This window comes from Rhamphochromis sp. 'chilingali' (assembly GCF_963969265.1).
Source record: "Rhamphochromis sp. 'chilingali' genome assembly, chromosome: 9".
In the NCBI taxonomy this organism is placed as follows: Eukaryota; Metazoa; Chordata; class Actinopteri; order Cichliformes; family Cichlidae; genus Rhamphochromis; species Rhamphochromis sp. 'chilingali'.
This window is the reverse complement of record NC_137936.1, coordinates 26,020,459-26,164,637: the sequence shown is the minus strand read 5'-3', so window position 1 is coordinate 26,164,637 and position 144,179 is coordinate 26,020,459. Positions and strand designations below refer to the sequence as shown.

The following is a 144,179-nucleotide window of genomic DNA, read 5'->3' as shown; positions in this document are numbered from 1 at the left end:
AGTATTTATGACCGGTGCACTCAACTGGTCTTCGCCAGATTATCTGCCAACTTTAGTCAGTTCTCGGCCTCACGTCCGTTCCTTGGTGACTAATCGTGTGTGTTAACCGAATCTCTGTTTTTTCTCGTCAGCCTCTGAAACCCACCTACCAAGCTCTCCTGGATACCAGTTGCTGCCTGCCTCCCTGCATTGCATGCAGCACCCGCCTGGACCTCTCCTGCCTCCCCCCTCCACGCAACCCCCACCTGCAAGCTTGTAAGACAGCTCAGTGTACTATCCTTGGATTCACTCGCAAACCTCTGTGGGATTCCCCTGACTGCTCTGTCCTCTGTTTCAGTGCCCTGGCCCGCCACAGTTTCCCCTGCCCAGTACCTGCACCCAGTTATCCCTGCCATCTAGTTATCACCACAGTATTTTTCTCTCGCCTCAGACACCTAGTTTATGTTCATTGATTCAGTCTGCACTTTCTGTTAGCCTCTGAGCATTGTAAGAATAAATCTCTTTTCGTTACACCTCACCCCTGGCCTCCGGTTTTGAATCTGCACTTGAGTCCATCCCATGTCCACGGGCCACTGCGCCTGACACTTATAGTCTGATTTGTCATAATTTCTCCTGCTGCTTTTACACACGCACTCACATAAGCTCAGCGATTCTCTGCGCGATCAACCTCTCACATGTTTAAGCTTGCTGCGGGAGATTTCACTTGTCATGTTTGCGTAGTAAGCTAACAATTAATAAGACGATGTCAGAGGAATTGGTGCACAAATTATCACTCACCAATCAGTGCTGTCGCTCTCTATACACAGTTCGCACGATTGCAAATTGAAAGCAAAAAACAAGCGCAAATTCAAACACGATTTCAATATGTCACATATTGGCAGTGGCTCACCGATGCCAATGACATAATTACCCAGCTACATTTCTGAAAGAATGCAAAAGCATTGACATATATTTTTCCTTCCTACAATAGCCCGACGGGCAGGGCAGAGATAGATTTTGGTAGCCCGACTGGAAAAATCGCTAGCCCCAGGACGTCGGGCTAGCGATATTGCGAGCCCTGTATCTGATTGAGGAATCACTCATCTTTGGAAAAGAGAGTTTATTACAGAGAAATGTCTCTTTCCAAAATAAAAGCTATACTATCCGCTTCTTCTGGGCTATATTCTCAGCAGCATAAGGAGAATCATGTGCTAACAGCTGTCTAAATGACTCGGCTAAAGTTAGTAGCATGCTTGCTTTTTTTTTGTCTGCTTCCACTTGTCTTTGCACTAGGATGATGTCGGCGTAAATGTGCAGTCATATTCGTTGTGTTCCCACTAGTGCTTTCAGGTTAATCTCGTTGAAATGACCTTAACGCCACAACGCGGCAAATCTCCGTTAACGAGCTACCGCCGATTGCCCGTGCATGGGGCTAGACGGCCAACACGTTAACAAGCTAACTGCGCTAACACACTAGTTCCCACCCATGTAATTGAGCATTGCGTGGCACATCCAACATACTGTTTTACTTTAGTCCATGACTCGCTTACCTTCAGGGTCATACGTCACATGAAAACCAAAATAATTCCAAACGCCAGATCTGAATGAGGGTGGGGGAGGTCCATGTTGCAAGGAGAGCTTAACTTCTCTCTCGCTAGCTTGCCCTGCGCTCTTCCTTCTGATGATGCTGTCTGTGTTGAGCGCTCAGTGAATCTGCGCACGACAGTGCAGCCTAGGCGGAGTAGTCGAATGCAGATTCACTGAGCGCTCAACACAGACAGCATCGTCAGAAGGAAAGTTGATAAAATAAATTACAAATGTTGTATTGTTCGATACATATGTGTACCGAACCGAAAGCACTGTATCGAACGGTTCAATATCGATACGAATATCGTTGCACCCCTAGTATATATATGTTTTCCTGTGTAACTGTATTTAAATATCGCTAAATTGTGGACCAAAATGCAGACGAACCTCGACCTTTGGGGATCCCAAGCTGTACTCCATGATGTTCCATAATCTTCAATTTTATTTTGCGTGACAGGTATATTCATGGCTCTGTTCATCAGACAGAAACACAGACAGTCAGAGAGAAAAGACACATGTCTGGGCATGACTCGAAAAAAGAGAGACCCTCTCTTTGTTATGAGAGGGACAGACGGGGTAATCGGAGAGGGTGGGAGGAGAGAGAGAGCGACAGGAAAAACTGCAGATGAACTCTTCATTGTCTCTGTCTGACACGTGTGCGTGAATGAAGACGTGGATGAGAAAGAATCTCATTAAACTGTTTAATATGCCACCTTTTATTTCTGATGCACAGTCCGGCTGAATTATCGGGAACAAAAGAAGTCAGCAGTGTTGTTTCACTGACCTCGTATGGATGTGAAGAACTGACCTTGCTTTTTGTGTTTGTGTCACTGGGAGTTAAATCTGGGGGAAACACGCAGAGGAAAAGGAAATTTCTCTACTTATTTGTCTGTCAGATTGAAGGAAGGAAGGGGTTCGTCACGATAGATATTACAGGTCAAAGGTCATGGTCAGGGTTTATATTTGGATATGAGGAAACCTTCACAGGGATGCCAGAGTCGGGGATTCCCCTTTTGCTGATCTAAAAGATTTAGATCAGATTATACTTTTTTTCTGACTCACTTCTAAATTATCGAAGTGGAGAAGTCACTTGTGAAGACACGGTGTCAGACTGTGGAATCTTTGGTCGTGTCAAAAATAAAAACAGGATATTCTAAATTTCTGACTGCACGTGTACTACCACTGCTCTTCTGTGTCCCCAGGGTCGCTGCCAGCAGACAAGTCCCAGGGGCATCGCTGTGTGTCGCTATGTTCACGACTGTGTCTACACTTTGAACTCGCAAGGAGTTTGTTAAATAAAAATCTACATCATGCAACGCCCGCTTCAGCTGCCGAAAACCAGTCCGACCTTATCGAGATGAACGTAGCACTTGAAAACTTATTAACAATGTATCTTTTCTCCTAGTCTACCAACAGCAAATGTAATGAAGGCAAAGTTTCCAGTCAGTCACTGTAAGTCGGTTAAAACTGTAAACTGCCAAATTGTTTCAACACATTGGAAGATATTGTAACACTCATAAGGAGGCCCAATAACCTCAAACGTTACAACACGCAGCCCACAAGTGTTACTTGTGCACACTGCTTGCAGGTCTCTGGGTTACTGGGTAAATGGTGCAGTTGAAACGCTAAAACCAGTTTGCTGTAGCTTTGTTGTTTGTGTGTTGCTGCAAAAGTCAGAGGAGATTCTGAAGAAAGATAGATCAAATTTTAAGGCGTGTGTTTGATTAATATCTCTCTCTCGCCTAGTGAGAAAGAGGGAAGTTTGGGAGAAGTGGCAATTTTTTTCTCTCCACTTCTGGATAACAGAAAAAGTCCAGCTGGCAGTTCAACAGGTCATTAATTGTTATTTCCTGGAGAAGGGGGGAGCTGTTCTACATTGGTGGGAGCTGCAGCACCTTTATTAAGGTGTTTCACTGGCTTTTGTTTACAGTTTAAACTATTTTTTTTTCATATATGTCCGTCTAACCTGCACTGTAAATATGCTACACTAAGCCAGTGCTGAACAGACGCTCTGACAAAGGCTCTTTCTCCCTTCACCACTTAGCAATTCTTCATTTCAACTGTATTATTAAAGGTAAGATATGCTTGCTTTTTGGCTCATGGCAGTTCAGAGTCTGAGCAATGACTTTATGGCTTTATTTAAAGTGGATTAACCCAGAGAGCCTTTGCACACTCTGCGGGACAAATTAGCATCCCTGCTTTTCAACCTTTCCTCATCACCTGACTTACACACCTGTACTCAGTCCCTTCATCAGCTCCACCTCTAACCTGAGTGTAAACAGTCCTGCTTTTTCATCCCATGACATGGTCAAATGTCAGTAAACTTTGAGTTTATGCCTCATTTAACAGAGCTGTTACACATTTGTATCAACAGGTAAAAGCAGCAACAATTAATTAACGAGACAAACAAATGAGAAATAACGTGGTTTTTTTTAAAGTGAATTAATTTTTTTTTAAACACGCTTAATTCAAGAGAATCTAAACTAATGCCAGTCTTCATCAGAATCCTGTTTATTTAATTGTTCATTTGTTTTCCAACACATCTGATCAGGTTAATAAAACTGTAGTTACATTTTTTTAAAGGCTTTCATCTTCAGCCAAGCAAAGACAACACAATTTTGTTACTTTTAATGAATGGCAAACAGCCGAGCAGTGAAAACCATCTGCTAACTTCGTATTCTATGTGTCACTGATTCAAACATAATCATAGTGAAACCATGCATGTCATAGTGAAACCAGTTTCTGAATGCTGATCCCATTAACCTCACCACGGTCCTCAGTGAATCAAAGGAGAGAACCACAGAGTGCCGAAGTCACGTTACACTAACAGCTCTACGTTTATTAATCCAGAGATAAGGGAAACACTTGTCTTTTCCAGGAGGAGGGTTACATTAAACCCTGACTCTATAAATGTCTTTATTCATAAAGTTTTGCATTGATGAGGAAATTAATTTGCAGGTTTATATTTTAACAAAATCTGAAATCCCAATAGGACACTAGTTCACTTTTCAACTTAACATCAGCTCTTTTACAATCACTCGGTCATCAGTTTAAGGATGGAGACACTGATTATGTCACAAATGTATTACCAGCTCAGAATAAAGTCTAGAGTCTCCGTCTTTTAAATACTGAGACTGTGAACAGTAATGCAGCTGTCAGGCTGTCAGACAGTCAATATTTTCCGTGCCTCACTGTTCAAATCACACTTTCTGTATCTGTTTAAAGTCTTAGACACAAGACACTGATCAATGATCAGTCAATTATCGTGTCGTAAACGGTCACACTGAGGTAAAATGTCTCTCACAGCTCAGATCTGGGAGATGATGTGAGTAGTTTAACAAAGACGAAATGACTGAGACTCTGAAATTGAACTGATTGCATTTTAAATGTGTTACAGACTGAGTGTAATCTGATGATTGATATATTACTCACTGGGAAGACCAGAGCAGATCTGCCCAAAGGTAGGTAGCCTCTGTAACAAATCAGCAAACCGTGTCCAGGTCAGAGTCCACGTGCACAGCACCGTGGACCTTTAAACTGTTTAGGATCATGGATCCGGCCCAGACTACCTTACTGTCTTATTTTGTCCCAGCACGATCTGTATTCCTCATTTATAATGGCTCATTCTCCCAAAAGTACACTCAATACAAATTAAAAAGATTATAAATCTGTGAAACATTAGATCTTTCTTATATTTCTCTTTACTCGTAAAAGAGAAATATATATAAAAATGAAGTTATTACATCAGTACATTACATTACTTTAAAACCTGAAGGCAGGAGTCATTCAGTCTCTGTCAGGTTCCAGCTGGTAATCATATGTAAATTTAGGATTCCAGTTTCAATTAATGACAATTTGGGTAAATGATGATCAAACAGTACAAAAAGTGTTAATTTTTTTAATCAAACGATTGTACTGCCTGTGATGATGGTGATTGAGACGACTTATTTCTCCCATCGTGTTTTTTTCACATAAATTTCACCGTGAGCACAACGCACACTCGTATTCCTCGGTCCACTGGATGAAAACAGAGGCTCTGCTTTTTATTTACCCGTTACCGTGGTTAATCTTGGCATCTGAGCCCCTCTGATGATGGCTTTTTTCTCTACTCAGGCATGAACTTCATCATCTCTGAGTTTATTTTTAAACTCAGAGTTTGTTGAACCTGCTTCCTGGAATAGGGCCCAGCTTTCACAAGCAGCAGCATTCCAACTCCTGGACAGGTGTTGCTCAGGCACAGCTAGAAGTCAGTCATGTAAATAATCCTCTGCACGAGTTAGTCAAGAGAGGCTGTGCGTCAGGCCTCTTATCCCCACAAATAAAGACAGGTTAAATACGCTTAAATCTTTTGGCTCATTTGTTTGTGGTTGTTTATTAAAATTATAGACTTTTATAAAAGATGAGCCTCAATGTGGGAAACAGCTGAAATCAACTCCGGTTGCTAGAAGAAAATTGATAGTAAAGACATTTATGGGAAATCCACAGTGTGCTCTCTTGATCTATGGCCTCAGTAAACACTTCCTCAGTAAGTTTATGGTCTCAGCCACAAGTTTCAGGTCTTATTGAATGCGGTATTATGATTATTGTATAAATTCCAGATAAAGCACGATATGATTTATGGCAGTGCTACTGTGTAATTGAAAGGCTGCTACCATATGTGCATGCAGTATCTTTGGTTTCTCAGATCAGCTTCTTGCTTGTCACATCTACTTTTAAGTATGTGTATGTGAAGTGCGTGAGAGTGCTGCAGGACATATATGAGGACAGTGTGACAGACACCAGGGAGGGGAAAATAAGAAGACCATAGATGCGGTTTATGGATGTAGTGAGAGAAACATGGAGGCAGATGATCCTCTGTAGCGACACCTGATGGGAGTGGCTGAAAGAAAAAGAGGGTGATGGCAAAAATGCTCACTGAACAATGGGTGAAGTCATAGTGCCTACATATATCCATCTTTCGCACACAGTTTATGAATAGATCAACAGCCAAAATAATACTAACTTCTCTGTACATGCGCTTTTCTACTCTGTTTTCCAAAAAAGAAAAAAGCCTTTTTGCTAAAATCTAAACAACAGAATAAGTTTAAAAAAAAAAAAAAAAAAAGACAGACTTAAGTTCTCTTTGTTCAGATGGGGTCATTCGGATTATTACTTCCTAGTGACTGATAACCAAACATCTGTTAGTAATAACTGTGAAATCCCAGCTGTGAGCAGCTCTTCACTGAAAGACACTCCTGAGCTTTAATCTGCTGCCAAGGAAGCACAATAAAACACGGTGACTGTTAATGGCTGACAAAAAACTCTGCAATGAAAATCATTCCTAAGCTACCTACGAAATGTGTCATTCATTCACAACCGCACAGTCACACTGGGATCAACTGCCGTGGATCACAATGACACATTGCATGTTTGTAGCATGAGCGGGGACATGAGGGTATTAGAAGATTTAGGATTAAAGTTCCTAATTTCTCTAATGTATAACTCTATGAAACAGCAATGTGGTGGGCACTGCAGCTACTGCAACTATACATAAAAAGCAAAAACAAAATCCTGGCATTGACACATTGAGACTGCATCCCGTGGTGCACGACGCAGGATTTTCTCAGGTACTGAGAGTTTGATTGTTCCTGTACGTCCCAGTTTCATGGTTACCTCAACACCTTGGGATCTTCTGTTGTATTTTTCAAGCAGTCCTGGCGCAGTTTATGTAATGTTGTAGGGTCCTACCAAGAGACAACACCCCCTTTTGGGTCTTCTACAGCAGAGAGGAGTTTGATTCAGTTTGGGGGGGGGTTATATAGCATCAGTCACAGCAACAGTCGACTCAAGGTGCGTTCTGTTTTAATGTGATGACCATATAAGAGAGAAAAACCGCAGTGATCCCTATGAGTAAGCGCTTGTCAAGGAGAGCGGAAGAACATCTTTTACATCAAAACCAGGCTCAGGAAGGAGTAGCCAAGGGGTCAGTGTGAAGAGGAATGTATATTTGGAAGATGAAATTACTAAATGTAAAATGAATTGTCTCTACTATATCTGATATAGTTGGCTGATATTTTCCACAATTTAATGAAGCATGTGAAGGACAAATATGCTGCCTGACTCCCATGGGCAAAGATAACTCTGAGTCCTTTTCTGTAATTGGATATTCTTCATATTTGAACAGCTTACATAGGGCCGTGTAGCAAGGCACTGGGAATCATCAGCCTATTTCTGAGTCAGTGCTGATGTACCTAAAAAACAACCACAGAGCTACGGTTAGGGTTAAAGATTGTTTGTGCTTCTTTCCCAGAAACTTCAGTAACACATTATGCTTTTTTTTTTCATTATCTTGGGTGAAAATCCCACATAACGCATGCTTATGCTTTGCTTTTCCTGGGTTAGGGGAATCTTAAAAACTACAACAACCTGCTACTTTGCGGCAGCAATTTGTCAGCTTTTCATCACAGGGAACCAAGCAGCATCCATAAACAAATGTGTTCTGGTCTCTACAGAGTCCTGACCTCAACCCCATCCAGCAAATTTGGGATGAAACAAAATACCAGCTACAAAGTGAGGCATCATTACCCTTAATTAGTGTCTGACCTCGCTAAAGCACAATTACCACTAGACAGAGAAACCACTAACAACCACCAACCTCGTGCTTTTTGTCAGTGGACTAGGGTACAATCTGCATTCAATTCTGGGTCGATTACTCTGCTTTGGCCACATTTATTCATTGGCTCCAGCTCCTGGGCTAGTGATGGAAAGATTACGCCCCTGCAGATACCTGAATGTTTGTCTCTTTTCTGGTATGTTGCTCTTCGAGACCGCTCCTTATAGCTGCAAGTGAGAGCAAATTCATAAGTTTGAAGTCTCTGACAGAAGCACAACCTGGAGAAAAACATAGGACAAGTTATCCACTTCACAAGACTGCTCAGCAGGTAATAACTCTGACTGGCTCCTGCTTTAGCTCTGCACCAACTAACAATGACATCTTCTGCCATTAACAAATCAATCCCTTCACAAACTCTGTGCTATAGAGCCCTCTCAATATAATGTGTGACAACCAGAGAGGCGTACTCCATCTAGTGACAAAGGAGATAGATAGATAGATAGATAGATAGATAGATAGATAGATAGATAGATAGATAGATAGATAGATAGATAGATAGATAGATAGATAGATAGATAGATAGATAGATAGATAGATAGATAGATAGATAGATAGATAGATAGACAGACAGACAGACAGACAGACAGACAGACAGACAGACAGACAGACAGACAGACAGACAGACAGACAGACAGATAGACAGATAGATAGATTAGATAATATAACCACTTCAAAGACAAAGAAAGACAGAACCTCATCATTGAGGTTAACCTGGAAAGGCTGACCTGTAAACCTCTTGACACTAATAGCAGATATACAGATATTACCTGTAATCAAGGTTTTTAGGCACTGATGGTGTGTTTCAGACTCTGAGCAAACTCAGAACTGAGCAGAAACTCCACTTCTGTTTTTGGTATTCACCTGCAGTCTCAGTTTTTATGGTGTCTCACAAGGTTTGTGACACAGCTTGGTGAAGCTCACGCATAAGTTGAAACCTCAGCTCAGCTATAGTTTTAAGTCAGCATGCACCACCTAGAAGAGGAAATCAATCTGTATTCTTGTCTTTACACTGACTCTTTATGCAACTGTGGCACTTTAAAGTTTGAAGATGAAGACTGAAAAATAATCAAACACCCCAAAGAAGATTTTTCCAGTTAATGAAACTCTGTCACCGAGATCTTTCTCATATCATTCAAGACATGGAGAATGGCATCTGTTCTCCTGCTAGAGTCTAAGGAACCATAGTCCTGTGTCCTTGAGCGAGGGCCACAGTGTGATTCTAAGTGTATAAATGGAAGGAGTGGCTGACAAACAGTAGCTTGTTCACTCAAGCGCTTTGCATAAATTAAGAATAGTGAGTAGACTTCTAACAATCTCCACCACCCTAACCTCCCAGACACCTTTGGCTGACAATAGCACCAGCGTTAATGTTTTACAGCACCGTATGATAAACTTCACGGGAAAACAGTTTCAAGAAAAAGAAGCTGATAAAATCTTTCTAGATTTCTTTGAGCCACAACAGCACAATGACCCACAATCAAAAGGACTTCTGTTTAATCAGTGAGACTAACAATTCAAAGAAAAGACACACTCACAGTATTTGTTCTTATTTGCACTAAAGTGACCTTTCAGCATACCTAACATGAGCCGATGATCATACAATAAGGGGGAATTAAAGCTGTTTTTAAATCTTCAACAAATCCATGTGGCTTAAACATTTTTATCCTAAAATAAGGTGATAGCAGATGAATCTGTCCAGATGCAAATGCTGCATTTGTTAAGCATCTAGCTGACCCTAATTGTGTTACGATAGATCTAACATGAAATGCTTACAGGTCTGCTTTTTATCATCAGTATATTAGCAGAATTTCTTTGTTCAATATGAAAATGAATTGTTATTATGTAGCTGTTTTGAAAACGATGGTCAACTAAACAAAAAAAAAGACTGGGACTCCCGCATACTCTCCACTAAGCATTACTGATCACACTACGCATATTTATTGGCTTCAAAAAATCTAATAAAACTGACATCAAATAACACAACAAACACAATCTAGGCAACCTTAAAAACTTTCCAGAAGGGAGATTCCTGGTTCCTGGTTGATTAAATGGGGAAAAAATATCAGACTGGATCAGACATTATAGACAGCCTGAGGCTATGGCAGGAAACTGATTCAGGCTTAACTTAAAAACTAATCAGAAATGAAAATTTGAAGCCTAAGTATAGAGTACAGAGGGCGTCTGTCTTCTGAACCCAAACTGGGAGCTGGTTAGGCAGGCGAGAGGGGGCTCTTGTCTGGTTTTAAAGTCTCCAGAAACCAGGAGTACACGTGCAGTCTGGGAAGGAACTGCTCTACTGGGGTAATATGGTACTATGAGGCCATTAAGATGTAATGGGCCTGATCATTTATGCCTCAGGAAATGAATGAAAATTTTTCTTTAACCAGTGAAGAGAACCTAACATTGTAGAACACAAAAGCAGCACAGGCAGACAAATGTCATATAAGCAGTTAATGGCTAAATTGCATTAGGTAGGCTTTTCAGTACATTTCATTTTAAATGTGACATGTTTTATGGTTCAGCTGTGCTTAAAACTGTTTATTTAGTGCCTTATAATGTTTAAACATTCACAGCTGTACATGTCATTCTCAGATGTGTAAGTTCAAATGTTACTGATAAAACAAACTTTAATGTGCCGTACACTGAGTTATACTCCATAAAACACATATCAGTAAGTGAGTTGTGAATAGGGAGTGGTAAATGTTCTAAGGTCACTTTTATTTGTCAACTATTTGAACAGGATGTCCGATTCTTGTTTATCAAAAGATTTTTACTTTCTTTACTGCTCCACACCCTCATCCTAACAAGCAAGGAACTCCATATCCAATCTATCATTACAATGACAGCACTGTTGGTAGTGAATCATTTAACTGTTATAGTTTTCCACCTGACCAGGAGCAGGAACAGGAAGTACTAACTAGGACAATATACAGTGAAGCCCAACACCCCCACACCTGTTTAACTGTTCTAATCTCTGAAAACATTTATTGCCAGTACCACCTACAATTCAGTGTCTGTTATGCATGCTGACATACTAATGACGGCAATAATTCTCATGCTAACAAAGTGAATTAAAAGTTACTCCTTCTTCTTCTTTACTAACACTGAAAAAGTTAGTGGAGATCTTTGTTCATGTGAAAACAATATTTTCTGTATTACTTTAAAAATGCACCTAAAACAAGAAAATTAGCAGGAAATCAAGGAATCAAGGCTTTCTTACAGGATGGGTAAATGACCTGTTAAACTGTTGTTTTGGAAATATTAAAATGAGATAGATCCATATCTGAGTGACTTAATTTAAACTCGCTTTTAATACTTAAGATAACAGCTGTGTTTGTATAGACAGTTACAGGAAGTGGAAGGAGTTTTGTTTCATTAGAACAGAATTTCCCTCTAACGGTCACAACCTGGCAGGTGTGGATCAACGCACCTGTAAATCTTACTTACAGGTGAGTGTGTGTGTGTGTGTGTGTGTGTGTGTGTGTGTGTGTGTGTGTGTGTGTGTGTGTGTGTGTGTGTGTGTGTGTGTGTGTAGTCTTCATTTCCATCACAGTGTAAATAAGAGCAAAGCTTGTCCCCAACTTAAATTTGGAGTTACGATATGTATGTGGACTACAGTTAGTTTTCCAAGACTTTCAAGTCACAACACGCAAAATATTAACAAAATATTCAAATAAACAAGTTCTATTCAAATTTGCCATGTATTATTATTTTTTTGTTGTTGTTTCTTTCCAATATCTACATGAGATTGAGAATTATAAATGTAACTTTCACCTACTCTCTCGCTTGACTGTAGTGGTTTGTGAATTTTCCACAAAAAGCTACAGAAAGTTAATGGCATAGAAATGAAGCCCACTAATCACTGATGTCAACGAATGACTTGTTCACAACACAGCAAAAAGCAAACAATCCACATAAAGATTTTTTTTTAAAACATCATATATGTCTGTAGAGATTTTCTATTCTCTTTTGTCAGTGATCATTTTTAAACTGCACATAAAAGATTTTCTCTGTGATTTTTCTTGATTACAACAGCCATTGACTTTTGGATGCAGCTGCATGTGAGATTAGCTGGTGTTTACCCTGCTAGCTCCCTGCTACAAAGTCTGAGTGATGTCAGGTTGTAGTCGTGTAAGAAAAGTACAGCTGATACTGCAGTAGTGTGAATACTATTTCCTACTATAATACTGCATATCCATACCCGATTCGAGTTCATGTGTGGAATCAACTTATGTCTAAACCTTCTGCTCTGTAAGTGTGCTGATCAGATGTACAGATCAGCTGGATGATGTCTTGACCAACACCTTCAACAACTACCTGAGCCAGGCAGTTTCAAATTCACCCCCGGCAGCCTATTCTGTTTCAGGAGGCTAGGCTTGAAACCAGTCTGCACTAACCACCTCCCTGGACTCTCTCCAGTTTGGAAACCATTCATTCGCACTTGCTTCAGCCTCATCACATTTGAGGACCTCTGGAGGAGGACGCTTGTGTCAGAATACTGTTCACAGACTCTAGTTTAGCATGCAACATAATCATGCTTCAGTATGTCCCAGGAAAACTGAGCTCACTCGACATCAACACCTCTCACTGTAACTGAGTCATGTACTTTCCTGACTGGGAGGCCTCGGGCAAGTTGGATTGGCACTGACCCTCACAAAGAGCACAGGATCCCTATGAGCTGCTTACTCACTTTAGTGATTCATCATTGTATTTTCCGTCCAAACCACTTTCTCAGGTTGCAGATAACACCGTGGTGTGGGTCTCCTCAGCAACAATGAGTCATCAAACAAAAAGGTGCAACTTTTTTGGTGAACAGGCGTGGAAACAAAAAACTGTCTTTGTATGTTCACAAAACAAAAGGATTGTCATTTTGTTGAGGCTTTCCCCCACCACCTACCTCCCCAGTGTATATTTCAAGTTCCTCAGTACCATCTCACTGGATAAGAAAGAAGGGCTCCACTGCTCATTAAGGAGGGCAAACTTCGCCTTATCATCACCACCCATAGACATTAAAGACTAGATATGCACCAATCCTTTTATTTGTTTGTTAACTAAATTAATATATTTTCGTATTTACTCAGAAGAAAAAAATTGCACTTTATCTTTATATGTGAGGCAACATTAATATCAACTTAAACACAAAGTGGAAATGACGTCAGGCCCAAGATATAAAAACAGAAAACAAATACACCTGCGTTACATATATTTGCACAAGTCATCTGTCAGCTCAGTGTGAGAGTGTTTACTGGAAGACAAGGTGACTTTAATCAACTTCATGAGAATTCATTATATCTCTTTAAGTGCAATGAGAGTTTTTCAACAAGTGTCACAGATAAAAACTGGAGTGAATAAAACAGAAAGCTTTGTCTTCTCAGCTTTTCAGTCACATTAACTGACTTGACCACAGTTTATGATTACAGTTTTTCTCAAATGCTAAAACACATGTCACAAACGTTACCACCAGGTCCCCCAATGTCCAAACACAACACCCTTCTCTAAAGCTACATAAACACAACCACACCTTCCCACTGCAAAACTCAAACTCCCACACCAAGAGAGCAGCTCAAAGCTGTCAAAACTGTAAACACTATACACAGCATTACACACTACAGCAAAACAATTGAAAACACAATGCTCAATTTGTGAGAAGGTTCTTTGTTTCATAACTGCCAATGCATATTTTAGAAACTATACAGTAACGGATCGTCGTAGATCCCTGCAGAGGATTAGGCATTTAGATTTGTGAGTTTCATATGAGTAGTATAAATCTATAGAAAATCCTGCATGTACGTACACTACTGTAACACAACTCAATGCAAAAACAGAATCTATTGCACACAACAGTAATCTTGAAAACATGAACAGGGTGTGAAGTTTTTTTATTTACGTTATTCACACCACACACACACCACAATCACTGTGCGGCATCATGTCGCTGAGCTGTTGCTCGCATCTCGTCCGTAATGATGGTACGAGGTTGTCTTGCTCTCCCTCCTGGACCTTCTCCTCTCCCATGTTGGCCTTCTCCTCTTCCTCGTTGGTCGCTCCTCTTCCTCCTCTCATTTGAACTCCTCTTCCTCATTGGCCTGCTCCTCTTCTTCCAGGGCCAGCTCTTCTCCCTCCTCTGCATCAAATTCCTCTTCCCCTGACTCTGCCTTCATCCATTGTGTTTGTTTGGAACCTTCAGCATACTGTGCACTCTGAACTTGCTTTTACATGTGGGTACAGCATTAGCAACAAGTGTCTTCAATTTTGAGTCATTGTGTGTAGTGAATGACGCCAGGTGTGTTCCCTGTGTTCAAAGATTGGTGACTGTGGCAAGCATTTTGCATCACATGGGCTTTCATTTGAGGATATGAGCAGAGTTGTTTTGCAACATGTGTTTTAGCAAGGAAAAATGTGTTTAGATTTATGAGTACAGAGGGTTGTGTTTTGTGAATTGTGTCTTCATGTGACATGTGTTTATGGTACTGGAATATGGTGGCTACATTTAGTAAATGTGTTTAGACTACTGGTCATTTGGGTTACAGGATTGGCTTTTGTGTTTTAACATTTGAGAAAAACTGTAAGTAAAAGATACTGCAACCACACAAAGACAAGAGGGGAAAATACCTCCACATGACTCACCCTTTGTTGGTAGCCTCATCCATGCTAGAAACCTCTGCACTGCTGCTGTTGAAGTAAACACAAAACAACAAACCGACAAATGAACTGAACACATGGACTCACTGATCAGACCAATGTCATGTCCAAATATCTGACTGGTATATTCTTATTAAAGGCCGAGGCTACCCATAGAGAAACTATTCACTCTTGGCGCCAAACCACAACAGCAGTCACCTCAAGGTGCTTTATATTGTCAAGACCATACAATAATACAGATAAAAAACCCAACAAAGAAATAAACCCATTTCATCAAGCACTTTGGTGACAGTGGTAAGGAAAAACTCCCTTTTAATAGGAAGAAACCTCCAGCAGGGTCAATGACAGGGAGCCATGTGCCACGACTTACTGAGGGTAACATAAAAGTTTCTATAGCATATGGGCCAACACAAAAAGACAATGACTCATGCATCTTAGTTCCTTGTCACCTTCTTATTTATTAGATTAGGTTAGCTTAAGTGCCAATAACAATATATCCAATCTATCCATTTGCACAACTTGCAGTCTTTGAATATAGTGAAACCATAACTTTATCTCAGTAAGACAACAGTTACAAATTTTCATAGTTCTCTGACGTGTGATTATTATCTGCACTGTAAGACCTCATGTATTCTTACTGGTCTGTTTCTGCCACTGAGACAATGACCAGGCACATTTTACATGTCGCTTTCTGTTACTTTGTTGCATTATAAACCATCTGTGTACTGTTTCCCTGACCCCTATCTCTCACTGTTTTTGTTTTTAGTTTCTAAGTTTTCAGTTGAGTAGTACTGTTTATATTGTGCTGCTCACATGGTAGTGTACGTAATGTCCATAGTGATGTTGTTATATGAATACCCTCGTAAACAGCCAAACTGTTAAAAAATATAATCAAATGTTAAAAACTGTATGCTGGGGCCAAGCAAAAACCTATGCAGCTAGAAAAAGAAGTAGAAGAAGAAGAAGAAGAAGAAGTAGAAGAAGAACCAGAAGAAGAAGAAGAAGCCTGTGAGGAAGTGCCAAAACTGCAGTTCCTCCACTGGCTCCAAAAATGCAGGTTTTTGCAGCTTGGTACAAGGAATGGTTTTGGCCACCATGGATAAGCTTACCAAACTTGTTAGCATCAGTTGAAACATTAATATCAAAGCTATAAATGTGGAATCTGAACCAGAAAACTGAGTAAAGTATTGATAGCTTTTGTTTTCCTTCTTCTTCAGTAGTTACTAGTTGTTGCTGTTTGGAGAGAACATCTACAGCAACAGTTCTTATCTTCACATGAATGAACCCCACCAGACAAATCCCCCCTCTCAGGTGTCTAATGAGAAGATTTTGTAGCGGTTTATAATAAAGTCACACTATCAAGCTTTAGTACGGTATTAGCAAGTGCTTAATTCATCATTTATATATCAATACTCCTTCTTAGTGTGTCATTTAGGAATACATTTATACATTTATAAATCTGTTACTGTTACACCATGTACATCTATCACTGCTACTAGAGCACTGCTAGTAATAATTATAATCATAATCATAGTCATAACATTATATAGATATTTGTAAATGGTATACTAAGGAGGAGTAATGCTATATAAGCACTTGCTAATACCCTAATAATGCTTAACAATGTGACATTATTATAAGTGCTACCAAAGAATTTAATTTAAAAAATTGCCACTCAGAGAAACCATTTTTCTCGTGCAACATTAAAAAAAGGTCCTTGCAAGGTTTTGCTTTGTCATTCACTCTGGATGATTTTGGTTGCTTTCAGCCAGATACTGGACTTGCTTCTTGCACCGTGTGACAGGTCATCTCTACCTGGGAGTGGATAGTATTTCAGTGTCTCTGTTACTCTAGCTGCACCCTCGGCTTAGACGCGCTGTGCTTGTAGTGCTGTTTTTTTCAGCAGTCACTCTGTCAGCTGGTGTGTCCACATCAGCGCTCTGGAGCTGCACAAGCAACACACTGAGTTAATGTGTTACTAGGTGTGCATGTACACAGTGTACCTGGAAAATGTCATAGTGGTGACCGTGTGTGTGTTTAGATTCTATCATGTGCTAAGAAAGCGTGCAGTCAAAGAAGTTAGCATTTACATTTTTGCACTGCATGCAGCTTTGTGTTTGTGTGTGACTGAGAGCCTTTATTTATTAAAACAAAGGGTGTAAATTGAGCTTGACCCTGACCTAATTTGTCCATGTCAGCTCAGGACAGGGTCATCATGAGCTCACGGGTTTCTTGAAAGTATTTGAAGGCATCATTTTATTTTATTTAAGTTGCTTCATTAGAAAAAACAGATCCTAGAAGATGATTTCTAACAGTATTTTCTAAAGTCATGGCTCCTGCTCCTGGCAGCCATGACAGACAGTTTGATGCAGTTCTGTCCTGATGCTGCTTGACAGTGGTCTCGTGATAGCTGATAGCTCATGATAGACTATCCCAAAAGGAGCAATCTTGCTGACAAAGTTCCTCAATAAGCAGGTCTGGAAACTCAGCATCTTCATCTAGGAAGGAATCCAGGTTGTTGTTTCAAATCCTCTTATTTATATACGAAAGGGACAATTAGGGTGAAAAAAACAGATTTGAGGAATATTCGACATTGTTCCAAAAATAAAGTTTAACTTGTTAGAAAAAAATGTTTTTTATACTTCAGATATGCACACTTTCAATTGATTACGGCTTAGCTGCTCAATCATGAGCTGATGCAAACAGAGCACTCAACAAATGCCATGTTAATTCACATTACAAATAGAGTAAGCCAAGGAAAAAGGGAAAGTACACTTACCCACATGTTTACAATGATGATGAGTAGAGAGAGATGCTGGCCACCAACAGCTGAACCTCCACTGCGCAGAAAAACATGGCAGGCTAATGTTTCCTGGTTTGGGTGTTAACAGGCTCTTTCAGCCACAATTTTACAGTAAATTTACTGGAATTTACTTGAAGAGGTTTGAATGATTCCTCCATAATTTTCTGATTCTTAACCTTGGAGCAGGCAATAGGTTCATCTTCTGTCTAAAACAAGCTGCTTTAGCATACACACTATAAAAGATGATGTGGTTTGTAATGTTAAAGCTACTGTGGTGTCACCCACTGTTTAATCCATATATGAAGCCTCAAGGTGAGACTTGTCAATCACAAGTCATTAGGCGAGCACATCCTGGATAATTCTTCAGTCTGACATTCAGAATGACAGAAATTAACACGATGCCCCAATATGAGTAAAACTTATTATGCCGGAAAGTGATTACTGAGGTCCGGACAGAGGAACGTTTTCCTATAGACTTCTTTAGAACAATAAGCCTTTTTGCAATCATGGCCATCGCCCATTAATGGCCATTACTAAGAATGCAGCTCATGGGTCAGCTTCATTTTTTGAACTCAGAAGCTTTGACAATCTTTTATACTGTGTGCTTTAGCTACTCCCTGGTTAATCCCACCTTTCCTTTAAGGTGTTTTTGATTGGCTAATCCTCCACAAATAAAAATGAACAGCAGGTGGGCGGGGCTTTTGAGCTTGCAGATGGAGCCGCCTTGCCAGAGACAACCATACAGGGGGCATGTGCTCTCAATGACATCATAGAAAGCTAAAAGCAGAAAAAAAATCAACATTTAGAGTAATTTGGGGTGTTTGACACATTATGTGAAATTTTAATCAGTATATAAAGAAATGCAGAAAAAGCATGGAGGGGGACTTGAAGCTCAAACTTAAATATTCAGGATATGTTGAGTCCTAAAATCATCTGGCTCCCCTGAACACTGAAAAATGAATTTTCATGATACAACATCCTGAAATGTGTAGCTTACTTTCCAAACCTCAAGCTGTTACCTAACTTAGTAGTAGATTCACTCTTTTTTTCCAACCACAACCTGAAAGTGAGTTTTAAAACAGATGCAAAGCTGGCTGCAGAAAATGTGCAGGTTGCCCAACTGATTATGTTACCAAGTGTGAGCATTTGTTGACTGGAGCCTGTGTTGCTTCAGCGCAGATGGTTGGTTGTTGCTGAGGGAGGAGAGCCCAAATTATCTGACTCAATCAGGGGTTTGAACCCATAGCACTTCTCCCGGAAACATACCAAGGCATCCTGCCACAGAAACAGTTACAACCACAGACAGAGGTGTCATAATGCAGAAACTGTCTGTTTTTTTCCTTTCTTGCACTTAATTTAATTCTGGAGAAATTCTATATCTTTCTATTGTGTACACATTGTGCATTACTTTAACAAAACTTCAACAAAAAGCGATGCATTAATTTAGTTATTTACCCCTTAAAGAAAGTAACTTTTTAAACCACGTCTACAACATTGCCATAGATGTAATGTAACTACGAGTACAAATATGTCTGTATGAATATGACAATAAACCTTACATATCACCAAAGTTTTAAACATGGAGGCAAACTGTGGCCTCACAATGTGGTGCCTTGCTTTCAATATTTTAACAGTTTTTATGGGTTTCCAAGGAAGTCCATGTGTTTTTTTAGAATCAGCATTAAAAAAAAAAGCAAAAATATTAAAAAATAAAACATGAAAACTAGAGGAACGAAACTTAAATTTAAGATTCAGACTAAACGGCTTGATAACAGCATCATCAGGGCGAGAAATGGGTTCTAGAAATCACTCCACCTCCCTGAAATGCATAAATTCCATTTGAATGAGCCAAATGGAGGAAACACGCCTGAAAAGATGCACCTGGTGACAAGAAGTTATAGATTGTAGGTTTGTAATGAAAGCTCTCAACTCTGTGACCAACAGTTGCTCGTCATTTTGCTTACTTTCCAAACGGTGACAGAGACGCTGATCGATAACGCGGGCTAATGTCGCTGCTTGCACATCATCCCACCATTCTACATAATGATATTGTACGTAATCACAAACTGAGACCAATATTTTCTTATGGCCATCTCTCATAGTGTGACATATAGAGCAGAAAGTTATTACAGTGCTTGCTGGAAAAATATAATTAGTGCTGCAATAATTAAATATTAATTAAATGTCATTTCACTTAATTTGCTGCCCTGAAATGTTAACAGCTATATTTGTCTTTGATGGGCCAAACCTGAACTGTCCGTGTGTGTGTGTGTGTGTGTGTGTGTGTGTGTGTGTGTGTGTGTGTGTGTGTGTGTGTGTGTGTGTGTGTGTGTGTGTGTGTGTATAATATGCAAATATTTAATATATGAGCATGTGCGTGTGCATCTTTCTAATTCTGTATACACAAACTTGGCACATGTGTGCAGTGTATTGCCCTGATGACAAATTCAGCTGGGTGTGTTGTGTGTGTGTATGTTTACATTTCCTTCAATGATTTAGATGGCAAACACTGTAGTACCGACCTTCCTGCACAGCTTGTTCTCATCCCCAGGATGTCAGTTAGTGCCAGTTTGTAAATTATGGACACGGTGTCCTTTAGTCTGTGCTGTGACGCATGTTGCTTTACAGGATCAACGAAGATCCACTCTTAATTTACCACTTACCATCTGTCAACAAAACAAGTTATTGTTGTGAAGGGCTGTCTTTTAACCCAGTCCCTTAATCTAACCAGTGAGTGAATACAATGAACCAACAAGTGGGGAAAAAGTGGGTCTCTGAAATGGGATGGTTAACTCTTAGTTGTTGGATTAAAAGGCTGGAAAATGTATTATGTCAATGATTGTGCTCACAAAGAGAGGTTCTACATATATATGTATGGATCCAGGGACAGATATTCTGGGTTGTGTTCTCACCGGAGTTAGTATTGTCAGTGCTTCACAGTGATATAGCATGTTTTCACCGTGGGATGGGAGAAGACATAAATTCCACTGCAGTCTACGGTTTTGGTGTGAACAGTAAGAATGTTTTCCAGTGGGGTCGGGAATATTGAGAAATCCTGTACAAGCAGGATCAAGAAAACTGCCATGTTCCAAAAAACACAACTTCAGTGAATAGTCTTTCAGCTGAAGTGTCAGTACAAGATCTTGTTTCAGCATCAGCACGCATGATTGCCATTGCACTTTAAAGTGAACTTAACCGGTCAAAGCCCATCACGAGCTAAAAAGAAGTGAAAAATTCTGAATTCAGAAGTGTAGAAATAAAATGTCTGTACCACTTGGTAAAAATAAAACATAGATATAGAGACCAGTTAGGAAACTGGCAAGAGATGGACATGTGAAAGCTTCAAAGTCTCAACCGTCGCGGCACAGAAGAGTGTGTAACTCCTCAGTAGTTAACCATTATTTAAACTTTTAAAGTCGGCTCTGTGTTTGTGAGGTCTGTGGAGGGTCAGGCTCCTCCGTTCAGCTGACCTGGACTTCACACGTTACATCGAGTTTTCCTAGAAAATTCTGGTGAATGAAACCTTTGAACATTTCTCCACCAGCTGCTCAAACGATGACAGACTGAGTGAGACAATGATGTCAACCAGGTTCAGCAAGCAAGGTACAAAAATGTGAAGCAACATGATGCAACATAAATGCATTTCAAATCAGTGGAAGAGGGAAAAATTAAAGGATATGTCTTTCTGTCAGCGTCTTTACTTTGAAGTGTGCGTGTGTGTGTGTAGGTGTGTGTGTGTGAGAGTGAAAGTGACTGAGGTGAAAGTATGTGAACATGAACATGTGAGCCACATGTGAGCCACATGTGCCCACGTGCTGCTAAGAACACACCAGAGATTCAGCATGTGATACAGTGTTGCAAGGACACACAAACACAGCTGTGCTGGTTCTTGCTTCTGTGCCACAAAAGTTATTCAGTTAGCTTTAAGTCTTATTGAGGATTATTTAACAATACACTTACATTTTTGTTGTGTCTTTGTATCAGGGCCCAAGTGCATAAGTACAGTAACACCGGACTGAAGGCAGCAGATGTTTCAGATATTGTAAGACATTAGAAACAGTAGTTTACACAGCAGAAACTTGCTTGTGTCCAGGTGGCTCATGCTGCATGGTGTCTGCTTCTCTTTTTGTCATGTCTAAAATCAATTTTAAATCATTGAAAAATCATAAAATGTTTTGATTTTTTAATGAACTATTGTATCTATAACTTGTATCTGCAGTTCTTTTAGTGACCACTTGAGGGTGGGAGTCCAGCAGGGAGTCAGTCCTCACATGACCTGACAGCTTGAGGAAGAGAGTTCAGGATGTGTCAAAGAATAAAGGTGACCATACCAAATACTGATTTTCAAAAACTCTGTTTTTGCCTTATTTACTGCATTTCACCTATTTTCAATTTCCCTAGCAACGCATAACAAAATGAGTGGTGGTTCGGGACCTTTGCACAGTAATCTATGTAATATATGTTCTGAAACTCCATTAACAGTTTCTGAAGTCACATACACTGTCTTAAATCAGCTCTGGATGTGGCACACTGGCACGAGATGTTACATGACTCTTGCACTCAAATTCAGTGACAGCACATCTCTGCAGTGGTTATGGTGTTATCACTAATAAAGTGTTATCTGGACATATATGTGAGTTATTCCTGCCAGCTTTTAACAACACTTCTTTATGTTCTTTATATCCTTTATATGCAGCCCTATTCAGTAATGAGGTTGGGTGACTTCAGTGTGTCAGCTGATTTGTCCTTTTAAACATTATCCTGCATGTGTGTGTGTGTGTGTATTTCTGATAAAACTCTGCTGCTGCTGTCACACCTTCACTTCCTGACTATCACGTTCACATCACATGAACGCCGCATGCACACATGCCTTTCTATAGCTGTGAGGACACTGAGTCACATAATGGATCCCCTATTCTAACACAACTGAATGCCTCAACCGAAACCTTACCCTCACATACGCCTAACCTGACCCCAGCGCTCTGTTAGAAAATTAGCTCCGCTTTCCTCATTCCTGAGGTCTAAAAGTGAACCGAGTTCTCACAAAGGTAGACGTACAGCTGCACACACATCACACACGTAAAGCATGTTCCTCCCCTGCAGCTTTACTTTCAGGCGAAACTCGACCAGCATTTTTTTCTTAAGGGCAAAACGAACACACACAGAGAAACGGCTCCTGTTCATCCCACGAACATGTTCACATTTGTGAATGAAAGACACACACCCTCTCCCTCCCTCTCGCTCTCTCCCTCGGAGGAATGCGTTCTTCAAAGGGCTCCAGAAGCTTCTCAGTGGCGGGAAAATGCAAAATGAAAATCTACACTGTAAAAAGCGACGAGCATGCTGAACAAATATTAACAAAGACCTCATTGGCACCTCATTTAAAAAGGAAGATTATGAAAAGCATGAATTTTCTAATAAGATGCTTTTAAAATTATGTCAAACATTGCATCAGTTTGGATGCTTCTTAAATGTTTTCGTCCCGTCACTGCGAGGATTTGCACCACAGGATGCTGCTAGCTTTGCTCCGTCAACAAATTTAAATAACATGCAGCTGCATCCTCATTTTAAAGCTTTAAAACTTTCCAGACTGTTTTTATCTAAGTGAATCTAACAGTTTCAATCTGTAAGCGCTTGCAAATAGATAACTTGTGCTGTGCGATGAAGGTGATGCTGAACTGGAGAACAGTGTTGGGGAGTAACGGAATACATGTACCGCCGTTACGTATTTAAAATACAAAATATGAGAAACTGTATTCCGTTACAGTTACCGTTTAAAAAGGTGGTATTCAGAATACAGTTACTTTGTTGAAATAAATGGATTACACTGCGGTACTTTCCTGTTTCATATTGTCGCGGGTCAGGACTGTTTGGGTTTTGTTTGACAGCTACGTTCTGTTGTTCCAGGCAGCGTTACGGTTGCCATGGTTACAGGGCGACGCTCTCTCTCTCTCTGCGACTGTGTGTTTCCTGGGTGAGAGAGCGCCTTTTCGTTGTTGTTGTTGTTGTTGTGCTAAGCTAACAGGCAGAATGCTACAAGCATAGCTCTAAAGAATGTAGCATCATGGGCAATGTAGTCCGTGTTGCAGCGAGAATGGACTGCCATACACGTTATGTGTCTGTGAGCGCGAGGAGGGAGAAAAAAGGGAGTGGAAAGGTTGGAGTTGTCATCGAGGAAAAACGGGAGCTGGAAGCATGTAAATATAATAATAACCACTTCAGCCAAGAAGAGTGCCTGACGAGCCCAGTTGTAAGTAAGCTATTAAGACTCGACTGTACGCTGTGTTCGTGTTTTCCTCCGAAAACAATAAGTTCCGTTGGAGCAGCCTTTCAACGCCTCTCTCTGTCTCTCGCAAGAAAAGTTGACCCACACAACAAAGTAAAGCTATTTTTCGGCTGCGAGCCGACAGGGACCCCGCCGTATTAGTCAGAGGTCCCTTTACTACAGTTCGGAGTCGCGGACCTTCAGTAATAGTAATAAATCACACAGCAATAGTACATTCACGTTGTTGTAAAAAGCATGATAATATATTAAGTAATCCAAAGTATTCAGAATACGTTACTGTCATTGAGTAACGTAACGGAATACGTTACAGAATACATTGCATGTATTACATGCATGTATACATTGCATGTATTCTGTATTGTGTAATGAAATACATTTTAAAAGTAACCTTCCCAACACTGCTGGAGAATGAGGCTTATTTTTGCTTTCTTTTTACACTGAAGAGAATATTTTATGAATATCTCAAAAGGACAACTAACAGCTTTCATTTTACCTCACTGCTCAGACTGATTAATATAAAAGTGGGTAATAATTTGAAAAAGATGCATTAACTTTGTTGTGGTTTATTTCCATTGTAAACTTGGTCGCAAATTGTATTTCAGGTGGTAGGCACAGCTAGTTTAGTAAACAACTAGCTGTATACTAATTGGTAGGTCAGTGTTTTGATTCCCAACTCCTCCAGTCCATATGTAAGGTCCTCGAGGCAAGTTACTGAACCCCAGATTGCTTCCCAAGTATTCATCAGTCCACTTAAGGCACAGAATAAAGAAATATGTGAATGTGACTGGGGTGGGGGAATCCCTTTTTAAAAAACAAATAAAGCACTTTAAGTGCTCAGTTAGAGTAGAGAACCACTATTTAAGTACTAGTCTAGTGTATTACTATTTAAGTATTTAGCATTTAAGTAGGGACAACATGAATAGGGCCAGCTTCTTTGACCCTCGGTTGGATATAAGTGGTAATAACTTTCATTCATGCATACACAGTTTATATGATCATGTAATAATCCGAGTCATCCGTCATTTGTGATTGCTGTTCATCATGTGTGTAAAAATGTCCCCACACAGCGCGTCAGCACTGTAACTCAACTTTTTGCAGCGTGACCACCCACACACACTCTCACTTTCTCTCCCAGCTGCTTCTGTTTCCCTTCGGCTAGCTCAGCCCCTCCTCCCTCTCTTTCCAATTGGCTGCTGACTTTTTCGCGGGCTTTTCTCTCCACATGACTACTACTGCTGCCGCCGCCACAGTCAGCGGACACGGGAACAAAAGTTCAGCAGGGTGGTTTCCCCGGCGACGCATCTCTGAACACAACCTGCTCTGTAAACAGGCCACAGGCTGGAGGCCAGCAGGCTGAAACCAGCAGCACCAGGAGCAGCAGTTTAACAGATGGACGAGTCCACACAAGAAGTCTGAGTGGGAGATTAAAACTCAATGCTCCTTCTTAAAACAGCAGTTGGCAGAGTTCATGTGCATCTGCCTATGTATCTGAGTTAAGTTCAATACACTTTTTGCTGCATATTTTAGTTAGTTGAAAATAAAAAGTGGAAATCGACAATTTATTCACTGAGACTGGATGGAGTGAACTGCCGTCCTAAAACCTGCTGAACTTCTTAAATCTGCCCCTCAAAAGCACCCTGCATATTATAATAATTCAAGTAAAACTAAACAGTTTTAATCAGCCCACTCTAGAAACTATCTGAAACTAAAGAGAATAAATGTAAAAGCTAATTAGAAAATACAAAAAATATAACTCCAGTTCTAGTGCGCGCTAGCCGATGGTGGATATGGTTTGCAAATTTGTAGTATAGGGTGAAGAAAGACTGTATACAAAGGATGGATGTAGTGAAGCCATTAAATCTGCATTCTTTCTCATGCCTATCAGAGAGTGGTTTTAAGACGTCTGACTATATAGAAATCTGTGGGAAAACGGCTGTCAGATCATTGAATCTACGACCTCATCAAACACTCTCCCGATGACTTTATGCTCTCAGTTGCTCGTTTTATTTGATGAAACATGTTATTCACTTGGTGAATTATGGTCCCCATTAGAGTCAAAAAGGAAGATAAAGTAGATCATACTTCAGTCCCTACTATATGAGTGTGTATTGTCCTCTGCTTCAAAGTCAGGTCCACACCTCATAGTGAAAACCCTCAACTTAACGTGCAACTTATGTATGCAGTCTGATTCACTTATGGCTCCTCTGTGTGTTTGTGTGTGTGTGGTGTTGCTCCTATAACTCCAGGACTCCAGGACCATCATTGCATAGCTTTGTAGTAGCAGCATTTTTTTAGATTTAGTGGATTTATTTTTGATCACAGGCTCTTTAGGTTTATAAGAAGTTCACAGCCTCTCTTATAGCAGTAACCATCAAAGAAAAGCCATCCTGGTTTTGCTTTCTGGAAGCAAACCTTTTCTTTTGCCATGTGGAGCCTTTTTTAAAACTACACCATCACAAACTAGTGATGGTTCAGACGGATTATGATGCTTTAGGAGCAACACCAGCAGTAACATCAGATTGTGCCTGTGGCTGTGCTGTGCTAGAATTCAGCCTCACCCCATAATTACAAAAGTGATTTTGGCAAGTGCTGATTATCCACCTGCTGGGATCCAGCTGGGTGCACAGACACAGTGGACTCCAACTACAGAGGACAATTTCACTGGGTCAAAAACAGTCTTGGACCAAATGTATTATTTTATTTCTTTTTATAGACAAGATATGAGCCAAACCCAAGTGAAATTTGCCCTGATGCTGGTACATAAAGACAGATATGACAACAAAGGTTTAGTTTCAGATAATAAGTAATAATCTCTCAATTATTTGAATTTGGCTGCATTCAAACTCTGGGTGGCAGTTGTGACATCAACCACTGATGTGTGATCTATTTTTAAAGATGGGTTTGTGACGGCTCTTCAGGCTGCAGGTGGTTTATTGTAGAATTAGGTCAGTTAAGTTGCCTTCTATGTTACCGTTACTTGTTAATATAGATGTTTCTATTTATAAATATCCTGAAGTTGTAAAACCACATATCAAATATCGCCCTCCTAATCATCACCATCATCATCGGCGTAACTGTTTTTGGGTTAAGAGGTTGCCCAATGACTGTTTGCTACCCATGTCACATTGTGTGAGCCGTGTGTAGGCTTTTACCAGGTCGATATAGATTGTTTGCTCAAGGATGAAGTCTCTTTAATTAAAAAATTAACAGCATCCATTCATCTATCTCCTGCAGCTTGTCTCGGTTGGGGTCATGCAGGTGGCAGAGATGCCCAGAATTCCCTGTCAGAGACATAACCTTTCCGGCAGGTCTCCTTCTAATCGGACATACATGGAACACCTCACCTAAGAGGTCCCCACGATGAAGCTTTTTCAGACACTCAAACCACCCCAGCTGGCTCTTTTCAGTATGGTGGAGTAATAGTTCTACTCCAAGCCCCCTACCAAACGACAATGTTCAAGGATCCAATTTCATCAGCTGGGTCCACATTGTACCAGTTCTGTATGGCACCTAATGCAGATGGTGCGTCCACATAAGACCATGTACCAAGATCTGGCCAAGAGATACTTGCAGGTGAGATGACTAGACAGGACTTATTTTTATATAGCACTTTTCTTGTCTACCTGAGACTTCAAAGCACGTTATACAACATGCCTCATTCACACAGACACTTTTTCTACGCTTAAGTGCTTTCTGTCTAACATTCACACACATTCACACTACAATGGATGAATCTGAGAGCAACTTAGTACCTTGCTCAAGAATGTTTGGCATGCAGACTGGAGCAGACAGGGATCGAACCAACAACTTTTCGATTAGTAGATGACCCGCTCTGATCTCTTTGGCTTGAGAGACCCTACCAGGGGCCAACTGCCCTAGACAGCAGAGCTCCTGGGATCACAAAAGTACACAAACCCCCGAGGCGTCATCAGGAACATCCAGCCATTAAAGCTAATCAACAAAGATAGTTTCATGTTTTGGTGGATTTAGAGCTTTTTCAAGCAGCTGGATAAATTGTTTGGAAATTCTCTTAAATAACTGATATTTGTTTCTCATAAGAAAAGTAAATTATTTATTAGATTTTCTTTCCCCTTCCTTTTCCTCCATCCCATCAGAGAGTTGGCTCTGTGAGACAGAGCCCTCATTATTCTGAATTAGTGTAGGTGTAGTGGCTCTCTCTTTTCTTGCCCGTTGGTTTTATCTAACTAAATTTAATAAGGAAAAGCAGGTGGTCATGAAGTTTGTTCTGGTTTCAAATCCAGTCAGCAGCTGTAAGGGAGCAGTGTACATGCATTCAGCCTGAGGTCCTGGAAGGAAAGGGGGAAAAAAAGGAATACCAGCGTCAGATCAATGAAAGCAAACAGAGGGAGGTGAAACTTGGCAGGCCGTTAGGAACACGATGACGTGTGTTTACTGGACAGATCAGGGGTTTTGTCTTTAGTCAACGGATCAGAGTGGAAGGGATTGCAAGAATAAATGAAAGAGCAGCATAAGAGTTCGTTATGAAGTCAGCCCAAACTGACCCACTGAGGACCTCTAGTGGTAAAAGGTGATTTTATATAATTTTAAAAAACTAAAAAGCATTTTAAAAGTTTATTTCAACACCAAAAACAACATTTATGTGAACCTCAAGCTCTTCTTTGCTGTTAAATATTCTCCCAGGTCCGTTGTTTTACTGCTTTCTACGCACTCATTTATTAACAGTATACCAGCATTTAGTGAGATGATGATGTAGTCACTATAAAGTCATTAATAATTAATAATCAACAATTTTTCACATTGATTGAACTTCTCTTATGAAGCCATATTTTATATGATTGCTACACAAATAAATACTTAAATACTTAACTCTGCTCGTAACTACATTAACAAACGACTGTTTGTAAAGGATCACGGTCAGCAGTGTGTGCCGGTCTGTTTAATGTCTGCACGCGGTCATTTGTCACATGGTGTGGCGGCAACATGACACAAATAGTTTCCATGGTGAGGGCACCCTGAAAGGGCCAGTATGCTGTCCCCTGGCCAAGCTGACCCAAGTTTGGCAGGAAAACTGTGTTTGAGTGTGTCTGTGTGTGTGGTCAAGACTGGTGTAGCAGGTCATCTTTCAGCACCGCAATGACCTGATCCAAACAGTCAGGAAAAGGGTGGATTCAGGACAGCTCAGCTGGTTTAGAGCCCAAAATGAATGAGTTTCACAGTAAAGGCTATACTTTCACACTGTCGTGTAAGAAAAGAAGCAAGAGGAACTCAGAGTTCCTTTACACAGTGTTTATAGATAGAAAGCAAACACACTCAGGTTTGGCTTAGGGACTGATTTGAAGCTGGGATCAGTTGTTTGGTCACAGTAAAGGTTAGAGTAAGAGAAATCGGGAGTCATGTAGGACAGTGTGCGTCCTCACAAGTATACAAAAACACAGTGTGCGAGTGTGTAGTTGTGTCTTCATAGTGATGGAAATGGTTTTAATCAATGTAAACACAGGCTGATCCAGAGTCAATCACCTGGTCACATTTTATCACCATTATACAGCCCTTCTGTGTCCCATCTGTTATCAGTAAGGAACGCTGAATGTCCTTACCACAAACACTAAACCATAAACAGTTAGGCAAACAGGTAACTCTCCACCACCTGTGTACAAACAGAGGCTCAAAAATCTGGTGTATTCATCTGACATCTATCGTTTTGTAATGCTTATCCGGGGGAAGGTCAGAGCAGAAGCAGTCTATGTCTGCGTCTACAGTGGCCACTTTTCATGTAATGGAGATATAAACTGAATTCTTAAGAATCTGTTTTGATCATTTCCAACTCTATATTTTTTTTCTCATAACCCACTAGAGAAGCTTTGTATGATCTTACATTCAAAATAATCCTTATTCGCCTTAAGCTGGGTCTTGGTGTAGCCCCTCAGTCCACTTACTCTCTGACATTAGCTGGTTAGTTCGCTTCTTCTTCAAGGGCGAAATCTAAACTATCTAATTTCAGAGATTTATGAGGGAAAATATGTCCATGAGGCATGTCTTTCCACAAGCTCCTGTTCTCATCCTCCGACTATTTGACACAACCGGTTCAGCCACTCAGCTGTTCCATCCACCACATCGTTACAGCTTCAGTTGTAGGAAAAAGTTTGGTCCCTCTGGAAAATCAAGTCACCTCTGGAAGAATGTACCTGCCTACCTGCTCTCCACCTCTGCCCCCTGGTGTGAGTCCCTTTGGCATCCAGTCTAACTCCAGTCATTGTAATAAATACCTGGAAACTTGCTTGGTGTCTCTGCGTCTGCGTTTGGATCCACTTGTTCTGGCTAAAATCACGACACAGTGAACCTCAATGTTTCATCGTGGGCCATGTTTAAGATGAACATCCTTTCTAACAGCATACACATGTAAATAAGCATGCCAAAGTCTAGGAGGTTCGCTTTTAAAATGATTTTTTTTCAAGTAATAATGTCAAAAATAAATTATATTAGTGTTGGCTCAAAGGTTTCACATCTGCTTTTGAGACTCAGAGTTCAGTTCGCTGGTTCCTATAGCAACACTGAATTACTTTTATTGTAGTTTTTTATCACTCTTGAAAAATGAAAAGTAATTCATTTACAAAAAGTTAGATCTACAAATATTCAAAACCTGAGGCAGAGCTTGGGTTGCTCTGGGCCGTGTTTCTCAAATACATACATTTGGCAAACTGAGGGAAAGTCTGGAAATCATTTCTCTTTAAAAGGCTTTAAAGTTCTCTCTTCTTCCTTTTTCCTCATCATCCCTGCGTTATCTGTGGGATTTTAAAGGCCAAGTTTTTCCTTTGTCTTGCCGCTGTTTAGTTTCAGATAACTGGCAGGTTGAGCACACAGTGTTTGATTTTCATGTTATCAGTAAGCCTTTAATGTGACTCATCCTGACTTTGCTGCCACCGCTGATGATAAAGAATCATGATAGCTTTTTCTAGTGAAGCAGCGGTTGAGTTAGACACTGTAGGGACAGTTTTGTATAAATAGTGTTAAATTTTAACGTTACACTCCCAAACTGCGCTGAACTTAAAAGCAATTGTCGCGCTCATGGAGATACTGACATCAGCCGTCTTACATCCGCTGAACACCTGCCGAGCAACATCACAAAACCTGACTCTAACAGGTACATCAAACAAAAGCAAACAACCCGTGGGCGTCTGAAAAGTACAACAGAGTACAAAAGTATGCTGTGTGTCACAGTGTATGTGTGACTAAGCTCCAGCAGTCTGCACTGTTCAGAATAAACATAAACATAATCTAGGCAAAGCACTTAAACCTTTTCAGAAACATAAACAATATGAAACTTTGCAAGCTGATGTCTAAAGCGCCGAGTGACCTGCCATAAATGGACTAGTTATTATATAGCGTTTTTCTACACTTACCTCGCTCACCCAAAGCACTTTTTTTAGGCTTAAGTGGTTTCTATCAAATATTTACACATCAGAGAGAAACTTGGAGTTAGTATCTTGCTCAAGGATATTTGGCACACAGGCTGGAGCAGCCAGGGATCAAACCACCAACCTTCCAATCAGTAGGTGACCTGCACTACCACCATCCCAGCCTTAATAGTATGTTTCCATACACAGTTTACATTAATCTGCACAGCCACCTTTATTACAGATTAAGACAGTGGATATCAAACTTTTTCTGTCAGCTGACAGCCCATTCACCGCGATGATTTTGGTTTTTTAATCATTAATAGTAACAATAATGATGATAATGATAAAAAAGAATCCATATTAAACTTTGGGTACTTTTTGTAATACATTTCTCACATGGTGGTTTCACCCAAAACCTCTGCTGAAAATGACCCACACCTTTTTTAACACCTTGACTCATGTGATGAGGCACATGATTAATGGTGAGTCACAACTTCCACAGGGGGCATTGGATTTTTTCTACGCTCAGGGAACCCAGTGTGCCAAAATAACCCCCCGAATGCACTGCACTAGTCGTTACCAAAGCAAGCCTGAAGTCTTTGAACTTTCCTGTCCAGTCACAATGCTTTCCACAGTGGACTCACCCTGCATCCTCACAAACTGCTTCTAGCGCCCATCTCTGATAGGGACGAGTCTATGCGATCACACACGAACAATAGGACTCACTCTGTCCATGACAGCGCATTATCATCATTCTGAGGTAAGCAGCTAAAAATAGCACAGTGTTACTTCCTATCCATGCACCACCAATCTGGTCATCATTTCCCTCAGTGATATCACAATGACGCAGAACTGGGGACAAACAATAAATCAAGCAGATGAGAGATTTTAATTTCAAGGATCAGAACTGAAGCAAATCCTGGTCAGTCACATAAAGTCATCTCAGGAAAAGGACCTGAAAGGATCAAAATGAAAAATCGATATATTAATGAAAACATTAATGTATATTAATCACATTTTAATGTTAATAAACACCATTAGTAACATTCAGTGACAAAAAGTGTTAATGAAAACACCAGGAACAAGAAATGTTTTTAAACACTGAAACAAATAATGAGCTCGGCTGTGACATCTGGTTTGTTCCATTCAAATGAATTCATTGAAAATGTCATTAGTAATCCTCTTTAAATAGCGTGGGTAATCAGACAATTGTAAATTAATTTTTAACGATCCTCCAGAATGATGATTACCTTCAGACATCATGCTGGAAGTCAGAGGACTGAATATCTCAAACTGCTTTCAACTTTATTCTGACAGACAGAGCAAACGTTTTTGTATCTGTAATATTTTTGATAACAGCTCCATCAACCATTTTTGTCTTTGGTATATGTTTTATTTCCTTAATTTCTGTTTTTTCCTCGGTGGACTTTAAACTCAGAGGTTCAGCTTCAGCATCATTTTTTTTGTAAGCATCACAAAGCCCAACTATTTGTTTCTTTATTAAAGTATTTCAAGGACCTTGTTGATCCTTGTCTCTGTGAGACACATGAATTTATCGAACCAGAAAAGTAATAAACACTGATTTTTAGTATGCTTTATAAAATTGTTTTTCCCTATTATCATAATCTCAGTTAAGCCAAACATTAACAGGAAAACAGACTAAATATTCAGAATTCAGATTTTAAATTCAGATCCAGCTATATTTTTATTGCATTTATTGTTTTTCCCCCCCGATGTGCTTGTCCACATCGTGTGAAATTTGATCATGCTGTCAAAATCAAATGATGAAGAAAGGTCTTCCTGCAGTAGAGGCAAAACTTGAGGTAATAAACCATGAAGCTGTCTGGACCCACAAAATGCTGAAAAGAAAAGAAAAGAAAAGAAAAGAAAAGAAAAGAAAAGAAAAGAAAAGAAAAGAAAAGAAAAGGGCGGCTCCCAAAGTAAGTCAGTCCCTAAGAACTCAACTTAAAACCGAAACGTTCACTTTCTACTCCTTGCAGCTATGTTTCCATTATTATCAGCTGTATGTGCGGGGATTGTTTTCAATGACTCATCTTTTTTTGGTTTTTATTAAGGCTTAAGGACATGTGCTTGCTTTGATGGACAGGTGTGCAATTGTGTGCAGCTATACCATATACCTGTCTACTAAGGTTTACTTGTGTCAATTCATCTCACCTCCCCATTTGTCTTGGTGTTGTTGAAGCCTTTCTTAAGGTAGCCGATCTGTGTATGCGTTGTACTGATACAGTTTACAAATGCTGGTTGCTAATTGAGCTTGTTAGCATTAGCTTTTAATGTTTTTCTCACTGTGGTTTTATGTCTATCTTTTATATACAGTCTATGATCTTCAGGTTTGTGTCCACTGCACTCTCGTATTTATGTTCCGTTCGAGTCCGTCATATCAAGGTTATACATTTTGTGAGTAAAGAGTGGTTTCATGAGTTCTTGAAGCCATTCTGTCGGCTCCGACCTATATGAGCGGTGACTTTTGTTATCAGCAAAGTGTTTAATCTACAGAGCTGCAGATTAAACACCTTGCATGGTTTTTGTTTTGAGATCAGCTGCCTACATTTAACATCCGGAAAGTATCAGCAAGATGGGATGCACTAGAATATCATACACTGTGTTAGTGGATAATTCTGTATATGCAGGTGCACAAGTGTTTTTATTAAAGTGATTAGAAATGTTTTATTAGGTTTTTTCAAGCATCTCTTTAAGACACTTTCTAAACTATACAGTATCAGCTGGGCTTCATTCTGAAAAATCGGATGAAAAAAAAGGTGCGGAACAAGTAGCAGGAAAAAGATATGTGGAGATCTTTCAAGTTTTCTGTACATCCACAGCAGGAACCCAGCTGAGTGTTGTTGGAAGAGGATAAAAGGACTTTAGTGTCTGTGCTACAGCGCAGGGAGGGCTGTAGCTCATTTCACTCTGGATGAGTCACCGGCTCCGAGTGAATGTTCACAGAGTTGATCTCACCATCATCCATTTACCATGACTCATCAGGACATTCACATAAAATGTTATTTCAGCCTAATGAATACACTTTTTATTTCAAAACCATGAACAAGAACACACAAAGGAACAAACAACTCGGCACGATCCACGAGCCTCAATCCTCTCTCTCTCCCTCTCACAAAGAGGGGAAACCTCTTGAAGATAATGATGCTTTCAACAAGCGGGGACGATTACCATCAACTTACTGGAAAAAAAAAAAAAAAGAGCATGCTAGCAAAAGCTGAAAACCCCTAAACGCTACATGATGAGATGGGAGCATTAACAGGATAGAGATAAATCTGTTTTTAGTATGGACCATTGTATGGGCAGAAATCTGTGCCATCAGAAACTGAATTTGAATAAGTTCAATTTGAATTTGAATTGCTCCGATTGAATCTGAATTGTAACTTGAATAAATGCTTTTGAAAACTGAATTTGAATTAGTCTAATTTGAAATTGAATTTATGGTTTGAAAATGATCATCACTAAATTGAAATTGAATTTATATTTTGAAAATGAATTGATTTGCTTTGAAACTGCATTTTATCTTTTAAAAATTCAGCTCTCGAATAATTTCAGTTTCACTTCTCACCATTCAGTTTCAGTTCTACAATTCAATTTCAGTTCCAAAATTCAGTTTTTTGGAACTTACATCCGGTTCCGGTTCAAGCGCAGATTAATAGAACTACGTTTTACTAGCGGACCGAAAGTGTTACTGACGGGAATCTACAGCATGTTGAGCTGAATTAAGACTTCAGAAGTCATTCGTCATGTCGAATGACCAGCGGATAAACTCTCAGGTTGGTAATAAATGTATTACATGTATAAGAACAAGCGTCATGTTAACAAATGATAGCCGTACAGTAACTGTTATGCTTATTGTAGCTGTTAGCTAAAAACGGTAATTTAGCGTAGTTTACCCTGAATTCAGCTTTGACAAACAAATATGATCGACTGTTTCTAGTAGAATTCCAAAGTTGTTGTCTTGGACCCTCTCAGAGTACCCCCTCTGTATGCTTGCAGAGACCCCTACAGTAAGGAAACATGCAAAACGGTGCCCAAACCTTTGTGTTTTAGCTTTATTTATGCCTTACACAGCATCCCAACTCTTTAGCTAACTTAATAACTTTAGCTAAAGTGAATAGTTAGTCTAATTCATTAGTACAGCATTACTGGATCACCTCTGTTTGAAGTGATATAATGTGATATACAACTATCACTGTGTTTAACTACCATAATAATTCTTAGGGTACTGAGTGCATGCTTAATTAGATATATTTTTTAAACATACTGCTCCATTACTATGTTTGACAGGCTGAAGTTGTCGGGTCACCTCCTAAATCGACCATCTTTTACAGGTGTTTTGTGCCAGAAATGGAGTGTCCACTGAAGACTGAAGATACTGAATCTCTACGCCTTGCCATTGATCCCTATTGTGCCTTCATCTAGACAAGAGACATTAACTTAACCACTCTCATATGCTCTGTACCTACATCACCTTCCCTGACAGTCGTAGCTTGGCTCATCTGAGGGTGAAATTATAAGAATGTGTTATTTTGCAAAGTGCTCTCTAGTGTTCCTAAATAAAATATGGCATTGAGGTCATTTCTTTTGAATTAATCCCTTCTTCTGAAATATAAGAACCTCTTCTGGTTTTAATGGCACTTTGGATTTCCTGACTTTCTGTTCCACTTCCAAACCCAAATAGATGCTGACAAGCTGACACAGTAACATGGAAGAGGGAAAGACGTTGGAAAGGACTACTACAAATAAACCTAATGCCTAACAATGAAAAGTGTAAAATAAGAACAACAATAATAATAATAATAATAAAGATAAAAGATGAAGTAACAAGTTTTTAGTTTTGTTTATTCCAAATGATCATCCAGATGTCTGTGACATGTGATGACAAACACCATAATGGAAGGCCTTAGTCATCACATGCTTAAACTCATCATATATTTTTGCATATGCTGATCAGGCAGTCAGACATGCTGTAACTGTGTGGTAGAAAACAGCATGAACACCATACGGCAGGGGTCTCAAACTCCAGTCCTCGAGGGCATGGAAAAGTTGCATGACTCCAGTCCACCCTTGAGGACTGGAGTTTGAGACCCCTGTCATATGGAATATGACAGGTGTGTTGAACTGCATGAAGACTCTGAAGTTTCTCTTCTCTTCTGGCAGGACAGGAATGTGGCCTTGTCCTGTGAGCCACTGTAAGGATGTACTTAGAGTAGAACTGGACTGTCACCGGCCTCAGGCTCTTCACCCTTTTCAAAGACAAAGCAGTCATTTAGATAAAATATTAGATATTGTTTACCTGTAAATGCACAAAGAGAATTTAGAAATGTAATTATTGTCAAGAGTGAACAAGCACTGATAGTGTAATCTACAGCTGTGGCCAAACGTTTAGAGAATGAGAAGTGTTGTTTGCTTATTTACAAAGTTTGCTGTTTCAGTGATAGTTGAATATCACATTATATCACTTCAAACAGAGGTGATCCAGTAATGCTGCACTAATGAATTAGACTAACTATTCACTTTAGCTAAAGTTATTAAGTTAGCTAAAGAGTTGGGATGCTGTGTAAGACATAAATAAAGCTAAAATACAAAGGTTTGGACACCGTTTTGCATGTTTCCCTACTGTAGGGGTCTCTGCAGGCATTCTGAGAGGGTACAAGACAACAACTTTGGAATTCTACTAGAAACAGTCGATCATATTTGTTTGTCAAAGCTGAATTCAGGGCAAACTACGCTAAATTACCGTTTTTAGCTAACAGCTACAATAAGCATAACAGTTACTGTACAGCTATCATTTGTTAACATGACGCTTGTTCTTATACATGTAATACATTTATTACCAACCTGAGAGTTTATCCGCTGGTCATTCGACATGACGAATGACTTCTGAAGTCTTAATTCAGCTCAACATGCTGTAGATTCCCGTCAGTAACACTTTCGGTCCGCTAGTAAAACGTAGTTCTATTAATCTGCGCTTGAACCGGAACCGGATGTAAGTTCCAAAAAACTGAATTGTAGAACTGAAACTGAATGGTGAGAAGTGAAACTGAAATTATTCGAGAGCTGAATTTTTAAAGGATAAAATGCAGTTTCAAAGCAAATCAATTCATTTTCAAAATATAAATTCAATTTCAATTTAGTGATGATCATTTTCAAACCATAAATTCAATTTCAAATTAGACTAATTCAAATTCAGTTTTCAAAAGCATTTATTCAAGTTACAATTCAGATTCAATCGGAGCAATTCAAATTCAAATTGAACTTATTCAAATTCAGTTTCTGATGGCACAGATTTCTGCCCATACCATTGACTGTAGAAAACAGTCAATGGTATGGACTAATTGAGCTCAGAAATGTAATGGCCAGCAGGGGGCATTAACACTTTTTCTGACAGGTTCATGTTCTGAGGTGCTATTTTCAGTTTGTTTTTTAATACAATGTTTTTTTTAGTGAATTTTGATTCCACTGGGATTCATAAAAAGACTGACAGCAGCCAGTGCTACCCCTCAGCCTACTAACAGATGTACCCATGGTATCAATTTGAAATTCCTACATCGCATTCACAAGATTTTCAGAAAACTTGACCTATGACCTTGATCTTAAGACTGAGGTCACATTCAAGATTTTCAGTAGATATAGCTATGGTAACAATTTGGAATTGGTACGTCATTTCGTTCTTGAGTTATTGCATATCACAAACTTGGGCGTCCATGTCACCTCCCCGCCAGGATGACGATGACGCATAATCAGCCTTTTGCAGCTGAGGGGTGATAAAGGAATATAAAACAGTTTTGTGATCGACATATCGCTCGTGCGATATCAGCTTGCAGTGTTCCTCACATTCTCTGTCTGATCAAATCACCTTAAACACAAAATAGCGAAAAGCCTCAGCTCAAAACTTCATAATGAGAGAAGGTCTCTGTGTGTTGGCCCTGAGACAGCCTGGTGACTTGTCCAGGGTGATCCTTGCCCTTCACTCTGTGACCGATGGGATGTACTCCAGACCCACAGTAACCGGAAATCCAATAAATGGAAGAAAAGGGATGGGAGGATCATGTTATATACAGTATACTAAATACTGTGGGATATACGAGGTACCAGGGTGGCTTTAACTTTTACTTACAGGATCTAAAGTGCTGCTCACAGACTGTCTCACTATTAAAATGTAGTTTAATCATTAGGAGTATATTTTAACATATATAATACCTTAAGTTTATTTTCAGTATTGTGGTATTCAGAACAGAGTTGGACAGTGTGAAACAGGACAAACGCAAAGAATCGGAGGTGAAATTACAGGAAAAAAGAATAAGACTTAAGCATGTTTACTCTCAGAGGTGCATGTAAAGGCTTTATACTGTTTTGGTCTCTTGCATCCTCTGCTGGTACAGAGAGAAACTCCATCTGCTGCAACACTGGTGTAACACAGAGATTTGTGCACTGTCACTGTGATGTGGGCTTTGACTCACTGAGCAGAGTTTGCCTCCTTCAGTATTTGGGTCAGCGTGACTCACCGCTGTCACAGCTTCAAGGTTTTATGTAACAGTGACTAAGTTCCTTACAAGTGGACAAACTCACCTGTCTTTTTGTGTGTTTTGTATGCTTATGTGGACAAGTATCATCTTGAACCTCTTAAAGAGAAGAATGGGTCTGGACTGTGCTGACTTCAAATCTTCAAAGCGCTTTTTTGCGAGTTTGGTCTCGGTTTCAGGATTCATAATAGAGTCTGGTTTAGGCTGGGATTAGAGGGGTTAATGAATACATTATACCAACAACTGTTCTCACAAAGATTTAAAAAAAAAAAAAAATGCACGTGTCTTTAATTCAAGTCCCTCGCCTCCCACCTGCTGCCCCTGAGCATCAGATGACTCTGAGCAACACAAAGCTCAAAAGATGACTCAGTGCCTTATGAAAGGACAACATGAGCCAAGTTACTGCTTTAGCCTGCAGTCACAGCTGCTGCCATCTTTACCTCAACTTTCACCTAAATTCCAAGTTCACCTGCTTCCACTGCAACAATAACAACACATACTCTTGTGAATGTAGTAGTCATGCCTACAGGTGAAGACTTCAGGGGAGTTGCAGCCAAGTTAAGTTACCGTGTCGTGTTGTACATAGTGCTGACATGGGACAGTTTTCCAGTTTCATTATACTATTTATGACTGTGCAATGATAATAAAGAGTTACCTTATCTTATCAAAGTCACCTGTGTGGGAAAATACCTGCCAGCAAGCCCATGCTTCCTCTTCATCTTGCCTGAGGTCATGAATGTTATTAGCATTAGCTAGGATGGGTGCTAACAGCCTCCCAGTAGCCAGTGTTGTTACATTACTGTGTCAGTCCATTACATGCTCTGAAATTCAGTGTAAGATGATAACCAGTTAGGAATATAAAAGTTAAGCTGCAGCCCCACCCAAATGTCCTACTGAGCACAAACACATGATCTTCCTTCTAGTGTCCAAGTTTGAGCACAAAACCAAAAACCAGCCCGATAAGACTTCAAAGCCATCACCAACCACGTGCAGGTAGGACCTGAGGCCCCAATGCTTTTGTTACCTGCTGAAAGTGAGGTCAGGTCAGCTTACACTCAGCTTTGGCATCACACTGGACTGTTTGCTGCCTTTGTGTTAGCATGCTGTCCGTGCAGATGCTTGCAAAGAGCTAATGTTGTGTCAGGAGTATAACATAGCCATTTGCATCTTGGATGCAGTTTGGACTTTACCATGAAAATAAAAATAAGTGGTCATGTCCTCGCTCCTAAGGTGTTATAGACGACTCCACCATCCTCCTTCTCCCTTCACACAATGAAATCAGCTGATTTGACAAAAAGGCATTTTTTAATGGGTTTTTTTTTCTTTTACTGCCCATCATTCAGATTATTGAGGATCCTTTCAATAAATTCAATAAAAAAACACAACTGTAATCGCTTTTTACTCGTCCGCCACTTCACTGGTCCTACAGAAGCACAGGTACCACTGCTTTTGCATGGCAGCGTGAACATTACAGGATAAATCATGCTGAGCTTCTGTAGTTGGGCAAACAAATACGCAGAACAGGGCCCCTTTAGGATACATATCTTCTGATGTGGGTGGGGCTTCTGTCCTGAGATGACCACAATAGGGATATATGCTATTAATGACATCGTACAGTTGTAAGAGTAGAAAGGAACTAAAGCACTTTGAGATTTTGGCTCTTGGTGATTACTTGTAAAAATGTTGAACTCTTTATTTGAAACGTTGGCCATGTTTAACATTAACATCCATCCCACTAACAGAATATATAAATGGCAGAAAATAAGGAGCAGCGTAAAGGGTCCCTTTTGAGGACACTGTTATGTGTGCTCGCTGTACTCCGTGGAAAGGATTTTGTATTTGTACCCCACACACGCCTAAATCACACCCCAGAGGATCATGTGAGAGCACTTCAGTTAGAGGAGGTGCTGGCTGGTACTGTAAATGATAAAGTAGCTGCAATACAACAAAAATAAGGACAAAAACAAAAGATGAATGTTTACTTGCAGTGTTTGACCAAAGTTTTCAGAACTGCTTATTTTGTAGAGTTTCAGCTCTATGAATAGCTGTCAGCAGTCCTTCAGTTTTCTGCATATTGAACTTTTTATAGAAACAGAGCACTCCTACAGCAAATTTATACTGCTACAGGTGTAAAGAGTACAGTAAACAGAACACAGACAAAAAAAAAAATACCAGAACCAATTAGCATCAGCATTATTATTATTATTATTATTATTATTGTTGTTGATCCCACAGCGAGCGTCAAAAGATGAAGAACAGAACATGTCTACATTCTCTTGGTTTATATCATCTAGATGTCCTTTCAGTCCTTTTGTTTAACAGTCTGATGTCCAATCAGGTATCAGATCCTCAAAGACCTGGAAGTTCACTGGGTTTCCTCCTTTAAAGCTTTTCTACAAAAAAAAATATGATGAGCGACGATCACTGGCAGCATCAGATCCAACCAACCACGTCATCAGATCAATAATAAATCAACAAAATAAAAGTACAATCAGGATACGTATACGTACATCTTTATATAGATTTATAGACTTAGATCTCTCCCAGGAATAGAAGCACTAATATATACATACACAACTGCTGTGGGGCTCATTGGGTCCAATCAAAAAGAGAGGCTTAAAGACGAATCAGAATGAAGCTGCAGGAAGTCACAAAAAGTACACAAAAGTCTCTCCGGGAACTGACCAGGACCAGCTGACCACAAAGCAGACTGCATTTCCCAGCATGCAGCAGGTCTCTCACAGGCAGCTTCAAAGTAGAACTTTAGAAATACTGAGGCCCAGAGCTCCTCGCACCAAAGAAATTAGGAGCTACGAACCAAAATAAAAAATTTACCGGTTGAATTAACTTAAATTTTCCTGCTTTAATGTCGTCTCAGCAGTTTCAGGTATAATTTTGGTAGAAAGTATCATAATTGCTATCATGTTATAATTTTCTGTCCAATAGGCACAGACTGTACATAAAAGATGGATGTAGCCTCTGAAATCACCCACTGCTGGCACGAGCAAGAGGGCAATCTGAGAATCCCAGAAACACTGCACAGCTTAAACTAACCCTCACTTTGCTTTATGAGACTAATAGGAAGAAGAATTAAAATGAAAATAACGTTGTATTCAAAGCAGTGACAGAGCCCAACAACTCATCAGGAAAGGGAGATCACAGATAAGTAAGAAGTATGGTTGTTTGTCCACAGACTTCTTTTTCTAACAACATTTGTCCCCCGTGTTGGCTGTTAGTGAGAATGCAGGTATTCACTTAAATATAGAAGCTACGTCCATGTTTTATATAATTTTTAAACCAAAATTTTAAGTTTTAAGAATCAGAGGAAATAATTTATTAGAATGTAAAAATTTTGAGCTAAGAATTAAAACAATGTGGAAAAATTAATAATTCATTAATCAATTATTTAAAAAAAAAAAAAAAAAAAAAGACCCCCCAACACAAAAAGAAAAAAAAAACCTTTTTCTTTGATTTCTAAAATTGTAATTTGACTATTTATGGATTTTGGACATTTGACTGTTTTGTGCCATTTCCTGATCTTTTATAAACCTAATTATTGTTGGATTAATCAACAGAAGAACTACCACATTAAATTATTATAAAAGTAATCAGCTGTTGCTCCAACAAAAATTATTTTAACCACTCAAATTCGCCAAATCTTTAACTGAGGACAATCTGAGTCCAACATGCTAACAGCTCACAAATGAAGAAGATGGGCAACTTTTAGAAGCAACACATCGGTTTAGCAGCTGTATTAGCAGGAAACACCCAAGTAATGAGGCTGCCATGGTAAAATATGCTAAGCTACAAATTATTTCTTTAGTCAACTTTTATTAACCTGCACTTGATGCTATATTTTTCTGGTTCAAGCACAGGAAGTGAGCGCCCCCAATTTCTCATGGCCTTAGACTGAAGTGCATCAGAAGACAAAACTCCAGGTTAATTACTGAAAACATCTGAGGTGTGACTTAAAGGACTATAAACTAAAAAACAAAATAAAACAAAAACAAAACAGGGAATAAAAAATAAAATAAAGAGACTTATACGATTTAGAAGGTCATGATTAGCAGAGGTAAACATTTTACCAAATTGGAACAAAGATCAAAAATAGAACCAGCTATTTCAGTCCAACCAAACTCTGTAGAAAAAATGTTTAATTTAAAGTTACGACAGTTTGAGGCTCAGCAGCATTTTATCCGAGTTGATTACAGTAAATCAACTAAAACGAATGTTTCAGAGATATTTCAGTGGGTGGAGTTGAATTGAAAACTTCAAGCAAAACCTAAACTTCACTGAATATAGCAGATCCTTTGTTTATAGAAACTAATTTGAAAAATGTTTGTCTAAATGATAAAAGCATAGTGCTATAAGTAGCTTCTGAATTTTCCAATAGTCAATATGGAAAAATCACAAGGTCTTTGTTGATACTCAAAAACAATTTTTAAACCTGTAACTAGAGCTGAAAAAAATAACTTAGTTTAATATAATCTGAGTAATTTAGAAAAACAAGACATTTTTTATGGTTTTCTCACATTTTATATAATAATATAACTCTTTTTAAAAATCGAAATAATTGTCAAGTTACATCTGCTCCTGATGCCCTTCAAACATGACTTCAGCATAACTTTTACTACTTGTGAATAAAACTGTATTATTCAATGTTCCTCGTGCCAACATGTTAGCGGTGCTTAAATCTGCATCATTGATGTCCTATAACTATACAGGGGAACAACAACAAGGAGGACTCCTTAAAATATTGTAACCAGGATATGCACACTCATCAAGTGGACTTCAAAGGCACATAACATGAATTATCACGACATGGCCTACAAACCACCCAGATTCAGTCATGCATTTACAGAAGACACCAGAATAAACCGATGCATAGGTTCTGTGGGTTCCAATAATAGTGGAAATAAAGATAACTACAAACAATTACTTTAAAGTTGTTTTGGATTAATGTATATGTTGGTCACCAAGTAACAAGAAATGCCAAAAACCTATTTCTTGGTATTCATGTAGTATCTTGTCCACAATATCTCTTTAACAAAATTATGTTTAAAGCATTCTTGTTGATGCAAATATCTGTGTAAATAAATCTAAAGACTAAGTCTAGACTAAATCTAAGTCTTGAAACATGGCAGCGTTTACCTTATAAAGTACATTCAAACCATCAGTCCCCTGTGGTAGTTTTGTTCTACAGTTCAGCTCATCATAGCCAGCTATGTTTAGCAAAAATGCAACCCACATTTGTCAAGCCGCTTCTTCTGAAACATCAGTGTTGCCTCATAAAGTTGCCAACAAACCGCTGTCTATTTGTGACTTTTGCTCTAAAAAAAATTTGATGCTTATTTACACAGCAAACCAGAGTTTTTCCCCACAGTAACATTTTTCATTGTATTCCACAAACCCTCACGTTCAGAGGAAACATTTGGAGTCCCAGGAGTGGCACAAATCTCCAATCTAAGGTAAGAGCAATCAAGTGACCTCAGACCATATGCCACTTAAAAAAATATATATATATATATATATATATATATATATATATATATATATATATATATATATATATATATATATATATATATATATATATATCTCAATATATCTCAAACCCAGTCCTTGTGTCCTCAAACTCTTTCTTGTTCTACCTTATTTAAATCTAAAGCCAGATGCAAAGTCACGAGTGTTAGCATTTGGCTCTTTGAGATGACCAGAAACCAACTAAATACTCAGATCAAATACACCAGACAATCACTGACCCAGAGTCAGTAAATTCGAAACTCCACGATCATGGTTCAACCACTGTGAGTCCACTGAACTACTGATAAACCCCGCCATCCTGGGAGACTAAGCAGAAAGCAAATCAAACACAGCCAGGCCAAAGATGCTAACAGCTTCCTGTTCTGCCTAATGACATTTTCTGACCAGGAAGTGAGTACCAACTAAAATAATCAAATCAAAAGTTCTTTCTGTAAGACTGAGTCACACAAAAACTTTATCCACAATCAAAATGCATGAAAAAAAAAAAAGGCAAAAAGACGTTTGCTGCAACAACAGAAAAGTCTCAAAAATGCTTAAAACATAAATTTAAAAGGGCAATCAAGTAAATTTATAAAATAAAACAAGCAATGTTGAGTTCCAGCGAAAAAAAATCAATCTGTCAACACTTTCAAAGTGTGTTTGAGTTTTCTCTGTGCTGACACACTCTGATATCTCTTCAGAAACCAAACTAAACTTAACAGTTTAGCAGAGAAATAAAAATCTGCTGGTCAGCCTCATTTGTGATTGGTTGGAGGGGGTAGGAGAGGGGCAGAGCGATCATTGGTGATGGTCCTTCTGAGCTTTACTCCTCTAAGAAGGGTCAACATGTTTCTGTTGCCTCCTCCATCTCCTTCTTCTTCTTCTTCTTCTTCTTCTAGGGTGACCTGCTCAGGGTTTTGGTCCTGGCTGGAGGGTGGAGGAGCCTGGGGCTGGTAGTTGATGTTGTTGGGCACACCGGAGGGCTCTGCCTGAGTAGTGTAGGCCTGGTGCTGCTGTTGCTGCTGCTGGAACAGCTTCTGTTTCTGCTGCTGGTTCAACTGCAGCTGATACTGATCGTGCTGAGGCTGCAGCTGCTGGGCTTGCTGAATCTGGGGCTGTTGGAACTGCTGCTGCTGCTGCTGATGTTGAAACTGCTGCTGAATCTGTTGCCATTGCTGGAACTGTTGCTGCTGAATCTGTTTCTGCTGCTGGAACTGTTGCTGCTGAATCTGTTGCTGCTGCTGGAACTGTTGCTGCTGAATCTGTTGCTGCTGAATCTGTTGCTGCTGAATCTGTTGCTGTTGCTGGAACTGTTGAATCTGGAATTGCTGGTTGTGCTGTTGCTGTGGTTGACTGTATTGCTGATGTTGCTGGTATTGCCTCTGTTGCTGTTGTTTGACACTGTTCCCTCCCTCAGATGGCAGTGAAGGAACAGTGGGTATGGGCACTGGGATGGGCATCTGGCCTGGGACAATCTGGTAGTATGGGGAGGAGGAGGGTGGTAAAGCACTAAGGCTCTGGGTGGAGGTGCAGAGTTTACTGTGACCTAAACCTACAGAAGAGGGCACTTTGAAAACGTTCTCATCGCTTCCGTTGGTTCCGCCGAGGGGTTTGAGTGGAACCTGCGGGGTGGAGATGGGGATGGGAACCCCACCACTGATTGTTCCTCTGCGAAAAGGCGGCTTAGATGAAGGTTTGCGCCTGATGGTTGCCGTGTGGGATGGCATCTGGCGGTTAGACACACCACTCAAGTCGGACTCAGCCAATAGGCTGACAGTAGAGGCAGGACGCTTGGAGTGGATGAACTCCCGGTACTGGAATCTGAGGTCGGAGTTTCTCGGGATGGTCGATGACTTGTCGAAATCTGACTGGCTGTTGCCGTGGGAGAGGTGATGTAAGGAGATAGAGTCAGTGTCTCCGTGGAGAGAGATGGACTCATAGTCGACTGCAGAGATGGGGAGAGAATGTTAAAATGTTAGTTGCTCTGCTTTCAGGCAGACCTTTCATTACCTCTGGATTATCTCAGTGACATTTTTTTTTTTTTTTTGTAAAGGGTTCTCATCTGCTCACCTGACAGACAAACAACAGAAGCAGCAGGAGCACATAATCACATCAGTGACTCACTGTCATGTTTGTGAATGAACAATTAGGGGATGCATCATTGTGGAAACTCTTATCAAACAAAAACAGGGCAACATGCAACCTAATTACTTTTAAAACGCATGCAAAGCTCCAGTTCAATGTTCCAAATAATAAGGTTAAAAACAGACGTCAATTCATGGCAACGACATTAAATTTGAAAAGGTCAAACACACACACAGACACACACAGGAGGAAGTAAATTACAGACAAAGCAGCTGAATTTGTTTCTAATGTTCTGTTTGTTTTGGGTTCCAAAATTAAGTAAAAAAAGGGACTACGTAATTTAAATGCTTCTGGCAGCTTCTCATCTGCTAGCATCAACACCAGAAATATGAAATGTGAGTAATTAATGTCTTCTCTTTGCAAGCAAGTGTGATGGGAGAAACCTCAGTCTCCTATAAGCTGGGTGACTAAGCTAAAAAAAATATATATATAAATAAATAAATTCCATACCTGGATTAACGTTGTATCCAAAAATGTATTAATTAACTTAATGGGTAAAATAAACAATGTCAGCTTGTCCGCCTGATGCCCTCACAGCAGTGTCACAAGATTTAGCCAATTTTTACATCACTTTATACTTTGATACAAAAGGAGCTTTATTTATTTATCTATTTATTTATTTTAAAGGATCTGCTGGGTAAGCAAGAAGTGACTATCCAGAGAAGTGTTGCCTCCTGGGCACCATGCTTCACAAGTGAATCATCGATAATTTGCTGATGTTTAAAATCGCAGTCCTGAAGCCTAGAAAATGCTTATGTTTTGTAACACTAACACTGTAAAATTGAGAAGAGAGATTTTATTTTCCTTGTGCTTGATAACCGAGATAACAAGAGGAAACTGCAGCCACTAATGATTAGGTTATTAAAATTGGCCATACAAGTGCCCTGACAGGCACCAAAATTAATAATTTTATCGTTGCCAAAAAGATTCTAATATTTGAAAATAAGGACAACGTTTATTGCTTCTTTTAAATAAACAGTGCTCTTTCAGCTGATGTAAGATCTTTAATAGATGAACCAAAAGTAGATTTGATGGTATGTTGGACGTGACATAAGCAGACAGGCAGGCAGGCAGATATACAGGCAGTCAGAGACCTACCATAGATAGGAGGATCTCTCTTTACAGCTGGAAGAGAAGGAAGGCAGTTTAACCAAGAAAACACAAAACTACTCAAAGAAATACAACAGGAAAAGAAGTAAAGATGAGCTGATACACCAGAAAAGCACAGAAAAAACAAGTGAACAGCAGGCAGGTCAAGAGAGTCAGTTTCACTGTCAGAAATCAGAAATGACACCCACTAAAGGGTAAATCCGAGAAATTCAGCCAGACAAGCAGCAATTCACACCAAGGTTATGGCTCCGTGAGAGAATGGGTTTCCATTTTCATAATAAACACAACATCTAATTGCTTTATTGTTGGCGGTGCTGCTGCCACTTTAGGTTGTATTTGGATCACATGATGTTCGTCTCGGCCACATAGTTGGTTCAAACAGCTTTTAATCAAGAGCTCAATTCGATTTTCTATTATCTCTAGGACAAAAACAACAGCAACAAAAAAATCCTAACAGCACAGTGAGCTGTGTTTAGTATAAATAAAAAGAAGTGTTGTGCTTTAATGTACTCACTGTGGGTGTGTATAGTGTCCTCGGAGCAGGACGGGGTGGTTGTTTGGGTGCTATAGCCGCTGGAACAGTGCAGAGAATCTCTGCTGCTTCTCGGGGCGTCAGAATTCAGCGCACCCAGTGACAATGCCAGCTGATCCTGGGCCAAGCAGGGCTAAAGGAGTGAAAGAAGGAGACGGATGAGGTTACAACTTTTCAACTAACGAAAGATCTATATACTCCCGCAAGATCATGCTTCTCATTCACTGTTGACCATCCAGCGGTCAAAGCTTCTGTCCAAAGTGACATCCGCAAAGCTTTTGTCAAGCTTTTGAAAGTGTGGTTGGAGGACAGGGGGTGTTTGTGCTATTTTATGTAAATATTTTAAACGTATTCAGCATTAATTTTTAGCAACCCTTTTATTTATTTATTTTTATTTATTTTTTATAATAAACTACTTTGGATTGAAAAGTGCTATAAAAATAAAATTCAATAGCAGAAATAGGACAGAAAGGCATTTTCTTGGCTCATAATCGGCCTTCGGGATTGTGACGAGGTAAATAAGCACAATATAGTAAAGGCAGTGCATTTAGATCATAATCATGAATAAAAATACGTTTTATTTAACGTTTCATTTTTTAAAGTGTTAACATTCTGTAAATGTTTTCATTATTTCCAGCCAAATCAACTTGAGACACCAAAAATTCCTCTATGGAGGAAAATCCCTGTAAAAGAGCTTTTGCATATGATCAACCTAGCTAACAAACAAAGCTAACAAAGTGGCTCACAACTTTGTTAGTTTTGAGACTTTTTAATAATCTATGCTCGTCCTCTGCCTCCTGCTGGGTTATCAATATGCCTGCATGTTCAGGGCTCCAGGTAAAATAAGTTCAGGTGTCTTTTAATTCATAAAGTCAATTAGTGATGAATGTAATTTGAGTATTTGGAACAAGTTTTTTTATTTATTTATTTTGCTTTAGAGAAAAACCACAGAAGCAGCCCGCTCTGAATGTCATCTTTGTGGTTTTAACTCCATGACTGTCAGACTCAGAACATCACCTGTGCGTTTAACCACAGGATGTTTGCACAAGAACCACCAACCACCTTTTAGAGCCTGTTTAGCACCAAAAACACCAGTTCACCACAAGGATCTGTATGCTGGCTGAGAACATCAACTGTGACAATTTCACACAGATGAAATACAAAGAACTTCTCTTTTTTCCCCGAAGCACTTAAACTGTCACAGTGGAGTGCCATAACAGCACCTCCTGGTTCTTCCTGTCACTCCCTGAAAGCAGGAAGCAAGAACATGGGAGGACAAAGAAAAGGAGGAAAGCAAAACAGACAAGGTACTGATAACAGTAGAAAGAAACAAAAGAGAAGAGGAGCCGCCATAAGATTAGGGGTGCAGATCATTTTAGTCCTCTGATCTCCTGCTGCCCTCTGGTGGATGATTTGGTTATTTTAAAGATCCAATTCCGCTGTTTTTGAACTCTATAATATACCATTGAAAATACACTTGCATGCATTTTCTGACTTTTATTTATTATGTTTTGTTTTAATAAACAGTTTTTCTTAGTTCATAGACTGGATCAGTAAACAAAAAATATAAACGTAAAATAAACTCGTGTCTTCAGGGATGTTTAGTACAGCATTATTTTACTTTAATATTTATCATTAGTTTTGATTTTTAATTCGTTCTCGTGAATTTTTTTGTTACAGTTCCATTTCATTTCAGCAATTTCCACAGTGGTTTTTCTCATTTTAATTCAGCTGTTATTAGTTTGTGGGTTTTTTGTTGTTTTATTTAAACAGAAATTTAAATACATTCATGTATTGTTTTGTATTTTTCTTTTAATTTCTATTTAGCTTTTTATTAGTTTTTCACTTTAGTGTTGTTTGTTTGCTGCTACAGCTTTGATGTTTAAAAATGTTTAATATTTTGGGTTTTTGTTTTAACATTTGTGTTGTGAGTGTTGCAGGTTTACATTATAATACACAAACAACCCTCCCAGTCTCAATAAAGATGGCATCAATTCCTTCCGTATGCTTTCCAAGCAAACACAGTTTGTTTGTTGTTTTTTAAATTATTTTAGACAGCACACAAATACTGTTTCAGTTAGTTTCATGTAGACTGAAAGATACAGATGAGATTTTACAAGAACAATCACCAGAATCCAAATATGCTTTCTGTGGGTTTTACCTTTCCAGATGCAGACATGGCGCGAGCTCGCTCTCCATGTATGTAGGCATTGTGTGGAGGGGCCAAGAGGCCGTTCTCCGCCCCTCCAGTTCCCCCAGAGGCCAGCTGATTGGTGGACCCAACTGAATCCTGTCATTAAGAAACCAAGTCAGAGCGGATCAAAGGTACAAATCATCAAATGTAGAATCACAAATCAACCGCAGAGAGTACAGAGAGTATAGTTCTGTTCAGCCATCATAAAAGTCTCTGGTGGAAAGAAATTGACAGAATATACATTTGTAATAAAAGCTTGTAACTTACATCCATGTCAGCACAGCCATCAGTTTTAATCAGATGTGTAAGAAACAAGCTCTATTTTCTATATATCAGACTTGCATAATGGCTGCTGATGTTAGACCATCAACACGACATGTTAGCAGTTCAGCCAGCGTTTTACTGAGAGAAACATCACACAGAAAATACTTATTTGTCATTTTAAAAATATCAATAAAAGTTCCTCATTCAACAGCAACATGAACCCTTAATGATTTTGTTCTTTCTCACGTAATTTTGAGATAATTTCCTCAATTTTAAACATAAATTTACATTTTTATTACAGGACGACTGACAAGACACCACTGACAGCAATAATGACACCAGTTTAAAAGGCCATTACGCCAAAATTCAAGAACAGAAAGGGCGTCTTAGCGGCGGGAGACAAATAACAGGTTTTTGAGATAAGGAGAAGGCTTGCTTTTGAGGTGGGATGAAGCAATCGTGTTATTTATTAAATAACAGTGTTAACAAGGAAAAAAGTAAAATAAATATGTCACGTTTGGCTTTGTGTAAAGCCATTAGTGGACGGGTTTGATTTTTTTTCTCTTTTTTTAAATAAAACAAATTATTACATTCACTGCTACTGAAAATAAGGAGTGGGATGTTATGAATCTTTTAAATGTCCAGGTGATCGTATATCAAAAATATATTATGGGCAGTTTTTTAGAATTCCTAATCCAAAAATCCAACATCAACTAAGCTAAAATGACCACAGCATTTCCAGCTAAACTCCTGGCTTAGAGAAAGCAGTCAGGGAAGAGACCTGACTTTTTTTTCCTTAAAAAAAAAAAAAAAAACTCTAAAGAAGTGTCATTTTGAGTCTAAAAGCTATCAAGAAAAGTAAGGTTTTTTTTAATTGAATATTAGTACAGTACTTAACTGTAACACATAAATCTGAAACATAAGCATAAAAAAGTTGACACAAAACCACTTTTAAAGAGAATGAAAAAAAGAAAAGAAAAGACACTGATAAATAAACAAATACTGCAAATACTCACACAATTACAGAGTCCCTAGAACTGTACTTGTGAAGGCTCAGAAACATTTTTTATGGAATGGGATCAAGAATTACGTCTAAAATTACAACAAAATGGATTTGAGATATGAGATCCATCCTGGGACACTGAGGGTGGAGGAGGCCGTAGACAATTAAAGGTGAAACTGAAGGTGTGAGCTGATGAAAAAATGTGGAATTAAAAAAAAACAAAAGAGGTAAAATAGCTGGAGCCAATGTGACATTGAAACCAGATTCACACCAATGGAAGACAAAAGGGTCAAAATCACAGGACGGCACTCGGGTGGTCGGGAGGAATGTAATAGTTATATAGTTTTTTCCTCACAGTTTTCAAATCCCTGCGGCTAAAGCGGCGACTCTCAGCGGGGCGGTGGCCATAGCCAGCTGCGTAACCATAGCGACCACGGCTGCCGTGACGGCCGAGGCGAGAGGGGGAGTTCCCTTCGCTGAGAGATCGACCGCTTTCATCGCAGCCGGTGAGCAGATAGGGGGAGGAGCAGCGCTACACACAGGAAAGGGTTAGAGTGGCATGTGTTTGTTTTTGTTGTTACTGTTACAAGCTTTTATTTTGAAGATCCTTAAAGCTGACAGTGTCATTTTAAAATGTGGATGAAGCCTGAAGAATGTGGAGTGTACAGCATTGCAGGAATGGTATATTTAAGTGAAATGCACCTTTAAAGATATTGAAAATATTTGACCAGAATTTGCTTTATTTATTGCGGAAATTTGATTTAAAACTATAAAGTATATAAGTTTGAATGAAATAAGAGTATCTTAATATCACTGATGTACAGTATATGGCTAGAAATCAATGGACAGCCCCAAATGCTACACTTGTGATTTCTGGGCATTAATCTGCTGCTAACATTTGCCCACATTTGTTCCCATTCAGCCAGAAAGGTTTTAAAGTCCAACAATGAGGTTGGGGGATCTGGCCTAAAGCTGAGCGCACACACACAACTGTCAGGCTGATTTTAAATGCACTTTGGAAGCGTCGGCCATAAGCTATTTAAGAAAGATGGACATAACCACCGTGCCCTCAGCTATATTTTGCATTTTGAACTGTCAGTACAGCATTTTTGGTGCTGCCATTTTACATATATACACCTTTTTTAGCCAAATGTTAAAATATTTGGACAAGAGGATGAAGTGATTCTCTGTTAACGTTAGCAAGCACAGTATGGATGCAGTGCAGAAAGTTCATCTGAATTAGAAGGAAGTTGCTTTCTACAATTATATAAGAAAGATTTACCATTACTGTCCTGGAAATAAAAAAACTGAGCTAAAAGACACAGGAGTGTGTGAAAAGGGATGACCATGTACTTTTGGCCACATAGTGTACAATATATTCTTAACAGTATTTTTGAGAACAACAGAAATAAAATTGTTGTAACAAAGGTTAAAAAGTGCGTTACCTGCATGTGTAGTCCATCCACAGCACAGCTGATAGAGTCCAAAGAGGGAACATGTCTCACTGATCCTGACTGGTAGCTATGAGGCCAAGACACAGAAAATAAGAAATGAAGAAAGAAAGAAAGAAAAAAGCAGCGACTGTCTGGAATGTGAAAATCACATAATAAAGAACTTATTTAAGAATTAAAAGCCATAAACACTGCAAAACACAACAAAGTGAAAGAGGAATGAAGTTGCTGCTATAAGCTCAGTGAAAGTTTGAAATGGAGCCGAAAGCCAGTAATATAACACGCTTTGTTGTGATTGTCTGTTTACACTCTCATCCTGGACATCTCGAGTTATCACCTCTGCACAACGTGCACACTCTCATGTGCGTCAGTCATAAAAAGGCACGACTTTATGACTGTAACTGTCCAATCTGACACTTTGATTATCACAACTCAGAAAAATATGTAGTCTGAGCCTGGATTTAACTTTGACTTGCATCAACTTGCACAGAAACAAAGTTTAAGGTGTGATTTTTAAATATAGTGCAGTACACACAGTAAAGTTACAAACACTGTGACAAAACATCAAAATGAAAAGAAAGCAGCAATGCACACTGATATTATTAGAATGTGAAATGAAGTGATATGAAATACTGTATGTTGTAAACTGATATCAGCTTTGGTGTGTAACCCACCTGCTGATGCTGCTCTTCCTGGAGAGAGTGTTACTGGGAGAAGCTGGAGGTGTCTGATAGGTGTAGCTGAAATCAGAACCTTTAAGGTCCAGGATCACCTGTAATACACACAAAAGACAGCTGTGGTGTTTTTCCTTTTATTTTCCAAAGTTGGGATGTTTCTACTGAAGGCATAAAGCTCAGAAATACAGGAAGTGCTGAAGCTGGAACTATATTCAGTGGTGGATTAATACACATTTGCAACTCCAGTGGGTATTACCAGAACCAAGTTAGTTAATGACAGTGTGGGTCAAAATAAAATACAGCGTGTAGTTTTTTGGACAAAGATGGGTCTTCGCAGATAAACCATGCTTTGCATACATACACAGCACTTTCAGTAGAGCCAATCACTGTTGGTCGTAGTCTTTTTCTGACATTTGCTGAAAATAAGACAAAATAAAAAAACAAAACATCATCTGCCTTGAAATTGCTAATGTACTTGGGCGGGGCCTTCCAGGCATATTAACAGCCACCTAAATGTTTCTGGCAGCTTGAGCATTTTTTATAATCTGTCAGAGAAAACAATGTCTTCACTCTTATGTTGAAATTTAAGGTTCTTTTAATCTTTTTCATTCAAGGGGGAAAAATGAATTTTTTAATTTTTTTTTTAATGCAAATTCGTTTTTTTGTTGTTTTTTTAAATGACAAGGACCTGCTGATTAAATGGTTTGTCATGCTGGGCTACTTCTTTAGAGAAGCCCCACCTCCATGTGTTGAATTGCTTTGATCTGCAGTAAGCGGAAGAGCCACAAATCATAACCTGTTGCAAAAACTGATCTGTGTGCTGCAACATTAAGTTCACCAAGGTTGCAGAACAAGAGCTACTGTCAACTTGTCACAGCACTTGGCAATTAAAATATTTGTGGATGAGAGTCTCCCACCACAGAGAATCCAAATCTGGGGAAAACAGAGTAATAGCACTAAAAGGGTAATATTAGGCCTGCAGAGGGTGCTAGAGAAAAACTGAGAGATCAGTAAAGATGGAGAAGATGGTTAAGGTACCTGCTCGCTGGCTGGTGGAAGTTTATTGGGTTCAGCTGTCAAGTTTGTCAGATCTTCCAGAATGGTCTGCAGGTGTGTCACCTCACCCAGCATGTTGATCTCATGGTCCTACAAGACAAGCTCCTTTTATTTTACTTTGCCAGATAAAAAAAGTCTGAAAAAGTCTTGTTCTGTATCCCTCTTTCACACACAGACACACACACAACTGACCAGCACAGGCTTCAGCATGCTGACAAAACTACAGTATCGAGCTCTTTCTTCTATCAGTGCTCTGCACACAGCTCGCTTCTCGGTGTCCTCCAGCACAGCGTAGCGCACATTGACGTCCTGCAGCGCGTTGTCCAATTGTCCCCGAGCTTCATCCTTCCCTAAAACACAAACAGGAGGAACTGATGGTAGATCGGTCCAGATGATAGAAATATATGGAGACAGCAGAAATGTCTGTAGTCCAAAGCAATTCTGATATTTTAGCTTCATGATACAAATCACCAGTATTACACACACACTCCTGGAACAATGATGAGAGGACAAGAGTATGTAGAAGAAAAGGCTCATGATAGAGCCATCGTACAGACGGATGATGGCCCTAAACGTACAGCAAACGCAACTCAAGAAACCCTTAAGGTAAAGAAATTGACTTCTCCACTTCAGCTCATCTAAAAATGTTTTTCACTGCAGGAAGGAAAAACTGAGGATAAAATTACCACAAACAAGCAGAAACAGAAGGCAGCTGCAGTAAAGATCTCAAAAAGAATCCCAAGGAATGAAACAGCTGTGTGTGGAGGAAACCACACAGAAACTTTACATAGAAATTCGTGCAAATGAATGATAGGCATCGTTTTAGTTTTCCAAACACTTTTAAACCTGTGAAAAATGCTATGTTTAAAAACCATCTGTAATTTTGTAACAGTATATACATTTATTTTGTGTAAAACCCATCAAATGAAAGCTGTGAGTCTGCACTTAATTACATTATCACCACAATGTTTCCCACTGTTTAATTTTAATTTGATTCGGCGTTAATTTGTTTTTTGAAAAATGAGGATATTATGCAAATGTCCTGATGCTTGATTACACAACAGTGAAAAAATTCCCACCACGCCATCTGTGGTAAAAACTTTCACAAATCCATCCTTAACTTTTTGATCAACTTTCTACTGCAATATAACAACCAGCTAATGTTAAATCTAAAAATATTTGCTTTTGGTGTATTCATGGTGTGGAGGCAGTTAACCAAAGCAAGTATCACAGTTCTTATAAACAACATTAACATTAACATCTCTTCCTTATAATGAGCAATACTGTGTGTGAAGGAAACCACACAGGCTCACAATGTGTTACCCATATGCTACCACCAGAGGGTAGAACAGCACCACATAAAAGCAGTGAAGAGACACATGCAAACACACGCACACACGCAGTCAGCTGTTTGTCACACACCCTGCCCGGCCTTATGTTCAGCGCACACAGAAGGATAAGTGCCTAAAATGTGAAAATTAGTATGGCAATGTAGGATTTCCCAGCTCAGATTAAGAAGACTGAGCGTTTTGTCGTTAACAGGCATCTTGCATGCTTAGAATTCCTTCAATAACGTGTCAGTAAAAGGCTCTGAGTAATTGAGGTGCTTTAGAGTGGGATGGAATTTGAGTTTGAGGAAGAGAAACGGACATTGGTTTCCCTTTCTCTGACTCCTTTGATTTGATTTACTACATTGTTTACTGGACTCTATGCCAGCATGTGAACCATACCAGGCTTGTCACATGAGTCATGAGAAGCCCTGAAACCCAGCTCACCACTGCAACAACCTCGAGTCTTTGTTAGACAATAATAGCCTTCACAAAGCTAGCCATGGGACAGTTCAGGAGTGATCTGCCTTGAAGATGATATTTTACAGTTCTGTCATCACCATTTTAGCTCTTATTCCTCCCTGTAAAGCAGACTGGGTATTATGCTTAGCTGATGCCTAAACCCTGAAACCTTTCTAATGGCCATTAGGGAATAACTCCTTGTTAGTCCATGACAAAATTACCCTATTGCTCTATAAACTTAGGAAACACTTTCCAGGTGAAACTCTGATCTCAAATGCTGGTTTCGAGTGTTATTAAAACCAAATTATATATATTTTTTACATTATGGTCCTCATTTGACTCACAAAGTAAGATAAAGCAGCTGGCCTCTTATGAGTGTGTAGTATCCCCTAGTTTCTCAATTAGAAAACACCAAGATGGCAACTGTAAAAAAAAAAAAAAAAAAGTCTGCTTAAAGTTTCACAACAAAACTTCGGTAACTAATGGGTGGCATCATCTTGTCTTAATCTTTGATACAGAGTCTATTCTTTTACACCGCCAGCCATTAGACCTGAAGAGGGCACATTAACTGAGATAAAGTGAGCAAAGGCTTATATATGAACAACTGAATTCAAATATGACACACAAAGTGCTGAATTGTGTTAAATGCCAAGTATTTGGTAGACTGAAATCCTAACGTCCTGGATCCTTGATTCAAAAAGCATCAACTTTTCTCCAAATTTATTCAGTCTGGTGCACTCCAAGGTTCCAATATAAAGATTACATACAAAAAACAATCCATTTAAATGCTGCATCAGCTTTCAGCTAGCTTACAATGTGCCAACTGCATCCTGCACCAGCACACACGGTCATGGCTGTTTTTATGAATATGGACTCGTCACTGACAATCATCAAAATGTAATTTTTGCCATTAAAAAAACCCCAAAAACCAAAACACTCCTGAATACACACTTTTGAGTCAAAGAACTTTTTTTTTTTTTTCTCACCAGCTCACAGAAGGCTCTGTCTCTTCAGTGAACTGTGATCAAATCCGTTCCCTCATTTCTTTCTTTTCCACTCCAAACTAACAGTCTTCATGCCACACTGACAGGCTGTAGTATAAGGTCAAAGCTGCATAACTAACAGATATTTCCACGCAAGATTCTCAGCGTCTCTCCACTGGAGCCCACAAGTTTCCACATCACACTTCTGTAAGCTGCACACTGGACCTGCTTGTACCTACATGTGCTAAACTCATTTAAGGTGAGTGCAAAGAAACTTTCCCCTTTTCAGCAGACAAACGTAAAAACAGCCTTCTGGTGTCAGAACCGGCACATACGTCATTCTGCTGCGAAGTTCAAACATCCAAGTGGAGAAACAAAAAGCAAAGCACATTTTTGAGACCAAATTCTTCAGGATAATTTTCAGGATTCCCTTAAGAATCTGACCGATTTGTTGCACTAGAAAGATTCTGAAACTGAAGTTAAGCTAAAATCACTTCAGGCAATCTGAAATGGTGTGTAAAAGACATGACTTAAATGTTTTATGGCATTTATAACACATGCTCCATGTGTCGCCACTGTGAGCACAAAGAAAGTCAATGTCAGTGCAAACTGCTCCTCCACAAAATTCAACAGATGTTTGATGTCACCAAAGCAATAAGGATTATTTCTGAACTGTGAATCATTCAATGTTACTGGAGGAGGAGAATGTTACAAAAACATTTCAAAGGATATGGGGGAGAATGTGACAGAGCAGAGATGTAACCAAATGAATTTTAGAAGCAAGTCTTGTCAGTCCAAAGCTCCTGGGTGGATTATTTATTTATTTCTTTGTTAAAGGCAAAGGGTCAGTTTAAAAACCTTTTCCACTATAGTCTAGATTTCTACTAGAGATATGTGAAGTCACAGTATGGCTGCATTAAAAGCTCAGTACAAGTGACAACACAATCAGTATCTGTGGCTCATCCCCACAACGCAATGATCTCAAGCCTTTAAATACCCTCAAATTAAGAGGCAACCCCCTACACTGAAAATTGAAGCGGGAAGTCTGCCTCCACAGACTTGAAACTTGTATTAAGCTCTACTTTCCACATGCTTCAGCACAACACACTCTTTGAGAGGAGAGGGAGGTTAACTACCAGGTTTAGTGGTACAGAAAGTCTCTCATAGATTTCCCTTCAGGAATAATTAAGTGCCACTGAGGAATAACAGAGTCTGTAGGTGTAACTGTTTGGTACAGTGTTGTCTGGTCTGAGTCTGGCGGTTCAGACCCACAGGTAGAGAGGACAAACAGAGTTCTGACCTGCAGACCACCCAACTGTGGAAACAACCACTGGATATAAAAATGAAGCCCAGAGGCGGTGAAAGAAGTTTTCAAAGAATTCAAAGTATCATGTTTTGCAAAGCAGCAGCTTTCATGTTTCATACACAGTTTCTTCATTTTATTTTAACTTGATATTGCTCAAAGAATATCTATATAGTCTCTGACACTTTTATCTGTCAGCCTTAGATGAATTTTAGTTTGAGAACCTAAATGCAGGTAAGTTAACAAACACTATCAGTTAGGATAGATGCCACTGGGCTATATGATATAGTGAGTATTTTCATACTGACTACATTTTATTTGCAATATTTTCTTACTGAACTCCATCACTTGCAAGCAGATGATTGTTTCAAATGAAGAATTACAGCCATCTAACATCTCATATTACAGCTCACAGCCACCTGCAAAATCCCACAAACTGATCCCCGGGCTTATCTGTTCACCAGATTTCTGTTCAACTGTTCTTTAACAAAGCTTGAAATATTTTTCCAGCAAACATGGTGCAAACAAGACCTCTTTCAAACTTCAACAGCGAGAAGTAGGAAAAACAGAGACGGGGACAGCAAGTCCTGTGAAAAACAGTGAGAAGCAATTTCCACAGCCAAACACAAACCCACACACACACTGAAGACTCTGTGCAGACGTTAAGCTCAACCTAAACACAGCCTGTTCCCTCAGGTGTGTGTGAGAGCATGGAGAAGACTGAGGATAATTTCACGTTGCTAACAGAAGCTCAGTGTCCGCGTGTGCTGTTAGTCTGACTTCTAGGCTCTGTGGAAACACACACAGGCTGCTGTTTCTACAAGGCTCCAGCTCAACACCCACAAAAACACAAAGACCTGAACTCAGAAGCTCCATCCTGCAAATTCATGTCGTTAAAGGTGAAACACAGTTCACGCAAAGCTAATTCTCACCAGCTGGGAGACATAATGTAAAAACACCTCATGGATGCTTCCAAATGTAGCTCCAGCTTACCTCAATGCATTTGAGAATTTGTTCCTGTGGCCATTTTGACATTAATTTTCTCAATCTCTAGATTTTTATGGCTTAACAATGTATAACACACAAACGAAAATGCCTCAGGCAAGCCAAAATCTAACAGAGCTAAATCTAAATTAATTCTACTCAAGTCACACACATGTAACCTGAGAAGTTAATGAGAGGAATCTTTTTCCTCTGGACTGCACTTCCCTGTAATCATCTGTCAGTCAAACAGTATGAGGAAAGAGGTCACTTATCAGTGTGTGGAGCTGCTTCCACACAAGCTGCAGTGAATATTGTCTTTGTAAACTGCAACAGCATGGCTGAATAGTGCATTTTTATTTTTGTACAACAATAAGACTTAATGACACAAAAGAATAGACTAAATCAGGCCCCGAATACATATATAATGCACAGTGGTGGTGCAGCGGTTGCAGTAAATGCAAGGTTAAATAATGAATGATCAGGCCCCATCATATCTTATAGTATCATATTATCTCTGGAGCACTTAACTCTCTAAGTGCAGCCTTGTGGCTCTTATAGTTTGCAAAGTAGAACTAGTTGCAGAGCTTCAGCTATCAGACACCTCTCCTGTGGAACCAGGTCCAAGTCTGGCTTCAGGAGACAGACACCCGATCTACTTCTGAAAATAGGCTTCAAACTTTCCTTTTAATTTACAGATAAAGTTGGATCAGGAGACCTTGAACCATCCCTTAGTTATGCTGCTATAGGCTCAGACTACTACTCTTTTCACCGCCCGTGTGTTTATATGCTGTTAATGCATGTCATTAACTTTTGTCTCCTCTTTCCTTTAATTTGTATTTTGGCCTCATCGCTCCATGATCCCATTTCTTTATCTTTCCTCTTACCCCCAAAACCAGCCGTTGCACAACACTCCCCCTTTACTGTGCCTGGTTCTGAAGTGTCTACTTATGTCTACTTACTAAGTAAGATCGTGTGACCATTGGGGTTTTCTCACTAATATTGTAGGGTATTTATCTTCCCATATGTTAAGTGCATTGATGTAACTGTTGCTCTAAACTGCTGCTATAAAGATCAAAAATATAAATACAAATACAAAAGTGTGAAAAGGTAAATGCAGATGTGGAAGATATTCGTATTACTGTATACAACTTTACTAATTGTAAAAAATACAGAATCCCAAAAGGAAAAAGCAGCTGTGGGCAGCTATAAAATGAATTATTCTTTGTATTAAATGCAATTATTGTGTCTAAAATATGGTTAACCAGATTCCACATCAAACTTAAAAAACGAACATTTCTTTGCTCTGTGTCACTTGCAGTTTTGTTAGACTTTAGAATCTAAAAATCTAACAAAACTGAAAATTGAAAATAAAAAAGGACATGACTGTCATTTAACTTAATGTTTAAGATTTCTCCTAATCAAACTTTGCTATTATCATTTGTTAGTGGAGTTCATCTGAAAAATTCCTCATAGTGACAACAGTAACTCAGCTCAAGTATGAATTCAAAAACCTCCCAGCCACCACTACATCTTCCATGGACCAAAAATGTAACACAATCTGAAATGAACTCCTAAAAACATACCCAACTACACACCCAAGGAATTAGACTTGAGCCAAAATATGATCTGTTCACTCAGAGAAAGCAAATCCAACCTGGTTCTTGGGTACTGGAGGCTTAGCAGATCAATTAAGACCTCTTTAATTATATCCATATATTGATACCATCTCTCATTATTTAGTGCAAGGTTATTATAGCTAACTAGAACTAAAACTAGTGTAAAAACATCCATGCTTTTTAAAAAAAAAAAAAAGAAAAAAGAAAGGGCCCGGGGAATAACCAAAATGACTTTCTCTGCACACAAAGGTAAAATAAAAAAAATATAGAGGGCAAGTATTTAGTTTTATGAAGACTGTTCAATTTCAACAGCTTGCAATGCCAAATGATGCCTGCAAAATAATTTTGAAGCACAATGACTAATTTTGATGCTGATGTCCAGCTGCTTTTAAAAGCTTACTCATTAAACAGTCTAGACCATCTGCGTCACATGCTGATGATGTCTTTGGTGTGAGACAGGTGGTTAGGCAGTTTTAGGTGATGTCAAAGGTTTCTGCAGCACTCTCCAAGGCAGGTTGAAACCAGCACAAGCTGTATGCAAAAACTGTCTGGATATTCAAATGAGGACATTTAACGTCCTTTAACCTCCCTGCTCTTAATCTCTTAAATCAACTCGCCTCCTTTTTACCTCATTGTTCTTGCTGTCCTTTTACCTTACTCTGCTTTCCAGCTCTATCAACCTCTCATCTTTATTATATTCTTCCTTTGTCCTCACTATTTTCCACCATCAAATACTTCTCTTCACTTCTTCGACATCTTCAGCCATGAAGCTTCGCTCGATTCTCTTACACTCTGGATTTTTTTTTTAACTCTTTCTTGCCTTTTAGAGCAAAGCAACAATACTGCTTCCTCCTCCTGCTCCTCACTATGAACGTCGTCATCCCCAGCGTCTGATGGCATCAGTTATTCTTTCCACCTCCATCCATCCATCCATCCATTCGCTTCCGCTTATCCTTTTCAGGGTCGCGGGGGGCGCTGGAGCCTATCCCAGCTGTCATAGGGCGAGAGGCGGGGTACGCTCTGGACAGGTCGCCAGTCTGTCACAGAGCCAACACACAGGGACAGACAACCATTCGCACTCACATTCATTCACACATTCACACCTAGTGGCAATTTGGATTATCCAATTAACCTATCCCCACAAGCTGCATGTCTTTGGACGGTGGGAGGAAGCCGGAGTACCCGGAGGGAACCCACGCAAACACGGGGAGAACATGCAAACTCCACACAGAAAGACCCCGGCCTGATGGTGGAATTGAACTCAGGACCTTCTTGCTGTGCGGCAACGGTGCTAACCACCGTGCCACCGTGCTGCCCTTTTTCCACCTTTTATCTTTTATTTTTATTCCATTTCCAGAGTTTACACGTCACATTTTCTGTCTCAACTGTCTTCTCTTTACAAATCTCTCTACTTCTCCTCTTAATGCATTTTTCCATTATCCATCTTTTTTTAAATACAGTAAACACAGCTGAGTCATAGAGATGATGACTTTAATCCATCACTCTCATGCTCTTCCTCCTCCTCTATTACCAGAGCAACACAAGGATGTTTAAGTTTATCAACCACGCAAGATTTGTTTAATCTCCCTTCATTTCCTACCCTCTTCTGTATCTACATTTTGTTATAAATTAAGTTTATATTTCTCGTGTTAAAGAAAGCATAAACACAAAGCAAGTATAAAATGTATAAATATAAGGCTGGTGAGGTGGCAGAGGCAAACGTTAGAGGGCAGAACGTTGAACCAATAATAAAATAACATAATAATTTCCTAAAATTAACTATTAAAGTCTAGTTAACAATCACTGATTACAATGCATTATGGAAAATAAATGGTACAGAAATAAAAGATGAGACTACCTTTTAGAAACTGAAGTAACTTCTACTATCCTGATTTGCATCTGTATAGCTCACAGAATGGCTATTTACATGTAAAAACCTCCTCTAGGCCTAAGGGGCTGAGGCAGTGACCTTCTTGTGCTTGGAAAATTACCAGAAATTCAAATTTCATGGCAATATCTGACATTTCCTCGACATCTTCTGCGCTGCCAACAAACGCCCGTGAAAAACAGCAATTTGAAAGTGCTGTTTACTGATGAAAACACTTGTAATGCAGTGAATCATTGCAACTTCTACAACTTAACCTCTACTCAACCGAACATGTTTTTAGGTAGTAGATGACATGTAGTGCAACTTTTAAAATGTGAAAACAAGTAAAACTCGAGCTATGAACTAGTGTTGACAATAAAAGACATGACATCAATTTTCTAAAACACTTAAAATCACCTTTATGTCTTATTTATGTTTCCCCAATACTCTTCCCATCATCTGCCTCTCTCCCACACGCACGCACGCACACCAGTTGTAGATTCCCTATCCGAAAGTGGTTAAGCACCACATAATGATAGACTGTACACATTCACACACAGAGAATCATATGGGATGAGATGATTAGTGAAGGAACAGATGTTTACCGTTATGAGGTCTTCCTTTAATTCAAACATACATCAGCAAAAACAGACTACAAAAATGAGCCTGTGAGGAGGAGGAGGAGGCAAAAGATGATTGCACAGCGAGGAAAACTGCTAAAAATACAGGAGTTCAACATAGTTTCATGTAGGTGTAACTATGATACAACAATATCAATGTCTGGACTATGATCGTGCAGAAAAAATCCAATACTGCAAAGCTTCACTGGGAACAAGATTGAACAAAAACAACATCTTCAATACAGCTAATCCATAAAATGACAAAACGCAGTGGGCTTTATTTCTGTTTAAGACTCCTTGTACCAACAAATGGCTCAGCAGTTAGTCTCTCAGTCTGTCCCTACTTATTATATGGTGTCTACACACACAGAGAGCACTGTACAGCAGGATAATTATAATGTGAAGCCCTGATTGGTGACTGTTTTGGTGCATTGTGCAGGGGAGGGGAAAAAAAATGCTCTCATGTGCGTGTGTGTGTGCTCTGTGATTACGTGGTGACAACATGTGAAGCTGTGGTTCAGTCTCTGTCTTTGAGTTGCTTTTGCTTACTTGTTTACTTATGGTCTCTCACAGCTTTGCAATTCTCATAGAGAGCGTACAGTTCATTCAAACCTCAATTTCAATTTTTGCAGCCTTGTCCATCATTTCTATAAACAATTACTGCATTGGACAAGCTTATTTCAAAGAGAACTTTATAATACTTTCAGTGTTACAGTAAAACATGGGATGATTAGAAACACTGCCAGCCTTGTCTATATGCTTGTCACTTTCAAACTGACCTACATTCAGAGAAGCTACATTTTTAGCATCAACTTGATTAAAGCTTTTTAGCTTTAGATAAAAATTTCCCGCATAACAGCACCAGCTCAGGGCGGATACGTGAGATCTGTAACTTTACATATTCAGCACAGCGTTATCATTACAAGTAGAAAGCACAGCTGAAACCATAGACCCAAGCTGTAATTAACCCAAACTTTTCTTCAAATGCTCTGACTTTCTACTGATCTTTTAGACTGCCTGAAACTAATGTGGTCAGTCATTTTGAGCTCAGAAGTCAGAATAAAGGGAATGTTGCAGAAAAAAGACAGAAAACAGAATTAAGGACCAAAAAGGAATAGGAGTAGCAGAAACGTGTTCAGGGATGTTAAATTCACAGGCATCACTGTTTACCCTGGGCGGGTCTGCACTTGTGATGTGTGCTCAAACTATTTTTCTATCTTTGCATTTGCCCATTGGATTTTGTAGAGCCACAGGACAGAGAAGATATTTGTATAGAGGCCTTGAGGTTGCATTTCAATCTCCGTGTATGCATGTATGTTTATGAATGCAAGCGTGTGCATTTGTGGCATTTCTGTTTTGTTTTGTTTTTTAAATTTATTTCTTTCTAGCATACAAGGCCTTCTGCAGTCCTTCCTAGCAAGCTTTCAGTTTGTTTGGTAATGGGATGTCAAGGCTAGCTGCAACCATTGCAACTGCAGGGTGTGTTACTTTGATAACCGGGGAGGGAGTGGCACAGGTATCTGCCTGCCAGTATGCCTGGTTTCTGGCACAAGTCCAACTGACAAGCCTGGAGTCAGACCTCAGACCTCACTGTACAGAGGCTGCTCTCACAGTATTTATTCAGTGAAAAAATATTGGCAGATTTAAAATAATGATCAATTACAAAATTACTATAAGCACAATAGCTGACTATACCCCTCCATTTTGGGTAGGGAAGACATTTAATCTCATATTGACTGTGCTAAAAGTGGCCAAGCCCCAAATCAAACACAAGCAGTCCAAGAAGCACAAAGTAAGTGGAAACAAATCCACGTAATTCTAAAGTCAAGACCAACAAGACCAAACAAGATTAACAAGCCCGAAGGAGATACACCCTGAGATAAGATCAAACAGTCGCAAGGTAGCAACAACAAGCCCCATGTCAACAAGTCATTATTTACCCCAAAGTCCGAACACAATTTAAGGAACAACAAGTTCCATCGCCATACAGGTCAGGTCAATGAGAATTTCTAGTGCAAAACTAACAGTGCAGTTTTAGTACTACAGATTATTTCTAAACCCAATAAAGTTAGGTGTATCACATTTGATAGATGAGTTTTTGAGACCACTATTTCTCCAGATGCTCCAAATTAGTACAAAGAAATAAGCAAGGGTGACTGTTTACTATTGATATTTGCGGGGTGAGACAGTATTTGAGTTAAAATGTCAAAACTTTGAAAGAGCTAATTTTTTTATATACTTAAAACCAAAGTGGTGCATAGTTGTTCTTTTAATACATAAATATGTTTTAAGATTGGGTTTTTCTTGGGGCACAGATGACAGAAGGATGGCCATGAAATAATCCGTCAAAGAGCTGAAAACACTCATGTTAACACAATGAAGGCAGGATCGAAAACATTCATGTTGTTACTACAGAGATTAGCTCACTGTGGAAGATGGCTTACATATATAGAAGGTGGAGCCTTCTATGAATAAGCTGTAATATCTCCATGTTTTACAACTTGTATATACACATGGGGAAAAAACTGTTTTGTCCTTTTCTTGTTTTCTGTTGTCTGAGTGCAGCTGAAAACCTGCTGGAGGTGAAATGAAGGTGGTGATTCTTACCTTTCTTCACCTTCTTCTGCAGTTTGATGGTGTCTGAAGATTTCTTCTTGATGTCTGCTCTGGCCTTCTTGTACTCTGAACCACAGGAAAAAGCAGAAAGTGAGGAAGCTTTTGTCTTTGCCTAAGTGTCTGTGAGTGCGTGCTAGCCTGTTGACATACCTTTGGCGTGGTCTTTATCCAGCTGACTGGCCACTTTTTTCCACTCCTCCATTTTCAACTCAAGAGGTGTGATGAGACCTTCTGAGAGGGACCTGAGGGCAAAAAGAGATATAGACTCACTTTATAAAACACTGTGCCGAAACATTTTTTTAAAAATAATTAACACTGTAAATCAAAAGAGCACTTTAGTGAAGTTCCAATAAGGGCCTAAGGGTACATCTTTCGCCATCTTACAATGCTGTGATTGCAGCCATTCCCCAACTACCTGTGAATGGTACTCATGGTCATTGATCAGTGGGTTTTGGTCAGTGGTTGTTGATCAATGGTCATGAGAATTTGCATAATTATGATTAAGGAACTGACCTCCCAGCCCATTGTTCCTTCAGTGGGCTGTTTTCAGTCATTATGCAAATGTACTGTTTATAAGATTTGGGGAAACCTGCAGTCAGCTGAGACTGAAGAAGTCACTTGGATGAGTGACGAAACGTTTCTTCCACAAAACGCTACGTCCAGATGAACAGAATCAACTTTTGGAGATTTACTTTCCTGGATGATTGAGAATGAATCAAGATACTTATAAATTGACTTTTGTCCATCCGTTTACAGTAACTAAAGGAATAGTAAACAAAACTTTAATTACATGTTGACCAGTGCTCTATCAATTTTAAAAATACCAGCAATTGTAGGTTCTACTACTCAGCCTCCTAGTAGATACACCTATGGTATCAATTTTAAAATCCTACATCATCTTGTTCTTGAGTTAGCGCATTCATAAGGTTTTCAGAAAACGTAACCTCTAACCAGAGGTCAGAAGTCACTGAGATCCAAAATGTTTAGTAGATGCACCCATGGTATCAATTTGAAGCGCCCATATCATCTTGTTCTTGAGTTATCGCATTCACAAACTCAGTGTGAGAATTCAATGCTTTTATACGCTCATGTTACTGTGGATATCTGGAGGAGAGAAACTGCACCAAACGTCTTTGTGATGAAATTGTATCGATCTTTATTGATTTACTCTTTATTTACTCATGGTTCACACATTTTATTGAGTAAGACTGGCAACAAGTCATCAATTAAAACCTTAAAATCAATTCTAAAATTACATGGTAATAAGAATGATAGGAATAAGCTGTACTTTATGTAGACTTACATGTATAACAGCTTTCAAAATAAAAGAGGAAATAAAAGCATCCATGACCATCTCTAGATCTCCTTTTTGTATAAAACTGAGCTGACCTTACTGAGTCTCCGGAGCTGCCTAAAACATGACTGAACATCTGAGCTGACAAGCTTTTTGTGACTGAAGTGATCAAAAATGACACCAAGGTTTTTACAATACGGCCCCATATTTAGTGAATGAGAGCCCAAATGTGTTTTGGTATATGTGTTAGGTGCTTCCATTGTACTGTTTTTCATAATTTAAACAAACTGGCCACACCCTACAAAAGCAGTTTACAACAAACAATCTGAATAGTAACTTTAATCTAGACTTCTTTTTCTTCAAATGAGTGGTTCAAATAACTGAACTGGGAATCTGTGCCTGCGTGCACTTGATGCTAAATTATGTGCTGCTGCTGTGTCTTTACTATGAAGCTGCTGAGTTAAATATTAAATAAGGCTGTAAAAGCACAACTTTATTACTCAGTAAGGGACAGAATAATTTAACCTGAGCATTACCTCAGCAGGCTGGAAAGAGACAACTTTACAATTTAATAATGCAGCTGTTATAGCAGATATCTGCTACCTTTAAATAAGATGTTTTCTTTAACATTCTCATTTATATAGATGAAAGAAGATGGAAGAACAAAACTTGTAGGGGACTCCAGACAGGCAGCACAGGTACACCTAATAATGTGGCTTCTGAGTGCATGTGCCGTGATCCGCATGAGACACAATATATGCGTCACTGACTGACACCTCTGCTAATGACAGCAGACAGTAATGACAGGACAGCTGTAATGTTGCAGTGACAGTGATAATGGGTGAAATCAGGATAGCATACAAGTCCAGCTTTCTCACACTCCCTCACACACACACACACACACACACACACAGTTGGTGTTAACATATGTCTGTTGGAAATAATTACCCAATTCCCACACTGCCTGATAAATGGTGTCACCGCACCATCATTCAAACCTTCACCTGCCTTACCTCCTTCCTACATAAAGATTATATTCAAAGCTGTGTGTGAGTGGAGGGTGAGAATTAGTGTCTTACGTGGTAAACAGCTTAAGTTTGGACTCGATGCTCCGGTGTCTCATACACATCCTGGTTAGCGCTGAGCCTATCTCCTTGGTGGCACCTGGAACAATCAGAAAATAACTTATTTTTAAAAAGAAAAAAAAAAAAAAAATCAGAATAGAGTTAATTTTAAAGTGCTCACAAAATTTAATAATAAAATGTAAATAAATTACATTCCGGTATTTGGCATTACGGTATATAGCTTATATAGTTGTTTTCTATGAGATTAACTGTACAAATGGATACAGAGAACCACAGGAGTTATCAGTCACGGCTCTATTGATCTATAATTCCTAACAAGTGTTAGTGTTGTTTTTTTAAGGGTCCAACACTGCTGATCAAAAAACACAAGAGGAGAAGAGCAATCTTCCTTTCAGGACATGATTCCTGCACCAAGGAATTCTTTTCCTTTTTTTTAATCCACATAAAAACAAAAAGCTTCAACCAGACCTGACGGAAAATGAATTAAAATAACACAGAACAACATGTTTTTACAGTTTTTAATAAAAACAGTAAAGATATCTTCACCCAAGCATTTATTAATTTATTTTTTTAATCTGAGAAATAGTACTTTGTGTGAGAAGCACAGTCAGTGGCTTTACTGCCTGGGACTGATCATTGTTACGGATGGAGTCCACCCCCACGCTTAAGTTTCCTGTCCGAGTCAGGAAAAACCCATCTTAGCTAACTAGCTAGTCCAGCTCTGTGGTCTTCAAACATTTTTGTTCAGAGGCTGATCATTAAGGAAAACCAGGATTTGCCAGTAATGCAAAAAATCTGTGTGTTCATCAATACGCACACCTGTTGCTATGCATGCTCTTAGCATGAATTAAATAAATTGACATGTAATCCACATTATTAGAGAGATTTGGTTGGATTTTGTTGGTATTTGCTGACTGTATATTTGTGAAAGACATCAAAGGAGCTGCTGAAAGGCCAGACATAAGACAGAGTCAACACCTCTGTCAGTTTAAAAGGAGCTCTTATCACTGCGATTTTACCCAGATGACTATCATCAATGTGGCGACTCTTATTTATTTATTTTTTTAAAGCTTTTTGCTGCTGCTGCTGAAAAACCAGTGAAGGAAATCTAGATCATAACCTAGATCATTATGAGCAGATGACAGGATATCTGTCAGGTTTTTGTATAACACACCACCTTAAACTTTCTATACTTCAAAACAACGTAAGGGCTCCAAAAATCTAAAGGTTTCTGAGCTCGGCTGATCTAAATGATATCTCTACATGGAACTAAACAGAATTTCCACATCATGATTTTGAGTGTCTGGCAACCCTTGCAGCAGCAATTTATGTCTAATTGTCCAGATTTATATTAACATACGTAGTGAAGACATAGAAGGACTTTGACAAGCGGTATTAAGTGTATTTATGTTTCGCCAGTAGAGCTGAATTTGCTCATTAAGTTGCAGTCATGACAACAGACAAAAACTAATCAATGAAAATTATCAACAAAATCGAACATGTCATAAAAAAGCTAAATGAAGTTTAAAAAGTCTAGTAAAGAGCTTGAAACATACAAAAGCTAAATAAAATAAAAATGGTGAATAGAGTAAAACTGTAGTAGAAAAAAATTCTGAGATGAGTAAATGAGTTGTTGCCCGTAGCCTGCATGATCTGTAAAACACAAAAACAGGAGCTGAACTGAAGCTCTTGAACATTGTAGCAGTTTGTGTGAGGTTGTTGCTTCATTAGAGGCTATTTGGAAATCAATCGGATTAAAATCTTATGATGAGTGGTGTAATGTGTGTTGAAATAATAGGTGTGTGTCTCATTTTGTTAAAAAATTATGTAAGAAAGACACCACCTCCTTTAATAACCAGTTTGGGTTTATATGATGTTACAATGTTAGCTTCATGCTGAAATGCCCACAAAAGCATGACAAATGCAAACACAGCCAGGACACATTTAAACACACTGACTAATACACATTTGATAATGAGCTTGTGTGCATATCAGGAGGTTAGCTCTCTCAGTCTCTTTCTCCATCTTTATATCATTTATAAAAGGTATTCCCCATTTTGCTCCCACTTTAAAGAACAATGATCTGAGTGGGTGAAAGCCCAGAGCTGTGATTTTTTCATGTTATGAATCAAGACATCATATATGAACACATCCATTACAATCTCCAAACCAGAAATAGAGAGAAGTGTTTGCATCTGTTAGTTTGATTGTATATTTAGGCTTGATGTAACACTATGTTTGCAGTAGGGATAAATACTAGAATAAATACCAATAGATGCCAAAATACTGAAAAGGCAGTGGTACTTGTTTTTCTTTGTTACCATAGTACCAAATGTACTGAGGTGACAGTTCTTCTAGAAATGAAACAGGCAGCGTACAGCTACAAGTGTTGTAGTCCAACTTTACTTGACGAAAAATAAAAAGATACCCCACAAGAACAGTAAAAAGTACACGTAGAAAATGGTGATTGGTGCAGCTGCCACGACAGCTCTGCTGCGACACACTGATAAAATTGATAAGGAAGGTTGAGCTGGCTAGGGAAGTAATTTGCATTTTAGGGGGAATGACCAAAGGGGTGAAACTGATTTGCAAAAGGAAATATGCAAATGATTTTATCGTGTATTTTGGATCAAGGGAGGAAATACTTACAATTTAGCAAAGCACCTAAAAGACCGACATCCAATATATATGTTTTCCTGAAAAACATGTTATCATTTTGTTTGAGACAGCTGGCACTGCCGCTGTGAAATCAACTCTGCTCCATAGGCTAAATGTTTGCAATGCCTAGTATTAGATGCTTATGATAATGTAATGCAACTATAATATTAGCAAACTATCCTAACATTTCCATTAAAGCCTCTCCAACAAAATGTAATTAAAGATCTGCCACTGCGTCTATGTTTTAAAACAAGCTTTTAATAAAGGAGTTTTGTATGTGGGATGATCACTTTGTTTTGGTATCAAGTTTGAGTGTCATGATTGAGGATCATGTAATTCTGGTGGAATTGATACTGACTACAAAATTTCTGGTGTTAAGACATCCCTAGTTTGGAGAGACTTTTTTTATTTTATTTTATTTCACCGGGATTGTTTTCGTCAGTAAAATGGTGAGGTCTGTGGGGACGCCACGGTGAGCCAATTTACACACAAAAACCAGACTAAAAGAGTTAGAACTACAGGCCCAAAAAAGAAAAAAAAGTGAGGAGAAAAACCCACACAATTCAGGCAAGTTTTATGATTTAATAACATTTTAGCTGATCAGCTGAAATTAATTCAGTAGCCTAATGGTCACTAATTACAGTAGGCCTATTCATTCAAGGTTAAAAAACAAACAACAAACAAAGCTCTCCTGCTGATATAGCTTCCTTTCCTTTCCTTTGTAAAGTAAGTAGGAAATAAAGTTCTCAGTGTGTGTCCATCTCTCTGTGGTTACACATTTTGCTTTTAGGCCACCCAGGACGCAGTATGAAAGATGGATAGCACTGCCATTAGTGCAGTTTGATGGCATCTCTTGTCCAACTCTGGCAACTATTTGTGTATTTCACCAGGGATGACAGAATGACTAGACAATGAAGAAGCTTACGTAACCTTAGGACCACTTCAGAACATTTTAATAACACCATAGAAAACGCGTGAACGTAACACATCAAGTCAGTGTAACAGGACCAGTTTCTATACCAAGTGTTTCTTAGTACAGAAATTACATGAGTTCACCAGGGGCTTTTAAAAGCCCCTGGTGAACTCATGTTTAAGAAACCAGCTTGAGATGATATGAGTGTTGTGGTATCCTGTTCAAAGCCGCCATTAAGAGATGAGTTCACTGTGGTCATATAGGGACAGACATGGTCAGCAACAACACTGTGAAAGGCTATGATGACTAAATCTTGCTCAGCTGCCACCATGAGGCTAAAAACCACAGCAGCATGAGATGTTAATGCAATCATGACAGGTACCATTCTTTACTGTTTACACCAAATTGTGACGCTGTCATCTAAATGATACAGCAAAAATGTATACAGAGATGCTTATATGCATATGCTTGTATTATTAAAAGGAATATCTAAGGTTCATCCAGGTTGCACTGTGTTGAGCCTATTGATATCTATCATACATGCCCAGTTTTTTTACAGTCTGTATTGTTTCTTAAGACTTTCTGTAACTGTATTATGGAGAGATAGGTAGATATCTATAGATAGATATACATGTCAGATATGTGAAGCCTAACGGTGAGTACGCATTCAATTCCTTGTGGATGAGCAGTTTCTGAAAAAGACACTCATGCTGTTTCAACTACCTTTCCCAATGCTACACTTTATCTCCAGCAGTAGTCTTGACCATGTCTACATTCTTTAAAGCAGTGAGATTCTGCCACGTGACTAGCCGATTAGGTATTTGCTATAAAGAGCAGTTGGGCATAAAGTGGCTGGTGGGTGTATGGGATCTTTATTCAGATTTGTTCCACATTTCGGAGGTCACATAAATGTTGAGGCAGAAGAACTAGAGTGGGGACAGAAATGCCTCTTCATTTCAACAGTGAGTCCTCTGTCGTCCTCTGCTCATCATAAAGGTTTCTTTGTGTGACTCAGTGTGTCTGTGGACACAACACTTCCTGTTAAACTGTTAATGTTTTAGCGTCTGAGACAAACAAACAGAACCGTTACTTCCACAGCCCGTTTTCCTTTTGTTGTGTTTTGTTTGCGTTTTTGTACAACAAAAATGACAACTTTTGACAAAGCAATCCTGTTAGTTCATTCAAATTAAAAAAAAAACAAAAAAAACAAAGGCAGTTACATTCCTAAACTGGTTACAATCCTAAGCACCAGAGGTATGTGGAAGTTGCTTTGGTTTTTTTTTAGATTGATCTGGTCGGTCAATCATCCTTTTCCATCCACCTACTTTCTTAACTGTTTATTCGATTAACTTAAGATCCCTGGGTCTATCTTATTTCTCAAAGAACAAGAGGCTGGGTATACCCTGGATGAGTCGGCAATATACTATATGACCCAGAGTCAGGCATACAGCAATTTACATTCTGACCAACAGGATTCATCAATAAACCGGACCTAACATGTATGTCTGGAACCTGGAGTACTCAGTGAAAACTGGATATAAATTCATTTGAAGAACTGAAAAGTGCCTTTCCAAGCTATTTGCAGCAGCTGATTAGAAGTGCTAAACAGTTGATAAGAAGTCTAAAAGATATAAATGGCACAAAGTCATCAAGGCTAAAATTAGGTTAATTATGATGCAAGTGAAAGTACGTAGCTGTTGTCTCAAGGTCCTTTGTTTTCATTTGATAAGACATTTAACTGGCATTTTTGGCACACCCATTCTACTTACACTGACTAATACTACCAGACTGCAATTTTTTAAATATAAAGCAGGCCTCAAGCAGGTCTGTATCGGCTGCATATCCAAAAACAAAACAGACACTACTATGGAACCATTAATTCTACCTATAAAAGAGAGGAGTTTGCAATGGTGTTGAGGAGCAAGATTGTCCTTTCTCTTTTAAAACAAATGTGGACGTGCTTTCAATGTTTTTCAGGCCTCTAGCAAAGGTCTTTTGATGATTTGTGACTGTGTGGGTATGTTCTGTGATTTCAGCTCTCCTACTCTGACACTGAATCGAACAATTAGTGACATCCACTTTACTCAGCTCTAGTGTGATGAAAGTGATACAGCAGATTTTCAGCAAAGAGACCGAGCTGTGTGAGCTCACACTGACTCATTTTGTGTCGTTTGAATATCTAAATCAGAGACCTGCACAGGGAGGAAGCAGGAAGGCTCACATAGGCTGCAAAGCTGACTCATAACTGACACGTTTAAAACAAAAGGACAATTACACTGGCAGATCAGGTGTGTCTGCTCATCCACTCAAAGAGCAATTTAAGAGTAAAACTGAACTGACTATCACATTAACACTCACTCAATCGTCCATCATTTCATCTGCCTCTATAGATCCTCTTTCTTTCTCTCTTATCCATCCTCAGTGCCCCTCCCCCTCCTCCAGACTTCTGTTATCCCCTTTACTTCCTTTCAACCTCCTCTCTGCTGTAACTAAACAAAATAATTATGAGCCCAACATGTGCAGCAACATGGTGGACAGCATGTGTAACATTCATAAACATGTACTCTCAGGTATGAAGTTTAGGTTCATTTCATGGGTGGGGCGAGGTGTGTTTATTTGCCTATTGCACTTCAAGTTCTCAGCTCAGGTATCAATTAAATCTTAAATGTTACAGTCATATCATCATTATCTTAATACAGCTACAGCAGATGTTCCAACAGGCCTAAAAATATATATTTTTTAAGTCTTTAAATACATTTTAAATCTCTATTTAAAATTCTAAGACATAACGATGGCTAATGAGCTTACAGTAGACAGAAAATGAACACCGTCTGGGCTGGTCCCTCAGTTCTAAGATTTTCTGGGCTTTTTTAGATAAATTTAGTTTCGTGTCATGGTTCAAGTTAAGCTCAAATAACCCTTGCTGTATAAACCAGATCATTCAAAAACTTCACACAGGTTTGAATGTCTTGAACATGTTTTAAACATGTCATACATACCGGTACCTGCACAGAATGAAATAGGTCATAGTTAAGTACATTCACATAAAGAAAAATAATTACCTTTCCATCAAAACAGCTGCGGTCAATGACGCTTCTATCATGAGCTAATTGATAAAGATTTTTTCAATCTGTTCAGTCAGTGCAGTTCAAGTTCTACATTTTTGCCATCCTGTGTTCAACATCCAAAGTATTTCCAAAGAAGAGTTTAATCATTCTCTCTTCAACTATACATACTTGTATACAGAGCTTTGATCAATTAACCACCAGCCTAGCATGCATGTCTTTGGGCAATGGGAAGAAGCCATAGTACTTGTGGGGAGCCCACATAGCTACAGGGAAAACATGCCAACTCCAAAGAAATGCCTCACCTGGGGTTCAAACCAGGAGACGCGTTGGTGTGAGGTGACCGTGCTAACTACTGTACTACCATGATGCATATACAGTGCACTTATTGGTACTATTAACAGTTAAATATTTGTCAAGTGAATATTCATTTCTTTTGAAATATTAATTTATAAAATTTGATTTATATATTTTTGTTATTGTTGACAGCCCTAAATGTACAACTGTAGCAGAGGTAAAAAAAAAAAAAAAAAAAAAAAGGACAGCTTGAGCCAGATGTTAAAGTGTAACATTCTGTCATTTAGATATGGATCACTTTAAGGTAACGTTCCTCACAGCATCGTTCAGACGTTCCCATATTTACCATTTTTATTTATTTATTTTGTTTTCTTTTTACATTTCCATTTGGCAGTTTCAGGTCTCCAAAGTTTAAAGCAACAATGTAGATAGCTTTCATTTTGTTTTCCAAATAACCCAGTGCTTCCATCATTTCCTAGAAATTACAGTTATCAGAATCAGAATACTTTATTGATCCCTGGGGGAAATTATTTTTTGTTACAGTGCTCCATTTTAAACCAACATTAAGACATTAAGTTATGACACCCTCCCATTATTTTGCCTCCATATAAGACAACAATCAAAGACCTTTAACCCTAACACATGGTGTGAACATTTATTTAATAAGACATGAATCACACATGGTGTGAAAAGGCTGTGAAAAGGTTGGGATTAGGCAATCAGCTCTCATGGATCATTTTAGTGTAAAGGTCAAATGCAATATATCAACAAGAATACCCACAGGGCTAGTGAAACAAAAGTGTGCAACCAGGTATTGAACAGTGTGGGCGGTTCTTGTGATTGTGTTCAGACATGTCTAACAGAGCTCCGTGTGGCGTGGAGATGACTTCAGAGAAAAATGTAACCTGACAAGATCAGTGTGGGAGTGAGTTTGTTTTTGATTCTCACATTTTGTTGTGTTCTGAATTTGACATAATGCAGATTTAAAGCTCTGAAGCAGTTTAGAAATTGCATTTATGAATTTGAAGTCTTTTTTAAATACACCAAAAGGTCAGACGTATTTGGTTACCAGTAAATCATGCTTGACCATGGGTATCATACAACGCTGTGTCTTTGTGAGGCCTGATATATGCCATTTGTGGTCCATTTCTAATATTTTTGCCAGGAGCATTTCTTTCTTAAATTAAATCCTGCTCAACTTGTGATGTTCTTTGCTGAATTTTCTGGCACAGAAAGCCAACACACAGACAGCATATTGCTGCCATCTGTGTGCCAGCAGATTTGTGTGAAGCCATTAGCTGGAATGTGTATTACATCAGCTGACATAATAACGTTAATACTGCCACTATTGTTTGAAAACACCACCCTAAATGTGGTTCTGTAACTTCCACTTTACAGAAGATCCTTAATGACCTCCAACACCGATTTCCACATCCTTTTGGCGAAACACCAGTAGTTAAACTTCACATGCCCATAGACGAAGCAGGAATCGTATATAGAGGTTGTTTATTTTAGGCTTCAATCACACAAGCTTAGAGCCCATCAGCAACCCCTGAAAACTATAGGTTGCTGAGGAAAAAATGTTTACTGCCTGACTAGTTAGCAAGTAGTTGCTAGACACTCCTTGCTGTTGCTAGGTGAAATCAGTCACAAACAGGGTTCTGCAATAAAAATAAATAAATAAAATTTTAAAAACTCTTTTGTCACTAGCAGATTGCTAAGGTTCCCTGTAGCCTACGTGGAACACACTGACGTCTGCAAACACTCACCAACTGCTTGCTGAGTGATAATGAAACCATGAAAAACACAAACTGGAAACAAACTGGCATTGTGGCCGACTGTGGCAATCTATTAGAGATCTAAACAATCACGAGGAGGAGGAGGGGTACAGTACTTTATACCTATTTGCAACTTATGTCACTTTTAGCAATTACTCGCCAACTGGCTGGGGAATACCAATTTTTCCTTAGTAACCTGTGATCACCAAGGGATCACTGACCAGTCTCTGGGACTGACTTTCTTTAAACTATCAGAAGCCATAAATAATAACTGAAAAGAATATTTGATCAACTGCCCAGCCATACTTAAAGGACACACTCCAAAATTTTGACAGGAAACCACATCAGACAAATTAATACTCAAAGCATTGGCATCAAACTGTTTTGATCTTATTTTTGTCTAATTTAGGATTATTATTTAGGATTTTTTTACCACAGACATAGACACAGAGTTCTAAAAATATTGAAATATAATTCACCAAAACAAGATATATGTAAGTAAATAAGAATTACATGACTACAATCAGTCTTAAGTGGAAAAAAAAGGAAAAACAAAACTCCAGTCACTGATAATTTCCCTCCATTTTCCAATGACGACGCCAGAGAAACAGTGCAAGGGCTGTTTGTCCTTCTCCTAAACCCAGATTTTCCAGCTTCACTCTCCTCCTCACTGCTCATAATGTGGCCCTTTCAGAAAAGCCTGTAAGTGTGTATGTGTGAATTAATTCCTGTCATTTTTTTTTATGCTCCTGAGTTGTTCCACCAAGACTAGCCGCCAGTGTTTTCTTTTCCTCCAAACCTACTGTGATTGTGGCCATCAGGAGAAGAAAAAAAACCCTATGTATCATGAGTTTACATAGTTGATCAGTTTAGACTCAAAGGCCTTTCAATTTCTGCATGCACTGTGGCTCATTTAACCTTTCCCCTTCTATTGATCCACTTGTTATTGATTAACTGACCAGCTGACCAGTCAATATAGAGAAAACTGCATGTTTACCTCTGCAATACTTGAGCAAGCAAACATGCAGAGAAAGCTGACCTTAGGAAACCTCTGGTGGAATTAGTCAGGACTCAGTAGGTCGTCTTGTGATCTCTGTGTGTGTAACTGTGTGTGTGCTTTGAAAGCCCCATGATGCTAAAGACGTCAACAGTTCCTTGGTTACTGAGGAAACCAGTCATGTGGAATCAAGAGAGGAGGGGAACCTGCTTTGAAAATCAGCTGATTGTGATGAGATTTATTGAACTCTAGTGCTGTTCTTATTGTCACACTTTAAAATTAACATTAATAAATACTGGCATTCATTTACTCATAGAAATTAGAAGAGGAAGACACTCAAAGACTTTAAATCAATGCAGGAATTAGTTAGTTCTCAGTTAAAGCCATGAGAAAGAGGAGAGCCTTTATCATTGTTTACTGAAATATAACAGAATTAAATCACATGTGATTTAATTGGATAACCCATCCTATCCCCCACTAGTACTGCCACAAACGATTATTTTGATAGTCGACTAGTCAGATCATCATCCATTGGACGTAAAACGTACAGCTTATTGCACTAGCATGCATCTGCTCTTATATAACTATCATTAGCTTACAGCTTTAAGTGTTTAAGGTATGTGCTAACTAAAAATAAAGACAAGATGATAGTTTATTAAATTTAAATGAAATTTGCAGATTGTTTCGGTGGTGTTTAATAAACTCCTTGCTATCTAAAATATAACAGGACACCGGAGTATATTCTCGAGCACCTTTAATCTCTTTTCAACTTTAATCTCAGCCAAACAGATTTACTCAGGAACAAATAAAATACTAAAAAAGCCAAACAATAACATTTTTAAGTTATCTAAGTGACTCATATATCATGTTTAACCTGAGTAGCGAAAGACGGCGGTGGGTTTGAAGACGATTTGCCGGGAGTCCGGTGTTCTCACGGGCTCTAGTGAGCCTTGCCCCGGGCTCGCTATCGAGCTAGTGGGTAACAGACGTCTCCGAAAACGTCGGAGCTCTTTTGAAAATATGTGGTGTCTTGATAAACTGAGCAGATATTTGAGGTTTACACAGCTACATTCTTGCCTAAACGTTTATTTTGTGACCCAGAAAGAATAATGAGAGTAATATTAAAACTAACTAGCTGCCGCCATTGTTGTAAACTGCGCTGGGCCGCGCTATGAATTCTGGGACACAGCTTCTTCTTCTTCGGGGTTTAACGGCAGCTGGCATCCTTGTACATGCAGTGCTGCCATCTTCTGTTTCAGTCCGTTATTACACTCTTAAATCCTACTACCGTATTTCCCGGACTACAAAGCGCACCTGAATATTAGCCGCACAAGCTAAAATCAGGGGAAAATCCTGTTTTGTACATACATTAGCCGCACCTGACCAAAAGCCGCAGGTGTTTCAATGTTGACTTATCATATGTAAGAGAATGTGCACAAAGGGAATTGTCAGGAAAGAGATGGCTGTTTGGAGACACACCCCTTTTATTAATATTTTGAAAAACAAGTTATGGGTACATATTTGCATAACTTTTTAGGTATATGTACAAGTAGCGGTAATTACAAGTACGAAACATGTACTGTGCTTCATAAATGAGTAACAAATGTAGTACATAACAATAACCTACAGCACACCAGAAAAATAGATTCAGACTACCTTTTAGGCTCAGGTGCAGTGACACGGCTTTAACAAGAAGAAAAGTCAGTCATTCACCACCATCTTCCTGCGCACTAAAACCACCAAAGTCCTCTTCTCCAGTGTCGGATACGAACAGGCTCAGGATGGCTACGTCATCCACTCTCCGCTTCTCTCCTTCGTTGTCACTTATAAAACCAAAGAAATCCTCGTTGTCAGTGTCAGAGTCAAACACCCTCAGAAGGGCCGTGGCGGTGTCCTCCTCTCCATCATGCAGCAGTGCAGCCCTTCAAAATCCGTTGGTGATCGTGGATGTTTTCACACTTTTCCACGCTGTCAGGTTCCACCGGTGGAGTTGAGCATAACTTGCTTTTCGCAAGTTTATCGCCGCTCGTCATCCACGACTCCCGCTGAACGCGTAGCGTTAATTTGAAGTTTGTTTTTCGCGCTACTTGTACGGCACTATGTTGCCTGGCGGATGGACACGTGACCAACATACCACTCTTGAACCCAGATACTGTGTGTCTGATCACATGCCCTTCCGCCAGGCAACGTAGTGCCGTACAACAGCGGAACAAACAAAACAAATCGTCTTACGATATGACAAAAATCATGGACAATCCATAGAAAAGCCGCACCTGACTAAAAGCCGCAGGGTTCAAAGCTTGTGCAAAAAGTAGCGGCTTATAGCCCGACAATTACGGTACTTATTCCTGCGTCTTTTGGGATCTTGCAAAGCTTCAAACGACGCGTCGACTATTAAATCAGTCGTCGACGATTTTGATAGTCGACGTAATCGTGACTAGTCGACTAATCGTGGCAGCCCTATCCCCCACACACACGCATCGGAAAAAGAGGTGACATTAGCCAGTCAGCAGCCTTAGACAGTATCACCTCTTCCATTTAGGGATACTCTAACCGATCAGGTGTTGATTGCTTTAAAGCAATGGCTCAATGCAATGAGTTCATAAGTGGCTTTAAAAGCTCCGACTTATTTTCTAAACCAGCTTCTTGTTGAGAATTATGGGGCCTTACATTAACACATTAACCCTGTGACAGACTGGCAACCTGTCCAGGACGTTCCCAAACGTTCACCCTGTGACACCTGGAATAGGCTCCAGCCCCCACAACTCTGAACTGGAGCGTATGAAAATGAATGCATGAATAGATATTAACACACCACCTTAAGGTCTGAAGTAGCTGCAGCTCAGTAAGAAAAGATGCCTCATAGTTCTGTGGATTTAGCAATAATCTGCCAGTTTCAATTGTAATCATGCCAAAGTGCTCAGTTTGGTAAGCAACAACAAAAGCAGATAAAGGAGGATGAAATGTCTCACAGGACAACGATTTTCTGGCTTTGCTGATTTGTGAGGTCACCTATTAGAATATTTTTTTAAAACTGGATGTTTACTAAAGTGTGCCAATGCCTGTAACAGGAACCTATGACAAAAAAATCAACACATGAGAATCAGCTGCCATCAATCAAACGGCATCCTATGGCATAAATGTGACTTTATGACGTTTGGAGGGAGAGACAGTTTCATATTTTTTTGATAGTTGCATATGTGGGAAGCAGACTTTAAATAAAGCTATACTGTCCAGTCAAAAAAATAAAATCTTCAATTACAACAGTTTACCTGTGTGGTTTTATTTCGCATGCCTTTTCTGGCTGTATTCAACAACTGATGTTACAGGTATTGACACAACACAAGGATGCTGTCAGCGTCTATGAAGCATGAAAGTGGATAACGAACAATTAAAGTCAGCTGTCACTGAAAGTTGTCCTGACACGTTTCCACATTGAGAAACAGCAACATGGGGTGTTCAGCAATGCTGAACAATGCCACCTTTGACCAAGACACCAACTGATACCTGTCACTCATGTCTGTCTGTCTGTCCTGGTAGAAAAAAAAATTCAAATGCACAACTTCTCCGTTTCCCATACCACAAAACTATGACATCATGAGTATTACCATGAAAAGCAAACAAAGTGCCTACACATAGACCCGCCAAACCAGTTCTGACATACATGTAGTCCCCTGCAGGCAATTCAAGGGGCTGAAAAGGAGAAAACAATTAGGGAATTTACAAGATGCCAGGACTTGCCAGTGTTAAAAGTGAACATGTGTAGGAGTGTGTGTTAAATGCATTGGCCCTGCTTAAAGTCAGCTGTTCCTTTTTCTTTTGTCTGCCTTTTCTCTCACACACTGGACAGCTGAGTTGAGACTGCAGAGAATGAGGGGGATGAGGCAGCTGTCAAAACACTATGCAGATGCGCGCGCATGCACAACAGAGGAATGTGTCTCATCAACGCGCAGTGTGTGAAGGCTATATCAGCTTCACATTGAACTAAGTGCCAACAGATGGTAACCTTCCTACATCCACCGCTGTGCCAAACAAGAACCAAGGTTTGATTACGGCACAAAATATAATTAATTTTTATAATTTGGATAGTAATTATAATTTCATTTATTTAGCATGACTACTCATTAAATTAACACTTTCCTTTGGGAGGTGTGACCATGCACAAAAGCATGAAAGGGTGCGTGGTCAATATAGTTAAAACAGGGGGTCTGACTTGGATGTTTAGTATGTCCATTTTCTTGATGAACAAAGTGCAAGTGAATTAAATACCATTTGTTTTAATTACACTTATGGTGACATTCCTAAAGCCCTTGAGGTGAGCTCCGAATTATTTTATATTTAGGAATTATAAGACATTTTAGAAGAAATTTAAATATAAATATAGCCCATTTTAATTGAAAAACAAACATAAAATAGCAAAAAAAAAAAACAGGTGGATGATTTGATGAGGGATACACAGGAGTCTGGCACAAAGTATTGGATGTAAAGTCCATCTTAAAAGGGCAACAGCTGGTCCCTGCCTTCCCTCCTGACAACATATAGATTGGGAAACAACAGGAAAAGACATTCTTTGGAGATCTCCACAGCAGCCAAACAGAGGCTGATTGACTGCAAACAAGGCAACCTAGGGCTGTGCGATATGACCAAAATCTCATATCCCAATATAAGACATTTTTCATCCCGATAACGATATATTTCATACAATAGTGCATTTTCTGTAAATTCTGTGAAACTCGGGCAACTCGACTTGCGTGAAGTGTTTTCATCTGGGCGTCGTTTATCTGGAGTCGAGTGTTTTGACCGATGCATGAAAGTATATATTTAGAAGTTGCAATAGCTGTCATTTTCTTTGTGAGTATTTATTACATGGCGTGCTGCGGGGGAAAAGCCTGTTCTAACATTTGAGTCTAAGGTTTATTTTGAGCACCTGACCACTCTTATTTGCTTCTCATCCATAAACTCTCTTTATACACTTTCACGCGATTCTCACGTGGGTGGTAGAAGAGGTTTGTCATGTTTGAGTCTGTGGTGTTGACCGGTTTGCGGCATAATTTGCATAGTAGTTTTCTGGTCCATGTCAGACTTTTCATAACCAAACCATGTCAATGCTACAGAGGTAGCCCCTTGCTTAGGAATAAGGTCCTCGATTTCTTTTGACTGGTCCTTCTGTTTGGAGCTACCTGGTTCTGCCTCATCTTCACTGGCCATGCTGTTATTCTCTGTATGGTGACCAAACAATGAAAGAAAATATTGCCGTAAACAGTGTATTTTGCGACGCCACTAAACAAACGATAGCATGTAACATGAAACGATAGATGTTTTAATTTTGGCATCTAGTATATTTCGTTATATCACACAGCCCTAAGGCAACCCAACCCTCAGTCATGTGGCACCAAATGCAGACTGGGTGATAGACCCTTACAGATCCAGAGACAACTATTATAGCTATAAACAGTAAAAACATTTCTACAGATTCACATTTTAAAACTTTTTACAAAATCTATTTCTTCTAGATAGATTTTGCTGAGTAATGTCCTTCTTCTAGGGCTGCATTAAACAGCACGTGATTTCGGGTGCCGGTTAAGTTGGTGAGCAGGTGACCATCTGCTTCTTACATCATACATCATTAGCAGTTTCCGAGTCCAGACACCTCTTCAGTTTCCAGACTCAAACAAACACTGCGGCATCACTAACAGTTAAAAACTCTAAATTCTTTAGTCTGAAATAATAAACAAAACACAAGCTTTGTAGTGAAAATGAATATAAAATATATAAATATATAAAATAACTATGACTACCCTCCGATTATGTCATTCATATAATTGTTGCAAGTTCAGAAATACCAAGATACAGATTATACAAGGCAGAACAGACTTCTGATGTTGTACCAAACAGGTTCTGATTAACAATTCTCTCAACCTGAACTGAAACATTTTGTGCCTTCTTAAACAAACTTGAATGAGTTGGCAGGCTGTATGAAGTCTTCTTGTAAACTAAAATTATGCTTCAACGTTGCTCACTGGGGGATCAATGAATTGCACTATTTTCTAGGCCATAAGCCACCTGCAAAGGTCTTACAAAAAGAAAAAAAATGAAAACCTACAGCATCCATGTTTACTAGCTTGCAATCAAGCCCCGACTTCTTGGCACACTGCAGTTTCTCTTGGCATGTTAGGGTCTACCACTGAATGACTGTAGTGTGACACTACTGGAAAAACTGAATATGCAAGTCAAGAGGAATGTATCTAAAACCTTCCACATTTTCACCACTCTACTAATCTGTATGCAAGTTTATCTTCTGTAATTCATGATGCTGTAATTTCTGTTTAAGTGACCGTTCTCCAACATCTACAAGTCAGACATGATACTAACGCTGGTATTGGTACTGGATCCATACCATCATGACAGGATCGATACTTTACTTTTTTCCTCTAAGTACAGCATGTAGCCCACTGAATTGTGTTAAATAAATTATTTTTTAGGAAATGAAAAAATATACCTTAAACATGCACCAAAAAAAGATCTGAACGTTTTGAGTTGACTGTATATTTTATTTAAATCCATTAGCACATTTAAGGAACAGAAGATGACCCAAAGTGCTTTATTAACAGGCACATTTACATTCCAGGTCTCAAAGAACCCCAACTTCAAAATACAGAAGCTGAAAGTTGTGTTTTGTTGTGTTAACTTATTAATGTGGAAATTGTAAATCGTAGTGATTTAGTGGTCGATTATGATTCACCCTATAAATCATTACACACTGCCCTCCCCTACATATGCTGCCTTTATAAGTTAAAAGTATTGGTATTGGCAATACTGGCTCTGTATTTTTTTTGGGTATTGGATCGATACCAAAATCTGCAGTATTGCACACCAATACTAAACACAGCAACATAACCCTCCCACCAACAAGCATGTGGGAGGTGGAACACTAGTTACAACACTATTGGTAAGCATATTTGAATAATGTTTATATGGAATTAATTTGTACAAGTAATTCCTTCTAGTAGCCTATCACACTTTATTTTATTTTTTTTAATTTAGACTGACAAAAAGTCCTGTAATCTGCTGCCAATTTAGAGAAAACACAAAAGTTTATTTATTCTGACTCATTCTTTTTTGAACAGATTTTGGAATTTCCAACAGACAAACGTCATTGATTGGTTATGGTGGCAATGACAGTTCTTACAAAGAAAATCAGTTTAAATAAACTAAAAATAAATAAATAAATAATAGGACTTTCGTATAGCGAAGATCAGAACTAGCCAAGAAAATTGTGTGATGTTTTAAAAAGTTATTCAATTTCCCATTCTCTGAACCAAAGAAAAGCAAAAAACAACATTTGGGAAATTCCAACCATTAATCCAATCTTAATGGATTCAGAGTTGCTGAGGTCTGGGGCCTATGCCAGCTGGGTGAGTATATGAAAAACCGTAAACCTTATATGTTGGAGATTTTGATCGATTCAGAACGCAAAAATGTTCGTTCATTTTTTATTTTTTTTTTGCTACTTGGATTCAAGTAGCAGGAACTACAGTTTATCTGTGACCTATGAAGGAAACATGTGATGAGGCAGTTTACAAATTTTGTCTACAGATTGTATCCTAAAGGCTGTTAATCAATTCACTGTCAACCCTCTCACTTATACACACACACACATTTTCTTTAGCACTCCCTGATTCAATATTTCCAATAATAACCAGAACTACAAGAAATCATTTCAAAATCTTGGCTGAGACTAAACAGAGAATCCCACATTAAAATGTGTCATGGTCTTAACCATGACACAGAGCCTTTTACAGCCTTAGTTACAGACAAATTTGCATTTCTTCTATACATTTTCAACAAAATTATTAGACTTCTCAGATGACCTGAGATGTTACCTGAGGACATGCAAACCGAAAAGCACCCACAGGCTACAGTAGGATTTGAATTAGTGACTGCTTTTTGTTCAAGTTTTTGTTGAGTATGTCCAGCAGACTAATCACAGCCCTTAAAAATGTTTAATTAACTGTTCATTATTTATTAACATCAACAGCATAATCTTCATTAGTTGAAGTAAACAAAAATAGCATTAGATTAAACCTGATATGTAAAAAGCTTTTTCTGGTGAACTAGAGCACTTTATGGCATTTGCCTGATAGAACGCAATCGAAGGTTCTTTAACACACAAAATTAGCCATGTTGTCACTTAGCCCGACTTATGGTGAGGAGGTATACCCTGGACAGGTTGCCACTCAATCACTGGGCCATCAAAGAAAGGCAGATAGAACGAGCAATGTACTGACAATTAGCTAGGGGCTTGTCCTGCCACATACCATCCTTTAGTAGCACAATGGTTAATGGTTTTTACTTGATATTCTATCCCACCCACATACTGTCCACGGAGAGTTAACAGCGCTAATTAGCTCCCTCATGATGTTACTATTTATAATAAAAAGAGAAACAGTGAAAGATCACATTGTGAGGAGAAAGAAAGAGAGAAAACATTTATCTTGATTTGCTGTGAGTCACATAAAAACACAGAGCAAGATGATAACAACTGGGCCACAGACAGTAACGTGTCAACTGTGTGTGTGTGTGTGTGTGTGTGTGTGTGTGTGTGTGTGTGTGTGTGTGTGTGTGTGTGTGTGTGTGTGTGTGTGGTTACCTCTGGTTCCGGTCGCCATGTCTGCCACCTTCTGAAAAGCATCCAGGAAGGCTCCGGTCACCACGATGGTCGTTCTGAAACAAACAACACGTGTTACCTGTCGTGCTTAATGTACACATAATATCATTCCATCATGCTATCATTTGTTCAGGTTTAGAAAGCAAAAGACGCCACTGCATTAACTCCTCCAAGAAAAGCCCAACACACAGTGTCATGGCAACATGCGTAGGTAGACGATCAACTGGTTGAAAGCACAAGCATGACATTGTAAAGAACCAACAACTCTTTAGATGGATTAAGTTAAATACCACACAAAAACCTCCTTTTTAGATTTTTACTAGCTTTAGTAAATATGCTCTATCGCACTGATGAGGTGTCTTGCAGAGCTTATTTGTGCTTCGGGTCTCAATCAAGTTTCAAAGAGACACAGGCTCACAATTTAATGGGCATTGCGTCCACACTTCCGTTGGATGGTAACGTTTAAAACGAAAAAAGTCTCTCACTCTCTGATGAACATTTGCATGAGGCTGGAACTGTGGTCACGCTCAGACTCACTGAGGACCACGAAGCCGCCAACGCAAACAAATTAGATGTGACGAGAAGGACAAAATCTTAAATGAGTTCACACTTGAGCAGTGTTTATCAGAAGTTCCCATTTCAGAGGGTGCACACTGGTATCAGGCATGGCTTATTTGATACAGAATCATAAACAAAGTGACTACAGCATACAGTATGTACCTTTGGGGTTTGGACAAACTGTTAAAATCTGCAACAGTGGGAATAAATAGGTCAGGTAATCAGACACATAAGTGCCACCATAAGAACTTTTTCTAAATCTGAAAGACACACACACACACACACACACACAAAATCAGAAGATGCATCCCGAACAAGCCTCTGCACTACTCGAGGAAAAAAAAACCAACCCCCCCCCCCCCCCCCCCCCCCCCCCCCCCCCCCCCACTTTTATTATGAAAGTCAGTCTGGTGAAGATAAATGAGTCCAATCACCTGCAAAGGCCAGTGTTAGGAGTGCAACTGGAGACCTTGAGAGGCGCACATCAGCTACATCAATGGATCTTTTGTCTGTGTATGTGTGTCAATTACCAGTCAGGTCTATGCTTCTATAGCTGCGCAAGTGCATGTATGCACACACACGCACACACAGTCATTATCTCTGAAAGCCAAACTAAGAAGATCATATGACACTCCTGTCTCTAGTTTGTGCATCTGACCTCAGTGGAAATTCTCTTTCATATTAAGACCAAAGAGTTCTTTCTCTCTCTCTCTCTCACACACACACACACACACACACACACACACACTTAACAATGCAGTTCACAAACAGGATAGGCTGAAGACAACAATCCAATTTACAACAACTTTTTAGAAAATATGGAAGAATAAAAGTGTAAACATTAAAAAATAAATAGTCAAATGACTCAACAAATTAATGAACCAATTACAATAATAATAATAATAATGATAATAATAACAGCAACAACAACAACAATAGTAAATGCTATACAAGCACTGCTCAGTGGTTATTTGATAAGCTGGAAATATAAAGCTCACATCTAAGTCCTCATGTTTTTAAATCAGATATTGGGTTTGTATCTGTGACATTATGTTTTTTCCTATACAAACTGAGACAGACTAATTTTGTTATTTAAAGATTGCATTAAACACTCTGCAGGTTAGTGCAGGATACAGGTTAGTTTGCTGTACTGTGATGGATTTAAAGTAAACAACAGTGTATTGAACTGGTGCACAGTGGCTGTGGTTTCATGGTCAGAGTTAGGTTACATCAAGTGTAGCAGAGATTGGTTTAATTTTAGTTGATGATGCTTAGATCCACTTAATGAATTCCATCTTCATACCAACTTTATACCATCTTGAAAAAAGACAGCATGAACTGGAGTCGTGTTTTCTTAACTGTCTGTGCTCAAGTGCCTTTAAATACATTTTATTATACCACACTGTTTAAATCGTATTTACCAATTTGCTGTGCCCATATGATTTTGCATGTTGTCCTATCAATGCACCAGCAGTAGACTTATAAAGGTAGGAATAAATCTGGTGCATTAACCAGAGAACATGTTAATTGGTGCACACTGTCCATAATTATATATAATAACTGAACAGAAGTAACTAACAATAATTTAATTTAATAACTTTCCAAAAAACACCTAATAACAGTCCCAGCATTGACAATAATGTGTTGTAGCACATAGACACACAGTCAGACTACAAGAAACATATAATATAATTAAACACGCTCTTGAAGCTCTGTATGTGCAAATATGTATTTGATCTTCTCCATCTAAATCCCTCACTGAATGAACACTCTGGTGGTGCTGCAGAAAAACACAGAGTCCCAAATACTTTAGCAAGACTGAAAACCCCACTGGAGCCTAAGAGAGGCTTCAGCTTGTCTTTTCAGCTTGTAACTGCTGCTTTAAAGTTAAACTACAGATCTACAGACCAGAGTCTGACTGTTTTGTTTGTTTGTTTTTTTTAGCTGAAATCTCTAATTAGCCCAACTGCAGAAACATATTTTTTGCTATTAAAAATGGTGCAGCAATGAGCCATCACTGATAAAAGATGTCAAGTGAAACGGACTTGTTATATTTATTATAACTGTAAACTCATTTGAATCTTTCATTTTTAAAGAAGTGTTATGTCATCATGTCTGTTATCAGCAAAATTTCTCTGCTAGTCAAGCTTAACAGTTCATGCATGAAAAGAGACAGGAAAAATGGAGTTAACTGTTTCATCACCCTCGATGATCAGCCTGAAAGTTAAACTTTATTTTGTCAATTCTGTACTACAAGGAAATACGTTTATGCGAATTCCAGTGAATATTTATATTTACACATATATCCTAAATGTGTGCCCAGTATGCAGAAGAGTCCAACTCTTCTGCATGCCTCAAGCTATTTGTTGTCAAAACTTCCTCCTTTTGACTACGATTACAGCATTTTACCAGCTCAACTGCATCAGACAATGTTCCATTTTGAGGCCTTTGGACCTCTTGCAAATCATGACATGCCTGTATTTTGTGTTTTCATAATTCAAGCTATGAAATACTACCTGGTGAAGTTTTAGTGTTAATGAGGCTAGAAGGTATCGAGAAAAAGTGAATTAATAAACAAACAAACAAACAAACAAACAAACAAACAAACAAACAAACAATCTTTATTGGTGGCTGTATGAATAAATATAACTGTGAAGTTAATGTGAGAAATAAAGCTTTGTGTGTGCAAATTATCCACAGCTGATCTTTTAAGTAGCATTAAACATTAGAGCAAAGTGGATGCCCTTTATTTATGCCTGTATCTGTAGCTTTGTGTGTGCATAGCTGGCTGACTGGCAGGGCTAATGGACTGTGACTGGCTACAGCAAGCAGAGCGATGCTTATCAAAGTAAACTGGCCTACTGGGAAATTCAGCAATTATACTGTCATTAAACCAAGCCAGCTACTGGACAGAATTAGCCTGGGTCAGAACATGTGCAGCTTTCATGTAAAACGACAGAATACAACAATGACCAGTAGGGCTGTTTGATATAACGATATATATCGGATGACGATATAAAAACCTCTATAGTTTCATTTTACGCTATCGTTTGTTTCGTGGTGTCGCAAAATAAACTGTTTACGGCAATATTTTTTCACCCTTTTGATCATGGTTTTGATGGTCACTGTAGTGGCTATATTAATTTCTTAAAGTTCTCTCTTTCTCTTATATTTAATATAACCACACTACAGACGGACAAGCGCCTGTTTTTATGCGTTGTGGTTAGCAACAACAACGGTAACAGCATTGCGTGTCCGCTTGTTTATGTTCCACATAAACCTTTCACAATAAAGCTCAAGATCCTTTTGAGACTTTTCAAAATAAACTGAATCACATGAAAGAGCAGATTATTTACGGATGAGAAGTAAAAAAAAAAAAAAAAAAGAGCCGCCGGGTGCTAAAAATAAACCTTAGACTCAAACGTTAGAACAGGCTTTTCTCCGCAGCACGCCGTGTAATAAATACTCAAAGAAAACGGCGGCCGTTACAACTTATGTCTAAAAATGTATAGTTTCATGCATCGGTTAAAACATCGGTCTCCAACCTTTTTTGCGCCACGGACCGGTTTATGGCCGACAATATTTTCACGGACTGGCCTTTAATGTGTGGAAATTACGGAGGCTATCACTTATCACCTGACCAAAGATATGGCTCCCATCAACACTGTGCAAAACGAGGGATTTAGGAAAATGATCAACACCCTAGACAAACGCTACACAGTGCTGTCCCGCAACTATTTTTCTATTGTTGCACTACCTGCTCTAAACACGCAGTGTCGAGCAACGGTGGAGACGGAATTTCAAGCAGTACAACATTTTGCGGCAACAACAAAACGTGAGACATTTGTTGTTTTTATGTTTATTTTATGTTCAGTCTCAACTGTTACGAAGTTGATGAGCAGTTAATAAGTGCAATAAATATTTATACTGGAAAAGAAAATCGTGAGAGAATCGTGATCTCAATTCTAAGCCAAAAAAATCGTGATTCTCATTTTATGCAAAATCGTGCAGCCCTACCTTACACTCTAAAAATCTCTTAGTCTCTTAATCTCTAAAAGCCCAAATCTCTTAGTGTTTCATCTGCGACCTAAAACTGATGTCACAACGACACAAGACAGGATGCGGTTGATTTGTCATCGTGGGCAAATATTTTCTATGGAAAAACGAACTGAAAAAACATGACTAAGTATTTGGCAACATGCCATCCAATTATAGTTCAGGGAAACTGACAATGTTCTGCTGAGTTGCAGGATGATCAACAAGATTTTCTGACTGATAAAAGATATCAAACAGTCACATTCCTATTTTAAATAGGGATGGTCATGACCTTCATATATTTAAACTATGAAGTTATTAAAAAAAAATTCTGGTTCATTTAGCAATTTTTTCCCTTTTAAGATAAATAATTTCCCTTACTAATAGGGGTGGGCAGTAGAAACTGTATACGGTAGAAACGATATGAATTTGGCCAACGGTAGAGATTTTGACTATACCGCTCTACCGCGAAAGTGCATGTTGATAGTGTCATCAAGCTGCGCCTGCTTTGGTCGAAAGCATCGCAGCAGCTGCAAGCAGTATCATCTGCAAATTATGCTGGGCGACAGTAATAGTGAAGAGAGGAAGCACGTTTTGGAATTTGAAGAAAGCCAAAAACTGCGCTTGAATGTTGAATTCTCTCGCAGCTGCTCTATTCCCATGTTGTTGCAGTATATTAATAACTAACCTCGTATTGTGGATGGATTATCTCAGTTGTTGTCCTGACTGAAGTTTGGTTCGTTTACAGCATCCTGCCATGCGATTGCATTTGACCCTCACATTAACTTTTATCGAGTGGAAAGAAGTTAGCGTTCATCCTCTAGCTTCACTGTTTATGTTATGCTAACATAGCTGTGTCACTAGCAATCACGTAGCACATCATTATATATTATATACTGAGGCTCCTGACTACGGAAGCCGTAATGCTCCGGCAATCCATCAAGTGGTGTGGCTTCGTAGTTCACCAAAGTGGTACTAAAACATTTTTGATAGATTTTTGAGGGCCGTGTCACACATAAAATCGGTTCAAGGTCAGTAAGCACAACCAGAATTCATACATAAGGCACACCGGATTATAAGGCGCACTTTCGATTTTCGAGAAAATTAAAGGATTTTAATTCCACCTTTATGGTGCAGAAAATACGGAAGAAAAAATATATTGCGATATATATCATTACTGCAAATGCTTCAAATTATACCGCGATATGGATTTTAGGCCATATCGCCCAGCCCTACTTACCAACACCAAAAACAGTTTGCAAGTCACTATTAACTCATTCACTGCCAGCCATTGGCAGTGAATGAGTTAAACCCATTGACTCATTCACTGCAACTGACGGCTAGAGACGTCAATGGCAGTGAATGAGTTAAACAACAAAAATATAACACTCGGTAGTGAGAGAATAAATAGAGGAGAAACATGCAAAACTGTTAAAACTAACATGTCACTGTGACACACTTATGACATGTTCAACAGCTTGTCTTTGATGATTTGATGAGTGGTTGAAAACAGTATCGTTGCGTGAAACGGCAATATCTGGTTTTATACAATAGGTTATGACCAAAAATTTGTGATACAGTTAGGAGACCTCATCTATGGGCTCAAAATGTGGTCATAAATATTTTGTACTTGTAAATCGGTTTTGTACTTGTAAAAACAAATTTGTGTGTGCATAAAAAAGATTTGTATGTGTAAAAAAAATTTGTGTGTGCGTAAAAAAGATTTGTATGTGTAAAAAAAATTTGTGCGTGCGTAAAAAAGATTTGTGTGTGGACTTAGCCCAAAAAAACCCCTGCAAGTTACAAGTACGAATTTTGACCCTATTTTTCTTCCTTTAAGCTGATTGGTCAATGTCATGTCAATCACAAATTAAACAATCCAATCAGAGAACAGATGGGTTTGGCTGTCGGAGGGGCACTTTTTTGAACTGCAGGTCCTTGAAGGGTAATCTCTATATAAATATCCGATAGCAGCTAGGTCCCCTTACTTTCAGCAGCTGTTGAAAGGATAAAGTTGTGGTATGTCAGTGGTTAGAAATACCATTATTACTTTAGGATTAGTTTAACACAACGTCAGGGCTGACCCGGGACCATTGCTGTGAGTCACAGTGCGCAGCATAAAAGTCCTTTCACATCGGACGCAGGATGTGCTGCTAATGCTAACTGCTAACTAAAAGCAAAGGATCCAGAATTTGTTGCTGGCTGCTGGGCTCTGTGGGTTTTTGCAGCAGCTCTACCTGTACTAGATGCACCTGCTCCTTGTCGTTTTTATCTCTGACTTCATGTGAACTACAAGAGTTTGTGGGGTTTTTTTGCTAGTTCTTCAAATGTTCAATAAAAACATCTATGCTAATTCATAACGAAGAAAGCTTTGTAATGAAGACTGTCATTTCCAAAACACTGCCCCCCCCCCTGCGTCCGCAGCGCTGGTGAAAAGGCTGTGGAAGTCCCTGTATTAAACACGTAGTCCTGTGACACAAAAATCACCAAACTCGGACGACCACAGACTGTTTTACTTCGTGGTGATGAAGTAAAATGCTGGGTTGGCATGTAAAAGGGCATTTATTCCCTTCAAAGACCTGCAGTTCAAAAAAAGCGCCCCTCCGACAGCCAAACCCATCTGTTCTCTGATTGGATTGTTACATTTGTGATTGACATGACATTCACCAATCAGATGAAAGGAAGAAAAATAGGGTCAAAATTCGTAGTTGTAACTTGCAGGGTTTTTTTTTTGGCTAAGTCCACACACAAATCTATTTTACGCACACAAATTTTTTTTACAAGTACAAAACTGATTTACAAGTACAAAATATTTATGACCACATTTTGAGCCCATACTCATCTACAGGTTAATCTGCTCTACAGGTGAAAATGTTTCATGTTAATAATGAGCTGCTGATTTAAAAACACACACAAAAAAGGGGTTAAAATGTGCCTCTTACCTGAGCTGTGACTGCAGTTTATTTCCTTTGGATACAAAGTCCTCCCATGTAGGATAACTGGCCTGCGGGGGGGAAATGAGAAGACAAATGAGGGCATTAAACCTCTGTAACACAAGTCAGGATGCAACAAGATTCCTTAAGTCTAAAAGAGATGTTAACAATATTTCTTTCACAGCCATAATCCTGAAGGAGTTGTAGCCTTAACGAAGGGAGAAAGGGGCATTATTTAGGTATTAGTATTAAACTTGCCAGACATTTGTCTGCACAGGACTGGAATGTGTAGAAAACAAATCACACAAAACTGAACAGAGACGCGTAAAGCTGAAACATTTGACCTATTTGAATCCAACAGGAGCATTCAACATCAACACTCTGTGAAACAAAAACTGAAAAATTACAGTCCTAAGGGGAGTTCATATTCCAACAAACTATGTTAAGAGAAAGAAAGGTGCTACAGAAAATATGTTGTCAGTGCTTTAGCAGAGCATTACAGCTGCAGTATTAAATCCAGTGAGGATTAATGGACTCCACTTAAATGAATTTGGGATTTAATCAAAATGAAAATCAGGATGACAGAAAGAGAACAGAGGTCTGAAATGTACAAATGCGGGGGGGGGGGGGGGGGGCAGCATGAAGGTATTAAAGAAAGTAAAACATTTAGGTCAAATGAGATGGAAAATCTAAAAATAAATACTGAATATAAGTGAAAGGTTTGACAAAAACCTTGTTTTCTATTTTACTGGATAGTTTATTGCCAGTTTTCAGTTAACTAATGACAGATTTAAGCAATAAATGCAGCTCTTAACTGAATCCTAGGGGATCTAACATTCACATATATTTAGAGTTCTCCAGATTTTCTCTAACATAACAAAAAAAAAACAAAGCAATTATCAGCTGTTCGGCATGTTACTTTTTGCTTCTAGATGCGTGTTATGACAGGGGATGGGGATTCTGAGCCTGACAACTAATGAGCAGAAACACCCGAGTGGCGCTAAACATGAGCAAACTAATGTTCTTATGCAGATGTCGCTGATTTGCCATGAAACTGCAGTTCACACTCTGAATCCATCATAATGTTCATGATGTCAGTTTTAACCTGCACTCAAAAAAAACAAACACTGAAAACATGAGAAATTCAACTGATTAATCAATTAGTTGCCTAATCCCTAAAGCTTTAAATCTCCTTACCAATTTAACACACCCTAAGGGCTCAACAAAAACAAAAGATGGCATGAACACCAGGGATCTCAATGCAAAACTTCACATGACGTCATCAGTGCACTAACTGCTAGCTGGAAAGCCAACATATTAAAATACCAAAGTTAGAAAAATGTTAGTAGTTTGGAGACTTGTCATGGCTACTTTTTTTGTTTTGTACAAACCCCTGGCAAAAATCTTGGGAGCACCAAATGTGCTTACTTGCAACAAATAAACACATCCCACATAACAGGCAAAACTAGTTTTTTTGTGAAACATACTTCAAGCAAATCAAATTAGCTTAATTAATTGCATCTTTAAACATATATATCATAATCAGTTCTTTGGTCAACAGCCTGAACTGCTCGAGAAACTGACTTCTTTTTTGAAAGGAGTTGTATAATGCATTCCAGCTCTCTTTTTGAGGCCATGCTTACTTTCGATCAGCCAGGTCCAACTGCTTGTCAAGGTTTGCAAACATGCTCTGGTAACTGATTTACATATTCAGATTTATTCGAGTATTTGTTTTAGAAATGTGTTCATTTTCCCTCTACTCTGTCTGGAAAAAAATGTAAAACTAAAAATTTAACTGAATTTGCTTCAGGGATCTTTTACAAAGCCAGAATATTCAGCTATTAAAACAGTTGTGTGTCATATCTGTGATTTATTTACAATTTAACTTTTTGTATAATTTCTTAAAATTTTTAGTTTAATTTTTTTTGCAGTTTGTTATTTAAGTCACAAACAAATATACAAACTGTTAAAGTGTGGCAAACAAAAAAAAAAATCTCCCTGTCGACTTCATTCTCTCTGTGTCATTGTCAGTACTTTTAGTTTAAGAAGAAGAAGAAGAAAGTGTACTTTATTGGTCCCCGTGGGGAAAATCCCTCTCTGCATTTAACCCATTCACTCAGTGAAGCAGTGGGCAGCCACTGGGCGCCCGGGGAGCAGTGTGTAGGGACGGTACCTTGCTCAGGGGTACCTCAGGGTAGCTGTTCAGGGGAATCGAACCCCCGACCTTCCGATCATGGGGCCACCACTCTACCTACTGAGCTATCCCTGCCCTGTTTAACACTTATTAGGAAACTTTTATTGCATTTGCACTACCATAACATGTTGCAGTCAACTCCACTCACATCATTTCAGTTCAACCTTTTATATTTAACTTCCAAAGTTGGGAAAGTGATGTTTAAGTCTAACTTGATGTTGATTAAGACACAAGAATAATTGCTCAGGCACTTCTTCAAAGTGAGTAAAACAGCTTTTAAATTTAACACTAGTATCACAGCAGGTCTCTGTAACAAAAAAGAAAAATAAAGAGACCATTGTTTTGGAGCTGGAAAAAAGATTAATTATTAACATATCTTGTTGGCATTTACCGTTGAGGGGTCAAAGCTACTTCTTTATCTACATTTTGTAAAAGCGGCTGAATGATTATGTAATGTAACGCTGGTTCATGTAGGCTCTGACCTTGGGTTATATCTGAAGGAACAGCTGCTGGTGCAGTGTCCTGGTTATTGAATTAAAACACAGGAAAGCCCTGCTCGAACAGAGGTCCGATTCCACTTTCTCTCTCTTTATTTTCATGAACCCAGTCACCCTGTCTGTCCTCTGTCTCTGCTGGTCCACCAAGGAGAGGATAATACCGATTTAACCCCTAACACAACAACATTAGCCTCTTAGCTCTACACTGCTAAAGCCGTTAGCCAGCCCCCGCTTTACAGCTAGCCAAGTATGCACGCAGCATGGGGCTGACAGGTTTACTAGCTGCAGGGATTTAGCTGTGCATGATGAAATACTGCAGGTGGTGGGCAGAATGTCTCTGGTGAACATCTAACAGCGAGCCTGTGATGAATAGAAAATTACGAAAATTAAGAGAAAAGGAAAGACTACACTCCAAATCCATTTCTGACTTGTGGGTGGAGGAGTGATAGGATGAACTTGGAGTAAATTTGTACTGGGGTTTAAGAAAAAGCTTATATAACTTAGGATAATTAAAGTTGACTTAATTTGAAAACTTATATATACTAACATATATATTAGAGCTGGGCGATAGAACGATAACGATATGTATCGCGATATAACTTTTACTCGATAGAGAAATTAAGCTATCGCGATAGACCTCGCCGCTCTTGTCCTCTTAAAATAAAAATTAAAAAATTAAAAAAAAAGGTCAGCCAATCCAAACTAAGTAGCGCAGAGCCGAACCAATCACAGCCGCAGCGTCACGTCGCGTGACTTGTTACGTACAGCACAAGTGCCAAGCCGCACGTGTGTTTGTTTGGGAAGCAGCCAGCGGGTAATGGAGGAAATGAGTGTGCCGACTAGAAAAATCAACCGAGCGTGACCGAAGAGAAAACCGATGATGGTTCCAATGCCGGAGAGATTGTCGAACGGAAGAGCCATAAAAGTTCCGTAGTGTGAAGGTATTTCGGCTATTTCAAGTCTGACAAAAAACAGAGTAGCGTGCACTGTAAATTGTGCCGAAAGCAAGTCTGGAAATACAATAAACTGGTGCATGCGTCACGCTGTGCGCCACGTTATTGTTTCGGTGAAATGAATTTCTACAATACTGTTACTGTTAATTCTACTCTCTGCAGTGTTTAAATGCTTACATATACACACAGTTACTGTCCGTCCACACATACGACTCGGTTCTGCTTCTATGCCGCAGCTTTGTTTACTTTTTCCCACCGAGGCTTCTAGACTTCTGATTGGCCAACATTTCTGCACGGTTAGGAATCTAGCGCCACCTGCTGCTTTGGCATGTTCATAGCAGCGTTTTCCTTCATTTCTGCCTTTATGTGTGGACGGGATTATTTTTTAAAACGAAAACGGAAAATCTCCGTTTTCAAAAATACCCGTGTACGTGTGGACGTAGCCTCAGTCTCTGACTGGAAGCGCTAATTCGTCATTCGGCTTTTGTCAGACTAAAGTAACTGTTAAAACTGTTTGAAAAGCTCAGCTATACAACAAGGAGAGATTGAGAATTTCCTTTTAGTTCTCAGTTTATTTGATATTGACAAAAGTTAGTCAGTTTTGTCTGTTATTCTGTAAAACAAACTAAGATTTATTTTTAGAATTAATATTTTGTTTCTAAGTGGAATTGACAATTTAGTCTGTTTCGTTTGTTCTATTTTGAAACTTAAACGCTTTAGCGGCTGCCTTTTGTGTAGTTTGCAATATTTGCCTTTATTTATCTGAAAAAGTCTCATGTTCCTTAAGTACATCTACCCTGTTGAACTTATTATGGGAAATAAATATTTAAATAAAAACAAGCTGCTGATTATTTCACATTTTACTTGTGAGCAACGGCACATTTAAATCTTACAAATATAGTTATTTGGCTTATATCGTGATAGATATCGTTATCGCCTGAAATGAAAAAAACATATCGTGATATGAAAAAATCTCATCATCAATCTTTTATTTTATATATATATATATATATATATATATATATATATATATATATATATATATATATATATATATGCGAGTACGTTTTTAAATTAAGTCAACTTTAATTATCCTATCTCTATCAGCATTGGCATTAACACAGTACAGAGTTGATCTGTGGAGAAACAACTTGATATATTTATTTATATTAAAGTATAACAGCAGTAACCAGTTGGTTTAACAATGTTTTAATGCAGCTTTGATTAACCAGGGCTGTAGCACTGATGGGCAACCACACCCTTCCCTCTTTCAGTGATGGGAGGTTGGAAATGAACAAGGTACAAAGCAAGCAGATGGCAGCTGAGCAAAGCAGCACTGTTTCTGGAATACCTTAATGTCAAAAACAAGCAGTCGTATGTCGCCTTTGTCAAAGTAAAACGATATAACCACTTGACTGAAGTGCTGCCTAACCGTTTTCTCCATAGGCGTGGCATTGTGTGACACTCATTTCAGAGACATTTAAAACATTTTAAAACACTACAATTTTGTTATCAAATTGTTTTAAATTTAATGAAAGTTTTTTTAAGCAACAATATATATGGCCAATGTTTAAACATGTCCATTTGATTGTGCTCAGTTCTAAATGTTTTCTGAGGCTTTTCTGCTTTTATATTTTCCAAGTTTAATCAACTAATAAATTGATCATCAAGAACATCCCTAATATTTACAATAAGCTCTCCAGAAAAATGGCTCCAACTACCCTGTTGATTCCAGAGTAGTGCTGTGTCTCTCATTTTGGATATTTGTTTGAGGACATTTTCTCCAAATGGACCTCCTTAAATTTTAACTGAAGACCTATGCTCTACATTATTCAGATTTATTCCCAGTGACGATTCCCTCCACTGACTAGACAGAGTACAACAACACTGACTTGTAATAAGGCAGTAGTCCATTGCATGCTCTGGAGATACTCTGCAAATTTAGGACCAGCCTGGTCAGGCAGTCCAAAGCAATAGATTTTGAGTTTCACATGGCAAAATATTCAAAGGGAAACTTATAAATTATATTATTTGATAGTTAATTTAAGAAACGATACTAAATCTGTGGGAAACACTGAAATTGATGTGAAATTAATTTCTAACATCTAATAGCATGAGGTCTAACCTCTTGTGCCTGGGTATATGCATGTTTTGTACTGTATGGTTGTTGAATTGTGTTGCTGCAAATCTCTGATCATTTTTGGGTTCACATATGCTTACCCAGGTTTATTAGCGTTCATATAAATTTAATCTGGTCAAACTGACATTTCTTTCCCATAGATTATGTTAAAATTTGCTTGAATTTCAAAGTAGAAATTATGACCAATGTGCTGAAGTCAAATCTAGTCTTTCTTTTATACTGCCTACAAATCTTGGTAATCCGTACTAATTAAACTTGGACTCCTTTTTAAAGTTGAGCAGACACTAAGCGTCATCCTGGACAAGAACGTCAAGCTACAAACCAAGAATGCGTACCATAAAAAGCACATCCTGCTGCTTGTATTTCAGTCTGTGCAGCTCTTGGAGGCCTCTTCTTGTTCCCCTGCCACCTCTCGGCTAAACCTAAAATTCTGCCTGGCTTTGTTGTGACTGCCAGGAATGTCACAGTCGGTTGCAGACAAAATATTCCAGCACTGGTTCTGCAGCAGGCAGGGCTGAAGAGACCGCAGGCAGCCAGAGTATCAGGGTCCACTGCAGCTTGATACTAAGAGGTTTCGAGAAGTGGTTGCTAAATTAGGGTCCCAGGACCCACAAGGGTCACTGATGATGTCCAGCGGGTTCCCCGAGACAGCTGCCGATGAAACAACTGTCTACTCTCATCTGGCTGGACAGCTATTTTTACATTTTAACTCTACTACATTTCTGGAGTGTTAGTTGAAAATGCAAATGGAAATGTTAGTGGTATTTACTGTTACTCCAAAATGCCATTTGGGTCTTTTTTCAGTTTAAATCCAAATAAGAAATTGTCCATTTCTAAAACATCAAAAGAGATGCACCTATTGAAGCTCCCAAAACCTTTCCAAGAGTGGCAAATTTAATTAAACAAAATGGTAACTCTTTACACTGCTGTTGTTAAGCACATGGGAATATCACAGCGTAGAAATATGAGCCATCTGTGTGAAAGATCCTTGATTTGGAAGCTTTCTGGTTTCCATTCGTAGTCCACTTTCAGTCCAAATTGAAATGAATTACGTTGAAAACAAGGGGAACTGCATTTGACGAAATATAACATGGAAACAACAGCCCTTTGTATGCTGATTTAGCTTTTAATTAGCTTTTTACATTTATCTATCTGCTTACAAAACCAATGAGCAACATCTGGAACAGGAAATCAAGCACTGGGTAGCTGTTGTTTGCTATGTGTTTACATTTTCTTTCCTGATTTCACCAGATGTCCTGAAATATTGACTGTTTCCCCTCACATACAAATTCAGCAGATTAGCCAAAAGATTTCTTGACTGGACAAACATCTTGAGAAAGTTGAGGGTAAACAGGAATGTTTCCTCTGGATGAGTCCGACTCTACCAGAGGAAAAGGGGAAAGATGCAGAGAAGACAGAGAAGAAAAAGCTCTGATAGTTAAAACTCAAGGTACTCTTAGTAAATGTTTGTGTTTATATAAGAATCTATTTTTATATATGAATAAATATTTGTCTACAATTTTTTTTAAAGAAAATCCTAAATAAATTATTGACCTGGTTGCAGGGCTTGAATTTCAGTTCTGAATTGCAGGTATTGTAAACAATATCAACATACCTGAAAATCTAGCAGGTACAACAACTGGCAATAAGTGCTGCAAAGGTAGACTAAAAATCTCCCTTAGATGTGAATGAAACTCTTGCCAATGTACACAGATAGAATAGAAAAGAACAGAACAGAAATATCCTTCACTGTTCCTCATTGGGATAATTCAGGTGTTCCAACAGAAAAGTGGCAGACAGATGGAGCAGGTTCAAACGTGCAAACTCCAAGCCATTCAGTTAGCTAAAATGCAAATTAATCAATGAGGAAACACCTCAGCAAAAAACGACTGACTCTGGAACGATTAGTTCAAACGTAAGTCCCACTGAAGCCAACGCTTACGATGTGAATCCTCAAGAACATTATATAGGTAAAGCCAAGGTGAACCATTAGTTCAAACATACATTTCTTGGTTAAGTGGCTTATAATATGTTTATGTAAATACCGTTTAAAAAAATCTGTTCAACTTGTGACCAGTGCTGAGGTGGTGACGTGATGGGACAGAGGGGATCAAGAAAAAAAGAAAAAAAAGAAGAAAAAATAAAGACAGAAAAAAGGATGACAAAGCACAATGTGAGGTAAGAATAGGACATACTGTACTTCCAATCGGTAGTATCCCTCCCCTAAAGTCTATAAATAAGATTAAAGGAAACATTTAAAGGGGAATTCCCCCAATGTTGAAACCTAAATTTAATCCCTGAGTTGTTTTAAAATCAGTGTTAGGTTTGGTGTCTGATAATTACTATACATCTTCACTTCTTTTAATCAAACAGCTTTTATACCTGCTTTAAGCTCTGCCCAAGGAGTGGAAACTGTACGTAACCTCCACTGGCACTGACACAGTAAACTCTATTCACACAGCCTAAGCTCTCCTTGTAGAGAACACATATACATACATACATAGACAGACATACAAACACACACTGTTATCCTATCTGCTTAGTCAACCGGGCAGCATTAATAGGTATAGAATTACCTCGGTGTGTGTAGTCACCTGCCATTAGCATCTAATCCTACCACGGTAATCCTGACTTGCTCTACTGACCAACACAAAGAAATGATGCAGCGAGAGAGAGGAGAGATAGACGTGACATCTCAGGAGTATACTGCCCTGGTGACCTTCCTAGAGTCAAGGATTAACTCAGCCACTCATTCAACTAGTCAGCCAACCACTGAATTCATTGGTTCATTCATTCAATCAGCCAGACAGAGATATAACATGAGGTTCAGATACCAGTGAAAAGCACAATTACTGGTGCAACATACTAACGTCAATGGGATTATCAAAATAACAAAGCCATGTCAGAAATACTGAAAGAGGTTATGCTTCAGTGCCAAAACTATTTTGTAATCAAACCCTCCTGAAACCCTATGCCACAACTTCCCCAGAAATTAGACTACATGCCACCTCAGTGAAACCCACAATAACTGCGATTGCGTTTCCTACCTCCTATGCATTTCCAAAGAAACCGCCAATATTTGAATTGACTGGACGAGGCCAAACTCAGCACCAAGTATTGTTTTGGTGGCAAAATTGCAGAGCAATGTACACACACCACATACATAAGTATAAATAAGTATAAATGATGCTTCAACACAAAAGTGTAAATTAACCATAATGCTACCCTAAGCTATGCGAACAGTTAGTGTTTCAATTACACTTTCTGCACTTGCAAGTTCACTACGGTCTGCTCGAGTCTGACAGACCTGTGAGTCTTTGAGGTTTTGTTCGTTTTTTGCCGCAAGAATTCGGCAACAGAGATTTTACGTTACACTGCATGAACTATGCATTCTGTCCATGTGGTGGACTTCCAAGAAGTACAAGAACAGAGTATAATAACAGGAATGACTATTTGGCCGTCATGTCTCCAGCTCTCCGAGAAAGTACAATCAAGGCATCAAGTAGTCTGAGACGTTCCCAAAACAGTCTGGAAAAATAGCTAATACTTGCTAATACTTCTGCAGTGCACAGCAAAAGTGCTAGAACAACAAGAGATTAAGAAGAACAGAAGCATATATGCATATATATGCATATATATATATATATGCATATATATTGCTTGGTTTATTTACTATGTACTGTCTACTTAATAATTCAAGGAGTACTTAAAATAATCTTTAAGCTTTTCTTCTGCGCTGTGTAGCATTTTCCATTGAATTTCTTTCTGTCCATGTAACTGCATTTTGCTGCTGTACAAATATAGTTAAGTACTTTAGGTCTTACTTGCACTTGTGCAGCCATGCGTGCAGCTCACTGCATAGTTTGTGTGTGTGCTTTTTATGCTCCATCTTTTAGAAAACACAAATAAACTGATAAGAGTTTGTGTAGATGTGGGTATTACTGACAGACAGGAGCTGTTATTTTCCAGGACAAGCAGGTTTCACATGAGCTTCAGTTAACAAGCTTAACCTAATGAAAGGATGATATTAAGGCTAAACCTCACTTGTATCCATCAGTCAACATGCAAAAAAAATGCCATTAATTTATATAGGCAAAAAAGACTAATAAAAAAAAAAAAAAAGAAATTTTAAAGAGATTTTATTGAAGAGGCTTTGACCATCCTCCAAAGGAAAATCAGACAGCTGTAATAAAAAAAATTTTTAAGACGTTAAAAAAAATTAAAGTTTTTCTATTTGAGTTTCATTTTGATGAAATGGTAAGGTGACACAGACTCATTAGTTCAAATGTGGACTAATCATACTTGCATCCATATTCACTCCCTAAAAGGGCAGTTCTGTACAGGGAAAAACCCTATGTTTACCCTAGTGAAATGGATTAACAGGCATTGTTTGGTTTCCATCTTTCACATAGGAAGCTGAATCAACCAATTGTCTTGCTAAACCAGCAGGACCGAACAAAGCATTGCTGCAAACTGCCCAAACAACCCACAGTTACCTATGACCTCAGTGTCTTTGAGTACACCTAGAAGAGGTGCCACTTTCACCAAGTCTCAGATTATCGGATAAGAATGCAGAATGGTCTGTTTAAATGTTAACTTAATCATCGGAAACTAACCACTGTTTGAGTAAAGCATCAATCTACTTAAAAAAAACAAAAAACATCTGGTCACCTAATGCAAGCCTTCCCATCTTTTACTTCTAATTCCACAGTTTTATTAGTGGAAAAATCCACTCTTGACATGTGTGGGTCTATTGATACACACCTTCTCATAAATCACTGAGTGTCACACCGTGGAAAAGTTATTTACTAAAACAATATGATGGCTGAAATTCCACAGAAACCAGTTTGAAAGCGAAACCTGGCGATTACGCACCACTAAGATGTGTAAGTTTTACCTTCATTTCATCTTCATTTCATTAACAGAAAACATTGTTGTAGGCTTTTTGGTTGCATTTCATTCTCAGTATCTCACTGACCTACTGGATAATGCACACAATGTTCTAATGAGCTCTTACTTTGAGCATCATTATTTTTGTTTGTTTTATATTGTTCAATAAATCTCCAAAAATCTGTTGGATGCATGTTTAAACTTATCTAGAAAACCCAGATATACATTTTGAGTTAGACTGACCCATTTGTGAAAATTTTATACTAAAACAGCTAAAAGAAATTTTTCAAAAAAGAATTTTTGTGTTTTTCAGGTTTGAAAAAATGTATCTATGCTCAATTCTTAACCTAAAAATGTAAAACTGTATTGTATTATTTATTAGAATTACAAATGGCTAAATGCTCACTTGTAGCACATTCTTACATGATTGAACTTCTGACAAAAAAAGAAAAAAAAAAAAAAACAACTCCACTATGTTTATAAGAAACCGCTGAGCGACCACAGTCCCCACAGGTTGAAGATGGAAAAGTTACCAGCATCACAAAGGGGGCAAATTTCACTGTCTGGCGGGTTGACTGTGCGTTTTTCCCTGGTAGCTGAGACGGTCGCTGGGTGAGGATTTTAGTCAAAATAGTGCAATTTATGCAGTCTATGCAACACAAACTGTTTAATAAATTACATTTTTCGGGCATGAAAATACTTGCACACGGTGAAGTTAGGAAATTTTGAAGAGTCCAGTTGTTCTTGATTGCAATATTGCTTGGCTTCTTTTTGGACACAGCCTTTTCCTTCTGGAAAATTCAATCTGAGTTTGCAGCTAAATAAATGACATTTTAATTGCTTGAACAATTTATATCTCTGTGTGTTCTTTATAAAGAACTTGTCCCGTTTATAAATATCAACTGAACCACAGGTTTCCAAAGTAGTATGTCAAAAAGTAATCTGGCAAACCATCTGTCGATACAAAAATCAGTAGCAATAATCCGAAAGCTCACAAACTATAAAGTCCCAGGGGCAGCAGATGTTCACACCTTGGGAGATCTGCATGGTAACAACAGTGGAAGTGACGGATCGTCAAAGCCATCAGTCATGGAGGTTGAGAGACCTTGAGTAATTTGGAGAAAAATGCACCCTTCAATAATCCCACCCACATAAACCTTTAGGGTTTTACTTTCTATCGATTTGTCTTGCTGGCCACAGGCTTTCCTAGTCTTCTTGACTGGAGCCGAACTAAGATGTGAGTGAGCTTTAATTGAAGAGCAAAAACACAAAACTGTAAAGAAAGAAATGGAATGTGCTTGATTTTTTTTCTTTAAATAAAAGACTGATTCATAGCAAGCTATTGGAAATAAAAGACCATCATTCACTGGCACAACCCTATTTTGGTCGCACTTTTAAGGCACAGGAATATCAGTGTTTGTTTTTGAGATTGTTCATTCAATAATGGAAGGGTATGGCGATACTAAAAGAATTTTTTTAAATAAACTAGAACATAACCACAAAGTTTTCTCATCTGGGATAAAGCACAGCTGAAGCTTAGAAGTTAACTTAATAATTACTACGTTAGCTTAAATATATATATTTGGAAATATAAACTAGACATTTTGTCCACTGGCCTGCCAATTATGTCGGAGGCAGTCGGCGCACTCAAAGGAACTGTGCTGAAGGCATCAGAAAGCAAAGGGGAGAGAGGGTGAGACTGTTCAAACAGCACATTGATAGTTTGTTTGACGTTATGTTTGAGTAACACTGGTTGACTCAAAGACAGAAGACTAAAAAGGAGTGGGGGTTGATGGAAGGATGTGTCAACGCGAGTTAATGGTTTGTTCTATAAAGTCTACGTGGTCCACACTCGGCAGTCTGATCTTTTATCTGAATTTCTTTTTCATAATAAAATGGCAGGGGAAAAGGGACTTTCTCTTCTTTTATTATACATTCCTTGATGTCACGCAAATATTTTTTCTTTCAGTTTGCTCCCGTACACTTTGTTGTTCTCTCCTATGTTTCATGATTTTTTTCTTTGGACTGCATCTTTCCCTACTTTCTTCATATAACATTTGTAATACCATAAAGTTGCTCACGTAGTTTGCTATATTTAAGAGCCAAAAAGGTTACTCCTTAGGGTCCACAAGCACCCGCCAGGCTCAGTCAGTTGATTCCAGACTAAAAATATTATGCTGAACCGTTAGAAGTACAATAGGAACTAAAAGAGATGAGAGATAATATTTCTCTATCCATGTGCTTCCTCTTCATTTATACAACAGTGGCCATTTTGCATCAGACACTTCATCTCAACATTGAATTTTCATATCAGGTAAGCTGTGACTCCAAGATATAGCACTTCTATTTTTCCATCTCTCCAACACAGTCCATGGCCAGTTTCTTTGTGCAGAATGTATCACTCTCATTTTGGAAATGTAGAAATGTAGTGTTCTGCTTCATCCCCAAAGAATATCCTGGTTCACAGTCAGTCATACTCCAACTCTCCTCTCCATAACTGAAAAAGTTGGTACTAGATATGTCCTGGTTAGATCAATCAAACCAGGACCCATAAGGCTGCAGTGCAGAATAAGGACAACCATCTGCTTTCCAAAATTCGAAAGACTAAACCTAACCCCCCTTTGTGTATGGCTTCTCTTTTACCACAGGCGAAGTCTAATGAGAATGAGAATAAAGAGTCTAAAGAGTTCTTTAATTTTGGTGAGATGAGACCCTAAGCAGGCTGCTTTTGCTCAGATGATAACATAGCAGATCAAAATATAATTGTTGCTGTCCCCATTCAGCCCTGTTTAGTAAATGGTAAATGTACTTTTTTTTAAATTGCTAATTATAGATTTACAGAAAAGGATGAAATCCCCAGGCTCAAGAAGTCTGTTATCTACCACTTTATGAGTCAGCTTTGGTTGATATCATAGGCGTTTGTTGCAGCTGCCCTGCAACAAACAGAACATAAAACTGTGGAAAAACATTGTAGTACTTTAAACTCTTTACTATATTATTTTAGGCCCATTAGTTGATGTACTTGTAGTTTCTTTTAACTCTAGTTACAGAAATTCATTAATGCATTGTAGACAGACTGAACAGATGCCTTGAATGTTTTCTGAATATGTGGCTCCTTGTAGTTTCATGTTGAAATGCTCAATATTTCATCACTTCATGTTCTCAAACCAGCAGTTAAGTAATTTTCTTGGCTCTTTCCTTAATCTTCAGTTGTCGTTTTCCAAAGTGTTGACAGGGGTTCCCGTTAGGGTGGAGAAGAGGAAGTAAAGGACAGCAGATCTCCATGTGACCATTTCTTTGCATATGATTTGAGTATCTCTTTCTCTTCAGTCTTGCCACTTAATCTCCTTCTGATTAGGCATCCATTTCCCCACATCTCATAAAAAACATTAAGCATTACAGAGCTACAAAAACAAAAAAGATGAAAATTTCCAGTTCTTGAAAGAAACTTTCAACTCTTTTCCTGCAACTAATTAAAGGTTCTGCATCAAGAACTACCAAATAAGTATGTAATGACTACTGTTCATAGGTAATGTATGTAATGATATCCAGGTGTTTGTAAGTTAAATCCAACACCCTCTTTTAAGCTGAACTCCATGCACAGTCAAGTCTGTTGCTGTATCGTGATTCACCAGCTGGATCCTCGTGAGGTTGCGTTTCTGCACGTTAGAACAGATCAGCCTGATCTGAAAGGTTGCAGTAAAATCTGAGAAATGTAGTCTGTTTAAATGAATAAGACGGGCATGATCAGTTTGTCTTCACAGGACTTTTCCTGCTCAAATTTGCCTTCAGGGGTGATTGTATGCTTAAGCATTATTGGTTTGAATATAGTTAAGGCAATGAGGCTAGGTTAGTTTACTCAGGGTTTAAACCAGTGTATTGCAAGCTCAGCAGCCTACATGACCTAAGGTGACCTTCCACAGAGCCTAATAATCTTTCTTCTTTTTTTTTAATAGAAAAGTTATAAACTTATTATCTTACTGCTGCCTTTAACCATTTTACACATAAAACAAAACAGGAAGTTTGACAAAGAGATAATAAATAAGGTTAATGTCATACTTTAATACTGCAGCTAATATCTGTCCACTTGTAAGTTCAGTAATTAAGAAATACAATACGCTAGGCCAGAATGTTTAACACATCTTAGTGCCTCATAAAGGACAGCTTGAACAGAAGTAGACCACATGAATAAAAGCCCTGGATAATAACATTAAAACCTTTTTATTAAGGTGTATGTTTATTATTTTTAGTCAATATTTTCAATGTTGTTCATTTGTTCAGTTATTTATTAACTTCAATATCATATAATTACTGAAATTTAAAATTTACTTAACTTTTAAATTACATGTATATTTACAGTTTTAATTTTATCAAGAGGTTTTTTTAAAGGAGATAAACGACAGACGGGGGAAAGAGAGGTCTAGACTGCTCACAGGGATTCACAGGGATTTGCATGGTAGCCATGAAGACAGCAACGAAGAGCATACACCCAACCAACACTTCAGTCATGTGCTGACAAAATTAGAACAGGTAATCCTCAAGACAAAGTCAGCTGCAGACAACCTTCCTGACATTTTAGCTGAACTAGAACAGGGCACAACTGTAAAGGGATATTAAAAGAAAACATAAAAAGTATTTTTTTTTTAATCCTGATTATCTAGTTTTCATAATTGATGAAAGACCAAATTGTTCATGAAATTAAAATCTTATCAATTCCCCAGCTCAACACGCAGTTAGACATTTCTTAGTCCTGAAAAATACACTGGTTTTTGGCAAAGAAGGAAACTTGACACTACATTTAGCTTCAATTAGCTAGCTTATTCTCACATTGGCACAAAACATCATTTTACCCTTGTACTCAGGAAGCTAGCACTCTTTAATGTGTGCAGTTTGTTCATTTTCTCCTTACAGCTCCATTAAGTAATATCTGGAAAAGTTCAGAGCTGCAATGAACTCTGCACACTAATCTATCATATGCTCAGAAGAAAAATCATAACAGTGTAAAGCTGGTGAGCACTAAGCTTTTCTCAGCAGGATTTTACTGTTTTTTAATGCGCTAGAGGGCAGCTTACTGATGACAATGATCGATTTAAAAGCACCTGAATGCATGTAGCTTTACTTTGTTTGATCATTTTATCCAGGGAGGAGGCTCAGGTCTTTGTTCATTGTCTCAACTTTAAAACATCACCTGAGGCACATCTCTTCTTTCATTTACTTTTTTCTTTTTCTTCTTTGTCTTCTGTTTTCCTAATTATCCATTTCTCAACCTGTTATTTCTAATGTCCCTCCTTCAGTTCTGTATTTGCTCTCATTTTAATTATTCTTCCTCCTTCCCTCACAACATAACCACACAGATGACACACCTTTACATGTGAGTTTGTTTGGCCAGTTCTGAAGAAACGCATGCTCATTAAGAGTGTGTGTCCTCGCCCACATTCACCTGAGGCTGCCTATAATCCTGTCAACAACACTAAGACTTCCCTGAAATCAGCCGCTCCCACACACACTAAACTATGAGGAACCATAAACGTTATATGAGCAATGTGATAAATGCAGTGTGACGTCACCAATAAAGACGGGGGGGATACAGTCAGAGCATGAAAACAGAAGTACCAAGGATGTCAGGATGGAAGGATAGATGTGAGCAAAAACAGATGAGTGTGGGAGGTCGATGACTCATAACGCCACTCCTGATATAGCCGAGACAGAAATCAATAATCCGTCTGTCTCTCTCCAGGAGAACTCAAAGGTCTAATGAAGCTGCAGCAGCATGGATTTTCTTCTGATAGGTAACATGTCTTTGCATCAAAGAGGAAGTTGGAGGAGAATATAATAATGAGATGATGAGTTGAGATTAAAACACAGCTGACCACTTGTAAGCTCTATAAGATAATGTAATTATCTTATAGAGCTGTGGACTGGAGCCTCAATTTAAGACAGCACAGAAAGTCTGCTTGCTAAGGAGTCTTAAGTGAATGAACACTGAGAGCCTCTTTAGCTCTTGGACGCATTTCCACACATGCTGTTAAGACAGTCCGTGTGTTAACTGATGATGTAAACATTCTGCCGAGCTCTGTCAGACACAAGTTCGCAAAACTATTCAACAGTTATACTCTGACTCTCCAGCTTTTTTACTCGTGCTATTAGAACACTTCAGAAAATATTCCCCCTTCGTCAGACTAAAATTTCTAAGTGAGCATTAAACTTAGGATTGGGACTTTACTGATACCAAATAATCCAAACGACAAGGAAACACTTGAACTATTAATCTTATATCATCTCAGATGATTTCTTGGCTAAAGTTTGATCTATTTTTTTTTCCCTTTCTTTTCTATGATGCCAATTATCACTGTCCATCAAGGACCCTCAACATGGACATTTACTCAGAAAAAAAAAAATTACCCTCATCCTCCATTTCCCCTGTGCTAATTTTTTTATGTTAGCCTGGCCATAACTTGCTCAACCTCGAATCTCCCCTCCCCCCCCCCCAAATCTATGGATGTCACCTAGGGCTGCCACAATTGGTCGACTAGTCACGATTACGTCAACTATCAAAATCGTCGACGACTGATTCAATAGTCGACGCGTCGTTTGAAGCTTTGTAAGATCGCAAAAGACGCAGGAATGAGTAGTAGGATTTAAGAGTGTAATAACGGACTGAAACAGAAGATGGCAGCACTGCATGTACAAGGATGCCAGCTGCCGTTAAACCCCGAAGAGGAAGCTGTGTCCCAGAATTCATAGCGCGGCCCTGCTCAGTTTCCAACAATGGCGGCAGCTAGTTAGTTTTAATATTACTCTTATTATTCTTTCTGGGTCACAAAATAAACGTTTAACATATTTTCAGGCGAGAATGTAGCTGTGTAAACCTCAAATATCGGCTCAGTTTATCAGGACACCACATATTTTCAAAAGCGCTCCGACGTTTTCGGAGACGTCTGTTACCCACTAGCTCGATAGCTAGCCGGGGGCTAGGTCACTAGCGCCGTGAGAACACCGGACTCCCGGCAAATTGTTTTCAAACCCACTGCTGTCTTTCGCTACTCAGGTTAAATATATATGAGTCACTTAGATAAATTAAAAATGTTATTGTTTGGCTTTTTTTTTTTTTTTTTTTTTAGTATTTTATTTGTTCCTGAGTAAATCTGTTTGGCTGAGATTAAAGTTATAGTTTTTACACAGCTGAATAAACGTCAAGCAGACAGCTGATTATCAGAAGTGTGAGATGCTTGAGAATATTCTCCGGTGTCCTGTTATATTTTAGATAGCAAGGAGTTTATTAAACTTTACCGAAACAATCTGCAAATTTCATTAAAATTGAATAAACTATCATCTTGTCTTTATTTTTAGTTAGCACCTTAAAAGCTTAAAGCTGTAAGCTAATGATAGTTATATAAGAGCAGATGCTGCTGGTGCAATAAGCTGTACGTTTTAAGTTCAATGGATGATGATCTGATTAGTCGACTAATCGCATAAATAATCGGTGACTAGTCGACTATCAAAATAATCGTTTGTGGCAGCCCTAATGTCACCTAAACACCTAAAGAACATACACCGTTTATTTTATTGGAGGTGAGAGAGAAAGACACTTTAACTCTCAGCAGCGTCTCGGTGTTCGTTTACCAATGGGAACTGAAGGAGCATTCGGATCTAAAAGTTCATTATGCTTGATTCAGCATTGTAATAATGTGGGGAAAACGCACAATCCAACACACTTTTTGAGATGATGGTGAAACATCAACCACATATTTCACTGCAATCCATAGTCCATTTAAATTAGGCAACATCCGGTCCTGGGTGTGGGTGTGCATGTTAGTCAAAGCTTCCAATGCTGCAGCCCTTGCTCTCTCTCTCTTAATTTTAAACGATGATGGCCAAATGTAAAGCAGATAACAATGCCACTACCTAGCACAGTTAAGCTGTATTTAAATATAGAAATTAAATTGCTGTATGCAAGTTTGTGCTGTGCAATTTTTTAACTCTAACTTTCATGACACCCTTTCCTTTGCTTTTGCTATTCTGTGGAGGTCAAAGTTAACGCCCTGGCAGACAAATTTAATTAAGCTTATATTCATTTATTTTCTCGTTTTCATAAAAATTATAAATAAACTTCAAGGAAATCCACTTAAATGCAATGAAGAGTTCAATCAATCCACAATTTCTCCAAAGTCAGTGAGTAATTAATATCAATCAAATAATCCATAACCCAATATTTCGCAAAATAATTGTGTTTAAGATTTTTGCTGTAAGAAAGAAGAATAAGTGTAAGAATAACCACTCCACTGGAGCAACGCATAACCACATCAGGACATGTGTGGACAATAGCCTGGAAGAAAAGAGGGCTGTTGGTGCTATTATGATTCACTCTGCTGGGCTATGTCATGACACACCCATCACCTTTTTCTGAGGAGTCCATGGGGGGGAAAAATGAAGTTATATTTACCATTAATATCTACTTAATAATCCAGACTGTAACTAGATTAACTGAACTGGTTTTTCCTTTCCATTATGTAATTTTTTTCCTGGCCACCATGAGTTGAAGCACTGTCACTTTTTTTCCTAGCCGTCCAATGGGGAGAGGAAATGCAGGACTACTACTGCACCAATCAACTCTTAAGTCCCATTTGTACAAGTGCCGAAGAAGGAGAGAAGTTTCGTCTAAACACATAAGTGAGATGTGCTAACATTAAATGACAACAGCATCCAGTATAAAACTCTCACACAGAGCTGAATTGACACTAGTGTAAATAAATTAGGTAAATAATGTAAATACGCGGTTATATTTGTTTTTATTTAATCCATCCTGGTCCTGCTAGTTCCTGATTTATTCTCTTACACAGGAAATAATATTCTCATGTTCTTCCTTAAAGTCTGATGAAAAGCATAATCTACATAGGGATAATCCTGACTATTAACACCGGTACTGGATCAGTACTTAGTAACAGAACTGGAAGAAGTTGGATCAGTGCATCACAAAATGACCTACAATCTGCTAAAAGCATCTGTGCCTCCCTGCCTATTGGTTAATTCAGAAGTGTGAAATCTTCACAGGCACGTTATGATGCCCGGAGGAGAGATTTATCTGAAGAGAGACTCTACTTAATTAGACATGACTCTGTGTGTGTGTGTGTGTGTGTGTGTGTGTGTGTGTGTGTGTGTGTGTGTGTGTGTGTGTGTCAGATGGTAGCAGTGCCCCTATTGGGTCTGTGCCATGTTGGTGAACCAGGATATGATGCCACACACGCACATACACTCGATCATAACCATTCCTCTTCCTTGTTATCTGACAGCAGAAGTGACTCATGTGTACTGCTTGCTGTTCTCACCACAGGACGTCTGCAAGTTCCATCATGTTACGCGCAAAACGTTTAACTAATTTTCCTCAGACTCTTCATCACACAGAGATCCAGTAACAGACAACAAACACTCACTCACTACAGCAACATGACCCCTCTATTAGAGATGAAGGTCTGCTTCAATCAGAGGTGTATTATTCAGTCCAAGAATGTGCATTACAATGTTGAGAAAAATAAAAACAGCTCAAAGTAGAGCTGCTATAGCTTCCGTGAGTCACCCGAAGATCCATTGTTACACAATATCGCTGTATTTCTGAAGACTGACTCATCTGCTGTAGGTTGTTTTCGTAACAGGACACCAGAAAAGCGTACAATGAAGGAATCCCAACAAGTTGCTTCTGTTCATCTGCACGTAGCGAAGAAGTCACTTGGATGAGTTATCTGGATGATTGAGCACGCATAAAGATACAGTGAAGCAAGTTCAACACAAACAACCTTCTTTTGCATTACCAGGCTTGACAAAAGCTAAAACCCCCAGTTGGAGATGGCAGGTAACACAACGGTGGTTTTCAACTTCCTCTGTTAAGCATCTGCTTCAGGCTCTGTGCGCGCTCACATGTCATATAACAAAATGATCCCTATGAGTGCCACCTACCACAATATTATCTACATAATGATGACCTATAAGAAACATAAAAATGTATAACAATAAAATGCAACGCTGTTACAAATAAGACAAGCTACTGGAGAAAATCAATACTCTAGTAAAACGTTTCAGTTTTCATTATTATTTTATGGCTGAGTATGTGCTTTTAACAAGATGGTGGCGCATTAGAGTTCCGGTACATTAACCAGACACATTTAAACATTAAATGTTACTGTCCCATAGAATAATAAAGTAGACAATTAATTAATTTGACCGACTGACTTGGTATTCTTGCTGTTTGTTCTGTGTTCTAGCACCTGCAGAATGAAGTATTAAAATATGTACACATTTTTTGCATCACCAGCTGAATCCTGCACATCACAGTGAGAATACAAAGCAGTCTTTATTCATCAGGCTGCACATTTTAACATTTCCCCAACAAACAATCTATATTGCACACAAAACGTGCTATGAATAAAGGAAACAGTGAAAACCTGGAGCTTGCATGCGATTTCAAACCAGACTGAACATAACCTGCTCTGGTTATATGTTCAGCAGAAGTTATGATGGTGATTTAGCCAGGTAAGGAGAGAGCAACTTCCATGACACAGAAAACTCTGACTTTAAGCTTTAGAATACCTTGCTAACCTATTAATCTTACTTCTTACCACCCCCTCTGACAATACATAATAGCAAATACTGACAAAGAAAAAAAAAAGTTGTTATTGAAGAAATATATCAAGAACAAGGACATTTGGGCTTAAAAATAAATAATTAATAACAGGTACACTCAAGTACACAGCCATGCTCAAAAGTACAGAGATCATCCCTATAAAAACCAAGAACAGGACTGAATATACATCCATTACTCCCTTCATGGTCACCTCCTGGTCCAACAACATGGCTCAATATGCCTCCCAGTATACAGTTCCATCTTTTAATCTGTAATTCTATGGTAAAAATGTAAATGAGAAACATAAACTGCTCTAGAAGACTGCCAAAGTTACCTTACTTAACAGTAAGCTATGGATTTTTCTGTAAATTAAAGGTCACTTAAAAAAAGTTAGAAAAATCTTGGTGATTTGGTAAACAGACTGGTACTTATATAATGGTACTCCTTTCTACAGGAAGAGCTAGGGATCGATCAGCTGACCTTCCCATTGGTAGACAACCCACTGTACTCAACCCAACCTTACCCAAATATAGACATTTTGGCACACCAATCGGACCGGACACCTTTTTTTTCTTAAACATAGCACAATGGTATTATCCTATGTTTTTAATGCATTGCATACATTACCTTCATTTTGGCATGACCTAAAAGCCCAAACAAGCACAGCAGGCTGAGTTTACTTCAGATCATATTTATGCATCTATTTTTATAAGCTGAGTTTAAAGGAAATCCACAGTGAAAAGTAAAATTTAAAAACTCCCAAAGTCTGATTAACTGATTCCAAAATGTCAACAAATGGCTAAACCTGATCAGTAAAAATCACCCATGCCCATGCCAGTGCCAGTACGTGAAAGGCCAGTAGAACCAGAGCCATTTGCTGCCTATTCTGGACCAAGGGGGGGAAGGAAAAAAAAGAGATGAGATTGGAAAAGAGAAGCTGCTAACTATGAACATCTGAGAGCAGTGGAACTCAGACAGACAGGCAGCAAAAGGGCAGAGTGCTTGACAAACATCAAAGGGTGCACAGCTGGTAAAATCCACCCCCATCCAGCTCTCTTACCCTCTCAGATGGCCCACTTCCAGTTTTAACCTCTGCTCATTCATTACCTAATCAACATCAGCAGCACTGCACATCCAGAAATCCCATGTCAAGCCTTTAATAACCTAAATTTCAAGCTTACTCGTGCTTTCCTGAGACTCTATATTTTAAATTCCACTTTGTTTATGCATTTTTTAGATGTTATGTCCAAATCTGTCCCAATCAAATAGTTCATGACAGTCATAATTATATATATATATATATATATATATATATATATATATATATATATTTTTTTTTTTTTTTTTTTTTTAAAGTGTAAGTCTCACGGAGAATAAATAGAACTGCCAAATCAGCATTGCAAGGGTCAAATCTTCAATACAATATTATAACAGGCTTACAATATTACAGGCTGCTGCCATGAAGTTACTTAATATGAAGCAGATATGACTTTTGAAGTCTGATATTACAGGTAACCCAATATATTGGGATAAGTATGCAAAAAATAAAGGGGAAAAAACAGCTTGATTAAAAAAAAAAGATGTAGCGACATGTAATGAGATGACTTGTATGTCCGTTTTTTTTTACCTTCATGTCGTTCATGATGAGCTGGAAGAGCCCTCCCAAGGCGCTGCATTCTTTCTCTATTCCCGCATCCATTTTTTCCACAGGCTTGGAAAAATCCTTCTCAACTTCACAACAACTTTTTTTTACCTCCTCCTTGAAGAGAAAGAAATAAAAACTTCCAGCAAAGTGTTGAGAAACTCCAAAAGAAGAATCAATTGAGGCTTTTATTTAATATAGGGAGCGGAGTTACAACACCCCGAGGGCAAAGTCCGCTTTTTTAAAAAAAAAAAAACTGTTTAAAAACAGCAGTGGAAAAGGAAGAAGCGGGGAACACACATGAGTCCAATCCGAGGTACTAATGCTGGGCTTCAGTCAGCCAATGCTACCAGCCGGCCAACTTGACAAACCTCCGAAAAACCCACACATCATGCCTGAACCAGCAGCCTTCTGTCTGGAAAATGTCGGGCACTGTTTCTAAACTTTAACCCCGCTCTGCGTTCACTCCCTGCGGACGGAAAGCCCAGCTAACCACAGCGAGCTAGCAAACCCGGCTAACTCCGCTAGCAACCTGTGTGACTGCGCGCGCGTGTTTGTGTGTGTATGTGCATCCAAAGGAAAACACGCGCGCGCACACAGTCCGGGATCAATCCGTTGGCCCAAAAATAAACCGACGCGGCTTTCAGCTGATGTGCTGCTCAGGTTTAACGTTCTGAAAGTCGTTGTTTCCAGGAGTGTATCCGAGTGATTTACGTTTTCCTCCTGCGAGTTTTAACGACAGACGCTGCCCCGTCCTTCTCTCCTTACTCCAGTGGGAGTCCTAACCTGAAGTGAATGAGCGCGTCCGCGAACTGCGCATCAAGGTAGCCGAAGTGACAGCGCCCACATCCCGTCAAGAGTTTCACAATAAAAGCCATCAATCTAAAATTTCAGTCACTGTAGTTTTTTTTATTAGTTTTAATTTTTCTGTCATTTCGAAATTGCGTTTTCACGTTTCGGCGAGTTATAATAAAAAAAGGACCAAACTCACAAAGCACTTGCTGTTTTCTTATTTGCTTCTTTCATGTTTTTACTGGCTGGGGAACATGTGCTCAAAATTTTGAGATGGACATTTCCAGTTCCCATTGAAATCTATACATGTAACGTTAAACAGTATATTTAATAAATTCTAAAAGGCACTTTTTGTTTCTTATTTTACAGGAAATTTATACATTAAAGCAAGGTAAGTTTTTCAGCTCTGCGCAGCTTTACTTGATTAAAATTACCTGCCTGTTCCTGTGTGGAAATGAGACTTTAAAACAAAATGCATTTGAAATACAAAAATATTGTACATGGAGGATAATAGCATACAATCTCTTCTCATATTACTAATTGCCTAACCACACGCCAGCAAGCACCTGAAGCCCACTGAACTAGTTTGTGAACTGGTAATTTGAGATGAAATTACTTTTAATTTAAGATGACTTCTCTTAGATAGTAAAATTTTAAATAGAGCGCTCCATCAGTACTTTAGGAGTTTGTGACTGCATCTACAGATTGACTCATGTGGTCAGTTTTAACCGCTAATTGTTGCATATTATTATGGATACCAATTTTTTTGCCAATCAGCACTCTCATCTCAAGCAGTTCTTGCCTGGAATTTATTACCTCCAAATATGAATATGTTGCCTTAAAATGTTTCCTGTTGAACAATCAATTAGGTCACATGATCTGACAACAACAGCAACAACATTTATTTGTTTGGGATAACTTTTATAAATTTATTTTGGGGTTTTTTTTTTTGTTTTGTTTTGTTTTTTGCTATTTTATTCTAATAAAACTCTTTCCTGGCTGGGGACTCCAAGTGAAAATTAGTCTTCTTGGCTAAATGTGATAAATGGATATTTTGCCTCTGTGTGAAGTTTATTAAACCATTATACTTTTACCAAAGTTCCAGTGGCGGCAATTCATTTTTATTTTGTAAGCAAACAAATAAAATAACTCACTTTATTTTTGTCCTTAACATCTTGCACAATCCCTTATTTTATATACAAGAAATTATCTTGAAAAGTTGCATTTGAAATGCATTGATAAGTAGACCTGAGTCAAAATGTGTTTTTAAAGGTTTACTTTGTTGGGGCTTTTTATTTGTAGTGCTACGTAATTTCCTGTCGAAGCAGCGTTCGGCTCACTTGAAGCTGCTGCCTCTGTGCATAGTGGAGGTTTGTTGTGTGTTGAAGACGCGGCAGTCTGCCGGGGCGGAGCTACAAGCTGTGACTTTAATGTGACTTTACTGGGAGATGACAATAAGAGCTAAACTGGTCATCAGCCAGTTTAACACGAATGGAGTCTTTGCAGAAAACGTACTTGTGTCTGTTTATTCATCACTTCTGCCAAAACTGACTTGTAGCAAGTTGTCTCTAAAAATCTGAGAATCGCACTGTGTAACGAGGTATTTACTCTCAAGGCTTTACCTTAGCCTCCACTGACACTGTGAGGAACCTTGGAGTGAGTTTGGAGCAGTGTAGGTCCTTTAACTTGCATATTAAACAAATATCTAGGAATACCTTCTAGAGCAGGACAATATGGCCAAAAATATTTATCACAATATATATTTGAACATTTGCGATAATGATATAATTGACGCGAGACAAAATACTTTACAGGCTTTACACACTTCACAACTTTATTAGTGCAAAAAAACCCATCAATATATTTTCAATTAAACAAGCAGTTATTTTTTATGTGCATTAAAGCTGTATAAAATTTTAACAGCGCAAATGCAAATTCCTTGCTGACGTTTTAACCAAAAATAATTTCCAGTGGAAATTGGCCGACATATCCTGAGCATAACCATGTATAATATCCACAAAACTTAAAAAGAGGTTATACACACACGCCAAACCGTAATATTATGTTGAAGCACAGTACCTATCACTCCGCAAGGCTCCTGAAATGGTAGCCGTAATGCTCCGACTGTCATGGTCCTGGGCCATGTGGGCCCAGTATTCTTAGTTTCTTATATTTTTGTATTTCGTTCCTTATTTAGGCCATGTTTCCTAAGTTGTCCTGTTGTGTTGTTCCTTATTTGACTTCCCCTTGTGACTTTTATCCCCTGTGTGCCCCTCTATGTATCTGTGAGCCCTCATCTCCCCTCCTTGTTTCATTCCATGTTTCCCCAGCCCACTATGCCCGCGCTCTCTCTCTCCTCCTGTTTGCACCTGTGTACTTCCTGTTTTACTTTGACAGTCTCCCGTCAGTGTTGTTTACTCCTGCCATGTCTTATTATGTTTATCTGTGTCAGCTGTGTTCCCATGTGTGGCCACTTCCCCTGATCATCCCTCTTGTGTATTTAGTCTCTGTGTTTCATGTAGTCTGTGTCGCGTCGTCTGTGTTACCACCCCCTGTGTTCCGTATCTCCAGCCATAGCTGTTCCTTAGTTTATGTCCAGTTTAGGTTTCTGTTTGAACTATTACTCTTATGCTGCCCTCACTGTTTTGTTCCTTTCATCAGCCAGAATAAAAGGCTCGCTTTTGTTTAACTCCACTCCTGCATCCTCGCTTGTGTTCGCTCCTGGGTCCACCACACACATTTCCGCACGGTCTGCCTCCGCAGACCGTGACACCGACAATGAATCAAGCCATGCGGCTTTGTAGCTTATCAAAGTCGTATTAAAACTAGTGCTGTCAGCGTTAATCTTGTTAAAATGACATTAAAGCCATAACCGCGTTAACCCGGATGCCCAGTGTGTGGCCAGGTTTTTTGGCTGCTTAGATGTTCTACCAAAAATTGTGCTTTGGTGTGTATCTGACAGACAAAAACCAAACCAGTTCCACACCACTGAAGTTGGCACCATTTTTACAAACCAATTCGGGTTTATCTGTTTCAATCAACGATCCGCTTTCGCCCTTCTAATTCTCTGTCGCCGCCATGCTTTTTCCACCATGTGTGTATGAAAACAAAGGCACTGCGCACTCGTTTTACCCATATTCTATCGCGATATTTCATTTTCTTATCATTGCCTAACATTATACCGGTGTTACCGTGAACGGTATGATATGGCCCAGCCCTAATACCTTCTATCATCTGCACATTATTGTTAAAACAGCATTAAATTAAAATGATGCAGAAAAATAAGTGCATTTGTTACTTTTAGGGTGGACTCTTGTAATTCTTTATTGTCAGGCTGCCTTAACAGCTCACTGAAGAGCCTTCAGTTGATCAAAAACATGTAAGTGAGAGTACTAAAGAAAAGATATATCATATTTTTTCTCATATTAGCTCATTTTCATTGGCTCCTTATTAAACCCACAATTGAATTTAAAAATCTCTTTCTCACAATCAGATCCCATCATATCTTAGAGAACTGATAGTAATAGTGTGATAGTATAGTATAGTAATAATATTAACATAATCGCTGCATAATCGCTACCAGACTGCAGGCTTACTTGTGGTTCCTAGAGAATTGAAAAGTAGGATGGGAGGCAGATCCTGTGGAACCAGCACCGAGTCTGGATTTGGAAGATAGACACCATTTTTACTTTTAAGATCAGGCTTAAAACTTCCTTTTTGATAAAACTTGTATTTAAGGCTGAACCAGGTGACCCTGAACCAACTTTTAGCGATGCTGAAATAGACTCAGCAAGCTGGGGGACTTCCCGTGATGTAATCAACACTTTTCTCCACTCCCTTCTTTTCACTTCCCATGTGTTTATATGCCTCTGTTTGAGGTGTCTTCCTGTTTATAAACAAGGTTCTGTCTTCCCACTACCACCAAGTGCTTGCTCATAGTGGATTACGAGATTGTTTTAGTTTTTCTCAAATATTGAAAGATCTTTATTTATTGTATTAAGCACCTGAAGACGACTGTTGTGAAGTGGCGCTGCATATGAAATTAAATGAAGTGAAATTAAAAAAGAGGAAATAGTTACAGTTTCCAACACCTGGTTTGCAGTTCAGTGAGGGCCACCTGATGATTTGCTACCAGGTTTTGCTTATATTATTCTCTAACGCTTCGCCTCTGAGCTGTCTTTTCCACATTTGTCCTGATGATTATTTAAAAATTTGGGAGTTGTGTGAGTTGGATTACATTTATAGCACTCTTGTCCGTGAGGAGCCACAGATGCATTTGGCTTCAGAAATCCTTGTCTCTGAACGGTTTAGTGTGCTCAAACCATAATGCCTGCACAGGAAAAAGGCGTCTCAAGGGTCATGTTATCTTACAGGCCACACTTGCTGTTTTTAATTCTTAAAAAAATTGAAATTAATCATTTGGAGTCATTTGTTTTCTTGTAATTATAGTGGTGTCCAGCTGTTTCCTCTTTATTGTCTGCAGCTGAGTGAGACTTTTTTTTTAGATTGCAGCTTTAAGAAACAAATAACCCAACAGTCACATCCAAGCCATGGACCAATTAGCCAGATGTGAAAGTAGGTGACTGACCTCTGTTTTTTCATTCTTGACGCAGGTCTTTTGACTGAGAACAGTCCAGAGGAAAGCACCATAAATGCTTTAGAGGAGAGACTTTCTGAAAATGTGGCTCTTATTGCCATTTATGGCAGGCAGGATTTTTGTTTATAAGTGCAGAACAACATTTAATAAATGCTAATATTTATAAATGGAACCTATTATGGTTTTCAGTATTTTTATATTGTCATGTTGGACGTTCGTATTATGCACAAAGTTTCACATACTAAGATCATCACGCACACAAGTAAATATGGTAATTACAAATTCACTTCAGACCAGTCCAGCTCTATCTTAGAAAGAGCAAAGAGCTCTTTTCTACTCTTTGTTCTTGATGATGTCACAGAGGCCATCTTCTCAGGACATTTTTGCTGTGAGGCAACAGTGATAACCACTACCCCACCTTGCTGCCCCTGCAGAAGAGTCCAATGATAAAAAAAAAATATCGAGATTGAAATGAGCATAAAAAGCATTAAAAGCATAAAAAAGCATTGCAATGTTACTATAACTGGATATAAGTAAATAGTGCATTGATTTTTTTGTAAATCCAAACTCAGTCATTCAGCTCAAAAGTTTATTGCGAACAGCTCTCACAAAACCTTTACTTATGTAGGGTTATGAATAAGTTTGAGTGCATCTTGTTGCCGTGTTTTGTTTTTTTAATGTGGTTGCTGTTGTTAGTATGAGACAACAGAAAAGCCACACAAATATTGTTTTATTACCTACTAAAAATAAGCCTCATGAGCAATGCATGCTTGGCTAGTGAACTTGAACAAAGCTGTATAAACCTTAAAACCTTAGCTGACTTCACATAGGAAATAAAGTCAGGGTTGTGTGGGATGTGAGTAAAGATTAAGCTCTGATGTCATGTTGTTCTTTTTCAGCATTTTGGTCATCCGAACTTTTTTGAGCATTTTCCCTTTTGTGAGTATAAGATTTTGCTCCCCATGCCCAATGGAGGGTTAATATGACTTCTTAAAATGACTTCTTTTAGTGTTACCTTTGCCCCCAGGGCTAGGGGGTTGGGGTCATTCTGTGTGGAGTTTGTATGACTTTAGTTGTAGGAAATGCTAAAAATACAGTCTCCTCCCAGATTCAAAATTAGCTTTGGATGTGGGGCAGATAAAATCCATAGAACAAAACATGCTATTAATGTGCAAATGTGGCTCATAGACTAAAGAGCTTTGAATATTCAGAATCACTTATCTTTAATACATGATGTTCTTCCATCTCGTATAGTCAAGGATTGTTTTAATGTAATTGGACCCTGTCTATTGTCTATATTGAACCTCTCCTTGCTTTCTGGTTATGTACCTTCAGTTCTTAAACATGCTTTTATTCAACCCGTTTTAAAGAAAAATAACCTGGATCATAGTGATTTTGCCAACTATAGACCGATTTCCAAGCTTCCTTTCTTGGCTAAAATCCTTGAGAAGGTGGTTCTACTTCAACTGCAGACCTACCTGGACGAGAATAATATAAATGATAAATTCCAATCAGCCTTTAAACAACATCATAGCACTGAATCAGCGCTGCTTCGTGTTTTTAATGATCTTTTACTTATGGCTGATAATGGTCGTCCTTCTGTTTTAGTTCTATTGGATCTTTCATCTGCATTTGATATGGTTGACCATAACATCCTAGTCGCAAGATTAGAGCACTCTGTTGGCATAAAGGGCACTGCCTTGGACTGGTTCAAATCTTACCTCTCCAATCGGCTTTCTTCGGTACATCTGGCCTCATCTTCCTCTTCCCCTGTACCTGTTTGCTGTGGTGTCCCCCAGGGTTCTGTGTTAGGCCCGACCCTTTTCTCACTGTATATGCTTCCTTTAAGCGCTATCTTTGAGAAATACCACATTGCTTTTCACTATTATGCGGATGACATCCAGATTTATTTTGAGTTACATGATGATCTCGCTTTATCTTTAAATAACTTTCGTGAGTGCATGAGTGAGGTCAAGAAATGGCTGTTGGCAAATACTCTTATTCTCAATGAAAAAAAGACTGAAATCATGATTTTTGGCAGTAATGCCCTTCGCGCCAAACTTCAAGATTCCTTTGGCTTTCTTACTAGTTCTTTCTCTGATACTGTCAGGAATCTGGGTGTCTTGTTTGACAGCTCCTTTAAACTTGATAAACAGGTGTCTGCTGTTGTCAGATCTAGTTTTTATCAGCTTCGTCTCATCTCCAGGGCCAGACACTATATCCCGTATAATGACTTAGAAAAGCTCATTCATGCTTTTGTAACGTCAAGACTAGATTACTGTAACTCACTCTATTCTGGTCTCCATGTTACCCTTCTACATAGATTACAGACAGTTCAGAATGCTGCGGCACGTATTCTAACTAAAACCAAGAAGTTTGACCATATTACTCCGGTTCTTGCTGAGCTGCATTGGCTGCCTATCAAATACCGTATTCAATTTAAAATTTTGCTGCTTACTTTTAAAATTATCAATAATACTGCACCAACCTATCTTAAGGAACTTTTAAACCCTTATGTCCCTGCCAGGGCTTTAAGGTCATCCTCGCAGTTATTGTTAGTTCAGCCCAGATCTCGGTTGAAATCTAGAGGCGATCGATCGTTTGCCTTTGCTGCACCTGAGTTATGGAACAGCCTCCCGATTGGCATTCGGGAGTCTGATTCTATTTTTTCTTTTAAAGCACGCCTTAAAACTTATCTTTTTGAACTTGCCTTTTCTACCCGTTAAATGCTGACTGTTAACTGCGACCTATTGCATTAACTTTTTACTATTCCTTCATTTTTGGTGTTCTCTATCATGCGGCACTGGGTCTGCTATAATCTATGTGCTGCAGTCCATTTTATTAGTGGCTTTCTCCTGTGAACATTGTCTGCTGTTCTTATTATATTTGATATTAATGCTCTTAACTGTATTATTTTATTGTTTTTTTGTAAAGCACTTTGGTATGCCTAGGCTTTTAATGTGCTCTATAAATAAAGGTTGTTGTTGTTGTTGTTAATAGTAAAACTATAGTTGATACTTGTGTTTATGATGTGGTGGCTGCATATTTTGTACTATGTACACATGTACTGTTTTTGCATGTCTCAAAGATGACCCAAATTTCAAGTAGTCTGCGTAATGAAGGAAAATGCTCCCATTTCCCAATGGAGACAGGTGTTGTAACATAAAAGAGGTCTTCATAGAAGACTTTTTGGCTGTAGCTCAGGTGGCAGAGCAGGTCAGCCACTAATCAGAAGGTCGGTGGTTCGATCCCAGGCTGCCTCCTGGCTGCATGCCAAATATCCTTGGGCAAGATACTAACCCCGTGTTTGCCTACTGGTGGTGGTCAGAGGGCCCGGTGGCGCCAGTGTCCGGCAGCCTCGCCTCTGTCAGTGCACCCCAGGGCAGCTGTGGCTACAACGTGGCTTGCCATCGCCAGTGTGTGAATGTGTGTGTGAATGGGTGAATGACTGAATGTAGTGTGAAGCGCTTTGGGGTCCTTAGGGACTAGAAAAGCGCTATACAAATGCAGGCCATTTACTTTTTTTACATTAATGAGCATTTAAAAATGTCCATATATGTGCTTGGGTATTGTTGATAAATGCTAAAGCCTTCTCAGATGTCCCATTTAGTTCTTTTGTGTTGGTCTGTTCCGGTTTTAAGCACCACTGTAAGCGACAGGAAACCACCATTAAATGACTCACTAGCGATTATGCGCTGTCAGTTCACTTAATCAAACATGCAGGCTGTTCACATTCACTCCATATTTATTATGTGGCAACGAGTACATAATAAACACAAAGTGTGTACGAATGTTTGTGTGTGCGTGCATCTGTGTGTGTCTCAGTGTATTTTCCTGATTCACCCGGCAACAAGCTGAGTCACCACTACACCAGCCTTACTACCAATCTTGTTCCCATGGCTACCAGCATGCCACAATGGTATGTGCTCATGTTTGAAAGTAAGTAAGTAAGTGTGTGTGTGTGTGTGTGTGTGTGTGTGTGTGTGTGTGTGTGTGTGTGTGTGTGTGTGTGTGTGTGTGTGTGTGTGTGTGTGTGTGCCTAATCACTGACTACCATATACCAAACACAAATGTGGTTTACATGGAGACCAAAACATCTGCTCAGAATAATGTAACAACAATAAAGCAGCAATTGTTCTATTTTTAAACCAGAGAGAAGGTTCACTTAGAAATTTGATCAAACATCTGCAAACACTGAACATCATTGTGCCTTTTTTAAAAATAAAGTTAGACTTTTCAGAGGTAGCACATGAGTTACACAGAACAAAAAAAATAGTTGTGGAGAAAGAGATCAGATTCTGTACTCAAGTAAAATAATCAGAGAAACAAGGAAAAACATTCAAAAATGAATTTTAGGTTGAAGTATAAATGTGTTGCATTATATTTTAAGGCGTTTTTTAAACCAGTTATTCATATCAAATGATTTTTTTGCTGTTTTAATTGTACGAATGAATACATCAACACATAAGGTGGAATACTACGACATACTAAACCACTATTGTTGAACTGACAGTTTTTCTAATGAGCTAAAAAAATATCCTTTAGGAGGATAACCAGCAGCAGATTTACTCTAATTATAACCACTTGAAGTGATGCTGCAGGAAACATTTGTTTGTTCTCCACTGCAATGCCTGAAACATATTTTTACATAAACTCATTTGATGTGTGTATTTTATATCTATAGTCTAAACCGATTAATCGACAGGGTTCAATGTTTCCTTTGTCAAATGTCATGTAAGAAAATTATTGTTAAATTTAATCTACAGGGTGGCCCATTTATATGGATACACCGTAATAACATGGGAATGGCTGGTGTTATTAAAGTCCTGTTTGTGGCACATTAGCATATGTGAGGGGGCAAACTCCTCAAGATGTGTGGTGACCATGGTGGCCATTTAGAAGTCGGCCATCTTGGATACAACTTTTGTTTTTTCAATAGGAAGAGGGCCATGTGACACATCAAACTTATTGGTAATTTCACAAGAAAAACAATGGTGTGCTTGGTTACAACCACAAACTGCTGGCTGTTCATCTCTGGTTGCATCTTTAAGTTAGTTTGTGTTTGTCTCCACCTTGTGGTCAATTTATTTTACTGCAAACCAGTTCACTCTTCAACAGAAAAATGTTCTGACAATAAAACAATAAAATGGGTGAGTTAGAGTTTCAAGAGTTTGTCTTTTTTTTTTTAGTATTACCTGATGATGACATCAGTTGCTGTCTCTATAGACTGTATAGAGTAATGCCATGAGACTGAACATGGAGAAGAAATCACTCAGTTGTTGGTGAAGAAATAGCACCAGGAAATTATTTCCCAGGTGGCTCATTCTAACTTGATGGCTGGTTAAATGAGATATGATAAAACTCAGGATAGAATAATGACCTGGGCTGTGTCGTATTGTGCTAATATGTCCCGAATTACAACTAGTTAATAAGCTGTCAATTCCAAAAGATCCTTTACCTTAAATAGAGGTCTCACCAAAGTGTGCAAAAAAAGATGTTTTGTGATGGTTTGCTGTGCAACGGAATGTGCTAAAGCAATGCCTTTACACGACATCTCTGCAAAGGTAGTGACCCAAGTATGAACTGCTGAATATTAGACAAAGCATATAAAATGTATGACTTGTAGGTTCATACACAATGATGAATGCAGTGGCTCAACTTTATGTTGTTTGCAGTGCAGGAGTTGTTGGTGGGCTCCATGGGAAAAGAAACACTTGTTTAGGAAAACTGGTAGGGAGGGCGGGGGGGGGGGGGGGGGGGGGGGGGGGGGGGGGGAATTAAATTCAGTATGTTCTGGCTCTGAGAGTTATCAAGGTAGTTTACACTGCATAATTTGCTCCAGGGCAAGAAACAGCAACATTACAATACCAAGCTTAGAAAACTTGCAAGGGGAGATAGTTATATTGCTTTCATCTTTAGCTCTAAATTGCTCACCAAGTGGGACACACCTTCTGTGGTGTCACAGCGAATGAAACAAAAATCATAAACAGTGAGGCTGGGGGAGTGAGACTCATCTGTATGTGTCAGTGCAATCAACATGCTACCAGTTCTTGCAGAAAATTAAAAAAAGAACTGAAAGCTAGTCTGAAAATGCAAGATGGGTTGTTATGATATTCTTATCTAGCCTCATTGTTCTTGTGGTTAAGAAGATTTGGTCTGTACAGTTCTGTATGGATTTTGTCAAGTGAATGGCTCAGGATTCAGATTAATCCCCAGGTTTTTCAGAGCCCAAAGGGACATCCAGACAGGAGCTGATTTGCTCATCATCCATCACTTTGTCCCTTTGGCGGTTGGTTGCTAGAGTTGATTGAAGACTGCAGTTGCCTAGGTAACCCTGTAATATATTAACATATCTATCATATGTCAGTCAGTTGTATCCTTTGTTTTCATTGGTAGTCGCTCAGTCACTTGCCTCAAAGTTAAACTTGGGATATGCCTACTTTCTATCACCAACCTTTTCTTCACCCATCATTGGTCGACTTTCTGTGGTCTGTGGTGATGTGATCACCTCATCTCTGCACACTTCCTGTGTGAACTCCCTTTAGGAAAAAAAAACTTACGAGCTCATGACACTTAAATTTAGGTTTCCATTTAGGGCTACAACCACCTTCAATTGCTTCATGAACCAAGTGCCTCCAAACTCCATATGCAGCCACCTATTTGGATGATGTCATCATTCATAGCAACAGCCTGGAGGAGTGGGGATGAAGTCTTTGAAGCAACATGGGCTCAAGGCCAAAGTACAGAAAGGTGCAGTTAGAAAGAAATACAAATGGAAATCTGGATTAAATCAGTAACATACTAATGTTTACGGTAATAAAAGGTGGCAGCAGTAATTTCACAGCATAAGTGTACTGTCTTTTTCTAATTTGCTCCTATTTATAAATCACAGACTACCAAACAGCCAACTTTGAAGAAATGAAAAGACTGACCCAACAAACATGCTCTGATAAATCAAATGTACACCTTAAAATGAAACGCATCTCTGCTGTGATGATCCACACAAAATAGATAAAACTCAGGTCTGAGAGCTCTTCTTCTGAGAAACGTTTCAGGGGACCATGAGAAGATTCATCTAAATAAATACAGAAAATCACAAATTCGGCTGATAGATGAAGTACTGGTATGCTGAATGAAAATTACCACTTCCACCTTCGGCAGGCATTAAGCAACATTTTTTAAATACCCAACTAAAAGTTTCGTGTGTTTTCAGCCTCACTTGGAGAAAAGATCTCTTTCCATTCTGGGGAGGAGGGAGTCTCTAAAGAACTGGTGGGAAGAGGAGAAACAATGGGAGTTGCCAGTTTATAAAAAAAAAAAAAAAACCTTCAACGACCTGATCCACATTCTTGGTCAGACTTGGTCTTGAGGAACCTAGCTGAGGCCATCAGGAGTCAGCATGTATCATCTGCTGAGATTCAAGAGCACCCATCAACCACAAATTCCCAGACCCATCAAGGAGGCTGCACAGGATCACAGAAAGAAGCTTCAGAAAACCCTGAACACATTACAGTAGGATCTGAAATCCTCTCAAATAAGTTAAAGAAAATTGTGCTAAAAGAGCACAACACATTAAGGCCCAGCAGGCAGCGAAGGAGATAAATAAACAGTTTTAAAAGCTTCTTTGGTTTCTAGAAGGCTAGGCTTGAGTGAGGGAAAATGATTTAAAAGTACAAAGATTTGGGATCTGAGCAGAGAGACGCTCAGATTTGCTCTAGTGCTTGTTAACAGCCTAACTGGCCCACAGGAAGAAGTTTTTTGTGAGTCTGGAGATGTGGGACCTGATTGACCTGGCAGGTCCTGGCAGGTCAATCAGGCAGGTCAATCAGCAAGCGGGTCAAATAGGTAGTGGGTGGGGTGTAAGGGGTCACCTGGGATGGCCCTGGCTTTTCTGACACAGGAGGATCTGATGATGGCCTCCAGGGTTGGCAGAGGTGGATCCATGGGTCCAGGTGGGATCAGCAGACATGTGGGTGCCCAGAAACCTGGACTTGTAATGTGTTTATTTTACACATCATCATCATCATTCAGTGTGTGAATGGGTGAATGACTGGTTGTGTAAAGCGCCTTGGGGTCCTTAGGGACTAGTAAAGCGCTATACAAATACAGGCCATTTACTTCTGAGTCGAAAATTTCAAAAAACAAAAAAATCTGTTAACCATCCAGTAAATATACTCACTGACTGTACTTTTAACTTCTCCATCTAGTGGTTGATGAGATTTACTGCAAACGTTATCAAGTTGCAGAAACAGGTTCAATATTCAATTTTATTTTCCAGTTAAGAACTGACTCACCAGTTTAGAGTTTCCAGCTGAACAGTGTGTTTCTGGAAAGGGGTGGGGGTGGGGGTGTACCTCTCAGAATGGGAAGAACATGGAAATTCTTCACGGAAAGAAGCTGATGCTGCAAAAAGTACCCCAGCCTGACTCCTGTGAGACCACACTGAGCCACTGTGCTGCCTTCTTTTACAACTCTGTTTCCAAAAACCTGGTAGAGATTTAATTTAGATTACCACCAAGATTCAGCAAAGCAACTGCTTTCTAACACTACTGCTGTTTGACCAATCAAAGTTTAAAAAAACCCTGTGAGTGATTTTTTTAATATATTTGATGTGTCAAGTTATCAAATCATTGCAATATTACAGATTTTTTAAACCAGGGTTGTCATCATTGCTGACTGTATAAAGTAAAGATGCTTTTTAGCTTTACTTCAACTCAATTCTAGGATGCAAATTTCAGAGTTCATATTTGATGCATTCAAGAGAATATGGGGCTGAAACATGAGTGGAGGACTGCATGACAGCAGACACTTTATAAGTTTCTACATTATGGTTCTCTTCCTTTCCAAGATTTTTCTAGATTTCCTAACAGCCATGAATAAATGAGTTTGTTGGATTTCATTTTAAATGGCACAAAATGAAACACTCCTCAGTTATCAGAATCAACTCCTCATTCTAGTTTTGGAGAGCCTTTACTAATATTTTGCTGTGGCAAGGACAAAACTCTCTTTTGACAGGAGGAAACCTTTGGAAGAACCAGGCTGACGGAGGTGCATCCATCTATTGCGCCCTGTTGGGGGAAGGTGATTGCTGATAATAAAATGCATTTAATTAGCATCACATGGTATCTGGCACTTCCCCTCCTGATTATTTTTTAATATGACTAATATACTAAAGTCATTGTACAGAAATAATTTTAGTAAAATTATATTGGATTGATTGTGGAATGATTTATTCTTTTTTTTTTCTGTTGTCTTTCTTTATTCTTGCCTATTTCCAACAACAAAAAGCTTTTAACAGAAAAACTCAATTGCCAAAACACATGTGTGAGACTTATTTTGAAAGGCAGGGCCTCCCATTTGCTCAACATTTGCCAAAAATTTAGCTTGTGACTAAAGAAAAATTATCAGTCAGAAACTTGTGAGGAATTTTATTAGTTGATATTAGTGCCCACAGTGGTATCTATTTGCAAACACACAGGTATGTAGGAGTTGAAAAACAGGGAGTGTCGTGTTTCCTGGCGTTCCCCAGCGTTATCTGATCCACAGCTCATTTCCACAGTGAGAAACTGATCCTGCACAGCTCGGCATTGAACAAAAGGTAAACTATATTATATCTAACAATTATCTTTTGCCATTTGTTTATACTATAAAAATATAATCTGCCGTTTTATAACTCTGGTAGGATATGTTGTTGTGACTTTTTCATTGACTGTTCTTATGGCCAGTTTGTGATGGCTGTTGTGTTGTTTCTGTGGAGCTGCTGTTTAAATAAAAGGGACTCAGAGCTTCAGAGCTAGCTCCAGCTTAAGAAGGATCAAAAAATGGACACAAGATAATTAAATTAAAATGCACAATTATTTGTAAGTATGAAAAGTTGTCCAGACAGTGACATTTGTGATTTATTTGCATCTTACAGATGTTTGGTATTGTGATTCTGCTCTTTAAAACTCAAAATTAGGGCATAAACATTATCTGAGATGGCTTCTTCTAGTTCTATGTGTTAACTATTAATCTTTCAGAAAAACAATGTCGAAAGCAACTTGTGCGTCTGTGTTAGCTGTTCTCACACTAAATTTGGCTTTCCGGGCAGGAAATGCGCGACCTGCTGACGACTCAGAGCCAGAACTCTTACAGGGAGCAGATCAAGAAGGAGATGTTGACCCGTTTAACCTGGAGGAGCCGCTATGCCAAACTCTACCCATCCTGCTACAATCCCTGGAACAACAGCAAAGAGCCCACACAGCTGCCACAGCTGCCAAAGATACCTGCTGACCCTCAGTGAGCCCCTTCATTTATTTTAAAGTGGAAGAGTGAAGATTTAAAACCTTAGTTGTCTTGAGTATCCACATGTGCTCAGCTATCATTTGTTTTCATGGTCTGGGTAAAAGCAGATTTATCTGATGTTACTGAGACCCACATAATTAGACTAAACCTACTGGGGGTAGCTAGGCATGAATGTGACACTAATATTAACCAACATTGTAGATGATTGCTGTGCAGCACTTTGGTCAGCGTCTGTTGGCCTTAAATGTGGGACATAAATAAACGTGACTTGATTTAATATTAACCAAGAGTCCAAACCTCAGAAACATGACAGATTCCAGCGACCATGACATTACACACGCATGAAAATAAACATTAACTTTCTGTTTATCTTCCATCAGGGCTGTTGTGCCTCTTGTTGCCAGGACTACTGAGAAGCAGAGCGACCTTCTTCCTCGTCGCCCTTCTCCTCCTCCTGTGTGCTCTGTGGGAGGTGAACAGCAGCTCAGTGTGCCTCCTCTAATGAGGCCGGTTTCGCCCCACACCAGAGAGGCTCTGTATCAGGACTCCTCTCACCATGTAAGAATCACTTTGACAGTCAAACTCTCTTTCATAAAATTAACATTTAAACATTTAAATATAAATATCATCACTTTTGCTTTCAGCGGAAAGCTCCTGAAGCTTTTGAAGTGTCGGAATATGGAAAGCTAACAACATCCCTCTTACCAGTAGGCTAAGTTATTTTTAGCCAATTACAAGTTGAATCTGGTAGTTGGGGTTATTAGCTAAGATACCGTCATTAAGAAGCGGCACAACTAATGTGCCTATGCAAGCTGATTTGCGATGTGCACCGCTGGCGCGGCCATTTATTTTTTGATGCACCTTCTCAGATTAATTCACTGCGTGTCGTGCCCAGGGCTGGACTGGGACAAAAAAACAGCCCGGGCTTGACTAAAGACCGGCCCACCAGGTATTAAAGCCATTAAGCCTTTGAATGAAAACAAACGTTGTTGTGACAGTGATGTACAGTCTTGTTGGTATATGTATGATTTCCATACATTTTATGTCAGATAAAAACTTTGGTTGTAAGCTTCAGATAATTATTTAATAGCAGCCCGACATTTTAAAAGAGAATAAGAAAGTATTTCTTTGTGCCCCCCTCTCCCTGTTAATGCCCTACCTGGCCCCCCTGGCAAAACTTTGCGAGATCCGCCCCTGCACAGTTACCAGCTGTCAGCTACATAAAAAAGGATCCTGGTGTTATTTGTCTCTCAGAAACAGTTCATAACTTCCCTTCAACTCACTCATGTAACCTAAAAGGTAAACCTGTTTCTCCATCACCTGTTCAGCTCTGATGATTCAGTAAGGACATCTCCTGGTTTCATCTTCATGTTTCCCTCTCACCAGATATACAAACCGACATCATGACCAGCAGCTTTTACAGCTGTGGCTCCAGCAAACATCAACTGATACTAGAAATTAATATTAAATACATTCTAACAACAGCTGATAAAGCTTAAACGTGCTGCTGTTTAGCGCGACAACCGGCAGTTTCCTCTTTCTGGCGCAAAGTGGGTGATAAACAAACAAGAGAGAAAAGCCGATCAGCTGCTCATTGATCAGTTTCATGATTAAAGTAGCAACAGGAGAGGGAGGGGGAGATAATGAGAGAAGAAGAGGCAGCTGTGCAGCATAACGACAGAATAAATCCACCTTTGTGTCTTTGTGTCTTTTTCCATCCTAGACAAACTAGCCCTTCTCAGCTCAACACGAAACGCGCAATAATTTCTCTGAATGCGGGACGATTCCGTTTGTACGGGACGGTTGGCAACTCCACTAACTAACCTTATGAATAAAATAAAGTTCACTATCAGTAACATCATAGCACCCACCCAGCTGTATAGAAACTGTCATGCTAGCTCACGCAGTATGAGTTATTGTAACTGACTGTAAAAAGTCAGCACAACGAAAATAAACTCCACCTAAACTTGGTTTATATCTGACCCAGATAGATTGCAGGTCATAACTTCTTACCTGAAGTTCAGTTCACACTCGGACCATCGGCTGCCTCGGGTCTCTCCTCTTCGGGTCTCCCCTCTCCCTCATCCACCTGCTGGCCTCCACTTGTTAATTTTACTGAATCTGTGGAAGCTCCGCCAAAGCCACCACCAAACAACTGAGTTATTTTTACACAGCGGCCAGCATCTGGCCAATCCACCACCTTTCATTGTTTATACCGTTACAAAAAAAATCATCGGCCCACCGAGCAAATGCCTGGTATGCCCGATGGCCAGTCCAGCTATGGTCGTGCCATCAGTTAACCCTTTGCGTGCCAACTGTGGCACACGTGCCTAGGGTTGCCGACCTCTGTGCTAGAGGGTGTGGGGAGCCACAGCCCCGTCCTCCAGGGCATGAAGCAGGTATGGAGGAGATCAAAACTCCAGACATCCAGAGGCCCTCAGAACACAAGAGACCAAGGAAGACCAACAGAGGGGCAGCCGCGCCACTGTCCCAGAAAGAGCTGTGGAGAGCCCCAGATGAGGGGTCACTCAGCAGCCACGGAGCAGAAGCCGGGGGGGTTGCAGTGACGGTAGGCCAGCCAGCTGTGCCAGAGTGACCGAGCCCCAGGCCGAGAGGCTGAGGGCACCCCACCCCCGAAGTGGCCCGAGCGAGCCCCAGGCTCCAGGCCATAAGCAGCCACCAAGGAGTGAGCCGGTGTGTACCCGGACGCCCATCCCCGGACACAAAGAACCACCAACGCACCGATGTCTGAGGCCGTCTGCCACTGGCAGGGGAAGTGGTGGGGGGAGATAGGCCTCCATACCTTGGAGGACCTGAGATGTCCCCAGAGAGGTGGCGTCTGATACCCAACCTGACATATAGACACAGACATGCAGGCACACACAGATACAAACATCCATTCCCACCCTCATGCTCTCATATGCAATTACTCAACACTCACCCAACGTGGAGACAGACATAAAGAGACACTGTACACACGATCATACTCCCCAAGCGTACTCTAAGCTCCAGGTCTAGGTACCCTTGCCCCTGGAGGGCGAAACTGCACCCAGACCCAGGTGGTGTTACCCTTTTCCCTGCGGTGGGGAGAGGCAGACCACCCCGACTCCGTAGCAGCAGGCAGGCCCCACACTCCAGACTGCAGTCGGACGGCCAACTCCACCTAGCCCTCCCGCTCCAGCAGGCCGCAGAGAATGGGGGTGGGAGAAGACTCCAAACCTCCCTCCACCCGCTCATTGTAGTGTTGATGCATGTGTGTTCTAAGGTGCAATTAAAACCCAGGAGGGCATGGAGCTACCTGCCAAGGAGCAGCAGGTAAGCGCATAGTCCCTCCTGATAGCCCTCAATGTCTACGTGTATTTAAAATTGAGAGGTGGGCAACGACGCCAGGGGTGAGGTGTACACCCTGATGGTAATTTGGACTCCGTGATTGTGCCCACCCCCAAGATCCTATATGTATGTGTAATGAGAGTGTGAGTAATGTGAATGTCTAAATTGTGAGATAAAATTGGGGCACAGGCAGCCAGAAGGGGACAGAGGGGGGGATGCCTCCCCTGCACCCTGGTGACACATCTTTACCCCAAGGCCCTGCATGTGTGGGTGATTGTGGTGGAGCGGGAAGAGGGAGGCAGCTGGAGATGGGGAGGGAAGGAAGGGAGGGGCAAGTGACCCATCCCTGGGGCCAGCTTCCCCACTGACCCCAGTAGGCACCCCCACACGTGGGTTTTGATGAAGCTTTTCACCGTAGTCTCCGCGGCTTCTCCAGCGGTTTCTGGAATACCAGAAAATACAAGATTATCACGCATGCCACGAGCTTGTAGATCAATAACTGTCTCTTTTATGTTTTTTATTTTCTCTATTTAGCTGGGTAACATTGTCTGTGAGACATTTCACCGACTCCCTTAGCGTGGCATTTTCAGCAGCGAGCGTTTCCACCTGCTGCTGGCTGAACTCCAGGGATTCTTGCAAGGGCTTAAATTCCCAGTGAGGAATCTCCACCAAGGACAGCCTTGCATCGAAACTGGACTTGCAGTTTGTCGTTTGTCGACTGACTCCAGTATGTCGGCAATATCTTTGCCGGCTGGCGATGTTATGCCGGGGGAATCTGCCGGGCGACATCTTTTCGACGACACTGTCTCCGATTTGGCCGGGGAAGGTGCACTCTGGGCCTTCTTCGTTACCAGATCCTGGAAGCACCGATTGATGTAATCTTGGAGAGCCTCTAAACTCTCCCCGTTGTTCTCCAGGGTGTTGGAGATGATTTAGACAAATGTTGTTAGTTATAAGACAATTGATAAGTGTATTTGGTAATACTGAAGCTTAAAGGAATTTGTTCAATTCTAAATTCTAAACTACCATTCGCTTTAATTTTCCACAAAAATCTCCGGGGTCTGACATCAGTTACAACATGATTCGCTTACCTTGTCCGTCACTTACCTCTCTCTGTTCCACTTACCTCTCTCTGTTGGACTGACTCCATCTTGCTGACAACACATAGAAGATAGCAACTCATAAGTGGTCACAGACCTGTCCCTGTGCTCAAATCAACCATTTCAAAGGCAATCAGACTGCAAGTTCACGATATTTTGGTTGTGCCACAATTTCCAGTTTTCTACAGTGTGACTGTAGCATAACTGAGTGAAGTGAGCTGCAAGTATCTGCTGTGGCAGGAGCCATGATGAATGTCCTCTTTAATCCTTTGAGATACTTGGAAAGATAATTAGTAGGGGTGCAACGATACTCGTATCGATATTGAACCGTTCGATACAGTGCTTTCAGTTTGGTACGCATATGTATCGAACAATACAAACATTTTTATTTATTTTATCAACTTTTCTTCTGACGATGCTGTCTGTGTTGAGCGCTCAGTGGATCTACTCCGCCTAGGCTGCACTGTCGAGTGCAGATCCACTGAGCGCAGTGCAAGCTAACAAGACAGAAGCTAAGCTCGTTGCAACATGGCAACTGCCTCAACGCTACCCGAAATTGAACCTCCCCCACCCTCATTCAGATCTGGTGTTTGGAACTATTTTGGTTTTCATGTGAAGTATGACCCTGATGGTAAGCGCGTCATGGACAAAAGTAAAACAGTATGTCGGATGTGCCACGCAATGCTCAATTACATTGGTGGAAACTAGTGCGTTAGCACAGTTAGCTTGTTAACGTGTTGGCCGTCCAGCCCCACGCACGGGGCGATCTGCGGTAACTTGTTAACGGAGATTTGCCGCGTTATGGCGTTAATGTCATTTTAACGAGATTAACGCTGACAGCACTAGTGGGAACACAACGAATATGACTGCACATTTACGCCGACATCATCCTAGTGCAAAGACAAGTGGAAGCAGACAAAAACAACAAGCACGCTGCTGCAAACTTTACCCGAGTCATTTAGACAGCCGTTAGCACATGATTCTCCTTATGGGGACCTGATATGTTTAATATGCTGCTGAGAATATACCCCAGAAGAAGCGTATAGTATAGCTTTTATTTTGGAAAGAGCCATTTCTCTGTAATAAACTCTCTTTTCCAAAGATGAGTGATTCCTCGATCAGATAGATCTATTTTTTTTATTATTTTGTTGTTTCAGCAACATTAAATTTAAAAACTATACTTTTAGGTTAAAATGTATATTTATAATTTTAATAAATGACAAATTAAAAAAAGCATGAACATTTTTTGTATCGAAAAAATATCGAACCGTGACACCAAAGTATCGAACCGAACCGAACCGTGAATTTTGTGTATCGTTGCACCCCTAATAATTAGCTATAATAAAATAAACCCTGCCATTTTATCATTTTAGTAATTTTATTCAGTATATCCCTATATTCCTACATTTTTGTAAAAGTGATGTTTTATGTAATCTATGTGTCTTTTGCAGGGCAAAGGGAGAACTCTGTACTTGCACAGACGTGGACACATTAAACCTGAGGAGAAGTTTAACTTCCCCCTGCTCTCCTCCTGGGATTATGGCTGGAGGCTTGGTACGATGGAGTCACAATCTGCCCCCTGTGGTGTGGTGACTGTAAAATGATGCATAAACTTTAGAAAGATAAACTTGTTGAATCAAAAATCACCATTAGGTACTAAATGTACTATAACATCGGTAGTAATCCTGTGTTTTAATACCAGGAGATCTTGTAACAGTGACTGATTAAACTATAGTCACTATTTGGAATTTAAATATCTTAAAGGTTACACAATGCAAGCTGTTTTTTTTTCAGTCTGATCACAGTCAGAGGTATGTGCCTCATATCAGGCATGTCCCACCTTTCTCGCAAACATCATATAGATCCAATAGGAGAGGAAAAAAGTAAATTAGAGTATTCAGAGCAGTCTGAAAGCTGAGGTTTTGATGCCGGGAGATTACATGTGCATGTGCTGAACAGATTATTTGAAACTCTGGCCGTGATTAATATGAACATCCACCACTGAAACAGTATATATGTATGATGAAAATAAAGAAAAACACATGGTCCTGCCTGACAATCCTTTCTGCACATTTTTTGCTAGCTTACCTTATCAGCTTCTACTCATACAAAATCATATTTTTCAGATTTTTGTTATTAGGTCAATTTCTTCCAGTTGTAGTAATAGAAATTGTTGAGTTTTTATTAACTAAATATTATTCAGTGCATCACTGGGTCCAGCCTGTGGAGGTCACTGGGCCAGTGTCAGACTTAGTTTAACTGAACAACATTCACACCATGACTGTGATTAACTCAGACAGGTTTTACTGTGAATGTGCTCAGTTCCTGTCTGCCACCACAGATTTGTAGATCTGTAGATGCTTTCCGCTCAAATTTGTAATTCTTCAGATTATTGTAATCTTCCTTTATCCACAGGTGACTACACGCTAGATTACAGAACTCCATCCAGTGCCAGGTCATCCTTGGTGAAGAACACCTTCTATGCAAAGAACGGGGTATTCAGCCGCCCAGCAGCCACCGATACCCTAGGCTGAGGTTCTGTTACCCCATACCAGAGGCTGCTCTTTAATGAGGATAAAGAGCACTTCAAAGGCAATCGTGCCAACAGATGTCCAACTATAACCCTAGGCTAATGTGATTTGGGGATTTCCTGGTATTATAAACTCATTTACTTAAAAAAAAATTGTATTTTTTTTCTGTTTGTTTTAGAAGTTTTCGAAGGTACGTGTTGAACTACTTAGATTATGACTTCCTATCAAACAAAAGACAAAACAAAGCTTTGATACATGAGTACACCTGTAAGTGGTCATATTTATCATGAGATAAAATGTCCTGTCAGGAATATGGTGATAGGAATAAAAAGTGCACATGCAGCCCATCAATCCATCCTGAAATCCAGTACTTCCTGTAATGCTGTCTGTTTACAATGCACATGGCTGTAGGGTTAAGTGTCTAATAACCTGATACCAAGTGTTGGATATTTAATGAGTATCTTGCCTGGAAAGAGTCCGGAAGAAGCAACTGACCTTTATACACCTGAAACCTGAGTACTAGGTGTATTCCAATGAGCCACCAGAGGAAATGTTACACAGCACAGGCTAGTATTGATTCCTAATTAAACATAATTATTTAAAGACTATATTTTCTGCTCATTTCGTGCTCCATAGTTGCTCTTGGACTGTAAAAATAGTGCATGACTCACAGTACAACATAACCCTTCTTTAATTTTTATTGGGGTTTGGTGCAGCTCCTCAGTTTATCATCTGTTTGAAACTAGTTGTCCAGCTCCTTCATCTTAAAGGAAACTTTCCTCTGATTTGCTGCTGCCTATAAACAGAATGTGAGTGGAGCTTAAGATGAACTGACCACATTAGTGGATCCTATCTGTTATGGCTCATGCTGAGCCAAAATTATAAAGAAGACTGCCTGACACCAAGCAGGCATTTAGAGCAGTCTGGCCACAATTAATGTAAGAGCATCTCCAAAAGTTGATTCTGTTCATCTGGACGTAGCGTTTTCAGTGGGAGAAACGTTTTGTCACTCATCCAAGTGACTTCTTTAGTTTCAGCTGACTGCAGGTTTCCCCAATCTTATAAACAGTACATTTGCATAATGACAGAAACTAGCACCACTGAAGGAACAATGGGCTGGGAGGTCAGTTCCTTCATTATAATTATGTAAGAGCATATATGACAGAAGAAAAAAGAATAATAGATCAGTATAATTTCAAGCTAAAGGTCCTTCTCTGAGTGTTTTGTAACTGAGGCGTTTGTGTTTCATAAGGTCAGCTGTTTATTTATGTTAATTAATCACGTACATTGTTTGATCTTACAGTGAATGTTGTAATCCTGCAACTCCTGTCACAAGTGCATTAAATCAATTTCACAAAACCACTTTCACCAGTTGTTTTGTGGAGGAAGTAGACTCTATACAGAATCTACAAAATGCAGTTTTGAAATTATGATTTCACTCATGGAGGGGGTAGGGGCGTAATTTACAGGGGGGTTAGGGGGTTATGACCCCCCCCCCCCCCCCATATTAACACCCAACCAATCTTGCATAAATAGACTGTTGATTTTATTTACTAATTTACTATTACCAGCAAAATAGCTGCATGTTTAATCATCTAGGAGTTTACCCAGATTTACCCCCCCCCCCCCCCCCAATGTTCAACACAAAGTTAAACAAACAAACAAACAAACAAACAAACAAATAATGAAATCGAGGAGGGGGGAAATATTTTTTTCACAGATAAAAGATGGATGGTGTCTAAAAAATCGACCCACTGTGACCTGCTTTCTTACTCATGGCCAGGAGGAGGCGACTTATTGGGCTGCCAAAAGAAGCCTGAGCATTTAGACGTCCATGAGGGAATGATGCTGCGGCTCAGCTGATTTATGATCTCAGTAAACACATTTCTGATGCGTTTATGGTCTCAATTTCTAGTTTTAGGTCTCACTGAATTCACTATCGTTGTTTTGTTTATCATTAGTTGTAATTATGATGCCCACGAGAGCTGGTACTCACGTTTTCATTTTAATTCAATTCAATTCAATTCAATTCAATTTTATTTATATAGCGCCAAATCACAACAAAAGTCGCCTCAAGGCGCTTCATAGATACAGAGAAAAACCCAACAATCATATGACCCCCTATGAACAAGCACTTTGGCGACAGTGGGAAGGAAAAACTCCCTTTTAACAGGAAGAAACCTCCGGCAGAACCAGGCTCAGGGAGGGGCGGCCATCTGCTGCGACCGGTTGGGGTGAGAGAAGGAAGACAGGATAGAAGACATGCTGTGGAAGAGAGACAGAGGTTAATAACAGATATGATTCAATGCAGAGAGGTCTGTTAATACATAGTGAGTGAGAAAGGTGACTGGAAAGGAAAAACTCAATGCATCATGGGAATCCCCCGGCAGCCTACGTCTATTGCAGCATAACTAAGGAAATATTCAGGGTCACCTGGTCCAGCCCTAACTATATGTTTTAGCATAAAGGAAAGATTTAAGCCTAATCTTAAAAGTAGAGATAGTGTCTGTCTCCTGAATCCAAACTGGAAGCTGGTTCCACAGAAAAGGGGCCTGAAAACTGAAGGCTCTCCCTCCCATTCTACTTTTAAATACTCTGGGAACAACAAGTAGGCCTGCAGAGCGAGAGCGAAGTGCTCTAATAGGGTGATATGGTACTACAAGGTCATTAAGATAAGATGATTATTTAAGACCTTGTATGTGAGGAGCAGGATTTTGTCTCCTGAATCCAAACTGGAAGCTGGTTCCACAGAAGAGGGGCCTGAAGTTGGCGACGTACTAAAAGTACAGCATCCCTCAGTTTCACAGAGGGATCCACCTTGAAGCTTGACTAATGCCACAAAAGCTCCATCTTATATGTAGTCAATGGCCAGAGCCTGATGTCACGAGTCATATCACTGTAATTAATATCAAGCAGCTAACCTTGAGAGATAACTTGTCAACAAACACTTACCCAGATTCAATCAGCAACAATTTACTGTTCATCGTTTACTGTCACTTATTATTATACAGTGGGGCAAAAAAGTATTTAGTCAGCCACCGATTGTGCAAGTTGTCATGTTGGAAGACCCAGCCTCGTTCCATCTTCAAAGTTCTCACTGATGGAAGGAGGTTTTGGCTCAAAATCTCACGATACATGGCCCCATTCATTCTGTCCTTAACACGGATCAGTCGTCCTGTCCCCTTGGCAGAAAAACAGCCCCATAGCATGATGTTTCCACCCCCATGCTTCACAGTAGGTATGGTGTTCTTGGGATGCAACTCAGTATTCTTCTTCCTCCAAACACGACGAGTTGAGTTTATACCAAAAAGTTCTACTTTGGTTTCATCTGACCACATGACATTCTCCCAATCCTCTGCTGTATCATCCATGTGCTCTCTGGCAAACTTCAGACGGGCCTGGACATGCACTGGCTTCAGCAGCGGAACACGTCTGGCACTGCGGGATTTGATTCCCTGCCGTTGTAGTGTGTTACTGATGGTGACCTTTGTTACTTTGGTCCCAGCTCTCTGCAGCTCATTCACCAGGTCCCCCCGTGTGGTTCTGGGATCTTTGCTCACCGTTCTCATGATCATTTTGACCCCACGGGATGAGATCTTGCGTGGAGCCCCAGATCGAGGGAGATTATCAGTGGTCTTGTATGTCTTCCATTTTCTGATGATTGCTCCCACAGTTGATTTTTTCACACCAAGCTGCTTGCCTATTGTAGATTCACTCTTCCCAG

General features: G+C 39.2%; 2 protein-coding genes across 3 annotated transcripts; one reads left to right on the top strand and one right to left on the bottom strand.

Moving 5' to 3' along the window:
• Positions 1 to 44,424: 44,424 nt before the first annotated feature.
• On the bottom strand, positions 44,425 to 118,617 carry mtss1 (MTSS I-BAR domain containing 1). Of its 2 annotated transcripts, XM_080892469.1 has the most exons (14): positions 117,807 to 118,617; positions 94,900 to 94,961; positions 87,347 to 87,420; positions 68,983 to 69,067; positions 66,760 to 66,851; positions 66,601 to 66,675; positions 55,023 to 55,180; positions 54,813 to 54,920; positions 53,772 to 53,869; positions 53,092 to 53,167; positions 50,347 to 50,475; positions 48,168 to 48,318; positions 47,642 to 47,668; positions 44,425 to 46,343 (listed from the first exon to the last, which is right to left on the bottom strand). In XM_080892469.1, the coding sequence occupies exons 1-14, from the start codon at positions 117,876 to 117,878 to the stop codon at positions 45,154 to 45,156; spliced, it is 2,397 nt and encodes a 798-aa protein (XP_080748595.1). In that variant the 5' UTR covers positions 117,879 to 118,617; the 3' UTR covers positions 44,425 to 45,153. The 2 variants fall into 2 exon arrangements, with proteins under 2 accessions (XP_080748595.1, XP_080748596.1); XM_080892470.1 differs by lacking the exon at positions 47,642 to 47,668.
• Positions 118,618 to 132,700: 14,083 nt separating this feature from the next.
• LOC308403226 (protein SPMIP1) lies at positions 132,701 to 141,776 on the top strand. Its single transcript, XM_080892496.1, has 5 exons — positions 132,701 to 132,808; positions 133,301 to 133,488; positions 133,875 to 134,052; positions 139,376 to 139,478; positions 140,340 to 141,776. The coding sequence occupies exons 2-5, from the start codon at positions 133,304 to 133,306 to the stop codon at positions 140,456 to 140,458; spliced, it is 585 nt and encodes a 194-aa protein (XP_080748622.1). The 5' UTR covers positions 132,701 to 132,808; positions 133,301 to 133,303; the 3' UTR covers positions 140,459 to 141,776.
• The last annotated feature ends 2,403 nt before the right edge of the window (positions 141,777 to 144,179 follow it).

Coding starts and splice junctions, on each gene's coding strand:
- mtss1 (XM_080892469.1), bottom strand. CDS start 117,878: ATGGATGCGGGAATAGAGAAAGAATGCAGCGCCTTGGGAGGGCTCTTC. Junction 53,870..54,812: donor TTCCACCAGCCAGCGAGCAG/GTACCTTAACCA, acceptor TGTGTATTACAG/GTGATCCTGGACCTTAAAGG. Junction 53,168..53,771: donor AGGAAGAGCAGCATCAGCAG/GTGGGTTACACA, acceptor TTGGCCTCATAG/CTACCAGTCAGGATCAGTGA.
- LOC308403226 (XM_080892496.1), top strand. CDS start 133,304: ATGCGCGACCTGCTGACGACTCAGAGCCAGAACTCTTACAGGGAGCAG. Junction 133,489..133,874: donor AAGATACCTGCTGACCCTCA/GTGAGCCCCTTC, acceptor ATCTTCCATCAG/GGCTGTTGTGCCTCTTGTTG. Junction 134,053..139,375: donor ATCAGGACTCCTCTCACCAT/GTAAGAATCACT, acceptor TGTCTTTTGCAG/GGCAAAGGGAGAACTCTGTA.